Source organism: Ursus arctos, unplaced genomic scaffold (assembly GCF_023065955.2).
Source record: "Ursus arctos isolate Adak ecotype North America unplaced genomic scaffold, UrsArc2.0 scaffold_3, whole genome shotgun sequence".
NCBI classification, from domain to species: domain Eukaryota; kingdom Metazoa; phylum Chordata; class Mammalia; order Carnivora; family Ursidae; genus Ursus; species Ursus arctos.
In genome coordinates, this window is record NW_026622985.1 from 95,851,823 (window position 1) to 95,986,716 (window position 134,894).

General features: G+C 57.0%; 6 protein-coding genes across 18 annotated transcripts in view; 4 read left to right on the forward strand and 2 right to left on the reverse strand.

Annotated features, from left to right (window-relative positions):
• Nucleotides 1-3,524: 3,524 nt before the first annotated feature.
• ZNF467 (zinc finger protein 467) lies at nucleotides 3,525-14,613 on the reverse strand. 2 transcript variants are annotated; one of them, XM_044392284.3, is made up of 6 exons: nucleotides 14,388-14,613; nucleotides 12,621-12,771; nucleotides 12,300-12,375; nucleotides 11,700-11,816; nucleotides 10,785-10,898; nucleotides 3,525-8,204 (listed from the first exon to the last, which is right to left on the reverse strand). In XM_044392284.3, the coding sequence occupies exons 3-6, from the start codon at nucleotides 12,331-12,333 to the stop codon at nucleotides 6,706-6,708; spliced, it is 1,764 nt and encodes a 587-aa protein (XP_044248219.2). In that variant the 5' UTR covers nucleotides 12,334-12,375; nucleotides 12,621-12,771; nucleotides 14,388-14,613; the 3' UTR covers nucleotides 3,525-6,705. The 2 variants fall into 2 exon arrangements, with proteins under 2 accessions (XP_044248219.2, XP_026334918.2); XM_026479133.4 differs by lacking the exon at nucleotides 12,621-12,771 and having other exon boundaries at nucleotides 14,475-14,613.
• On the forward strand, nucleotides 14,558-69,057 carry LOC113241420 (SCO-spondin). Its single transcript, XM_048213142.2, has 106 exons — nucleotides 14,558-14,582; nucleotides 15,209-15,463; nucleotides 16,309-16,379; nucleotides 17,799-17,893; nucleotides 18,125-18,283; nucleotides 18,694-18,776; nucleotides 18,891-19,070; nucleotides 19,323-19,567; nucleotides 19,663-19,762; nucleotides 20,434-20,592; nucleotides 20,681-20,760; nucleotides 21,232-21,369; nucleotides 21,587-21,758; nucleotides 21,964-22,204; nucleotides 22,503-22,647; nucleotides 23,457-23,571; nucleotides 23,657-23,832; nucleotides 23,916-24,143; nucleotides 24,347-24,512; nucleotides 24,754-24,988; nucleotides 25,746-25,935; nucleotides 26,056-26,150; nucleotides 26,333-26,589; nucleotides 26,916-27,050; nucleotides 27,711-27,907; nucleotides 28,034-28,161; nucleotides 28,249-28,358; nucleotides 28,689-28,838; nucleotides 28,970-29,063; nucleotides 29,150-29,319; nucleotides 29,505-29,738; nucleotides 29,948-30,169; nucleotides 30,619-30,855; nucleotides 31,657-31,748; nucleotides 31,843-32,074; nucleotides 32,214-32,366; nucleotides 32,483-32,623; nucleotides 32,712-32,894; nucleotides 33,000-33,150; nucleotides 33,740-33,893; nucleotides 34,038-34,092; nucleotides 35,223-35,327; nucleotides 35,649-35,834; nucleotides 35,932-36,041; nucleotides 36,625-36,778; nucleotides 36,857-37,010; nucleotides 37,232-37,304; nucleotides 38,083-38,140; nucleotides 39,143-39,259; nucleotides 39,553-39,696; nucleotides 40,468-40,638; nucleotides 40,723-40,887; nucleotides 41,625-41,804; nucleotides 41,922-42,044; nucleotides 42,179-42,308; nucleotides 42,389-42,514; nucleotides 42,673-42,764; nucleotides 43,739-43,912; nucleotides 44,234-44,398; nucleotides 45,255-45,507; nucleotides 46,774-46,817; nucleotides 46,995-47,168; nucleotides 47,498-47,629; nucleotides 47,854-47,999; nucleotides 49,302-49,396; nucleotides 50,030-50,082; nucleotides 50,241-50,447; nucleotides 50,579-50,749; nucleotides 50,857-50,936; nucleotides 51,968-52,137; nucleotides 52,668-52,714; nucleotides 52,828-53,019; nucleotides 53,110-53,280; nucleotides 53,542-53,742; nucleotides 54,080-54,176; nucleotides 54,283-54,482; nucleotides 54,844-55,010; nucleotides 56,172-56,332; nucleotides 56,520-56,743; nucleotides 56,925-56,966; nucleotides 57,136-57,291; nucleotides 57,807-58,016; nucleotides 58,179-58,346; nucleotides 59,120-59,251; nucleotides 59,352-59,598; nucleotides 59,860-60,012; nucleotides 60,099-60,145; nucleotides 60,339-60,683; nucleotides 61,041-61,214; nucleotides 61,774-61,904; nucleotides 62,157-62,281; nucleotides 62,506-62,552; nucleotides 62,820-63,098; nucleotides 63,442-63,600; nucleotides 63,769-63,885; nucleotides 64,360-64,498; nucleotides 64,641-64,843; nucleotides 64,978-65,105; nucleotides 65,204-65,346; nucleotides 65,457-65,503; nucleotides 66,281-66,498; nucleotides 66,796-66,891; nucleotides 67,044-67,104; nucleotides 67,401-67,531; nucleotides 68,132-68,282; nucleotides 68,899-69,057. Exons 1-106 carry the CDS (start codon nucleotides 14,558-14,560, stop codon nucleotides 68,919-68,921), a joined length of 15,732 nt encoding a protein of 5,243 aa, XP_048069099.1. The 3' UTR covers nucleotides 68,922-69,057.
• A 2,856-nt stretch (nucleotides 69,058-71,913) lies between these two features.
• Nucleotides 71,914-106,948, forward strand: ZNF862 (zinc finger protein 862). Its single transcript, XM_026479078.3, has 9 exons — nucleotides 71,914-71,932; nucleotides 73,498-73,742; nucleotides 82,864-82,975; nucleotides 84,900-85,004; nucleotides 86,684-87,381; nucleotides 89,024-89,201; nucleotides 99,215-99,319; nucleotides 100,157-102,271; nucleotides 103,851-106,948. The coding sequence occupies exons 1-9, from the start codon at nucleotides 71,914-71,916 to the stop codon at nucleotides 104,024-104,026; spliced, it is 3,753 nt and encodes a 1,250-aa protein (XP_026334863.2). The 3' UTR covers nucleotides 104,027-106,948.
• Nucleotides 106,949-107,048: 100 nt separating this feature from the next.
• Nucleotides 107,049-113,429, forward strand: ATP6V0E2 (ATPase H+ transporting V0 subunit e2). The gene is made up of 4 exons (XM_026479141.4): nucleotides 107,049-107,285; nucleotides 108,704-108,751; nucleotides 110,995-111,109; nucleotides 111,716-113,429. The coding sequence occupies exons 1-3, from the start codon at nucleotides 107,092-107,094 to the stop codon at nucleotides 111,086-111,088; spliced, it is 336 nt and encodes a 111-aa protein (XP_026334926.2). The 5' UTR covers nucleotides 107,049-107,091; the 3' UTR covers nucleotides 111,089-111,109; nucleotides 111,716-113,429.
• Nucleotides 113,430-116,691: 3,262 nt separating this feature from the next.
• Nucleotides 116,692-132,578, forward strand: LRRC61 (leucine rich repeat containing 61). Of its 9 annotated transcripts, none has more exons than XM_048212923.2 (6): nucleotides 116,700-116,819; nucleotides 117,406-117,526; nucleotides 118,071-118,166; nucleotides 120,021-120,185; nucleotides 120,570-120,743; nucleotides 131,000-132,578. In XM_048212923.2, the coding sequence occupies exon 6, from the start codon at nucleotides 131,167-131,169 to the stop codon at nucleotides 131,944-131,946; it is 780 nt and encodes a 259-aa protein (XP_048068880.1). In that variant the 5' UTR covers nucleotides 116,700-116,819; nucleotides 117,406-117,526; nucleotides 118,071-118,166; nucleotides 120,021-120,185; nucleotides 120,570-120,743; nucleotides 131,000-131,166; the 3' UTR covers nucleotides 131,947-132,578. The 9 variants fall into 9 exon arrangements, with proteins under 9 accessions (XP_057160154.1, XP_044248208.2, XP_057160152.1 ...); XM_044392275.3 differs by lacking the exon at nucleotides 131,000-132,578 and adding an exon at nucleotides 122,632-127,294; XM_057304171.1 differs by having other exon boundaries at nucleotides 116,692-116,819; nucleotides 117,406-118,403.
• A 230-nt stretch (nucleotides 132,579-132,808) lies between these two features.
• The window catches only part of RARRES2 (retinoic acid receptor responder 2), a 3,501-nt gene continuing 1,415 nt past the window's right edge, over nucleotides 132,809-134,894 (reverse strand). For 2 of the 4 annotated variants that reach the window (XM_026479139.3, XM_026479140.3), the window contains exons 3-6: nucleotides 134,621-134,725; nucleotides 133,630-133,725; nucleotides 133,101-133,226; nucleotides 132,809-132,926 (exon numbers count right to left, since the gene is read on the reverse strand). In XM_026479139.3, coding sequence (XP_026334924.1) covers nucleotides 133,110-133,226; nucleotides 133,630-133,725; nucleotides 134,621-134,725 — 318 coding nt within the window. In that variant the 3' untranslated portion in view covers nucleotides 132,809-132,926; nucleotides 133,101-133,109. Of the gene's footprint in view, nucleotides 132,927-133,100; nucleotides 133,308-133,629; nucleotides 133,726-134,620; nucleotides 134,726-134,894 lie in introns of all 4 variants that reach the window. The other 2 variants (XM_048212926.2, XM_057304173.1) reach the window with 1 other exon arrangement.

A 134,894-nucleotide genomic window follows, 5' to 3' on the forward strand; every position in this document is an offset into this window, starting at 1 on the left:
AGACTCTCTGAGCCTCTTTTACCTCCTCAGAAAAACTAAACCAAGGACAATGACGCCCACTCATAGGGTGGTAGTGAGGAAAAGGGAACAGCCCCTGCAAAACCCTTAATTGCGGAGTACTTAGTACAAAGTAAGTGTTCAAGATATTTTAATTTATGACTGTTATTCCCAGCATCTCACAGTGCCAGACACGTAGCAGGTGCCCCATTCATGTTTGTTGAATGAATGAATGTCCTCATTCAAATGACTTACTCGCTCTGTGCGTCAGTTTCCTCATCTATAAAGTGGAGATAATAATGGTAGTTATTGTGAAGATTGGCCGCGTTTGTATACACACACACACACACACACAACACACACACACTCATATGAAGAACTCAGGTCGGGGCCTGGCACACAGCAAGTATTAGGTAAATATTAGCTACGAGTCTTACCGGTGGTAGTAACGGCAAACCCCTCTCATACCACCTGCTCCAACCCTCAGTAGCTGCTTTGGAGGGGCTGATCCAGAGAGGTGTGGTGCCCCGGCAGCCAGCTTTGTGAAGTGCTGTGGAAGAAAGGAGTCCCGATTATCTGATGTCCCATCAGAGGAACCAGAGACGTGGGTTTGCTGTGCACTGGCGCTGAGCTAGACAACCCCAAAATACCTGACCTCCGGGCGCATCGAGCCTGACTGCACAGCTCAGCACTTAATTACACGCCATCTTGGATTGTTCTGGATTCTCCCACCTCCTCTCTGTCTGCTCCGGTGCTGGCATCCTTCAAGACTCACTCGGGAGCCTCGTACATACCAAGCCGACCCTGACTGCTCTGGCCCGCGCCCTCCCCTTGTCCTGTGCTCATGGCTGGGCCATACCACCACATGGGAGGGTCTGGGGGTTTTGCGAAGCTCAAGTCTTCTCTCCCTAAGGCTCAGGTTTGTGAGTCAGGATGTTGGCTTTTATTTCTTCGGAGTCTCCTGGAGCAGCCAGAATGCTGGGCCCCAGAGCAACCCACGGCTGGTCTTCTCTTCTGGACTCTAAATGCCACAAGGGCAAGATCTTTCCTTGAATTCCTACAGTGTTTGCACAAGGCTGGGTAGACATGAAAGCTCAGCCAATCTTAATGGGTGGAAGATAAAAATCCGGAGTGTCCCTGCCTGCTAAGTTGACCAAGCCTGGGGAAACGCATGGAGTCTTTTTGAGGTGAGATTCGTAGGGATGTCCGGCAGGTCCCACTGACCAGCGGGTCCCCTTGTCCAGCCCTGCCGATGGAGGGGGAGAAGAAACAGGAGGTCAGGCCACATGGAAGTTTCTTTGTCTTACTAACATGGGCTAGGCAGATTTCACTAAAGCCTGGATTAAGTATCTCATACGTTTACCCACTTCGTTTTGCTCACTTCATTGCTGCCAAACACCCTCTTTAGCACTAATTTAATTTCCCAAGCCTGGCGTCATCTAGAAAGACAACAGCAACAGTCTGAGTACACTGGCCATGTGTTTATCTGCAGCACGCCAGGCTGGTTCCTTCACTGACCCTCTCCCCTCCTGCCCAAGGTGACAAGCAGCAACAGCACAGGCGTGGAGAGCCCCCGCTCATTGGTATTCATGCTGGAAGGAGCAGTGGAGCCGTTGGCGATGGTCCTGCAGGCCCAGGCAGGTAAGAAGCACCGTCTTCTGTTCACCACTGTGCTCTGATGCAGGAGGCCAACACAGTTCTTCATCTTTCTCTGCCTCCGCCGGCACCACAGTCATCACCAGAATGGCTCTGGGGCTGCATTCTAAGATCTCCCAGTTAGGTCAGTTGGAGGTTAGGAGTTTGGGATAGGAGGGAGGTGGGAGCCCAGGAGACCTAGAGGAGGGGAAGGGTTTGTCAATCAGGACTGAGTCCCTTGCTCTTATGTGTACAGATCACGTGAGTGGTGATGGCCACCAACAGTCCTGGAAAATGATAGCAATAAGATAGTGGTCCCAGCCCATCCATTTGAGATGCAGTGGAGCTGGGATACAGAGAGGCCTGAGGACTGTAATAAAATCTAGGCCAGAGGAAAGGCTAGGTGGACACCTGGTGGGGGTCAGGCCTCCACGGTGTTTGTCGTCTCTGTGAACTATTACTGTTCAGGGAAACCTGCTGGATATCCTCTACTTCGGTGGCAAGTGAATTTGGACTCCATCTCCCTCACGTGCTAGAACTCAGATCTGTGGGATGGAAGAGTTTTCTAACCTGTTGGCAGCTGTGGGGATGTGAGGTCATTCTCCCAGCTACCAGGACTGCAGGCTGGGCTCTAGGGCAGCTTCCCCCGCCACCCCCTGCTAACACAGCAGGCCTGTACTGTCCTCTCCCTGACCCCAACGGTAACCTTAGTGACATACGCCATGACAAAAACCACAATGGGACAGAGTTTCTGTTTGGGATGAAAACGTTCTAGAAACATAGCAGTGCTGTTTACAGAACGTTGTGACTGTACTTAATGCTACTGAAGTGTGTACTTCGAAATGGTTAAAATGGTCCATTTCATGTGCTGTAGATTTTGCCGTGTTGAAAGGAAAGTTTGGGAATCACAGTTTCTGTGGCAGTTAGGAGAGAGGGGGAGGGTCACTGGCTGTGAGAGAGCAGGACCAGAGGACCCCACGGGGCTTCAAGGGGTGTGGGAGAGAGGCGTGTGGGGAGAAGGCGGGGTTCGAGCCATCCTCTCCCTCCCTCCTTGCCTGGGCCGGACCCCGTCTACCCAGCTCTGTGTTCAGGCCCACATCTTCCACTCTGTTCTCTCCAGTCTTCAGAGCCACAGAGCCACTCAGCGCTTACGTGGCATTTCCTTGACATTCATCTCTGGTGTCCAGCGTAAGTTCCTGACGGCCACGTAATGTGGCTAAACGCCTCCATGTTTGTCTGTGGCTGGTACAGCCGGGGGGTGCAAAGACCGGGTACTCTCTACCCAGTGGCTACCGTCAATCTTTGTTAGGAACAAGATCAGGGAAAAATCAATAAATTTTAGTGAGTTAATAAAACATTTTGTTTTCTACATAGAACTAGAACATTTGTGCTTTACTTCACGTGCTGGAATGTGGTTCTAAGGTAAAAAGGCAGATGCTTTACCAGGATGGTCATACTGGGCTGGCTCCCCCCAGGGGCGGCGTGGGGGGTGTATCCTGTCGGTGAGACAGCCACTGTTCCGCTCGGAGCCCCTCCCTGGAAGCAGCCCTCCGGGATCCCGGTCTTTCATTGCGGACACACTGCGGTTTTGAGCACCATCTCCTGTTTTGATGACCACCAGGCTCGACATTAAATGCCTTAACTATTTGCAAACAAACTCAAAGGCCAAAGACACACCTTGTCAAGAAGATTCAAGAGAATGGGAAGTCCTGTAAATGTCTGGCACATGGTCGTTCTCCCCAGATATGCTGCAGGATCTAAAAGCTGTGTTTTTTTTTTTCTTTTTGTTAAGAGAGAGCGAGCGCGAGCGTGGAGGGAAGGACAGAGGGAGAGGGAGCGAAAGAATCTTGTTTTTTTTTTAAAGATTTATTTATTTACTCGTGAAAGAGAGCATGCACCCTTGCATGAGCGGGGGGGAGGGGGCAGAAGGAGAGGGGGGAGGAGAATCCCAAGTGGACTCCCTGCTGGGTGCAGAGGAGGCTCTCACGACCCCCGAGGTCATGACCTGAGCCCAAATCCAGAGTCAGATGCTCAACCGACTGAGCCACCCAGGCGCAAAAGAATCTTAAGCAGGCTTCATGCCCAGCATGGAGCCCAACGGGGGGCTCAATCTCAGGACCCTGAGATCATGACCTGAGCCGAAATCCAGAGTCAGATACTTGAACCAACTGAGCCACCCAGGCGCCCCTAAAAGTTGTTTTTACACAAGAATTCCAGAATGTTTAGAGAAATATAAACATTGGTATAACCAACATAAATGTCGCTTTCATGTGTTTGATTTTCAAAGTCTGTGAGGTTACTTTTTTTAGCAGGAATCACAAGTTCAGTGCCTGGGAGGCCCAGGAGGCAACTCCAGAGAGCACAGCCGACGGGGCGGCCGAGGGCCCAACACACCGCGCCCCCTCTTCTACGTCTGAAGAGGCCAACTTGCGCTCAGCTCCAGCCACTAGTCGCTGCGTCTTCCAGCTGTTCCAAGATGAGCTGGAAGTCCAGAGTTTCAAGTGAAATTTCCAAGTATTTAAAATGCTGCTGGGGCCAAACTCAGTGGCTCCTATTTGTGGCCTCACAGCCACAGTCACGGGGAGTCACCTACTCATTCTTGGCCACAAAAGCTAAACTCCCTGCTTTCACAGCCACGTGTCCTCCTTCCTTTGTCTCACGGTCAAAGGGCCTCCTATGCCACCTCAGTCGTCTGCCGGCGCCTTGGTCTCATTTTCTCCTACCTTCTAGGGGACTGTGCATCTGTGATTCCCCGTCGCAACCCGAATTCTGTCCCCACTGCCCCAGAAGCAGCTCTCAGCGAGGCTGCCAACGATCTTGCTGCAAAATCCAGGAGGATTCGGAAGTTCTTATTACTTTTTCTCTTGACCCCCTTAAGCTGCTGACTTCCTCCTCTTTCCAGAAACACTGCCTTTCCTCAGCCCCACTGTGCGTCTCGGGGCTTTCCTTTCCACTCTCTGGCACCGCATGCCCCCGATCTTTCCAGGCTTCTCTGCATGCCATCTCCTGAACGGGAGTGTCCCGGGGGTTCTGTCCCAGGCCCCCTCCACACTCACTCCACACTCGCTTCTCACCGACCATCCACTGCCCCGTAGCTTGAGAAACCTGTCGATGGGCCTCAGACCTCTCTCCAGCCCAGACCCCTCCGGAGCTCTGCCCCCACATGGCCTGCTTCCTACTGGGCACGCACTGGTCGCACCCACTCCACAGAGCCAAGGCTGCTCCTCCTCCCATGTCGCCCATCTCAGGGGAGCGCTGCTGTCGGGTAGTCAGTCATCAAGCAGAAATCACGCCGACGTCACCACCCTCCATCTCCCTCTCCACACTGGGCAACTCACCCCGTGCCTGGTAAGTGTGCCTGGTAAGTGTCTCTTGAGTCTTTCACTTCTCTCCATCTTCTCTGGCACCGCCGTGGTCCACAGGCCCCACCACCTGTCTCCAGGATTGCTGATGGGCTGGTCTCCAGCCTCCCTGCCTCCTGCCAGCCCATCCTCTATAGGCAGCTGGTCATCTTTCTAAAATGCATCCGTGTCAACGTCATCCTAGTCCTGCCCTGCCCAGTCCCTTCCATGGCTTCCCGCTGCCCTTGGATAAAGTCTGAGCTCCCTGATCCGTGCTGAAGGCTTTCCTAGTCTGCCCATCCTCGTCCTCTTTCTCGGGCTACTTGGGCCTCTTATTTAGTGCTCACTCTCCGCGCCCCTGTGCTGGACTTTGGCCCTCTGCGTGCCGCATCTTCTCCAATCTCCCCCTTCACCTGGCTCCTCGTGCTCATTCTTCAGGCCTCACGGTAGAGATGTCTTCATCCTGCCAACCTCCCTTGACCTTTCCTAGATTTGGGATGCCCTCACCACATACCCGCAAAGCCCTCTGGGCTCGCCCTAGCTGAGGATTTCTGACATCTTTTGCAAGTCTGTCTGTCTCGCTTACTATTGTTTCCCAGTGCCTAGTGTAGTGCTTGGCAGGCAGAAGGCACCCAATAAATATTGGCTAGGGTTATTTTTGGTGATGGTAATGCTAGAGTTGGAAATGGCCTCAGCCCTCATCAACTGACAATCTACGGTAATGAGAAAGCAGAGTCACAAGAAAATGAATGCTCTGCTCCAAGTCCTATGAGAGGCACAGGAGGGGTTAGACCCGAGCCTTCTCCAAGGCCAGCATGTTTCCCATCATCCTCCACTCCCCTTCACCGCCAGCCAGCCAGCCAGCCAGCCACATGCAGCTACAGAGACATCTGGATCGGGCATCTGTCATAAAGCCAGAACGTAGGAAAATGGTGTTGGGGAAGCAACCTTCATCTGCTGCTCATGTCCTTCCTCCTGCTGCCAGGCAGTTCTGAGATCCCCCGGGAGAGTTCCAGAGCCCACCGTTCAGCGTGCCATCTCCATGGGAATGGCCAAAGGGCGCCCTGCCCCTCTCTGCACTCCCTACAGCTGTAGCCTCAACACCTGCCATGAGAAGTGCATGTCCATCTTCCATCAGATGTCTGAGCTAGAAGCAGGGAGCAGGACAGCGGCTTAACGGTTACCTCTGTTATATTCGCATTTGGTAGAGCCATTACCAGCGCCTGGCTAAATTTAGCTCACCCCATAGGAAGGGATGGTCCTCTGGGGAGGACTGAGGTGGGGCAGTGGATGAGAAGAGTCAGGGGCTCCCACCCTGTGCTCATTTAACAGCCCCAGAACCTTCAGAATTTAATTTTAATGACACTTTAAGTACACACATAACCATTCTTTCACTCCCCCTGGAGAGGCTCCTGACCCAGTCAGTCCTTGGTGGCGCGGGGGTGGGGGGTGGGGGGGTGTCCAAGAAATAAACGTCTGCTTTCTGATGGGGTCTCTTGGTGGGATTCTTTTCGGGACTCACGCCTGAACTGTTCCCAGCAAGGGTTCACTCTTAACATTGTCTTTGTCACAGAATGTCAAAGCTGATTATCTTTTCCGGACTTCTCTCCAGCAAGATAAAGAGGGAAGAAGAGCCATCGGGGCCCAGGCCATCCTGCCCACCGTCCAGAAGATCTCCAGCGTGGGTTTCTCCAACCAGCGAGCCAAGGAAGGGTCCTGGAGAGAACAAAGCTCAGAAAAAGAGGGGGGGCGCTGTTACCTCTGTGGGAGCGGGCCAGGCTGGGGCCGAGAGGTCGGCGTCGGGGGCCGGGTGGGCGGCTTCGCCGTGAATGCGCTGGTGCCGCACCAGGTGGGTCTTGCGGCTGAAGCTCTTGCCGCACTGCGGGCAGGAGAAGGGGCGGGAGCCAGTGTGGATGGCCTGGTGGCGCACCAGGTTGGTTTTGGAGCTGAAGCTGCGGGCGCAGACGGCGCAGGCGTGGGGCCGACTGCCCGTGTGCACCGCCTGGTGGCGGCCCAGGTGCGACTTGCGGCTGAAGCGGCGGCCGCACTGCGCACAGGCGAAAGGCCTGGCGCCGCTGTGGGCTCTGGAGTGCGCGACCAGATTGGGCCTCGAGCAGAAGCGGCGGCCACACTGCGCGCAGGCGAAGGGCCGCTCGCCCGGGTGCACGCGGCGGTGCCGCGCCGGGTGCTGCCCGTGGGCTAAGCCGCGCCCGCAGTCCGCGCAGGAGGACCGCTCGCTGGCGGGAGGCCCCTGGGTCGCCGGGGTGTCTCCGGGCGTGCAGGCCAAGGGCTCGGCAGCGGCGGGGTCCACCGTGGTGCCCAGCGCGCATTCGTCGCACCCAAAGGGGCGCCCCTCGGCGCGGTGCAGACGCTGGTGCGTGGCGAGGTTCTTCTTCCAGCCGAAGCTCAGGCCGCACTCGGAGCAGGAGAAAGGCTTGGGCCCGGGAGGGGACGGGGTGGGGGACGGGGCAGGGGAACCCGGCGAAGCGGGCGCGTCGGGGGAAGATGGGGCGCGGCCGGCCGCCTCGTGCACCCTTTGGTGCCGCACCAAGTGCTGCTTGTGCGTGAAGCTGCGCGAGCACTGCGCGCACTGGTAGGGCCTCTCGCCGGTGTGGATGCGCTGGTGGCGGATCAGGTGCGTCTTTTTGCGAAAGCGCTTCTCGCACTCGGTGCAGGGGAAGGGCCGCTCGCCCGTGTGCGTCTTCTGGTGCGAGCCCAGGTGTATCTTCTGGCTGAAGCGCTTGCCGCACTCGGCGCACGGGTAGGGCCGCTCGCCGGTGTGCGTGCGCAGGTGGCGGGTCAGGTGGGCCTTCTTGCTGAAGCGCTTGTCGCACTCGGAGCAGGGGAAAGGCCGCTCGCCGAGGTGGCTGCGCAGGTGCAGCAGCATGTGCGCGCGCTGCGCGAAGCTGCGGCCACAGTCCGGGCAGGCGCAGGGGCCCTCGCCGCGGTGCAGCCTCTGGTGCAGCCGCAAAGTCAGCTGGTCCCGGAACCGCCGCTCGCACTCCCCGCAGCCATAAGGCTTCTCCGAGGTCGGGGCCCAGCCGGCCAGCGCGAGTCCGTCCAGTGCCCCTGGGGCCCCAGGCTCCAGCTTGTACGCGGCGGCCAGAGGCCCCAGGTCCGGCGCTGGAAAAGGGCCGGGGAGTAATGACAGATGCTGGGGCCATTCGACCTCCTCTTCTGCCTCCTGATCGTCCTCCTCCACCTTCACCTTCCGTATCATCCACTCATCCCCTGAAAAGTCAAAACCAGACGAGCCAATTAAGCCCCACTTTTATTTATGCCACGTTTATTTGCCAATGGGACCACCACTTCTGGAGCCCCGCAGTCTGGCTTTTGTTCTTTCCATTCTACTGGAAGTTTCCGGGGAATGACCAAATCCGAAGGTCACCGTTCAGTCCTCTTCCTTGGTTATTTGCAGCCCGGGAAGCTGGTGGGAGCCCCCAGCTCCTCCCGGGGCGTCTCTTACGCTTCCGCGGACGGAGGAGTGTTTTCCCTGCCTCTGCTGCAGAGGCACAGTGTGCTTGTGTGTCCCCGAAGATAGACGTGGCTCCAAGTTCGGTCCTCAGGCTTCACTCTAGGTTCATCTGCTCACATTGTTGGCTCCCCCCAGATCTTGCAGCCCTTTTTGGAACCAGTCTCCCATGAGCTGAGCAGCTCTAACTCCCCTCTGGTGGCTACGGAGCTGCCCCTGCCCCTAACTCCCTTCATTCTTGCCTCTGGAGCCAGGTGGGAAATCCCAGTTTAGGAAGAGGAGGATGGAGTTTACAGGAATTGGGGAACCAGTGAACAGTGCCAACTCTGGAGAAGTGGAGAGTGCCTTCTGGGGGAGCAGGTTTGAGGTGGGTCCCACTGGAGCTTTGCCCCTCTTGGGCACTGCAATGGTCGAGCCAAGAGAAAGGAGCTCAGGACCCAGACTGGGAGTGTCTACTGTGTCTACTTGGGTTCTCCTCTGCCACTAGCCAGTACTGTGACCTTGGTTCGCTTACCTCTGTTACTGCTCTGAGCTCACTGTGTTAGTTTGCTTAGATAGAAGGGCTGTATTAGTTCACCGTTCCTAAGCATGGCGCCACATCATACTCTCCTGGGGACTTTTACCAAATGCATCTGTGGGAGCAGGGTGCATGAATGGGTTCTCTTTCTTTAAAGCTCCCAAAGTCATTCTTGTTTAAGAGCCCTTGAACCAGATGATCTGAGTTGCTGTCTGGCTCTGAAAGTCTGAAATAGCCCGAGCACTATTGGACATGCGCACACGGACTGTCACAGATTTACTCTCAATTTCTTTTACCGATCCATCAGTTCCAAACAACTATTTATCCTATTGTGATACTGCTTTCATTTTCATTGCGCCACTGTTCTACTCAAGAACCATCAATAGGGGCGCCTGGGTGGCACAGCGGTTAAGCGTCTGCCTTCGGCTCAGGGCGGGATCCCGGCGTTCTGGGATCGAGCCCCACATCAGGCTCCTCCGCTGGGAGCCTGCTTCTTCCTCTCCCACTCCCCCTGCTTGTGTTCCCTCTCTCGCTGGCTGTTTCTATTCCTGTCAAATAAATAAAATCTTTAAAAAAAAAAAAAAAAGAACCATCAATAGCTCCCTATCATTTACAGGATAAAGTAAGTTCCACCTAGACCAACTTTCTTACTACCTCCAGGCATAAACGCTCTTCTGCAGCCAAGCTGGTCTGCTCTAACCCCAGCCACACATCAACTTTTCTGTATTAAAGTCTCTTCTCAGCCTAGAATGTTTTCCCACCCTCTACCCCACCATCAGAGCTGATGTCTACACCTCCCTCAAAATGCAGCACAGATCCCCAAAATCTTTGACAAATCCAGCAGGTGAGGATCTCTTATCTACCCATAGCACTTAACTGTTAACGCCGCTACATGGCCTTGCAATGGCTTTATTTTTATTTGTTCTTTTAATTCCTTATTCTATTCAAATTAATATCATCTCAGCTAGATTTTAGCTTCTGAAAGGCAGACATCTTGTGTTCCATTTCTGTATGTGTCTAATAAAAATGAGGATTGCCACCATTTATTGAGTGCCAACCACAGATGACACCCCGTCCGTCCACTGTCCCAAAGCTTCGCAGCAACCATGAAGTGACTCATCTCCCTGCTCACAGGTGAACAAGCAAGCTCCTGGAGGTGAAGGAGCCTATCTAAGGTCACTTGTAAGGAAATGGGGAGGAAGGATTCAAACCAAGTCTGTGTCAGCCTAGGGGCAATCTCATTCCCTTCTGCCTAACACAGACTGGACCCAGCAGGCACTGAATAAACCCCTGGAATAAATGATAGCAGTCAGGCAGAAGGTGCTAAGCGTGCTGGTAGTGGAAGGGAGTGATGGCAGCATTGTGGAGAGAGAAATCAACTGTTCCATCACCCTGGGTGTGGGGGAGATGAGCCCAGTACAACGGATTTGGGGCATTTGGGTACCCGTGAGACCAGTGGAGATTTGGGGGAGGGAGCTTGTCTGGGGTGAGGCAATGAAAAGGTAGGTCTTCATGGTAATGGTAATTCAAGTCAAGTCAGCAAGTACACACGTAGACAGGGAGGTGGGAGGAGAAGACTTCTAGAGGATGTTGAGGTGAGGGTCAGTTTCTCTGGGTGACCGGCCTCTCTGAGTTCTGTCTTCTGTGGTGTGGAGTTCCCTCTGGGGGCGGAAGCTCTACAGCAGAAAGGGGCCAGGGACTGATTCATCTTAAGTTGGAAGGGCCTGAAGTGGCTGCCTCATCAGATAGCAGCTGGGAGTTGACAAAGCCCCTGTCCCTGCTGCCTGGGCCCCAGGTGGGCTGGAGAGGTGGGCAGACTTACCTGGGCAGGAGCCCATGGGCTCGGCCTTCTGTGGTGCGCATGCCTGGCCTCCTCTGCAGGCGGCTTGAGCTTCTTCCGTGTGGGTGCCTTCCTCTGGTCTGGGGGCCTCGTGCCCTGGCAGAGAACAGGCTACCTCAAGGACTCCAAAGACATCACAGCCGGACAGAGGTCCCCACTGGTGCTATCAAGCAGGGGCTTTTGAAACCCTAGTCCCAGCCCCACCGGCAGGATCTTGTCCCACATCATACCTGCAGGGACTGAATTCCCAGCCTCCCCCAGGCAGCCTCAGGCTCCTTCAAGCAGGGGCAGCTGCAAGCAAAGGCTGTGCAGGTGGTGAGAGCCACAGCTGTGAGAAGCTTCTGGAACATGTGTGGGAGGTAGTGGAAGCAAGGAAAGGTCCCTGCCCTGAGGCTTGCATAAGACTCCTAGGAGGACAGCTGCAGACCTCCCAGCCACCAGATGGACCCAAGTGCCAGGCAAATCCTTGTGCAAGATCAGAATGTCAAGAAGCCAGACGCGGGCCTACTTTCTGCGTCTTCTCCCTCTGGGAGCTCCTTAGCCACCTTCCTCACCTCTTCCAAATCTTGCTCAAGTCTTACCTTCCCAACGGGGCCTGCTCTCACTCTCACACTATTTAATGCTGCAACCCAACCCACCCCCACCTCGGGCCCTTCCCCATAGCACATATCCCCTTCTGACACAGTTTATAAGTACATTTATTTTTGTATTTGTTGTTTGCTGACTTTCTGCCCTAAGATTAAGCTCCTGGAAGGTAGGGATCTTTATTTGGTCACTCAGGTATTCCAAATATGGAGAATAGCACCCTGGCATTTAGTAAGTGCTCAACAAATAGTTGATGAAGAAGGAAAGGTAGATCCCACCCCAAGCCACTGCTCACGGTCCCCACCTACTTACCAGAGCACGTGCCCAGCATGCTGTCTTCCCTGGAAGGGGACATCCGCTCCTGGTTATTATGGGACCCTTCCCCAGGCTCACTTTGGGGGGCCATTTCCGGCTGTCCCACAGAGAATCCTGTTACAGGCAGAAGGATGGGACCAAGTAAAGCGTCTAGTACAGAACAGGTGATCAAAGGGAGGGCCTCTTTCCCTTCCCAAACACAGCTCAGGGGCTTGTTCCAACTTGCTCAGGAAGGAAGGGTCTCTAGCCAGCATGACAGGGGACAGCCAGGCTCCCCAGCAGCCTGTCCAGGTATCCACCTCAGTCCCTTTGCACTGAGTCAAGGGCAGGTGAAGGAAGAGAACAGATTTAAATATCCGGGTGCTCTGTGAGTCCCCATGTGCGCCTGTGCGCATACAATCCGGCACAGCCTCCGCAGGGCCAGACATGGAAATAGACCCTGGTGGAGCTGAGGCTGCCCTACAGGCTCCCTGGGGGTCTCTGGGGTCTCAGGGTTGCCATCTCCTGACTGTCCGAATGGTAGGGAAGCAGCAGGCCTAGGGTGCCCCTGAATCCTGCCCCCCATCCACCCACGTTCCTTGAGTGCTGCTGGCTCACCCAGGGAGCTGAGGGCCTCAAAGGTCTCTCTCATGGCAACCCAGGGTAGCTCCTCCTGGGAATCAGGCCACACACCCTAAGGAGAAAACACATCCTTGTTCACATTCTTCTCCGGACAGCTGCCACCTGGGCCTTGGCTCTGCCCAGCCTCTCCCCATCAGCGATCCCCAGGAGCTCCAAAGGTGATGTCCCCAGGTACAGGTAAGGGGAATGAGGGAAGATGGGTTTCAGAAAGCAAAGAGATCTTTGAAGGCCAAGGCCTTGAAGCCACTTCTGCAGGCTCTGGTCAGCTCCAGAAATCAGCTGCACCCCTACCCTCACCTGGCAGGTCTCTGAAGCAGGCCCAGCCCACCAGTGCTCCCCTGCCTGGGGACGTCAGGAATCAATTCTCTGGGGAGAGGGTGGAGAGTGGAAGACCGGGGTGGGGAGCGGGAACTTCATCTCCTGGGCCCTCCAGCTGTCACTGCAGGAGCTGGTGAAATAGGAGCCAGCGGAGGGGCGGAGGTGAGTGTCACTGTTGGGCAACTGGTGGGGGAGGCCCTCAGAAGAGGGTCTTTGCTGAAGGCAGGAAATGGCTTTTGCTTCCTCTCCCCAAAACCCTACCTCAAAACCATCGCCCCTCCCCCTCAGGGCTTCCCCTGGCAGGGACACCCCGCCCTCGAGCCCCCTTCCCAGCTCCTCCTCCAGCGGATTCCCTGCCCCTCCCCCTTCAGACTCCCCTCCCCCCCATCTCTCTGGCAGCCTTCCCTCTGCCCCTCCCTTCTCCGACTCCCTCTGCCTTCCGCCCTCTCTCCCCACCGAATCTGGCCGGCTCCCCAGCTCCGCCCCCTGCCCCGCCCCTCCGGCTCCTCCCCCTGCTCACAGCCGGGCCAGCCCCTCCCGGCCCCCACCGGTAGGCCCTCCCCAGCCACCGCCCCCCTGACCCTCAGCTCTGGGCAGTCTCGGCGACAGCGCTCCCCTCCTCCTCCCCGGCTCAGGGCCGCCTTTCCCTTCCCTCCCGGTTCTCCCCCCAGGCTCCATCCCCCTCCCCGGCTGCACACCCTCTCCCTTCCTTTCCCCCTCCTCTTTTCCTTCCTCCCTAACGCCGCCCTCCTCCTCCCCGCTTTTCTCCCTCACCCCGCACTCCCCTCCCCTCTCCCTCTCCTCCCCCACTCTGGTTTCCCTTCCTTCTCCTTTCCTCTCTTCACCTCAGTTCCCTCCCTCCTCCCCCCTCCCCAGCCCTCCTCCCCTCTCCCCACACCATCCTCCTCCCTCCCTCCCCCCCTGCCTCCCTCCTGCAGCTTGCCTTCCCCTCCGAGGCCCCCGTCTCCCTTCCCCCTTTGCCTCCCCAGCAGGCTCTCGCTTCCCTACCCTCCCGGTCCCCAGTCCCTAGAACCGCTCTTCCCCTCCCCCTTCCAGTCCGCTCCCCGAGCTCCTTCCCTTGTCCCCAGGCTCCCCCAAGCCTGGGAGTCTGTGGCTTACGGCTCGCTCTGGACCTTCTCCCTGACCCTGCTCCTCCCCACCCCTGCCTCCCAACACACCTCCGCTTCCCTCCCCTCTCTCTCAGTGGCTACCTTCCCCATTTCTGCTCCCCACTGACTTCTACCCCCCCCCCCAAGTTTTCCTCCCGACCAAACCCCTGCCGTCCCACCTCCCCGCCTCCGTTTGTCCCCTAGAGCCTCTCCTCCCAGACCTCACTCCACGGCACGGCCCCTCCCCGGCTCCCGGGCTCACCTGTCAGCGCCCTTCTCTCCCGCCCCTCCCGAAAGGCCTGATCCCTTGGCCTCGGTGCCCCCCTTCCCCCACGACCCCCTCCCACACTCTCTCTCCCCATTCCGGAGACTCCTCACTCCCTCCCCTCGGGAGCCTCCCAACCTTCTCCCACCGGACTCCCACCCGGCCCCACTCTGCAGCCTCCGCCCCTCCCTCCAGACCCCCGGGCTTCCTTCTCCTCTCTACTACCGTGACCACCCCCTAGCCAGGCCCTCTCTCCTCAGCCCCAGCCCCTCCCTCCTCCAGCCCCTGCCCCTCCCCTGCCCTTTCTTCCCCCCCCCAACCCCACCCCACCCCCTCCAGCGCTCCCAGCGCCCCCACCCCCGGGGCTGTCACCTGCGCGGAGCGGGCAGTGACTGAGTGTCGGTGTAGAAGGGGAAGCGGGCGGAGCCGCCTGCCGCTGGGCGCCTCCACGGCCCGTACCTGGCGGGCTGGCCGGTCGGGTCTCCCCGCTGCTGGCGGGACCCAGGCGCCCGGGCCTTCTGCCCCGGCCGGTTCTGCTCGCAATGGCGCCCGCTGCCTGTAGCTCGGGTGCCGACTGCCCGAAAGACTGACAGACTGACAGCCCCGAAACTTCGCGGGGAGGGGAGAGGAAAAGACGCGGAGGGAGCGGGAGCGGGGAAGCAGCGCCCGGCAGGGGGGAGGGGAGCGCGGAAGCGGGAGGGGAGCTGCGGGGCACCCCGTGGGGGAGGTAGGGGCAGGGGGGTGCTGGAGTGGGGTCGCGGGAGGGCGCACGGCGGGGTTAGGCGTGCAGGTGACGGTGTGGAGGGACGGAGGCCCAGAGTAGGTGATGGAAAGTGGGAGCCTAGGAACGAGGAGGGGGGGGGGGAGGGAAGAGGGGGAAGGGAAGGGAGGAGTGTGGGGGAGGGGTGGAGGAGGGAGAGGAGGCAGGGAGGAAGGGCACGCTGGCTGCGCGGGAGGGTGCTCGCAGGCGCCGAGGGAGGAGCCAGGGGAAAGGTGGAGCGCGAGGGGAGGGGGTGCGGTGAGGAGTTGGGGAGGGGAAGAGGAGGGGGCGTGCTCGGGGGAGGAGAGCCCGTGAGTGTCTGTTTTGCTGTCTTTGAATCGCGAGCCCCCCCCTGGAGCGTATCCGTGCCGCGCTTCGCGGTGGGATCGAGTCTCCGGACTGTCGGTCTGTGGTGTTGGTCTGGGAAACTCAGACCCGCCCCTGCTCTCCACTCCGATTCCACCCGGATCCGCTCAGACCCACAACCGCCGACCCCGATTCCGGAGGACCCGATGCGACACCCGCGGCGGGAGCCGGGTCCCCTGGGGCAGCGAGGGGTGGCCGTGGCCGAAGGAGACAGAGCTGAGCCTCAGCGAGAACGGGCCCTTTGAAGCAGAAATTGGGGTGGGGGCATTGAGCCGGGTCCCCAGGGAGAAGGCGGGGCTGGAGAGGAGGCACGGGGAGGGCGGTGAGGCTGAAGACGGGCTGGGCAGAGACTCTGAGGGCGGGGTCCGGGGGAGGGGGCTGCGGAGAGGGGCGAGTTCTCTGGGCGGGGTGGGGGCTGGTCCTCCTACTGGCCTGGAACCCTGTCCCAGTTAGGTGTGGAGCGATGCCCTCCGCCCTCAGATCCGGTTTCTGGGGGGACTTGGGGGTCTTGGGAGTCCCTGCCTGGGTTATGATGGTGTTCTTCCGCCTTGCCACCCAGGCACCTGACTCCTTTTGGAAGCTCCCTATATCCTGTCCTTGTCGAGCTGAAATGTGGGCTGGTTATTCCAGGCCCCCTCTCCCACATCTCTTTCTGCAATCTCCCCTGGCTTCCAGCTTCCTCCCTTCTGTCCCCTTTAGGGGAAAGGGGCATTGTGATTTGGGTTTCTCCCCAATCCAAGGGTTGCCTTCTCACCTGCGGTTAGAATCCATAGCTGGGAGTGAGGCCTCCAGAGAGAAGCACAGCGCACAGCAGGGGCACCATCAATATTCCTTGATGTTTAGGAGAAGCATGGGAGCAGGTGGTGCCTGGAAGAGCGCAGGGTACCTTGGAATCAGCTGGGAAAGGCTCTTCAACCTCCTGGATGGGCTCCTTCAGCTAGGCAGTGCCCCCGGCCGTCTCATGGCCCTGGGAGCAGAGTGTGTCTCTGTGCTAGGGTGAGGTGTGAGCACTTGTGAGACCTGCAGCGGGGGTGTGGGAGAGAGTGTATGGGGTACATGTGTGAGAGATTAGCAACAGCAACACACCCATGGCCCAACCCTGGCCTTTTCTGAGGACCCCACCTGAGAGTTCCCTGAGGAACTCCCTGCACCCTCTTTGGGCCACAGGACCAATGGTGGGCCCAAGAGAAATGCCTAGCGTGGCTCTGGTTCCCAGCAGCTTCCTGGCCCTAGGTGGGGTAACTATGTGGGGTGCTCAGCAGGACAACAGATTTAGGGGATCGAGGTTTACAGAATCTGAGGCCCAGGCCACATTCTGGCCTGGGTGTCCTGGGAATTGGTAACCAAGATGTAACCAGGATTCACCTGGGCCACCTCCGGCCCCAACCGGATACTCAGATGATCCCATCCGGCTGCCTTGCCCCCAGGGTTGGGGAGCTGCCTTCCAGCCCCTCTGTCTCCTACCCCCCCCCCACACACACACTTTCCACCCTTGCCAGTCCTTCCTGAAGCTTGCTCTGTTCCCCTGCCCAGGCTTCCTGGTTCTGGACCTTAGGAGACTCTCTCAAAAGAAGACCAGGGTGTACCCAGCCAGCCACACATAATCACCCCCAGTAAGAAGTCAGACCACAGAGGAAAGGGCACATGCTCTCCCCCTGTCTCCACACAGTCCAACCAGCCTGGAAACTCAGCTCCTTCGGCTCACTGGTCCTGGCTTCTCAAGTGCCTGCTGGGAGAGGGGGCAGGAGGAGGCAGGAAAGGAAGCAGGGAGAGAATCAGAGTCAGAATTTTAGGGCTAGAAGACCATATCAGTCATTTGGCACAATAACTTGACCATTTTGTGGGGTCCTGGTTCCTCTGGAGAATTGAATAACAATTACGGAACTATCCTCAGGAAAATGTGTACACACACAATTTCTTTCTTTCTTTTAAGATTTATTTATTTGAGAGAGAGTGGGCGCTTGTGCAGGTGTGAGGTGGGGGGAGGGACAGAGGGAGAGAGAGAATCTCAGGTAGACTCCATGCTGAACGTGGAGCCTGATTTAGGGCCTGATCCCACAACCCGGAGATCATGACCTGAGCCGAAATCAAGAGTCCGATGCTTAATCAGCCGAGTCAACCAGGTGCCCCTGCCCACACACAAGTGGAGCCCCTGAGTCCCCCCCCCCCAGCATCCCTGGGAAGTCCCTAAATTTTTTACTAGCAAGGAAATTGAGGCTCAGAAAGAGAAGGTGGCTTGTCCGGAGTCCGCCTTAATTTGAGGTACAGTTGAGGGTGGAAAAATATCAGAGGCTCAGAGTGTCTGGCTGTGGCCTGGGGCACATGCACTCCCCCACCGAGCGCACAGACACACGCGAGCACGCACACACACATGCATATATACACACACACACAAGAAGGGTAGGAAGGGGACTGTTTCCAGGGAGAGCTGGCCTCTGAGGGGATTGTGCAATGTGCAGGCAGGTCCAATCTGGTTCCGAGCAGCTGGTGCCCCAGGGCACGGGCCGAGATAAAGCCTCCCCAGCCCCACGGGCCTCATTCTAGCTGTTTGGGCTGCCTTGGGCACATCGACGCCTGGCTGCCGGAGACTGCAGTGTGGGGCGGGGAAGCCCAGCACTGGCCTTTCTGCTCACCTGCCGCAGCATTGCCTTCCCCAGACCCAAGCCTCACAGCCCCCCAAAGGTGACCTGGGGGGCAGCACCATGCTGCTGCCTGCCCTCCTCTTTGGGATGGCATGGACCCTGGCTAACGGGTAAGCAGCCCAGCCTGGGGCCCCTCTGACGGAGGTCCTCTGCTCCCGCCTCACCAACAGGACCCTCTGGGGCAGCCAGGCGCTGTCCCCTATGCTTCTTGCTCCCAACCAGCCTCCTCCTCAGTTTGCTAACACTTCCCTGGGAGGGACTCTCTGGGGAGTGGGATCACAGGACAGGGCTTCTTGGCAATAGAAGGGCTGGTGGCAGTGGCTGTCCCCATCTGTGGGCAGGCGGTGGTGTGAACATACGGAAACCTTCCTGGTGGAGGAGGAAGTGACCCCCCGCCAGGAGGACCTGGTGCCCTGCACCAGCCTCTACCATTACCAGCGCCTGGGCTGGCAACTGGATCCGTCCTGGAGTGGACGTGCCGGGCTCTGTCCCATCTACAAGTGAGTGAGGCTCGGAGCCTGGGTTAGCTGCTGAGCAGGAGAGAGCAATGGAGCCAACATTCTGGGGGGAAGGTAAACTGGGTGGTATTCTGGGGAAGCAGGTGTTAGGGCAATAGGTCCGGCTGGGTTCGAGAAGACTCAGGGGTGTGGGGTTGGGGATAGGCAGCGCAGGGATCAGGCAGCGCAGGGAGAGGTACGATGTCTGTTCCCTGTGCCTCCCCTCCACTCTGCCTTCCCAACATCATTCTCACTTTGCACAAGGGGAAATTAAGACCTGGAAGGGAAATTAGATGCTAAAGCACTCAGAGAATAGAGGACCAGAGTGAATGTCCCAGGCCATACTCAGGGACCGAGATGGGGCTGGGATAAATACTAACATCTTCTCTCTGCTGCCCGCTCGGTGGACCCAGGCCCCCAGAAACCCGGCCTGCTGCAAGGAACCGGACAGTGAGGGCTTGCTGCCCAGGCTGGGGGGGCACCCACTGCACGCTGGGTAAGCACCTGCTATTAGCCCAGATCTGTGGTTTCGTGGAGGCGGCGTGGGGAGGGAAGCTGGGTCCAGGCTGACTGTCTGGGTCGCCCCGTTCTCTCCCTCCAGCCACCACAGCCCTTGCAGGAGCCAGCCCTGGGGGCCACTGCTTTGCCACGCAGCAGTGCCAGCCGCAAGCAGGCTCAGCTAATGCTTCTGCAGGAAGCCTGGAGGAGTGCTGTGCTTGGCCTTGGGGACACAGCTGGCGGGATGGCAGCTCCTGGGCCTGCCTCAGCTGCTCTAGCCGACACCTCCCAGGTGGGTCTGCAGCCTTGGCCAGCACTCTCTCCCCCTGCAGGCACTGCCACAGAGAATTCTTGAGCTCTGGGCCTTCCTGCAGGGCTCATGCCCATTCCCTTGTGCTCTCGGATGAGTCACCTCCCATCCCTCCCGCGTCCAGAATGACCATTCACTCTGACCTGCCCCCTGCTCTGGGAGAAGCCCTGCATCCTCATCCTCCACGCTCCTGCCTTTGCCCTCAGCGGCTCACCGTGGGTGTACTTCCTCCAGGCAACGCTCCCGCGCCAGCCCTCCTGCAGCCCCTGGCGGGGGCCGTGGCCCAGTTCTGGAGCCAGCGCCAGCAGCCGTCGGCCACCTGCGCCACCTGGTCAGGCTTCCACTACCGAACCTTTGATGGGCGCCACTACCGCTTCCTGGGTCGCTGCACCTACCTGCTGGCAGGGGCCGCTGATGCCACCTGGGCTGTCCACCTCACGCCCAGGGGGCATTGCCCCCAGCCTGAGCACTGTCAGCTGGTGAGGGAGGCAGGTGGGGAAGGACACAGGAAGGGAGCTGGACGTGGGAGGAGGTGAGCCACTGAACCCCTCTTCCACCCTGTGTCTCCCCCAAGGCCCGAGTAATGATGGGACCCGAGGAGGTGCTGATCCAGGGCAAAAACGTCTCTGTGAACGGGAAGCTGGTACCTGATGCGGAGTCTCAGCTGCTCCACGGTACTGTAGGGAGCAGGGGACTTCCCAAGGCCCCATCTGTTCCTCGGGGACAGCCTGCCTATCCCCCGGGGCAGGGGGCAGCAAAAGGGCCAGCTGAGTGGGAGACTGCTGTCCCGCCCCCACTGCTACAGGGAGGTATTTGGAAATGAGGGAGGCCGCTGAGGAGCCAGGCACGGACCTAGTGTCCAAGTTGACTCCTCCTCACAGTGTGGCTTAGGGCGAGTCCCCCTACTTAACCTCTTTGAGTGTCAGGATGCCTGGCTGGCTCAGTTGGTGAAGTATGGGACTCTTGATGTCAGGGTTGTGAGTTTGAGCCCCATGTTGGGTGTGGAGATTACTCAAAAATAAAATTGTCAAGGGGCTCCTGGGTGGCTCAGTTGGTTAAGCCTCTGACTCTTGATTTCGGCTTAGGTCATGATCTCGGGGTCATGAGATGGACCTGGTCTTCCGTCCATGAAGTGAGGTGGGGGTGGGGTTGTGTGTGTGCTCGCGGGAGCTTTGTAGTTTAATTACTACTTTAGTACTTGCTCAAGAGAGCACCTGTAGTGTCCACGAACTTCTCAAAGAGGGCTCTGATGGGAAAACCACCTCCTCTCCTTCCCTGGGCAGTCTGTGCCTTGGCGTGATGGTGGAAGGGGTAGAAAGGGTGACTCCTGCCTTCTCCTGCCCAGGGCTAAGCCTGCAGTGGCAAGGGGACTGGCTGGTGCTGTCAGGTGGCCTGGGGGTCACTGTGCGCCTGGACAGGTCCAGTTCGGTCTCCATTTCTGTGGACTATGAGCTCCAGGGACAAACTCAAGGTCTCTGTGGAGTCTACAATGGCCAGCCTGAGGGTAAGTGGGCATGCCTCGGTTGCGGGTACAGGAGGGAAGGAAAGACTGGAGAGCCCAGACACCACACCTCTGCCTCGCCCTTCCCCAGATGACTTTCTGGAGCCTGGAGGGAGACTGGCTGTGTTAGCTGCCACCTTTGGGAATTCCTGGAGGCTCCCTGACTCAGAGGTGAGCCTACAGGCCTCACAGAGCCCAGGCTCTCTGCCGTGCTCCTGGTGGCCCCCCGACTCCTGGCTTCTCTGATACCTCCAAGCCTCTGCTCTCTGTATTCATCACTGGCCTTTTCTCAGGGACAGGGCCTGGCCCTCTCCCAGGTCCTTGGTGGGGGGCAGGCTCAGGGTCCCCATGGAATTTAAGTGGTGAACTGACTACCCAGGGGACACACTCAGCAACCCGGTCACTGACCAGTTTTGGTTAACTAGCTAGTTATCAAACCTCCTGCCTCTGGGTTGATGTGACCCCAGCTCCCCCACCCCCTACCAGAACTTATGACTTTGTTGCCACCCCCCAACCTCAGGCTGTCTGGGCTGGTGGCCATGACAGTGCAGACTTGAAGCAGCCATGAGGGTAGTGTCCATTTTCCTGGTGTCCTGGTTAATGTCCCTCATCCCCCATTGACCTGAATTCAATTGTCTCCAGCCTGGGTGTCTGGATTCCGTGGAGGCAGCCCAGGGCTGTGAGGACCCCCCAAGCGGCACAGAGGCAGGCATGGAGGCTGAAGCCCAGGATGTGTGCCACCAGCTGCTGGACAGTCCATTCAGGGAATGCCACGCCCAGGTATGGCTGGGGGTGGAGGCGGTCTCCACCACCAGAGGAGCGGGAAAGGGTGGGTGCTAGAGAGGTGCCAAACAGGGACTCTGGTCCTGTCACTGCTTTGTATGTAGAATCTCAGAGGTCCCTCCGAGTGCTCATTCTGTTTGATTATAATAAGTCAGGGCACGATGGAAACAACCTGGTGAGGCTGGTTGACTGAGGGGCTGTCCTTTCTCTGAAGGTTCCCCCTGCTGAGTACCACCAGGCCTGCCTCTTTGCCTACTGCTCTGGGGCCCCAGCAGGCAGTGGGCGAGAGGCCCGTCGGGAAGCCGTGTGCACCACCTTGGCCAACTATGCCCAGGAGTGTGCCAAACAGCATATCCACGTGGGCTGGAGGAAGCCAGGCTTCTGCGGTAGGGCTGGTGCCTGTCCCTCCTTTGCATAGCCCCTGGCCTCCCCACCCGGCAGAATTGGGAACGGCCAGACAGCAGCCCTATGACCCTGGTTTCCTGAGAGCTGGGCCTCCTCCCAAGCACCCTCTCTTCGGGCTGCAGGCAAGGGGGGTCTGGCAGGAGGAGGAGGACGCTCGGACCTCACAGCCCACTCCTGTGCCCACAGAGCGTCTGTGTCCTGGGGGCCAACTGTACTCGGACTGCACCTCGGCCTGCCCACCCAGCTGCTCGGCAGTGGGTGAAGGAGGGGAGGGGTCCTGCCGGGAAGCGTGCGTGAGCGGCTGCGAGTGCCCGCCCGGCCTCTTCTGGGACGGCGCCCTCTGTGTGCCTGCAGCCCGCTGCCCCTGCTACCACCGGCGCCGGCGCTACGCCCCGGGAGACACCGTGCGCCAGCTGTGCAACCCGTGGTGGGTCCGCCGGCTGGCCCTTGGCTGGGGTTGGAGTCCGCGCGGTCCCCTCGGAGCCCTCCCTTATGCTATCTCCTGAACCTGCCTCCCCTTCCGGGGGCCCCTCACAGGGGACCTGTGACCCCTCCTGGCATAATTGATGGCCCTGCTTAAAGACCTAGCTAGTGACCTCCACCAGCTGACCTCCAGACCTTGCAGGGTTAGAGGGGTGGCTGGGGGAGGGAGGGCCACGGGCTTGGGTGGGGGCAGGAGGTCTTGGGCGCTGAATGAGTGCGCTCCCCGCCCCGTGCGCCCAAAGCGTGTGCCAGGACGGCCGCTGGCTCTGCGCGCAGGCGCCGTGCCCAGCCGAGTGCGCGGTGGGCGGGGACGGCCATTACCTCACCTTCGATGGGCGGAGCTTCTCCTTCCGCGGCAGCCCGGGTTGCCGCTCCAGCCTGGTGCAGGTGGGTAGGGGGTTAACGCGGGGCGGGGGGAGCCCTCATTGGGGTGCTGTGGGGGAGAGGTGACTGTCGGGGAACCTCTAAGTAAATCAATGAGAAACACACAGTCATTCCGGGAAAAGCTGAGAGAACCGACTCTGGGGGAGGATGGCTTGCCGCAGACCCCTAAAATCTCCCCTTGGGGTCCTCACTTCCGCCTTAGGTTCCCGCGAATGTTCCCACCCTAGCCCAGGAGCACAAGGCAAAACCCATCCTCACAGTCCTTTCTCACAGATGGGACAGGCTGGGCTTATCACAGGCTATTTCCTGCAAAACAACCCCAGGAGAAATCTGGGTTCTCCTTCCTCCCCAGCCCTCCCCCAATCAAGTTAGGTGATTTACCATGTTCAGGTCCATAGACACAGGCAGGTGTGTACATATGCAGCAGGCTCATGCCAGTGCACATAGATTGAGCTGTGTATGCATAGAGACAGAGACATGAGACTACATACCCACGGGGAGGAGGGGGGGAGGCATCTTGCACCAACATACACACACACACACACGTGTGCACACACACCTCTACACACTTTTACACACACACATGCCTGTGTGCATACACACATAGAGATACTCGAGAGTGCCAACGCTTGCCAGGGTTAAGCCCTATACCTCACAGAGTCTGGCTGGCAGGAAGGTGGTCATGCGCTGGGTGGGAGCTGCCTCCGGGTGGGTGCTGTAGGTGTCCTGGAGAACAGGAGGAGGTGCAGAACACTCTGTTCTCGGGGTCCTCCCCATCCCCACCCTACCACCTTCCTCTCCATCTGCCCCAGGACTTGAAGGGGCAGCTGCTGATTGTGCTGGAGCACGGGGCCTGTGACACTGGGAGCTGCCTGCACGCCATCTCTGTCTCCCTGGGGGACACCCACATCCAGCTCAGAGACTCAGGTAGCCCTCTCCTGTGATGTGCTCCCCCGCAGTCCTCATCAGCCCAGCCCCGCAGGGGCAGCCCCTCACAGGCTCCCTATTCCAGGGGCTGTGCTCATTGATGGGCAGGATGTGGGCTTGCCGTGGAGTGGGCCTAAGGGCCTCAGGGTCTCCCGCGCCTCCTCCGCCTTCCTACTGCTGCGCTGGCCTGGGGCCCAGGTCCTCTGGGGAGTGTCTGACCCTGCAACCTACATCACTCTGGACCCCCGCCATGCCCACCAGGTATGCTGGGGGGCAGGCGAGTGGCTGGGCAAAGCTACTGTGGGCATGGATTCGACTGTCCCATGCCCACTCCTGTGGCCCAGGTGCAGGGTCTGTGTGGCACCTTCACCTGGAACCAGCAGGATGACTTCCTAACACCTGCTGGCGACGTGGAGACCAGCATTGCAGCCTTTGCTAGCAAGTTCCAGGCAGCAGGCGAGGGAAGGTGCCCCTCAGAAGACAGCGCCCCACTTTCCCCCTGTGGCACCCACACTCAGCGCCACGTTTTTGCGGAGGCAGCTTGTGCTGTCCTGCGTGGCCCAACCTTCCAGGTAGCCAGATTGGGGGTGCTCCTGTTCGCACCGGTAAGACGGGGTCAGCACCTGCTCTGCCCTCACTCTCAGCTATTGGGAGGGCCCTGCTCCCTGCCGTGGCAGGGCTACCAATCACAGGGAGGTGGCAGTGGAGACCCGAGGGGACAGGGGAATCTGCGGAGGAGGGGCCGACCCAATTTTTCCCTCCTCTCCCCCCTCAGGAATGCCAAGGCCTGGTGGACAGGGAGCCCTTCCACCTGCGCTGCTTGGCAGCCGTGTGCGGCTGTGCTCCTGGCAAGGACTGCCTGTGCCCTGTGCTCGCTGCCTTTGCTCGTCGCTGTGCCCAGGAGGGTGCCCTGTCTCTCTGGAGGACCCAGACACTCTGCCGTGAGTCTGCTCAGTCAGCCAGACCCTGCCCTCTCCCCCCAGCTCCTCGTCCCCGCCCCTTCTAGGAATGGCCCAGAGGGCTCCAAAAGCTTCACAGCAGGGGAAGGTCCCCAGGAGGCCCTCTGACCTTGGCAGATTGCTGGGTTTGCCTTCTTTCAGAGGCATAGGGGGTGTGAATTCCAGAAGGGTGGGCGGAGCAGCAGCAGTTATGCCCCTGACCTGCATGTGTCTCTGTGCCCAGCTGTCCTGTGTCCTGCGGGCCAGGAGTACCAGGAGTGTGCCCCAGCGTGTGGTCAAAACTGTGGGGAGCCAGAAGACTGTGGGGAGCTGGGCAGCTGTGTGGCTGGTTGTAACTGCCCCCCAGGACTGCTGTGGGACCCCGAGGGCGAGTGTGTGCCCCCCAGCTTGTGCTCCTGCCAGCTTGGAACTCGTCGCTATGCCCCTGGCAGTGCCACCATGAAGGATTGCAACCACTGGTGAGGGCGGTGGCCTTGAGGGGAGGCAAAGAGCTTGGGGGTGAGGAGGGGGAGCTTAGAGAAAAGGGGCCAGGCTTGTAGCCTTGTGGGTTAGGGCCTGACATGCACACACCGGGTGACAGAGCACTGATAACTTCTCCTTGGTTCTGGAGCACTTCAGGCCTATAAAGCTTAAGTTGTCTTATGTAACTCTACTGAATTCTTACAATGACCTAGTAAAGTAGGAAGTGGAAGAATTGTTCCCATTTTGCAGATGAGGAAACTGAGGCTCCAATAGGCCACACCACTTGCAGAGTCACACAGCTGGTTAATGATGAAGGGCTAGAACCCAGATCTCTGCTTCAGTGTGGTCCAGAGGCTCTTCCAAGGGTGAGGGAGAAGTAAAGGCTGGTTCTGGACCCGTGGAGGCAGGGCCAGTGGCCGGCGCTCGGTGGGTGAGGATGAGACTTCAGAGAATCCCTCTCCTTCCTGGCTGGGAAGGGGGCTCTTTGAGAACCTCAGAGCCCAGAGAATGGCCCCACTGGGGCCGGGGCAGGAAAGGGTGGCTGTGTCCATCCCGGGTATGGCTGGTGCGGTGAGCAGCCCCACTTCCTGTGCTTATAACTGGGGTGTGGGGACGAGACAGTCAGGTCTCTGGAGTCGCCGTTAGGGGCTTGGACGCCCCTGGGTTTCTGAGACTCTCCCAGGTCAGACCAGAGGCGCCTGGAGGTGAGTCCTGCCTTGGGCCTGCCTCTTACCTGCCTCCCAACCTCGGCAGTGTCTGCCAGGAGAGGGGCGTCTGGAATTGCTCTGCTCACCGCTGTGGTCCCCAGCAGACATTCTGCCCCCGTGACCTTGTCTACATCCCTGGTGCCTGCCTCCTCACCTGTGACAGCCCTGGTGCCAGCCACCCCTGCCCCCCGGACAGCACAGGGAGCTGTGTCTGTCCCCCAGGCACCGTGCTGCTGGTAAGTCTGGGACGGGCTGCTCTACGCAGGGCACTGGCCTAGCCCCCTGGCTGTCTGAAACAGTGGGTGGCGGGTCAGGCAGCCCTCCAAGGTGCCCCTTTGTCCCCGACCTCTGCCCAGAACGAGCGCTGCGTGCCTCCTGAGCTCTGCCCCTGCCGTCACGGCGGGCAGTGGTATCCGCCCAACGCTACCATCCAGGAGGACTGCAACATTTGGTACGGCTAGCTCCTTGCACTGGGTTGGGGTGGGATATCCACACTGGTCTGGGCAAGGGGAGCACTCCAGGATTCCCCCACATTGAGGGTCTGCTGCTTGCAACCTGGACAGCTACTTCCCCTGGATACAGCCCTGGGTCTTTGTCCTCATGCCTCTGTCTCCCCCCCCCCCCCCGCCACAGCGTATGTCAGGGGCGGCAGTGGCACTGCACCAGCCACCGGTGCGGCGGATGGTGCCAGGCGTCTGGTGCCCCCCACTACGTGACCTTCGATGGGCTGGCTTTCACCTTCCCTGGAGCCTGCGAATATCTGCTGGTGCGAGAGGCCAGCGGCCGGTTCACCGTCTCTGCCCAGAACCTGCCCTGTGGGGCCAGCGGCCTCACCTGCACCAAGGCGCTGACCGTGCAGCTACAGAGCACTGCTGTGCACATGCTCAGAGGTGGCCACCACGTGGAAGGGTGGCACTGCCAGGGGGGAGGGGCACGCCGGCTGGCATCACACTTCTGTAGGGGGCCAAGGCCTGGGGTCCCCCACTGCTCACCATCAGTGCAGTGGGGCGGGTGCCTCTCCTCTCTCCTCTTGGTTGGGAATCCTAATTCTGGAAGGCTCCAACAAATTAAGGCCCAGAGAGGCCTAATGACTTGACCAAGGTCACATAGCCAGAGAAGCAAAAAAGAAGGTTGGAGGCAGGCTGGGAAAGGGCTCTAGGAATCTGGGAGCCCTTCGACTCCAAGGCAGAGACTGAATGCTTCTCTTCCTCCCTAGGCCGGGCAGTGATGGTGAATGGGGTGAGCATAACACTCCCCAAGGTCTACACGGGCCCGGGGCTGAGCCTGCGTCGCGCTGGTCTCTTCCTGCTGCTCACGACCCGCCTGGGCCTCAGCCTACTCTGGGATGGAGGTCAGGCCCCCACCCTTAACCACCTGACCCATGCCCACCTTAGCATCGTGAGGCCGACTCCCCCCAGACTCTTCCTCTTCCATACGAGTGGTGGGAGTTCCCAAATTATGTTTTTAAAATTATGTTTCTCTTCAATGTAAAAGCAATACCTCCTCGCCAAAGAAACATTTAGAAAATACCCAGTTTGGGAAAGAAGAAATGAAAACAAATCTAACCTCCCACCACCCAAACCCAAGCAGTTAGCATTTGAGAAATACCAGTTACTAAGAAATTGAGGAAAACCGAAGTAACCCCTGACAAGGGAAGGAGTTGCCTCGGTAGCGCAGTGGGGCTGCCTCTGAGCCTCCGGCCACCAAGGTCTCTGGGGCGGGTGGGTGTCACAGTCCGTCTTGGAGCCTGGTTCCCACCTGGAATCCAGCCCACTGGAGAATTTCCCTGCTCCCCCTAACCTGGGTTTGGTTAGGAGAGTAGGCTCTCACTTCTGCCCTTGCCCCCCAGATGTACGTCTCTTATCATGGCCAATCAGCCTCTGGGAAAAACCAGGCGATGGGCCTTGTGCAGATGGTTGAACAGGCCCACAGAACACCAGCCCCTGGCCCTGAGGAAGGTCCATGGGGTCATTTCTCCACAACGCTGCCCCCTGCTGCCCTCCCTGCCCAGGCACCCGGGTCCTGGTGCAGCTGTCCCCGCAGTTTCGCGGCCGTGTGTCTGGGCTGTGTGGAGATTTTGATGGAGATGCCAGTAATGACCTGCGGAGCCGCCAGGGGGTCCTGGAACCCACAGCTGAGCTGGCTGCCCACTCCTGGCACCTGAGTCCGTTCTGCCCCGAGCCAGGAGACCTGCTACACCCCTGCACCGTGAGCATGGGCAGGCAGGGGGAAGGGCGTGGGGGGCAGCTGCAGGAAACCTGCTGGGGGTGGGGGAGGATCCGGAGGCTGGGTGCTGTGGATGGGGTCTGGTGGCCCACGGTGCGGTGCCCGCAGGTGAATGCCCACCGGGCCAGCTGGGCACGCACCCGCTGCGGGGTGATGCTGCAGTCGCTCTTTGCCCGGTGCCATGGAGAGGTGCCCCCACAGCAGCACTACGAGTGGTGTGTGCATGATGCCTGCGGGTGAGAGGGGCGAGCCTGGAGACAGGGTGGGAATGGGTCGGGAGGGGGTGGGGAGGGGGTCCAGCGGCTGAACAGTCCCTTCCACAGCTGCGATTCAGGGGGCGACTGTGAGTGTCTCTGCTCGGCCGTAGCCACCTATGCAGACGAGTGTGCCCGGCATGGGTTCCACGTGCGCTGGCGCAGCCAGGAGCTCTGCCGTGAGTGTGCCCTGCCCTCGATCCCCAAAGCCCTGTCCCACCATGCCCTCAGCTCCTTTGTGCGTGTCCCTCCCGGCCTGCAAGCAAGCCATGTATTCATTCAAGGGCAAATATGTGGGGTGGGCACACTTTCTAGATGAACCAAGCATGCTGAGCTTGCTTTCCTGGAGAACTTTCATGTTGCAAACAGCCTTGGGAGGGGCTCAGTAAGAGTCTACACTGTGCTCCCGGTGCCCTCCGTGTGAATCATCGTGGGCTGGTTTTCTTGCTGCCGTTGCAGCCTGGCGCCCTTGCACCACAGTGACTCAAGCCTCTCTCCTCTCTACCCAGCTCTGCAGTGTGAAGGGGGCCAGGTGTACGAGGCCTGTGGCCCCGTGTGTCCCCCCACCTGTCATGACCATGGTCCTGAGCCAGGGTGGCACTGCCAGGCTGTCGCCTGTGTGGAGGGCTGCTTCTGCCCCGAGGGGACTCTGCTGCATGGTGGGTAGGGTCAGAATCTGAGGGGGGGGCAGCGCTGGGACGAGGAAGACAGCCACAGGGCCGTGGTGACATGGCTGGCGCTAGGAGCCGCTGTGTCCCATCTGCTCCTGTCCTGCCCTCTGTGATCCCAGGAGGAGTCTGCTTAGAACCCGCTTCCTGCCCCTGTGAGTCAGGGGGCAGCTTCTTCCCGCCGGGGACTGTGCTGCAGAAGGACTGTGGCAACTGGTGAGTGGGGGGGCCCCAGGGGAGCCCCTGACCCTGGGCTGGCAAAGCCCAGCGCCGTGGCTGAGCCCAGGATGCTGTGTGCCCAGCACATGCCAGGAAAGTCAGTGGCTTTGCGGGAGCACCGGGACCCGCTGTGAGGAGCCGGCGCCTGGCTGTGTGGAGGGGGAGGCCCCGTGCCAGGAGAGTGGGCACTGTGTGCCCCACACGTGGCTTTGTGACAACCAGGATGACTGTGGCGATGGCTCAGACGAGGAGGGTGAGTGTCCTTGCCCATGTGGGGCAGTGGCTGAGTGATGGGTCGGTCCTTGTACATGTCCCTAAAACGTGTCCTGAGCTGCTGCTCACACTGGCTGGCGGGCAGGGCTGTTCTGGTCTTTCGGGGTCAGGGGGCTTCTCTAGGACTCTCTGTCATCCTGACCCTGCCTGTTTGCCCCATGCCAGGCTGTGCCACCCCAGGCTGTGGGGAGGGGCAGATGTCTTGCAGCTCCGGGCACTGCCTGCCCCTGGCCCTGCTCTGTGACGGGCAGGACGACTGCGGAGACGGGACGGACGAGCAGGGCTGCCCATGCCCCCAAGGATCACTGGCTTGCACTGACGGGCGCTGCCTGCCTCTGGCCCTGCTCTGTGACGGGCATCCCGACTGTCCTGACGCCGCGGATGAGGAGGCCTGTCTGGGTGGGTGGTCTCTGCTCTGGGCTCCAGTCCACCAGGCACCCCCTCCCATAGGCCTGCCTTGTGAGCCCCAACCTTCCTGCCTCCCCTCCTTCACCAGATCAGGCTGGTGCTAGGAAGCTGGCACCCAGAGATGTATGAATAGGGGTACCCCAAACAGCGAGTGTGAGGGGCGGTGCCTTGGGACCAGCTCCTCCTTTCTCTGGCTGCAGGGCAGCTGAACTGCACTCCTGGGGAGGTGTCCTGCGTGGATGGCACTTGCGTGGGGGCCATCCTGCTGTGTGACGGAATCTGGGACTGCCCAGATGGAGCCGACGAGGGACCTGGTCACTGCCCCTTCCCTTCGCTGCCCACTCCCCCAGCTGGCACTCTGCCTGGCCCTTCTGCTGGCTTTGGGGAGACTGCACCCACTCCCCTGGCCAGCACCAGCCCCGGTGAGTGTCCTAGAGGAGCAGCGGTGAGAAAGCTCGAGTCCGGAGCCTGCGAAACGGGGTGGAGAGAGCATCTCAGAGGGAGGCACTAGGGCAGGTGCTGGGGAGTGAGGAGCAGGCATAGACCCAGCCTCCTGAAGGGGGTTTTGAGAGGGCCTGGAAGAGTCCAGATCTTACTTCCTGCCATCCGAGGCGCTCCCACTGACGTGAGGGGGTTGGGGTGATCAGCGGAATTCCTGGGCTTGGGAAACCAGTGGCGGGGTGGGGGGGGGGGTGAAGTGTGAAATGCGGGAGCGCCTGGACGTGGGGAGGGGCTGCAAGTGGGGGAAGTCCTGGCGCAGGAGAAGGGCAGGCGGGCCGACACCGGGAGGCGGGTGGGTGGCGGAGGCGGACGGGACGGCGGGCCCGCAGCCGGGTCTTCCCGCCGGGTCTAGCGCGGGTGCCCGCCGCAGCGCCGCCCTGCGGCCCCCTCGAATTCCGGTGCGGCAGCGGCGAGTGCGCGCCCCGGGGCTGGCGCTGCGACGGCGAGGAGGACTGCGCCGACGGCAGCGACGAGCGCGGCTGCGCCTGGCCCTGCGCCCCGCACCACGCGCCCTGCGCCCGCGGCCCACACTGCGTGTCCCCGGCGCAGCTGTGCGACGGCGTGCCGCACTGCCCCGATGGCTCGGACGAGGGCCCCAACGCCTGCGGTGAGAGCCCGGCCGGGGCGCAGCGGGCGGGGCCCCGGCTCCCCCCAACCCCCTCTCCAGCCCCACCCGGCGGCCCGGAGAGCCGCTTAGGTCTGCGGCATCAGAGCCTCCTTTGATCTTTTTCATGAAACTCTCTTTGAAGACTTTTGCCCTCCCACCCAGGCCCAGGGGAGAGAAGAAAGGGGCTTTTGTCTTTGCCCACATTTGGGCAAGAAGGGATAAGAGAGTGGGCAGTGGCTCTGCAGGCGCGGGAAGGGAGCCTGTTTGGGGGGCCACCCCTCCAGCTCCACCCCACCAGATCCGGGAGTTCCCTTTGTGCCCCTGCAAATCAGCCCTTCATATCCGGGCCACCTGTCCCTGGGAGGAGGGGCCGCTGTCCACAGGCTCTGGCTCCTGCCCAGGTCGGCCTGCCCCTCCTGGACCCCTCCCAAAGACGCTTTTGAGCTAGCTTCAGATTCATTGTTGGCTCTGCCTCCTGCTTGCCCTCCCCTCCGGGCGCCTTTGGTTCCCCCTGCAGCCCCTCTGCAGAGAGAGGGTTGGAGGCCCAGGGGCTCAACAGCACACTCTTCTGGGGTCCACAGGCTCCCCCCAGCCGCCCCGGCGGTGGCCTCTTCTCCTGTGGTTTGGCTTCCCAGGTGTGCCTGAACCTCGAGCAGCTCTGTGATGGGCTGTCTGCCTGTTCCCAGGGCAAGGATGAACTGGGCTGTGGTAGAGATGCCGGTCCCCTGATGGAGGCCAAGGCTGGTGGGGGATGGAGGGCAGTTCTCACTCCTGGTCTGTTTTCTCTTCCCTTCCCCTCAGAGGGGATGACAGCCCCAGGAGGCCCCAATGGGACCAGGGTTCCCTGCCCGGAATACTCCTGCCCTGATGGCCTCTGCATCAGTTTCCAGCTGGTGAGGGGCGGGGTGGGGGGGAGAGGGTGGCTCAGGAGGCAGAGCCATTGTGCCACCCAGCTGGAAAGGAACCTTGCTCCCCTTCCCTCCCCAGGTGTGTGATGGGCAGCCTGACTGTGGATTCGCAGGGGAGCTAGGGCCTTCCCCAGAAGAGCAGGGCTGTGGGGCCTGGGGCCCCTGGAACTCATGGGGGCCATGCAGCCGGACGTGTGGGCCTGGGGTGCAGAGCCGGAGCCGCCACTGCTCCCCCCCTGATCTCCCAGTGCTGCAGCACTGCCTAGGCCCTGAGCACCAGACTCAGGCCTGCTTCACGGCTGCCTGCCCAGGTGCGGGGCCTGGAGTGCCTGGGAGGGCCAGCGGGGCAGGTGGGGGTGCAGAGAGAGCAAGGGAGAGAAAGACCACTGGGCTCACAGCCCGACTTCATGCCCCGTCCCCACCAACCTATCTGGCCCCTCCTCCTCACAGTGGATGGCGAATGGACCTCCTGGTCTCCCTGGTCCCCGTGCACTGAGCCATGCATGGGCACCACGACCCGTCAGCGACAGTGCCACCCACCCCAGAATGGAGGCCGGACCTGTGCCATGCTGCCAGGGGGCCCTCCCACCACCCACCAGACCAGTGAGTGCAAGGAAGGAGGGCACAGCTGGGAGGAGGGTGTGGAGGGCTTGCTGGTGGGTGGCTTGTTTCTGCAGGGGACCCACCTTTCCCAGACTCTGGCTCTGATTTTCTCTCAGGGCCCTGCCCTCAAGATGGCTGCCCCAATGCCACCTGCTCCGGGCCGTTGGTGTTCTGGCCCTGTGCCCCCTGCCCTCTGACTTGTGACGAAATCTCGGCTCAGGCTGTGTGCGAGGCTAACCGGCCCTGCAGCGGCCCAGGTGAGGGGGCTCTGGGCCCAGGGGGTGGCAGGTGTGTCTGCGGAGGGGGAGCTCCCCGCAGGGAAGCCTCACCCTGGGCCTCCCCTAGGCTGCTGGTGCCCTGCAGGCCAGGTGCTGGGCAGCGATGGGCGGTGTGTGTGGCCCCGGCAGTGCCCCTGCCTGCTGGATGGCACCCTGTACCGGCCTGGCCAGCGCATCAAGGCCGACTGCCAGCTCTGCACCTGCCAGGACGGGCGGCCCCAGCGCTGTCGGCCCGACCCAGACTGTGCCGGTGAGGCCCTGCCTTGGCCTTCCCCCAGGGGTCCCTCGTCCTCTCCCAGGCCACCCAGCTGGGCACCAGCGCCCCTCTGACTCCTGGCTCTTGGCCCTCCCTCAGTGAACTGTGGCTGGTCCTCCTGGTCCCCCTGGGCTGAGTGCTTGGGCCCCTGTGGGAGCGAGAACATTCAGTGGTCCTTCCGGAGCCCCAACAACCCCCGCCTCTCCGGCCAAGGTCGCCAGTGCCGGGGCATCCGCCGCAAGGCCCGCAGGTACTGGCACCCACCCCTGCAGGACCTTTAGCCCTCACCTTCGGCTCCCAGTTAGGAAGCTGCTGGTGAACTCTTTCTCACTCCGTTTGCTTCCGTATGTACCATGGACGCCAAATGAGGAACCCCCTCAAGCCCTATTAGTCTAAACACCAGGACTCCCAGCAGAGTTTTGGGGAACCCCTGGCCTTCTCCTGCATCAGCTTTATGCCTTCCAAGTCTGAAAGGGGTTTGTGGGGAACCCAGAAGTCTGGGGGCAGGTATGGGTCCTCTGGTTTGCACCCCCGTGCCTCTGAAGGTAGCGGGGTTGGTAGGAGGGCTTGCAGGGGTGTAGCCGTATCTGCCCGCCCAGCCCCCATTTCAGAGGCTTTTGGCACAACTTGCTTCCACGCCCCTCTCTGGGGCCAGTTGCAGTTTCTCCGGTGCAGGGGTGGGATCTGGGAGAGAGAGAAACCAAGCATCCTAGTCGGCCCAGGACTTCCCTGGTTTTATCACTGGGAAGTCCTGGGAAGCCACTCACTCGAGGCAAATCAGGACAGGTTGGGGGCCCGGGTGAGCCCACTTGGCAGGCAAGCGGCGGCCCTTCTTCCAGGTGCCGGACGGAGCCCTGTGCGGGCTGTGAGCAGCAGGGCCGGCCCCAAGCCGTGGGGGAGCGCTGGCGAGAGGGCCCCTGCGGAGTCTGCCAGTGTCTGCACAACAGCACCGTGCGCTGCTCCCCCTACTGCCCACTGGGCAGCTGCCCCCAGGTGAGCGGGCAGAGGGGCCCGGGGGGGGGGGGGGCAGGGGGGAGGGGCAGGGTGCAGAGGCCAGGGCTGCAGGCAGCTGATAGACTGGGTCAGAGTTGGAAGGTGACCAGCTCGGCATGTCCAGCCTGACTCTTGTGTCTGCAGGACTGGGTCCTGGTGGAGGGAGTGGGAGGCTCGTGTTGTCACTGCGCCCTGCCTGGTGAGTGGGTCTGGGGAATGGCAGGGGAACCTCAAGGGTAGGAGGATAGCAGGTGCTCAGCGGGAGCCCCAGGGGGCAGCACTGAGTCAGGAGGTGGTTGGCTACCCCCGCCTCAGGGTGGTGGGAGCCTGGATCCTGGATGCTGGGGAAGGAAGGGACCCTCTGGGTAGGAGAGTTTGTTTCTGCCCTCCTAAGGTCAGGTCTCAGTCTCTGCCTGCTTCTGTCCTTTTGGGGCTTTCTGCCTCTGGCCTTGAGGGTGCTTTCTTCTCTCTGGTTCTACTCAGCCAGGTCTGGTTCCCTCCCTTTCCCCTAAGAGCAACCAAGATGAAGTTGAACTTTTTCAAGAGTAGCTTTACTTGGAAACCGAGTTATAAATGAAACAGGAAGGGGCGCCTGGGTGGCTCAGTTGGTTGAGCGTCTGCCTCTAGCTCAGATCATGATCCCAGAGCCCTGGCCCCACATTGGGCTCCCTGCTCAGTGGGGAGCCTGCTTCTCCCTCTCCTCCCTGCTTGCGCTCTTTGTCTCTCTCTCTCTCTCTCTCAAATAAATAAGTAAATAAATAAACAAATAAATAAATAAATAAAATCTTTAAAAAAATAAAAATAAATAAATGAAACAGAATATACAAAGGCTCAAAAACTAATGCATTCATGGGTCCAGATTCCTTATCCGTAAAGTGTACCTACAGGTGGCTGAGGTTAGAGGAGAGCCAGCATACACAGTTGTACAGGTTGTACACTGCACAAGTTAGTTGGCAAGTGGGAGCTAGACCACATCCCTGGCTTCCATCCAGAGATACTCTTTTCTAGTGCCCCCAAAGGTCCCCTGTCTGCAACAGTAGCCCTGGATGCGGATCTGCAGCTGCTTGGTCCTGGTCCTGAAGTGGTTTCAGACTGGCGGTTTTATTCTATGTTCTCTCAATATTTGGTGCAAGTGGGAATCCCCAGCTCACGCCAAGGGAAGGAGGACAGGCCTTTCCCAGCTGGGAGGTGGTTCTGGGGGCTCTTGGGAAGTCCTGGGAGAGAACGTGCTCCAAGAAGTGGGGAGAGACTGAGTGCCAGGCCAGGGGCTGGTGTGAGCCTGCCTCTCTGCAGGTCTCTCCCTCCTGAGCCTTGAGTCTCCCTACACAGGTGAGAACCAGACGGTCCACCCCCTGGCCACTCCTGCCCCCTCTCCAGCCCTCAGTGCCCAGATCGGATCGCCTCTGGTGGCCTATGTTCTGCCTCTGCCTGGAGGTGAGGGCCACGTGCTGTCGCTGTCGAGCGGAGGGTGGATGTTGCCCGGGGTCGCCCTGCCTAGGAGGGGAGGCAGGCTCGCTGGGATTTACCCCCGCTTTCCATGGGAGGACAGTTATCCTAAGGATCTGGAGGTCATCCTGGCTCAAGTTGCTGGTCTGACTCTGCCCTCTCTGGACCACTCTTCCATCCCGGGTCAAGGTCAATGAGGAGCCCTTGGCATCCCTTAGCTCCCCTTGTGACTTCCTGACTGTACCCCTGGCAGGCTCCTGCCACCCTCTGCCCTTCTCCAACTGCAGCCTCTCTCTCCTCTGCACCCAGACCCCTGCTATTCTCCGCTGGGCTTGGCCCTACTCCCTGAGGGAAGCCTGAAGCTGGAGTCCCCTACCCAGGCTGCCCTCCTGGGGGCTCCCACCAAGAGGCCTGGTTTTCTGGGTCGGAGCACTCAGCGGCATACCCGGCCCCCCTACCTGCAGCTGGACCTGCTGCTGCCCCGGAACCTCACTGGTCAGTGGGGGGGGGGGGGGCTGGAGGACTGGGCGGTGATGGTGGGCTGGGGGTGGGGCTCACTCTTTCAGCTCGGACCCCTGCCCCACCCCCCCAGGCATCATAGTGCAGGGGGCTGGGTCCTCGGCCTTCCTTCAGTTCAGCAGCGATGGTCTACACTGGCACAACTATACTGACATCCTGCCTGGTATCCTGCCCCCAGCCAAGGTATGGCTGCCCGAGCCTCCTGAGCCGGTGACCCACCATGCCTCTTTGTGGGTCCCACCGTCTTTGTCCCTGAGGGCCTTCCAGTCTCCTTGAGGGACATTCTTACCTTAGAGGCTTGTTGAACACCTGCTAGGAGCAGGGGCTGTCAAAAGGGCGACAGAAGCAATCACGGTGGCTGAGGTGCAGGGCAGGTGTGCAAAGCTCTGTGGGGGGAGGGGACTAGCGTGACATCAAGTTCATTGAGGATCTCAGGGACCACGTCAAGAGCAGCTGGGACACAGCCCTGCCCTGATGGGGTTTGTATCCTCCCCAGGGAGACAAGCCTCACGAAGCAGGAGGAACCAGTCTTTACCATGTATTTACTCTTAATTCTGTCTCTGGGGAAACATGAATGGCCACAACGTGGCCGTGGCCCTCGAGGCACCAGGGCCAGAACCCACAGCCTTGAGGGATGCAGATGATTCACGCCAGGAAAGCAGGAGCTCTTCGTGCCTTGAAGTCTGGGGGGCTTGAACAGGGTGGGGCCGCTCAGCAGGGTCAGGGTGGCAGCCCGGAGAGAAGGCCGGCACCCCTGTCCCTGCAGCTTTTCCCTAGGAACTGGGGTGATGGGGCCCCCACAGTGCAGATGTTCGGCCAGATGGTGCAGGCGCAGCACGTCCGGGTGTGGCCGCACGTCCCCCGCGGTGACCCCAACCAGAGCATCCCCCTGTGGGTGGAGCTGCTGGGCTGTGAGCCAGGTACCGTGGGCTGGGGGCGGGAGGGGCAGACACAGGAGGAGGGACAGACAGGAGCTCTCAGCCACCCTCTCCCGCCAGTGTCCCCGCTGGCTGCGCCCCCGTGCCCAGGGGGTGGGCACCGCTGTGCCAGTGGCGAATGTGCTCCACGGGGGGAGCCGTGTGACGGGGCAAAGGACTGTGAGGATGGCTCCGATGAGGAGGGCTGCGTGCCCCTGCCCGCAGCCACCGGCAGGTAAGGGGTGCCCTGCTGCCCCCTCCGGGGAGGTTAATACCCTGAAAACCACTGGGATAGTGTCCTCTTTGTCTAGTCTCAGTGGGCAGTGCCCTCCTGGAGTGCCCCAGCCCTGCCCTGCCCAGGGCCCACCCAGAGAGAGCACTGACCGCCCTGCCTGGGGTGGGGGGGCTCTGAGGTTGGGAAAGCCCCTCGAGTCCCTTGCTGATTTGTCTTCTCAGAGTCTGGTCCACAGCCAGGACCCCCGCGCTCTCCTCCGTGCAGCCCGGACAGCTGCCCTCCCGGCCCACGGAGGTAAGTGGGGAGCTGCAGGCCCAGCAGGTGGGGTGCAAGGCACGGGGCCCCATGTTTGCTTGCCCCACCATCCCCCTCCCTCTTTTCACACCTTCAGCCAGCACTGCCTCCCTGTGCATCCCCGGTCAGCTCTTGTAGTCAGCCTCAGCCTGTGAGCCTTCTGGGGGCCAGCCCGGTGCTGCATGGGGAGCTGGAGGCCAGAGGGGCAGGGAAGCACGGGCACATGCCTGCCCGGGAGGGGTTTGGCGGATAGGACAGGTCTTCACCGCTGGGCAGTGAGGTTATGCCCATGGGGCTGGCACCAGGGCCTCAGGCGCTCAGAGCTGGGAAGAGCCCTATTTGTCCCCAGGGTCCCCAGAGGCTTCCTGGAAAAGGCTTGAAAGATGAGGGAGTTCTGTAATGTGGAGCTGAGGGGTACACACTCCATGTGGAGAAGAGCCTGGTCAGGAACCCAGAGGGGAGAGTGATCACAGCACTGAGGTCCACACGTGTGGATGCTGGGGGAAGACAGGGGTTGGGGGGGGACAGGAGCCGAAGCAGAACCCTAGGCGGGCAGTGAGAAGAGCCCCTGAACTCCTGGTATCTGAGGTGTCCAGCCCGGAGGTGTACAGGGCAGTGGGGCTCCACTTCCCAGCTCTACCCTGCACGTGGGGGACAGGTGAGGGGCCGTGGGACCCAGGGGCATCCTAGTGGGAATGAGAGGTGGGTGCCTAGTCACCAGGCAGAACTGGCCTCAGGGCCCAGACCGCATGCATGGCTGAGCCCTCTCCCTCCACAGGGTCTGGCAGAGGCTGAACGCTGGCATCCCTCGCGAGGGTCACCCATAGCCCCCACAGGTATGTGCACAAACTCCAGCCCCCGCCCCGTCCCCAGCTCCCAGGGTGAGGGACCGTTACATCTCAGCGGTCAGTCTCCTGCTGAGCTCTGATGTCCTCAGTGGAGCAGGGTTGCCTCCAGGAGGACGACCTGGTCACCAGGGACGCCTCGGCCGAATCCTGCCCCTGCCCACCTTCCTGGATTCCAGGGTGGGATGCGTCGCAGTATGGCTGCCTTCCCCAGGCCCCTGGCTGGGACAGGTCTCCCTGGGGCTGTGGAATGAGTGCTGCCCGGCCCCACCTGCGCTCCCTCCGCTCGCCCATGAATGTGGCAAGGCACCCCTTTCTGAAGGCCTTGCTGGCAGCAAATGACAGGGAGGATGGGGTCACCAAGTTAGCACATTCCTAAACTGGATGAGGAAGGAACTCCCTGCTGGTCACGTCCTAGCCTCCCCACGGCTGCCCGGTCTGTCACGTGTGCCTTAGCCCGAGGAGAGCTGTCTCGGAGTGAGGCGGGGAAGGGGTGGGCTGTTCTTTTGTGAAAAGCACATGAAGCAACTTGTCCCATCACTTGAGTCCGTAACACGCAGACTATGGATGAATTCTAATGTTATTCTAAATCTGCTTTTAGAAAAACGGCTGTCTCTTAGTATTCATCTCTTGTCGGCAAAGAAGCGTCTCGAACCCCTTTTCACTGTAGCTGCCAGGAAGTCCTCGGGTGCAGGGCCTTGAACACTGTACTGTCCCTTTGACTTGGAAGCTGCCACATGTGTCTCCTCGAGAGGCGGGGACACATCTTGGCTCCAAACTAAACTCTTTTCTACTTTCATGTAAAACCCTCTTGTGCTCCTTGGACTACAGAATCCCACTTCATCTGTGGTCTGAAGCCCCTCAGAAGGTGGGGTATGGTCTGGCCTCACCCTGCACCACGCAGAGCCTGGATGCCCTTCCGAGAGCCCGTGTCTGCTTCATTTCATGGGAGGGGAGCTGGCAGGTCTCACCCTCTCCCTCCTGCACCCACAGGGAAGGAGCCAGCGACTCAGGCCCCAGCCTCCGAGGCTCTTCGGTTGAGTCCTAGGGAATCTGTGCAGACCATGACCACCACCCCCACATCCCAGGTGACCCCAGTGGCCCCAGCTGGTAAGATTCCGTCGTCTTCTGCCTGCTAAAGCCTAGCATCCCAACAACGTCCCTGTTGGAGAAACAGAGGCCCTGGGAGGTTAGCCATTTGGCTCAAGATCACACAGCTTGAGGTCAGGGTTGTGGAAGGAACTAGGACCACGCCTCCTGAGGCAGTTCACGACTTTTCCATTGTCCCAAGAGAGGCAGGAAGCGGGGGCACACCAGACATCAGGAGGAGGGAGGTTGGGGGCCGAGGGAGGGAGGAGGCGGTGGGCAGGTGTTCCATCAGCAAGCTGTGGTGATGCCCACAGGCCAGAGCGTTGCCCCGGAGCCCTTCCCACCTGTGCGGTGCAGCCCGGGCCAGGTGCCCTGTGAGGTGCTGGGCTGCGTGGAGCAGGGGCAGCTGTGTGACGGCAGGGAGGACTGTCTGGACGGCTCCGACGAGAGGCACTGTGGTGAGCAGGGGGCCCTCAGGGCGCCCTGGAGGGTTTCAAGTCATGTGGGTGGCGGTTGCAAAAGGGCTTTAGGTTTTGGGAAGTCTCTACCCCCTGCTGTGAGCTCAGCTGGGAAGGAACTGTGAGAGGCTGGGGGTAGCAGAGAGAAAAGAAACTGAGTGGGTTAAACAGCCAGGAGTGTGTGTGTCTTTGGCGATGGTCAAGAGGGGAAATAGGGTAGGTCTCAGGTCCTAGCCTGCTTCACAAACCCTGTCTGATCTTTGAGGAGATTCCTCTAACCATCCATTCATCCATCCGTCTCCCCATCCATATACCCACTTACCCACCCACTCACCAGCCAGCCCTCCAACATTCGTTCAGCCACCCCATCCATCATTCCTCATCCATCCATCCGTCCGTCAAAAGTAGATCACTGTGCTCAAAGTCTAGTCTCTCAGTCAGGGAAGGGGCACCCCTGGAAGTCCCCATTCAAGAAGAGGGTATCCCAAGGAACTGTTCTTCTAGGCAGTTTGACCTCTCTCTGGACACTCAGAGCCATTACCAGAGAGACCGTGTGAGAGCCTGTAGCGAGCACAGAGCCCCTGATCTCACCCACACGGAGTACAGAGAAGGCTGCGCGGAGTGTGGGAAGCTTCAGGAGACAGGAGAGGCAGGACCTCTGGTCAACAAGCTGCTCTGCTCTTGGCTGAGGTTGAAGGGGCTCAGTTTATCATCGGTCAGGAAGGTCAGGAATCACTTATGTGGCTCCCTTCCCCCTGGCCTCACGGGCAGCGAGCCCTGTGCCCTTCACGGTGCCCACCACAGCCCTGCCTGGGCTGCTGGCCTCGCGAGCCCCCTGCTCCCCGAGCCAGCTGAGCTGTGGAAGTGGGGAGTGCCTGCCAGCTGAGCGGCGCTGTGACCTGCGGCCAGACTGCCAGGACGGCTCTGACGAGGACGGCTGTGGTATGTGCCTGGCCAGGGGACACCTCTGAGGGCCCCGCTCCTGCATGTGCCCCCTCTGAGTCCCGTGCCCCCGTTCCCCTGCAGTGGACTGTGGGCTGGCGCCCTGGTCTGGCTGGAGCAGCTGCAGCCGCACCTGTGGGCCGGGCCTCGCCTTCCAGCGCCGGGACCTGCTCCGGCCTCCCCTGCCTGGGGGCAGCTGCCCGTCTGACAGGCTCCGCAGCCAGTCCTGCTTCGTGCAGGCCTGCCCAGGTAACTGGTGCCCAGGCCTCCTCAGGACCCCCAGGTGGGACACCTGCCGTGGGCTCCCATCCAAGACCCACACCAGGGGGATGCCTTTGCTCTCCTAGGGACCCCAGGGTCCAGGCTCCTCTCCGGGACTCTAGGAGGACAGCCCCTTCTGATGTCACAGCCTCATGCTTCCGGAAGGCTAATCAGGAAGACTGCCCCTGGCCCTGCCCTTGGCCCTTTTCCTGCCTTAGTGGTTCTGGATGGGTCCCTAACCTCGAGTGTGGGAACTAGAGCAGCAGAGCTGGCCCCACTTCAGAGTGAGGGTGGTAGGCTGTGCCCAAGACCTGTAGCGCTTTTGTTTTGTAGATCCGGGGGAGTAGTTCCGGCCTTGCCTCTGCATTGCAGAGAGGGGCTTCCCGTGCCGGGGTCTCATGAGCCCCATACCTGGCCTCCTAACCTGGTCTCTGTCTGCTGCCACCAGGAGGCGCCCTGCTCCAGGATTCCCACTGTCCCAGCCTTTTCCAAGGGACCAGAGCCTTTATCCTGGGAGGCACCCAGAGATCTTTGCTCAGGTCCCCCCACCTAGGGGAGGTTTTCTGGGACAGGAGAGGAAACTGTGGAGTCCCCGTGGTGCTGCCCTAGGCCACCTAGCTGGCCACTGCCCAGCCTCCTCTCTGCTCTGCCGCCTTGCTCTCTCCAGCCCAGTCCGCGTCTCCTTGGGCTGAGCTGGTCCACCTCCATTCTTTCTTCCCACACAGTGGCCGGGGAGTGGGCTGTGTGGGGGGCTTGGGGGCCCTGCAGCGTCTCCTGTGGGGGTGGCCATCGGAGTCGTCAGAGGAGTTGTGTGGACCCCCCGCCCAAGAATGGTGGTGCTCCCTGCCCCGGGACCTCCCACGAGGGGGCACCCTGCGCCCTGCAGCCCTGCACAGGGGACACAGGTAAGGGAACTGGGCTGGATGGGGGCATCCAAGGCTGGAGCCCCGCGGGGGTGGGGCTGCTGGGGAAGGTCCCTGGGCCTCCTGTACCCACCCTACCTAGTGTCCCTCTCCCGCCAGACTGTGGGCTGGGCCGGATACATATCAGCGCTGAGCTGTGCAGGAAGGGGCTGGTGCCCCCGTGTCCACCCTCCTGCTTGGATCCTGAGGCCAACAGAAGCTGCAGCGGACACTGTCTGGAGGGTGAGCCACACCCAGCAAGCAGGAGTGCGGCGGACAGAGCCCTCGGGGAGGGTGCCCGTCAGCCCTCAGTCTCCAGCCTCCCCTCCCCACTGCCCCCCTCCTTGGGGCTGAGCGCCTTTCTGCCTACACCCCAGGATGCCGCTGCCCCCCCGGGCTCCTCCTCCATGATGCTCACTGCCTGCCTCTCTCTGAGTGTCCTTGCCTCGTGGGTGAAGAGCTGAAGCCGCCGGGGGTGCCCTTCCTTCTGGACAACTGCAGCCGCTGGTGAGCGTGTCTGCTCCAGTGGGGAGGGCCAGGGTCAGGCGACCAGCCAGTCCTGACCTCTGCCTTCCCCTCCCCTGCAGCACGTGTGAGAAGGGGGCCCTGCTGTGTGAACCAGGGGGCTGCCCCGTGCCCTGCGGCTGGTCAGCCTGGTCCTCCTGGGGTCCCTGTGACCGCTCCTGCGGCTCTGGAGTGAGGGCCAGGTTCAGGTGTGCAGGACGGAGCCATTGGCGGAGTGGGGGAGGGGAAGGAGTGTGGGAGAAGGAAGGGAAGGAGGTGGTGGAGGGTGGGTGGCGGTTGGAGGACAAGGAAGACAGGGTGAGGGCAGGGAGAGGAGCGGGGGTGCTCAGGCTGCCTCTCCCCCCAGATCCCCTTCCAACCCTCCGGCTGCTTCCGGGGGCGCCCCGTGTGAAGGCGACAGGCAGGAGCTTCAGGCCTGCCACGTGGAGTGCGGGACAGGTACATTCAGGAGCCAGGATAGGAGCCAGGACGCAGGAGCCTGCTACCCACCCCCCAACCCCCGTGCCTGCCTCCCTCCTCCCAATTGCTGCCCTAGGAACACAGCACGACGGACCGGGCCACTGGTCACCTGCATGGTGGCCAGTGCGGCCTTCTGCTCCAAGAGGCAGCCCTGGAAGAAGCCTTGGTGCCAGGGCCTTTGTCGGGGACCAGACAGAGGGTGGGGCCCGGGCGGCATCCTCCTCCCACATAGACAGCCCAGGTGCCACGAGCAGGCTGGTCTTGGGGGCACAGGGTGTCTGAGAGCAGGGTTCATGAAGCTGGTCCTGCTGGCCGAGAATGTGAGGCTGGAGCGGGCCATCAGGAAAACACAGACTCCAGAAGGAGCCCAGGCTGTCTCCCTCTCCTCTGCCCGGGGTCCCCTCAGGCACAGGAGGTGCACCAGAGACTGCAGAGCAGGCGAGGGTGGGGGGTGGGGGCGGAGGCGAGAATAGGAGTCAAGGGCTCAGGCGTGGGTCCCTGGGGTCTGGGTCAGAAGTGGGAGGAAGGGGGCAGCGGAGCATGGCTGCTGGGGCACTGACAGGTGTGATTGCCAGGTGTCTGTGGGGGCTTGGGTTTCTAGCATTGAAGCTGAATGAAGCACAGTTGTTTAGAAGATTCTGGAAGAGTTGATCTGGGGGAAAATGTGAGGGTGGGTAGTGGACACGAAGTGCCAGCTGGGCCCACAGATAGAGGTGTGGCCTGAGCCGGAGCTTGGCTGAGCAGGGGGCTGTGCTTGGAGAGTGAGCCGTGGGCCCTGGGGAGGGGGTCCCAGGGGGACAGAGGCTGAGCCTGAGCCCAGAGAGGCTACCCATCTTCATGAGTCCTTCCCCGGCCCCCATAGCATCTCAGACCCAACCTGGCCTCCCAAGCCTCCCCGCTCTGCCAGGATCCCCATGTGGAAGGCCTGCCCTTTTCCGCCCTTTTCCCTCCAGAGGCGCCGGGCTGGACCCCCTGGACACCCTGGTCCGCCTGCTCCCGGAGCTGCCTTACCATTGGAGGAGGCCCCGGGTGGCGCAGTCGTTCCCGGCTCTGCCCCAGCCCCGGGGACACATCCTGCCCAGGAGAGGCCACCCAGGAGGAGCCCTGCAGCCCCCCTGTGTGCCCAGGTATGCCCCCCTCTGTCCCTGGAGTGGCCTGGACACTAGGATGAGATGAGGAGCAAAGGGGAAGAATGACTCCTTGGGCAGGTTCTAAACACCTGGGGCGAGGAGGGGGCAGAGGGGCTAGAGCAGACACGTTGTCCCGAAGCTTATCCCCTGCCCCCAGCCCAGGATTAACAGTGTGGGCCTGGCCTAAAGGGATGTTCGGGACAGCCCTGGCTGCGCAGATGCAGCCGAAGACACAGTTCAGATCCTGCACACCACGCAGCCCCCCCTCCCTGCTCCCCGCCCCCTGCCACACCTCTGCCCACGTCCTCTTCCTAACAGTGCCGAGCTCCTGGGGTCTGTGGGCTCCCTGGTCTGCCTGCTCAGCCCCCTGTGATGGAGGCATCCAGAGACGTGGGCGCAGCTGCTCTGGCTCCACCCCCGGGGACCCCGAGTGCCCGGGACCTCACAGCCAGACCAGGGACTGCAACACGCAGCCCTGCACAGGTGCCAGCCTCCCCCCACCCCTGCCCTTCTCTACCCAGCCACACTCAGCCTGCCCCTGGGGATATGGACCTCTCTTCATCCTACCTACTCACATCGCTGCCCTCTGGCTCCAGGGCAGGCCATACCCTGAGCTAAGAGGCTTCCGAACTCTCTGCGTCTCCCTCCTCTGGCTCCTGCACCCTGGGGACCAGGTACGGGTGGTGGCCCAGGGCTCAGGCTCTTTCCCCCGCCCAAGGTCTCCTTCCCAGGCATGTGGCTGAGGAAGTCAGACTGGCCTTTGGGCAGAACCACTCACTGCAGGATTAGCAAGAAGCAGAGCCTGCCTGTCTTTAGAAGCCCCCGGCCCCATTGCCCTCGCCTTTCTCCTTTGAGCCCCCTCCTGGCCCGGTGATCCTGGCCCGGTGATCCTGGCCTGGTGACTGCTCTACTTTCAAGGGTATTTGTGTTGGGGCTCCCGGGTGGCACAGTCGGTTAAGTGTCCGACTCTTGGTTTCAGGCCCTGATCTCAGGGTCTTAGGATCAAGACCCACATCGGGCTCCATGCTTAGCATGGAGTCTGCTTAAGATTCTCTCTCTCTCTCTCTCTCTCTCGCTCTCTGCCCCCCACCCCCTGCAAATAAAAAGAAATCTTAAAAAATAAAAAAAATAAAAGGATATTTGTGTTAAAGTTAGACAATCTGTACTGGCAACCTCCAGACGCTGGAGCGAGCCTGCAAAGAAGGAGAGTGGGTGGGGGGGCTTCCTCTGACTTCTCAGTCCCACTCCCCAGTCACCTGCATGTGGCTTCCTCTCACCCTCCTATCGCCTGACCCTTTCCTCTTGCCTATGCTGAGACCTGCTCTGTCTTCCCATCCAGCCCAATGCCCGGGGGACATGGTGTTCCGCTCAGCAGAGCAGTGCCAGCAGGATGGGGGCCCCTGCCCTCAGCTGTGCCTGGCTCAGGACCCTGGGGTAGAGTGCACCAGCTTCTGCGCCCCTGGCTGTGCCTGCCCCCCCGGCCTCTTCCTGCACGACGCCAGCTGCTTGCCCCGCAGTCGATGCCCCTGCCAGTGGCACGGGCAGCTCTACGCCCCAGAAGCACGGGCTCAGCTGGATTCCTGCAATAACTGGTAGGCCACCAGTGTCCATCGAGGGTGGGGGAGGGGCTCGGTGGCCCCAAGGGTGGGCAGGCGTGGACACACCCCCTGCAGGGTCGGTACGCCTCTGTGGTGCCAGGCCTGGGCCCCGGGAATACCAAAGCGAGTGAGGTACTGCCCGGTCTCCGGGCTGGGCATCCGTGGGGAAACTGAGGCTCAGATAGGTGTGGTGATTTGTGAGGGAAGTAGGGGCTGGAGAGGGTCTTCTAGCCTCCCCTTCCAGTCACCTCCACTTCCTTTTCCTGGATGTTCTTCCCTACCTGGAATCCAGTTGATCTCTGCTTAAAAACCTTGAAGCCCGGGGCACCTGGGTAGCGCAGTCGTTAAGCGTCTGCCTTCGGCTCAGGGCGTGATACCGGCGTTCCGGATCGAGCCCCACATCGGGCTCCTCTGCTGGGAGCCTGCTTCTTCCTCTCCCACTCCCCTGCTGTGTTCCCTCTCTGGCTGGCTGTCTCTCTGTCACATAAACAAATAATAAAAAAAAAAAATCTTTAAAAACAAAACAAAACAAAAAAAACCTTGAAGCCCATACCGGGCCCTGCCAGCAGAGGGCACCTGCCTCCTTGTTCTTCCCACATTTTTGTTTTCTTTTCCTACCTTTCAATTCGTTTTCTCCGTTCTTCATGTTCCTCTTCCTTTTTCTTCTCTGTCCCCTGCCCCCCATTCCCCTCTTCATGCTTCCTCTCCCCCACCCCCTTTCTCTTTTGCTTTTTCTCTCTTAGATTCTTTTTTTGGAATTTCCATGTATTTTGAAGGGGGGGGCTTTAAGCCACTGGAGAAAAAGAAAAGAAAAGAAAAGTACACAGTTCTTCCCAAGAGACTCAGGCTAGGGTCTACTCTTTCTAAATCGCTCCTACCTGGCCCTGAGGAGCAGCTGTTCAAAGTCCTTTCCAAACTGTAATAAATACCAACAGAGTGAAAGTATGCAAAGGTGACTCCTTGATCAAAGTGAGGAAGGAAGGACAGCAGGGTGCGGGGGGGGGGGGGGGGGGGCGGTGTCAGGGAGCCCGGGGGGGGGGGGTGGGGGGGGGACTGGGTGGGAAGGACCGGATGAGAACCTTCAGTCACCTCATGAAGTTTGAGGGGGACACGGGGCAACTTGCTTTTCTTTCTAGACCCTCCCTCGGGTTTCTGTTCTGTGTGGTGGACACGGCAGTGCCGGCCGTGTCCCCCTGGGGACAGGTACAGAGCCCACGGGGCAGGGCCTGATTCTGGCCATGACCGGCCCTCTCTCTGTAGCACCTGTGTCTCCGGTGAGATGGTGTGCACCTCGGAGCCCTGCCCCAGGTACCCCCTGACCCCCAGGAATCCGCAGTGGTGGGTCCCCCGGGACCATAGAGGATGCTGGCCCCTTCAGATCGACTCCTGGGGAGTTGATGCTGCCCCAGAGAAGCTGGGGACCAGGGACGACTTGATCTGGCTTCACACCTGCTATGCCCCTCCCCACCCCCCCACCCCGGCAGTGGCGTGTGGCTGGAGCCCCTGGACCCCATGGAGTCCCTGCAGCCGCAGCTGTGACGTGGGCGTTCGGCGGCGCTTCCGGGCGGGCACTGCGCCCCCAGCTGCCTTCGGGGGTGCTGCGTGCCAGGGCCCCAGCATGGAGGCTGAGTTCTGCAGCCTGAGGCCGTGTCGGGGTGAGAGCTGGGACTGAGGCCCACAGAATCCTCCAGAGAGGAGCAGGAACACTGCAGTCACTCCCCCAGACCCCAAGAAAAGTGCAAGGGCCTACCCTAAAAGATGTCAGGAAGTGTCCCCAGAGAGGCCCGAGAGTCATTCCCTAAGAGGGGTCCTCCGTGGAGGCCAGCCCCGCTCCAAGCCGAGAAGCGAGAAGGAGTGAGGCCCCCTGAGGTGGGGCTGTGATGCTGCAGGTTTGAGGGAGGGGTACCCTCGGGTGTCTGGGTGAAGGAGGGGGGTGTGGTGGTTGTGGGAGGTAGAGCCCGCAGTGACCTGGCTGCCACCCCAGGTCCTGGTGGGGAGTGGGGCCCCTGGTCTCCGTGCTCCGTGCCCTGCGGCGGTGGCTACCGGAACCGCACCCGAAACGGTGGCCTGCACGGCCGTGTGGACTTCTCTGCCTGTGGGCTGCAGCCCTGTGCAGGTGAGGGCTGTGGCCACCTGCTCCACTGTGCCTCGACCCTCAGTAATCATCCCGTCCAACCCAGGGCCCTGTCAGCCCCTCCCTCTCACCCCAGGGACCCCTGTCCCTGAGCTCCCGTGCTGCCCTAGGACCCCTCCCGGCCACTCCTAGAGCTGATGCCTCTCCTGGGTTGGGAGCCTGGGGAAGAATTGCCTGGGCTGGGCTGTCAATTTCTGTGTCCCCAGGGCCCGTGCCTGGCGTGTGTCCCAGGGGCAAGCGGTGGCTGGACTGTGCCCAGGGCCCTGCCTCCTGTGCGGAGCTCAGTGCCCCGCAAGGGACTGACCAGACCTGTCACCCCGGCTGTTACTGCCCATCCGGGACGCTCCTGCTGGTGAGTGTCTTCCCTGACCTGACCTCCTTGGGCCCTGGGCAGGGGCAGAACCAAGGGCATGGGGCTTCAGAGTTGAGGAAAAAGCACTGAACTCAGGGTCACGGCTCAACTCTGCCAGCAGCCTACAGGTGACCCTGCGTGAGTCGTATTCGTGCTTCCATGAGCCTCTCTTTTTCCTGTTTGTGACATGGTGATGGGTCTAGAACATCTTTATGATTCATGTCTACTTGAGCACTCAGTTCTCTTATGTTATCATTAGTTATTCATTGAGCACCTTGGCGCTGAGTCTTGGGGGGGGGGTCTATGCCATGGAGAAAAGTAGACTCTGCCCTCAAGGAGCCTCTAGTCTGGGGAGACCAGACCCAGAGCCCCTAGAGTGAAGATAGAACCATCCTGACACAGGAAGTGAGCTTTGCATATCGTGGAGCTCAGGATGCAGACTGGCCAGGGCTGGGTCAGTGGCGGCGGGCTTCCCAGAGGAGGTGATCCTGATTGGTCTGTCAGAGACTGCAGGGTGTGGAGAGCTGGAGGCGGCGCCGCTGGTGGAAGGCAGTGGGAAGCAGGCTGGGAAATGAGGCGGGAGCCATGGAATCTGGACAGAGGCTCGGGGGGTGGTGGGGAGGCTCACAGAGGTGCCGCTGAAGCCTGGGGTGTGGGCAATGGGCCAGGCTCCAGTGGGGTCTGAGTTCAAATCAGACTCTTCTACTAGGAGCTCTGTGACTTTGGGCTGTGGAGTCTTGTGCCTCAGTTTCTTCATTTGTCAAATTGGGGTAATGACGTGCCTAGCCATCCGAGTCGAAAAGGCTGATGTGCCTCCCAGGGCCTGGTCCACACCTCGGTACACTTGACTTGGAATCGTGTGCTGCTGGATGGCAGTTTTTTAAAATTTAAGACACTAGCAACTTCTGTCCAAACTCCCTGTGTGTGTAATTTCATCGGTTTAAATTTTCTTGATGAAATGTGGAATTTTTTTTTTTAAACATCATTGCTCTACGAATTGCACGTTGTGTATTTTGTTAGCTGATTTCATGGGCATTTGATAGTTCAGTCCCATGTCCTGCAATTGGAGATGGCCTTTGGCTCCTAGAAACTGGGGGTCCATGCCCCTGGCCATGGCTCCTGTAACGGCTGGCATGCATTTCCCCGCCGGCGGCAGTGGGAACAGACGGGCTGTCTGTGGAAGGAGCATGGTGGCGTTGGAGGTTGGGAGCCTGGGAAGGGGTGCTGGGTTCTGACTGTGGGGAGCAGGCCGGGCCAGACCCACCTGGAATGCAGAAGATGATGGAGGGTTTTTGGTTCCAGAACAACGTGTGTGTGCCCTCCCAGGACTGCCCCTGTGCCCATGGGGGGCGCCTTTATCCCCCAGGCAGTGTGGTGCTTCGTCTGTGCGAGAACTGGTGAGGACCCCCCACCCGTGGCCGTGACTGAGAGCACCTTGCTGTCCGGCTCAGCGTCAGGGATGCCGGCCTCCAGGGGGCCGTGGAGCCACCCCTTGCCCCTCGGGCACAGCTGACCCACTCCCTGAGGCCCTTGCCCACGCCCTCCCCGCCCACCCATTCTCTCCCCACCCTCCTTGGTCGGGTCTGGGCTGCAGCAGACCCGGGGCATGTTCTCTCACACTTCTGGAGACAGAAATCCAAGATCAAAATGTCAGCAGGGTGGTTCCTCCCAAGGGCTGTGAGGCAGAATGCACTCCAGGCCCTTCTCTTCCATGGTTGCTGGTGACCCCTGGCTTGTGGCTACATCCCTGCAAGCCGCCTTTGCGGGGCCGCCTTCTCTTTGTGGCCCCCTCTTCACATCATCCCCCTTGTGCACGTCTGCGCTGAGTCCATGTGTCCCCTTTGTAGAAGGACACCAGTCATGTTGGACTAGGGCCACCCTAGCGCCCTCACTGTAACTCGATCACCTCCGTAAAGACCTGGTCTCCAAGGTCACATTCTGAATCCTGGGTGTTCTGGCTTCAGTGCGGGAATTTGCGGGAATACGCTTCAGCTGCGGCAGCACCCTGACCTTCTGCTGTTTTCTTCCAGCTCCTGTGTTTCTGGGCTTATCACGCACTGCACCTCCTGGCCCTGTGAGGAGGGTGAGAAGGGGGCTCCAAGCCTGCCCCCTGCCGGCTCCCTACTGGGGAGGAAAGCTTGGGCAGAGTGGAGGAAGGGAGGAGGGACGCTCTGCCCAGGCCAGTGTCCCCAACCTGCCCTCACCCCATCCCGTTCTGCCTGTCCCTCCTGTGTACCCCAGGTCAGCCCAGGTGGTCACCGTGGACCCCATGGAGCGAGTGCTCAGCCTCCTGTGGCCCTGCCCGACGCCACCGGCACCGCTTCTGCTCCGAGCCCCCCACCACGGACCCGTCCATCCCAGCGCTGCTATCCCCACCAACACTGCCTACCCCTCTTTGCCCCGGCCCCGACGCTGAGGAGGAGCCCTGCCTCCTGCCAGGGTGTGACCGTGAGTCCCCTGGTGCCCAGGACGGTGCCCTCCACGCTCTGGGGATACCCGCTGCCTTGCACCGGCTGGCCCCCAGTCCTCGCCAAGACCCAACACCCCCCTGACAGCTGCTTCCTTTGCTGTCATCCCAGGAGCTGGAGGCTGGGGTCCTTGGGGGCCCTGGTCTGGCTGTAGCCGGAGCTGTGGGGGAGGCTTGCGGAGCCGGATCCGAGCCTGTGACCAGCCCCCACCCCAGGGCCTGGGGGATTACTGTGAGGGGCCTCGGGCCCAGGGAGAGGCCTGCCAGGCTCTGCCATGCCCAGGTACCGGCCAGAAACGGGGAACGGGGGGCAAGGAGCACCAACTATGGAGAGACGGGCCGGGGTAGGCCACCCACACAGCTCTCAGCCCCTCCTGTCCCCTTCCCCAGTGACCAACTGCACCGCCATTCAAGGGGCAGAGTACAGCCCGTGTGGCCCTGCCTGTCCTCGCTCCTGTGATGACCTCGTGGTGAGTCCGGCTCCCTTGGAACGAATGCCTGCCTGACCTCTGGCCCCAAGGGTCACTTTGCAGGAAGGCAGGGTACGGCTTTGGGTCATGACCTTCTCAGGCCGGGGGCAGCCTAGCACTGGTGGGGAGGGAGGGGATAAGTGCCCTCCAGGCTGGCTCCCCTTTGTTCCAGAGAGTCTCTGGAGTGAGCCTCCCCCAGCAACCTTGCGTTCATTACATCAGGCCTTTCTGAATTTAAAGATTGCTTGACAAAAAGAACATAAACACCTAGGAAAGGGGAATCATCCTATTACATCATCTTAAACACTGCGAGCATGTCGGTGTGTGGACCCTGACTCTGAGGGTACGTGTGCATGTGTGTGCACATCGGTGTGCTGCTGGGTGAGACTTCACCGAACGCCAGGCCAGCACCATGGAGAGGGACAGAGGCACGCACACCCAGGGTCCCCGACCACGACCACGGAGCCTGCAGTGCAGGGAGGAAGCTGACCAAATCAGGGATGCCCCGGGATGGTACCATGAGGCCCTGCACAGGCGTCTAAGGGGCCAGGGAGGTGCCACATGGGGTTCGCAGGGGGGAGGAAGGGCCAGTGCCTGGCTCCTGGCTTCCCCAGGGGACTCCAGCTCCTTCCCAAATGATCCCCTGCCCCAAGCCAGCTTTCTGTTGCCCTCCTCCCTACGTTCTGGGGAGGTCTGGGAAATGCGTTGGTTCCCAGGCACAGACCAGGTCCCCCATGGAACCCTCCACAGGGTTCACATTTGGAGAACATTCCCCCCCTCCCCGTCCCGGGCTACCCTTCTCAGGCTCTCGTCCCTCCTGCCCTACTCCTGCCCTGGGGAGGAGACGAGGCAGAGACTGTGTTTAAACATAATGACTATGAACCAGAGCTCCACGCCTCCAGCCTCTGCACCCCTCCACCTCCTCCTTCCCTTCATCTTTCCCCTGTGGCTCTGTGCTCTCCCCAGAGCACCCCTCCCTGCCCCCTTGGCCCTGTCTTCTGCCGACCCGAGCCCTCCCTTGCTGCCTCCAGCACTGCGTGTGGCACTGCCAGCCCGGCTGCTACTGCCCTCCAGGCCAGGTGCTGAGTGCCGACGGGGCCTTCTGCGTGCAGCCCAGCCACTGTGGCTGCCTGGACCTGCTGAGCGGGGAGCGGCACCGGCCAGGGGCTCGGCTGCCCAGGCCTGACGGCTGCAACTACTGGTGAGGCGGGCATGGGGGTGGCAGCAGGTGCCTGGGTGAGGGCAGGGTGCACCTGAGCTCTTCTGGGTCTCAGCTGTTGCAGGCTAGACTCTACGATCCCCGAGGAGATGCGGGCAGGCATGCTCACCCCTGATAGGTGGGGAAACTGAGGCAGCCAGCTCTGTGTCTGCCCTCTGGGAGACATGGCAGGCTGGGTGTATGCTCGGAGGGGAAGAAGGGGTGACAGGCACAGAGTTCCTCCTCGCTGTCTGGCCCTGGCCAGCAGCAGACTACCTATGGTCATTCCCCAGTAGGGCACACTGGCCAGCGACCAGCAGGGAGCCCACAGGACACCTGAGGGGTCCCTGAATAGGACAGAGAGCAGGGTCTGGATGCCCTGGAAAATGGCAAGAGGGCATCTGAGACCCCGAAGGCAAAGAGGGGCCTGGGGATAAGGGGAAGGGAAGAGGCAGCTTAGGAGGGGTGCGCGTGGAGGGCAGGGGCAGGGCTGAGCTGCCACTCTCCTTCCTGTGCCTGCGTGCGCTGCCCAGCACCTGCTCGGAGGGGAGGCTGAACTGCACAGACCTGCCTTGCCCAGGTATGTATGTCCCAGCTCAAAGGGAGGTGAGGAAAAGTGGCCAGGGTCACGGAGAGGGCTGGGACTGGGGAAGGGACACCTGCGCCCCAGTGCCCTTTCATCATCCCCTGCAGTGCCGGGTGGCTGGTGTCCGTGGTCGGAGTGGACAGCGTGCTCCCAGCCCTGCAGGGGTCAGACAAGGACCCGCTCCAGGGCCTGTGCCTGCCCCGCCCCTCAGCATGGGGGGACCCCGTGCCCCGGTAAAGCAGGGGATGCAGGGGCCCAGCATCAGAAGGAGTCCTGCCCCAGCTCCCCCGAGTGCCCAGGTGAGATGCTCCCACTAGTCGGCTCAAATCTCAGTAGGCTGGGCACCTCCTAGGCCTCCTAGGACAGGTGATTCTGTCTTCTTGGCACAGTGGATGGAGCCTGGAGCCCGTGGGGACTGTGGTCTCCCTGTGACCCGTGCCTGGGGCAGTCCCATCGGAGCCGGGAGTGTATCTGGCCCCCCACCCCTGAGGGAGGCAGGCCCTGCCCTGGGGGCTACAGGCAGAGTCGGCCCTGCCAGGACAATTCCACGCAATGCCCAGGTGAGGGCTTCTGCAGAGGTCTGGGAGGGTCCCTTAGAAGGCGAGGGGGAATACTGCCTCTGACCTTTGACCCCAATATACACATGCACGTCACTTCCTTCCTGGGGCAGCCCTTAGATCACTCACCCCGTGATCCTGGGGCAACGTGGAATGCCAGAGCCGGTGGGGGGTGTGGCAGGAGGGCTTGTCACCTGCATGCCGGGATCCTTTAGGCTGGGCCCCCGCTCAGCGTTCACCCTCTCTGCTTCCCTCCTGCCGCAGACTGTGGGGGTGGCCAGGGTCTTCTTCCCTGCGGGTGGCCCTGTCCCCGCTCCTGTCAGGACCTGTCTCCTGGGAGCGTGTGCCAGCCAGGCCCGACGAGCTGCCAGCCCAGTTGTGGATGCCCCCCCGGCCAGCTGTCCCAGGATGGCCTTTGCGTGCCTCCCGTCCACTGCCGCTGCCACTACCAGCCCGGAGCCATGGGTCAGTCCTTCCCTTTGCCCTCTGCCAATGATCTCGGAGCACTGCAGTGCCCACCTGCCTGGCCTCTGCCCATCTGCCCCCGGGGCCCAGCCTGGAGCGGCAGGAGGGGAATGGGCAGCTTGTCCTCCCTGATGCTCCAGGTGCGTGTCTCCCATGCATCCCACGGCATCCCGGGCCTGCCGCAGGTTGGGGCTTCCACCTCCCAGGCCCAGGATCTGGGGCACCATGGGGTGAAGGCTGAGAAGGAGGGAGGTAGAAGCCAGTGGGGTAGGAGGAGGGATTCAGGGTGGGGAGCACACTGAGCTATCTGGAGTCCCACCTCCACTCATGCCTTCAGGGATTCCTGAGAACGAGAGCCGGTCAGCAGGGCCAGGGCTCAGCTCCTGGGAGAGCCTGGAACCTGGAGAGGTGGTTACTGGGCCCTGTGACAACTGGTGAGCCCAGAGAAGCAGGGAGGGAGTGGGCTGCAGAGCCGGGCAGTAGGGCCCTTGGGGGAGGTGGCCGGGGTCCTGTCTTCTGAAGCCCCCTCCCTGTCCCCAGCACCTGTACGGAGGGCATCCTGCAGTGCCAGGAGGTGCCTGGCTGCCCCGGCCCTGGGGTTTGGGGTACCTGGGGCCCCTGGGAAGACTGCAGTGTCTCATGCGGAGGAGGGGAGCAACTCCGCACCCGGAGATGTGCCCGCCCCCCCTGCCCTGGGCCTGCCCGCCAGAGCCGCACCTGCCACACCCAGGTCTGCAGAGGTGAGCCCCAGCCCGGGTTCCGCCCTTAACGCTCTCACTTAGGCTGGATTCCCACGTTGGCCTTTAACATGGACTCATAGGTGCCTTTGCCCTCTTCTATCCCATCCCCGTGGGCTGCCCTCTCCCCGGGCCAGTGGTGGGCAAGCGGAGGAGGAAGTAGCCAGATTCAGGGAGGGGAGCCTGGAGGAGGGTGTGACATTGGTCCTGAGGGGCACAACCCAGGGAGGATGGTGTGGGCACAACTGGGGAGCCATGGGAGGGTGCGCGCAGGGGTGAGTAAACAGGTGGTGGGGCGGACGTAGAAGTAAGCACCGCGGGCAGCGCAGGCCAGAGCTGGGCCCTGATGCAAGTGTTGCCCCAGAGGCAGGCTGCCCAGCTGGACGTCTGTACCGGGAGTGCCCGCCCAGCGACGTGTGCCCCTTCTCCTGCACCCACGTCACTCGGCAGGTGGCCTGCTTCTCCGATGGCTGTGAGGAGGGCTGCCACTGCCCCGTGGGCACCTTCCAGCACCGCTTGTCCTGTGTGCAGGTCAGAACCCTCTCAGCCAGGAGCCCAAGCTCCCCCCTCCCCTGCCTTTCCTTCCTCTCACCTGCAGCCGCTCACCCCTGCAGACCCTGTCCTCTGGACAGCGCCCAGCTTCCTCACGTGACCCCAGGCAAGCATTCGGCCTGCAAGGCTGTCTGAGGCCTTTGCTGCCTGAGTTAGTTGCCTGAGGTCGAGCTCCCAGAGCAGACAGCTGGTGTGATGCCCCTTCAGGATGTCGCTGGTTCCCTTGCCTGGGCTCCCGCTCTCCAGCAGCGGCTCTCCCTGGCTCCCTGGCTCCCAGCTCCCGTGTGGAGCTCCAACATGGAGCCAGCCATGACTGGCATGTGGTCAGGTGCTCCCCTGCCCCCAGGGCAGTTTCCTGCCAGGCTCAGTGCTCCCCCCGCCATTCAGGCCATGGCCAGGAATCGCAGGTCCTCACTCTCCCAGTTCCCCTGTCACACCCCTGTGGGGAAGCAGACCCTCACCTTTACTCTGCCCGGCCCCAGACTCCTTGTTTCCTGTGCTCTGGGGACCAGACAGCAGGAAGGTGCCAACTAGGTCTCAGGGGGCCGTGGTTCCAGACTCACTGGGATGCTGAGCTCTCCGGGTGCGTGGGGATTTCGTTCCCTGTCTTCAATGCTAATCTTGAAGCTGGTGTCCAGTGGCTGCCCCAGCCAGAGTTCCAGAATGCCCCTCCCAGAAGGGCCTGAGCAGCCGCCTGCCTGACGCAGAGCTGATGACACTGCGTGAGCTGCAGGGAAGGAAAGGGACACACCAGGTCACAGACAGTTATCAGTAAAGCTAGCAACCAGGTGCCTGATTCCTGGCTGAGGCTCTTTCTGCCTCCGTGTTCCCTCCAAGTCCCGCCCTGTAAGGGCCTCTGCTGACCCTGCCTGGGTCCTAGCTAAGTGCTCTATGCAGGAAAGCCATTGGCCATCTCGGTTAAGCTCATAGGCCACTAGTCTCTCACGTTCAAACCCCTGACGCAGGGAAGCAGTCCCACTTGCTCCAGGGAATGCTCTTCTGGGGCCCAGAGCCCCTCCCCCCCACAAGCCTCACAGGCCCTTCCTCCCTGTCCCCCTCATGGAAGTGCACAGGTGCAGAAAGCTGCCCGGGCCTGTGGCCTGTGCGATCGCACCTTCTCCTCTGCTCCCGCCCTGCCAGGAGTGCCCCTGCATGCTGACAGCTTCACTGCTGCAGGAGCTGGGAGCTGCCGGCGCTGACCCTGGGGCTCGGCCCCCCATTCTGGGACAGGGTGGTCAGCCCCTTGGGCCTGGGGATGAGTTGGGCTCAGGCCAGAGCTTTCGTACAGGCTGCAGGAACTGGTGAGGGGATGGTGAGAGTGGGGGAGATTTGGAGCCAAGGGAGGGGGTGACACTGGCTGCCCTGCCCCTGCCCGGCCTGACTACCTTGGGTCTGCCCCTTCACTCTTTGGGGCGGAGACCCTTGCCCACCCCCCTTTCTCTCAAGGTCTGTCCTGCCCAGCCCCTCACCCCCATGCCTATTCCCCAGCTCCTGTGTGCATGGGCAGCTGTCTTGCTCGGTGGGGGACTGCTCCAAGGCTGCTGATGGCTTCAGTCCCTGGGGGCCATGGGGCCCATGCTCCCGCTCTTGTGGTGGGCTGGGTACCCGAACCCGCAGCCGCCACTGTGTGCGGCCGTCCCCCGCTCCAGGCAGCCAGGGCTGCGAAGGGCCCCGCCAGGACCTCAAGTACTGCCCCAGCCCAGGCTGCCCAGGTGAGGGAAGTGGGAAGGGCGAGCGTGGCTGTGCTTGGGGCATGGGGTCCATGGGAGACCCAGCTGAGGGAAGGGCTGAATCAGATAGGGGTGGGTTTAGAGCTTGGCCACCAGCCTCAGGTCTGGTCCCGGTGTGCTGCACGTTCAGAAACATTCTGAGCAGCGCTTTTCTTTGGCACAGGGGCCGGAGGGTCCACAGTGGAGCCAGTGACAAGCCTTCCAGGTAGCCCAGACTCTGTGGATCCCGGGCCCAGACTGCCTATACCCCTCACACGTGGCCTCCCTCTGGGAAAACAAGCCCAGGGCCTCCTCCCTCCCCATCCCTGCTTCCTGGGAGGCCAGGAGCCCAGGGTTGACTCAGCAGGAGATGCCTCTCCCTTCTTTCCCCACAGTTGGCTGGGGCCCATGGTCCCCATGGTCCCCCTGTTCTCACACCTGCACAGACCCCACCAACCCTGCTTGGCGCAGCCGCACTCGCCTCTGCCTGGCAAACTGCACCGGGGGGGACACGTCACAGGAGCGCCCTTGCAACCTGCCCTCCTGCACAGGTGCGCCTTCCAGTCTTGACCTCTGACTCTGGCCCGCGACTGAACTGTGGCCATCCCCTCTAAGCCCAGCATCCTCCCCCCAGAGGCTCATTCTGACCCCCAACATATCCAACCTCAGAACCCCAACATTTAATACTTTTGAAGCAAATACCGAGTTCTTAGCCTGACATCGAATCATGAACCCATGTGTGGCTCTGGACCGGGGTGCTCTGAGCCAGCCCTGGCTGCTGTTGGGGAGCCCTGCCCACACCGGCAAATCCTCACTTGTGTGTGTACTGAATACTCATCCAAATTCCCATCCAAATCCCTGAGCATCCCGGTGAGTCTGGAACCACGGCCCCCTGAGACCTAGTTGCCAAAGCCCCACAACAACCAGTATCAGATCCGAAACAAGACCCCGAAGGTCTGGATGGGGCCCGGCCGGCCCTGGCAGATGAGGAGGTCTGACTTGCGCTGAGGCAGGGGGGTCAGGCCTGGCTCCAGCTCGCTTCGTTTGGTCCTGTCTCGGCCCGCAGAGCTGCCCCTGTGCCCCAGCCCTGGCTGTGCGGCTGGGAACTGTTCCTGGACTGCCTGGGCCCCGTGGGAACCTTGCTCCCGAAGCTGCGGCGTGGGCCAGCAGCGCCGCCTTCGGGCCTACCGTCCGCCAGGACCCGGCGGGCACTGGTGTCCCGACATCCTTACCGCTTACCAGGAGCGCCGCTTCTGCAACCCGCGAGCTTGCCCAGGTGAGGAGGGCTGGTGAGAACCAGCGCATGCCCTACCCTGGCCCCAAGTGCCCCTGTGCGCTTCCGTCTTAGCGCGGGACCCTGCCCCAGGCTCCTGGTACATGGGGGGGGGGGCTCTGTCTGAACTGGATCCTTCATGTGGCCCTTCTCTTTGCCACGCAGTGCCTGGAGGCTGGTCACGTTGGAGTCCCTGGTCCTGGTGTGACCGGAGCTGTGGGGGGGGCCGATCCCTGAGGAGCCGCAGCTGCTCAAGCCCCCCACCCAAGAACGGGGGTGCCCCCTGTGTGGGGGAGAGGCACCACATTCGACTCTGCAACCCCTTGCCCTGTGGTATGGTGGTGGGGACATCACATCCCTGGTGGCCTTCGCACTGTGCACAGCTCTTCCCATCTCATCCCTAATTTAACTCCCATGACACCTTGTGACAGTGACATGCAGCGGCCAGCCGAGAAAACTGAGGCCCGCAGGGGTAGATGGCAGGATCTGGGCACTGTGTGGGGACTCGCTGTGGCCGGGGCTGAGCTGCCAGAATCCGTGCCCCTGCCTGCCCCCACCCTGCACTAGAACTCATTCTCATAGGTGTGCCCACCCTCCGGCTCTGGAAGGATCAGCCAGCAGGTCAAGATTTCCGGAGGGTTTGAGGGTTACAGTCAGGAGTGCACCTGCGCCTGGGGTGTGCGCAGAACCAGACCCACCCCCTCCCGGCTTCGGCTCCTGGGATTGGTCCTTCTGAGCTCCCGACCCCGTGGACCTTGGTTCCTCTAGGGCCTTCCATCCTCATACCCCCTCCAGGTGAACGTAAAGGAGCCGTGCAGGTGAGCGTGTTCTTAGATGCACCAATTCAGTCCAGCTCAGCGACACTTACTGGGTGCCGGGCTAGGTGCTGAGAACCCCCAGGTGGGTAAGAGGGACTCCCTGTCACACAGAATGTCCCAATCCCGGGGGTCTCCCCAAGGCCCCATGTTTCCATGAGCACCAACGTGGGGAGAAGGACGGGAGTATAGCTTCACGGAGGTAAGAATGGTTCCCTGGCAGGCAGGCGGAGGGTTTCTGAGCCCCGGTGCTCAAAGCCCTCTTGACTCTGGTCCTCCCCGTCTGCTCAGAGGAGGGCTGCCCAGCAGGCACGAAGATGGTCAGCTGTGCCAACCGCTGCCCCCGCCGCTGCTCAGACCTCCAGGAGGGGATCGTGTGTCAGGATGGCCAGGGCTGCCAGCCAGGCTGCCGCTGCTCTGAGGGTAGGACGTCCCCAGCCCCGTGGTGTGTCAGAGTGGTTCAGTGGGAGGGCAGGTGGGACCTGGGTGCTGGCACAGCTCTGGAGGGCTGCCTCCCCTGCAGGCTTCCTGGAGCAGGATGGTGGCTGCGTGCCGACTGGGCACTGCGAGTGTACAGACGCCCAGGGCCAGAGCTGGGCCCCAGGCAGCCAGCACCAGGAGGCCTGCAATACCTGCACCTGCGAGGCCGGGCGGCTCTCCTGCACAGCTCAGCCCTGCCCAGCACCTGCCCACTGCGCCTGGAGCCGCTGGTCAGCCTGGAGTCCCTGCAGCCGCTCGTGTGGTCCCGAGGGGCAGCAGAGCCGCTTTCGGTATGGGCGGGGCCAGGCTGGTGTCACCTCCCCCAACCTCAGTCTCCCACTACCTGGACTCGGTTTCCTTCTGACACAGAGCTCCTGGATCTTGCCCGCCTGTGGCATACCCTCTGTGCCCTGGCCCCGGCTCTCGTCCCTGGTCACCCTTGCTTTCTTTAGCCGCCCCAGGTTTGTCCATCAGGTATCTCACCAGGAGACGGAGAAGTGAGGAAGGGCTCTGGGCCATCTGTCGCCTACTCTGCCCCGGGCCCTACCCAGGTCCTCCACATCGGGCTCGTGGGCCCCAGAATGTCGGGAAGAGCAGTCGCAGAGCCAGCCCTGCCCTCAGCCCCCGTGCCCACCCCTGTGCCTGCACGGTGCCCGCCTCCACACCCTGGGGGACAGCTGGCTGCAGGGCGAGTGCCAGCAGTGGTAAGCCTGGGGCAGCGGCAGGGTCTGGGTGGTCCGCACGGATCTGCCGGAGGGCAGCACTCCTGAGTCCAGGCTCCTCCCCTCAGCTCCTGCACCCCGGAGGGCATCATATGTGAAGACGTTGAGTGTGCAGGTCTGGCGTTTCATCCCAATCCCACCTGCCCCCACCCTCCTAGCCTCAGGCTGGCCATTCGCTTGCTCCCTGTCTCGAATTTCCCTCCCAGCCCTGTTCACCACTGCTGCCCCCTGTGCCATGAAGTCTCTGACCAGCCCTCGGGGCCTCTGCTCCTTCTGGCTTCTCTAACCTCACCTGTGCCCTCCCACAGTACCCGGGGCCTGGACGCTCTGGTCCCCCTGGTCTGAATGCCCTGTCTCCTGTGGAGGTGGAAACCAGGTTCGCACCCGGGTCTGCATGGCCTCGGCCCCTGACCACAGCGGGGGCCCCTGCCTGGGCCCTGGCACCCAGACCCAGCGCTGTGGATGGCAGCCTTGCCTGGGGCTGCTGGAGGCCTGCTCCTGGGGCCCATGGGGGCCCTGTTCCCGCAGCTGCGGCCCAGGCCTGGCCTCCCGCTCTGGGTCCTGCCCCTGCCCACTGGCTGAAGTCAACCCCACCTGCAACGGCACCTTCCTCCACCTGGACGCCCAGGCCTGCTACCCAGGGCCCTGCCCAGGTAAGTGTGCACAGGGCAACGAAGCCCCTCCCCTGATTTCCTGCCTCGGGAAAATCCAGGGAGTAACGTGGTTTCCCAAACCCCAGATTTTGCCCCCCAAATATACATCTATCTCCCTGATATTTTGTCTAGTTTCTTTCCTCTTCTCACCATCTCTTCCTCTGAGCTCTTGGGGATGTGCCCCTTGCCCCTGGGTGACAGGAAACACAGTGAATTAGGACTTGTCTGAATTCTTGCCTCCCTTTTGCCCTTTTCCTGTACAGGGTGTTGGCTGGGGCTGGGATAAGAGTGGAGGGGAGGGGAGGGAGGAGCGAGGCTGGAGGAGCCTGGCTTGCATCCCCCCACCTTGGTCCCTAGAGGAGTGTGTGTGGAGTAGCTGGAGCAGCTGGACGCGATGCTCCTGCCAGGTGCTGGTCCAGCAGCGCTACCGGCACCAGCACCCAGCGCCCGGAGCGGTAGGGGCCGGGGCGGGCTCTCCCTGCACGCGACTGGACGGCCACTTCCGGCCCTGCCCCGTCGCCAACTGCTCGGGTGAGGCCCCGGGAGCAAGAAGCCAGACAGCTGTGCCCTGGCAGGGCCTCCCAGCTCCTCTCCCAGCAAACCTCCATGCCCCCATGGCGGGTGCCCTTGCCTGCGCCGAGCCCTGCCCTCAGCAGCCCAGTTACTCCCCTGCCTCACCCTCAGCTACTCTCCCCTCCCGGCTCCACTGTGATTTCCCCACTTTGGAGCTGCAGGCTTTGTCCACTGGTAGCTGCGCCCGGCACAGAAGGTCTTGTCCACCTCCTGTGGTAGCCACCCTCCTGTGTCCCACCCGCCAACCCCGGGAGTACCTGCCAGGCCCCTAGCTCCCCAAAGGTCCCGTCCTCTCCGAGGCCCAACCGTCATGACCCTTCCTAGAGGCACCCACAGGGGCTGAGTGGGTGCTCGATGGGATGACACTAGCCAGTCCTTTGGGCAGCATGGGGACAGGTTTGTCCTCTTACAGGGAGACCCCAAGGGGCCTTGAGGGGATCGTGTACTGTGTGCTCCGGGCTTGGGGGGGTGGAGGGTGTCTCTGGGCGTCCCCCCAGCAGCCTCTGCTCCCCCGCAGAGGACAGCTGCACACCTCCCTTTGAGTTCCAGGCCTGTGGGTCCCCCTGTGCTGGGCTCTGCGCCACACACCTGAGCCATCAGCTCTGCCAGGACCGGCCGCCCTGCCAGCCTGGCTGCTACTGCCCTGCGGTGAGGGGCGGAGCTGGGGGAGACACCCCCGGAGGAGGGGGGCTCTGTCCACACTCCTACCCTTCCCCCCATCATGCCTGTGGCGACACCCCTTCGCATGATGTCTCTTAAGAGTCCCTCACGTTCTGCCTCGTGCCCACGTGCCCACATGCTCAGCAGATCATCAACGCACCCGCCCTGAGCAGACACAGTAGTGGCACTAGGGTACAGAGACGGCTGCCACACAGTCCTGCCCCTCTGTCCCCTTCTCAGGGCCTGCTGGAGCAGGCCGGGGGCTGCATTCCCCCAGAGCAGTGTAGCTGCCTGCACCTCACAGAAGAGGGAGCCAGGGTGACCCTGGCCCCCGGGGACCGCCTGCACCTGGGCTGCAAAGAGTGGTGAGTGATGGGGGTGGGGAGGCGGCGTCAGAGGGCTGGGGTCAGGGAATGGGGGGAAGGAGGCCCCACAGGGAAATGCCCTAGGCCTGGGCCCAACCCCAACCCCAACCTCATTCTGCTCCAAATGAGCCCAGAGCTCAGGTCACCCCTGCATCAGCCCCCCAACCACCGCTCTGGGCTGAGTCTTGCCTCCGCAATCCCACCCCGACCACCCCTTCCCACAGTGAATGCCAGCGCGGGGAGCTGCAGTGCACCAGCCAGGGCTGTCAAGGTAACTCTGGACTTGAGAGACCTGCCGTCCCCATTTGCCCAGGACTGGGGGGTTTCCCGAATCTGGAACTCTTAGTGCTAGGACCCGGACAGTCCCAGACAAACCAGGACAATGAGTCACCCTACCCTGGCTCCCTGACACCTCCTACAGCCTTTCCTGTTTCCAGTCCTTCCTGGTCATACCTGGGGCTCCTCCCTCCCCATCCACTGGGATTCGTGGTCTGGGGGAGGGTCCCTGGGAAGGGTGCCCACTTGCTGCCCTTCCTAGGTTTTCTGCCTCTGAGTGGGTGGTCCGAATGGTCACCCTGTGGACCCTGCCTGCCCCCTGGCGTGCTGGCCCCTGCCTCCAGGACTGCCCTAGAGGAGCGCTGGTCTCAGCACCCCGCTGGCCTCTCCCCGACTTTGGCCCCCTCGCTGGCTTCGGAGCAGCACCGCCATCGCCTCTGTTTGGACCCTGAGACGGGGAGGCCATGGGCTGGGGACCCAGACCTCTGCACCGCACCACTCAGCCAGCAGCGCCTCTGTCCGGACCCTGGGGCCTGCCATGGTAATGAGGAGGGGCAGAGACCAATCGGGCAGGAGGGAGCCTGAAATGAGAGTGGTGGGGGGACCTGGCCAGGTAGGGCTGGGCCATGCTGTTTATTTCAGTAGCCAGGTGAGCAGGCCTGCTAAGCCTCCTGCTTGCCTCCAGGGCCTGCTGGATTTCATGACGGGTGGGCCAGCGGCAGGGAGCATCCATGCAGCTGCTGAAAAGAGGAGGAAGGGGGGTCCTAGGGGCTCAGGGCATGTCAGAGTGTCTGCAGGCCTGGAGCCCAAGGCCTTGGCGTGGAAGCAAGAGGCAGAGGGGGGGAGGTGGACCCTGGGTACTGACTTCCATTTTATCTCCCCAGACTTATGCCAGTGGAGTCCTTGGGGGCCCTGGAGCCCCTGCCAGGTGCCCTGCAGTGGGGGTTTCCGGCTACGCTGGAGAAAGGCAGGAGGCCCCCCTGGAGGGGGCTGCCGGGGGCCATGGGCTCAGACTGAGAGCTGCAACGTGGGGCCCTGCCCAGGTAACCCCCATGGTGGCATCTGGGGGAGGGGCCAGGGACTGTAACATACAAGATAGCGCCTGAGGGGATGTTGCCTCTGCTCCTGGAGGCACGCCGTGGAGGGCAGGCTGCTGTCCTGGGAGCCCAAGAGTTGGCTCCCGACACAGACTCCTACCTTCTGGTCCCCAGGGGAGAGCTGCGAAGCCCGGGACACTGTGCCCACCCTTGACTGTGCCAACCGATGCCCCAGAAGCTGTGCTGACCTCTGGGACCGTGTGCAGTGTCTGCAGGGACCGTGCCGCCCAGGTGGCCACGCCATGCCCGCAGCCCAGCCTGGGCACCCTAGGGCCTCTGACCAGGGCAGCCTGCTTCGCTGCCTCCTGCTTCCAGAGAGCATGAGACCTGTGGGTGGGGGGGCATGCTCGTGTACTGGATCATGGGTGATAGGGCAGTAAAGTCGATCCTTGGGTCACTTTCGGCAACCAGGTAGGGTTCCTGCATAGAGCGAGCCTTAGCCAAGATGGGCTGTGTCCGTGAAGATGCTCTCAGGCAGCCTCAAGGGTTCCTGGGGTGGTGCCCACACAGGGTGGGCTACAGCACCCCCTTCCTGTGCTCCAGCGGTGGAAACAGCATGGAGACCAGGTCAAGTGGGGACTGGGGGTGGGGGTGAGGGGAGGGGGCTTCAGTGTCAGCCTGAGGCTTTGGACTCCGTCTGGCTGCCAGAGGGATCCTTTGTGCGTGCCGGCCGGAGCACCGAATCCTCCCCACCCCCACCTCCAGGCTGCCGCTGCCCCCCTGGCCAACTGATACAGGATGGGCACTGCGTGCCCATCTCCTCCTGCCGCTGTGGCCTTCCCAGCCCCAATGCCTCATGGGTGGTGGCCCCAGCCGAGGTGGCACAGCTGGACTGCAAAAACTGGTATGACTGCCTACTGGTGGCCGGGGTGGGGGGGCGCTGGGGAGCTTTAGGTGGGAGTCTTGGGGCAGGTGAGGGTTATGGGCATTACTGGGCAACAAAGGCTCTGTTCCCCTTGACTCATGCCCTGGACCCCTGTTCACAGCACCTGTATCAACGGGTCCCTGATGTGCCCACACCACGAGTGCCCGGTCCGTGGGCCTTGGTCGGCGTGGAGCAGCTGCTCTGCTCCCTGTGGTGGGGGCACTATGGAGCGACATCGGAGCTGTGAGGAGGCTCCTGCGGGGGTACCATGCCAGGCCCGGGACACAGAGCAACGGCAGGAATGTAACCTGCAGCCCTGCCCTGGTGAGCACCTGGGGTGGCGGGTACCCCTGCTCAGGCCCCCGTCCCAGCTGGCGTGCATTCACCAGGGCAGGGGAACAAATGTGAGGCAGTCCCTTCCCCGGGACTCCACCTCACTGTCCGTGTGCTCCCCCCAGACTGCCTACCTGGCCAGGTGCTCAGAGCCTGTGCCTCCACGTGCCCGCGCCTCTGCTCGCACCTGCAGCCTGGCGCCCTCTGTGAGCAGGAACCCTGCCAGCTGGGCTGCGGCTGCCCTGGACAGCAGGTACGTCCAGATGCCGTGTCCTGACCCCGTAGCGGGAGCGGGCAGGTGTGCGTGGGGAGAAGTGGGTCTGATTATAACCGGAGCCTGCACTGCCCCAGCTGCTGCACAATGGCATGTGTGTGCCCCCCGCTGCGTGCCCCTGCACCCAGATCTCTCTGCCGTGGGGGCTGACCTTGCCCCTTGAAGAGCAGGCCCGGGAGCTTCCCGCGGGGACTGTGCTCACCTGGAACTGTACCCGCTGGTGAGGGCCAGAGGGCTGGGGTGGGGAGGGGGCGGAGGGCGGGGCTGCTGAGAATGGGGGTGGGGAGCAGGGCCTGGGAGGCATCTGAACCCATGCTTCTGTCTTCCTAGTGTCTGCCAAGACGGAGCCTTCAACTGCTCCCTAGCCGACTGTCATGGTGAGATGTGGCTGTCTAGGCCCCCACCGGTCCTTCCAAAGCTGGGGGCGGGGTTTGGCCCTGCCAAGGGCAGAGGCAGTGCTATCTCTTTCAAGGAGCCCCTTCCCTGCTCTGTCCACATGGGTGTCGAGGGCATTCCTGTGTGCGCACAGAGCAGGGCTGTGAGCGATGCAGGAAATGGAGGGCTCGTTCCCTGAAGAGGAGGAAGCAAAGGTTGAGGGGGTGAGCTAACATAGGACCCTGTCTGGCAGTCCCCCAGGCAGGTGATGTCTGCCCTGTGCTGTTTTGCCCCCATGTGGTCAAAGTCAACAGGCCTTTGCTAAGGGCTCCCCTGGGCCCAGCCCTGGCACACTGGGCTCTGTGTGGATTCAGAGACACACAGGTATGGTGAGCCCCGGGCACCCCAGGCTGGCTGCTGAGGGCAGACTCACCCACCACAACAGAGACAGGAGACGGTTTCTGGTCTACTGACAAGCAGGCTGCACCCACAGGATGGGAAATCGGTGCCACAAGAGAGATCAAGGTGGACAGGACTAGTCAGGGGAGGCTTCCTGGAGAAGGCAAGACTCGAGTTAGGCCCCACTAGTATTTGGGAAGCTGGACAAGAGCAGAAGGCTGTGTTTGGAGGCCTAGACATGCAGAGGCTGTTGGAACCAAGTGGGCAGCACTGGGGAGGGAGGAGGGACGCTAGGGGTGCCTGGCACGGGAAGGGGGAGAACTGAGGTTGGACCCAGGGCTGACCTGAGTGGTGGGGGGTGTGCGGGTCTTCCCTGGCAGAGTGCCCCTCTGGGGAAATGTGGCAGCAGGTGCCCCCTGGGGAGCTGGGGCCGTGCGAACGGACGTGCCGGGAGCCCAACGCCACGGAGACTTGGGGCAACTGCAGTGCGGGGCCGGCCCCGGGCTGCGTGTGCCAGCACGGGCACTTGCGCAACCAGGCGGGCCTCTGCGTGCCCGCACACCACTGCGAGTGCTGGCGCCATGGGCGTCCCCACCCGGTGAGACACCACAGCCCCTCTGTGCCACCCGGCCCTCCTCAACCCAGGCCTCCCTCCTGTCCGTGGGCTCCTCCCCCTACACCAGGGCCCGCAGCAGCGCGCAGCTGGGCCATCGGCCATCGGCTATCCCACAGGGACGGTCTCTGGGCTCCATCGTCCCACCTCCCTCCTGAAACTCCTGTTGCTACTTCAGTCTCTGGCCGCTGGTTTCAGGGAGGGGGTCGTAGGGTAGAAAAGTCTAACCAGCAGAGAGATGGACATCGAGATGGAGAGGAGAATCTCCCCCATTCTCCCCAGCCTGGGTCCGAATGGCAGGAGGCCTGTGAGAGCTGCCGCTGCCTCCGTGGGAGGAGTGTCTGCACCCAGCACTGCGCCCCCCTCACCTGTGCCCAGGTACCCACCAGCAGCCTGGCTGCCCTCTCAGAGCGGCTCCCTGCGTTCCTTCCTGGGTCTCTCCCCAGAGGCTGGTCTTAGGGTCTCGAGCAGGCAGTGCCAGGGCCCTGGGGCCATCCCCCTGAGTAGGCTGAGGACCGCTCCCTCCACAGGGCGAGGTGATCGTGCAGGAACCAGGGAGCTGCTGTCCCACTTGCCGCCAAGAGATTCTGGGTATACGGGGGACCTGGGGACTTCCCGCCATGCCTCTCCCTGCTCTGGGCCCTTCTCCCAAACTTCCCCCATGCCCACCCTAGGAGGCCTGCCTTTCCCAGTGCTGCCGACCATGGGGATTAGTGGAGTGGGGACCCCCAGTGCTGCCTCGTGGCGCCTGGCCGCCCCTGCCCCAACAGCCGCAGGTGCCCCTCAGGTCCGCGCACTGCTGTCCCCTTCACACAGAGCCCCCTTGCGTTGGCCTTCTCTCTCTGCCCTGCCCCCACCCCCTGCATTCATCCGCTCCTCCCCCACAGAGGAGCAGCCAGCCTCCTGCCGGCATCTCACCGAGCTGCGCAACCTCACCAAGGGCCCCTGCTACCTGGAGCAGGTAGAAGTGAGCTACTGCAGTGGGCACTGCCCATCCAGCACCAACGTCATGCCTGAGGTGAGCGAGGGGGCTGCCGCGCACCCTGGAGGGCCTGCCACTGCCAGCCTAGACCTGGGCAAGGCCTGGGGGACGTGAGGGTCGAGGTCAGTCTCAAGGGGATACAGATCAGAGCCAGGGGTGACTTTTTACCAAGGTGGTGGCCTCCACCTGCTGCTTGGCCCTGTGACCCTCTGCGGGGCTTGGGCTCTAGAACCTACTGCAGGCCTCCACCCCTGCCAGGGGCGTCTTCTCCTGCTGTCCGCCCACCAGGGCATGAACAGGAAAGGCATAAATTAGGAGCTAAGTTAGGCTCTGAAATCACAGTCCCGCCCACAGTGAGAAGTTCCGTGGGACAGACCGTTCATGCACAGCCTGGTCCCAGACGTTCCTGGCAAGGCATTATGAGCATGCCCCAGCAGACGGACAGAGCTCGGCCCTGCACTTGCTCTCCTCCGACCCAGACGGCCCAACTCTGCTCTTCCCCCACCCGACTGCCCGGCTTGGCGAGGACTATTGGGATCCGGCCCTCCCCCCCATGGGAAAGGCCACGAGAGGGAAGGCGGGTGGTTTGGGCAAACGCGTCTGGCCCCGGACCAGCTCAGCCGCGCCCTCCCGCAGGAGCCGTACCTGCAGAGCCAGTGCGGCTGCTGTAGCTACAGCCTGGACCCCGAGAGCCCGGTGCGGATCCTGACCCTGCGCTGTCCCGGCGGCCGCACGGAGCCCGTGGTGCTGCCTGCCATCCGCAGCTGCCAGTGCAGCGCCTGCTTGGGTGGGTCTGGGCGGGGCCAGGGACAGGTGTGGGGGGGAAGGAGGGGACTGGGGGGGCTGAGCTCTCCCCTCCCCGCCGCGGGGGCGGGGCCGGGGCGGGCCTTCGGAAAGGCCACCCGTTTCCCAACTCGCCGCCCCCGCGGGATTCCTCCTTCTTGATCCTTCTGACCCGCTCCATTCCCCTTCTTGGCTCTCTTGTTGAGTTCCCCAATCTTACGCACGCTTGGGGTTTGGAGTCAGTCAGAGCCGCTTCACAGCCGCCCGTCTCCTTCCTTCCTTGCTGAGCGTCCTGACCTCAGCCTCGCCGCCTGGCGGACAATGCGCACAGGCTTTTGGGAGGGCTTGGTGAGAGCGCACGTGTGTGAAGCGCTGGCCAGGTGCCTGGTTCTCTTAGGTACCCGAGGCCACACCGCGGCAGGTGAGAGAAACAGGTGCAGGGGCGCTGATACGGCCTGTATGGAGCGAGCGCGGGGCGAGAGCGGGCCTTTCTCTGGGCTTCCTCCTGGCGGGTCTTCCTCTCCTGCCAGTTCGCTCCACTGCCCTCCCTCTAGCCGCATCCCTTCCGGGCCTGAGCACTGCCTCCTTACTAGTGCCTGGCCCCCTCGTTTGTTCTCCAGGAGGTGATTTCTCAAAGCACTGACGGCTCCGCTGCACGAGGCTGCCTCCAGCCCTCCTGCGATCACCAGGCTCAGAGGCACTGGCCCCCTCCTCCCGCGCAGACCCACCCACTCCACGCCCTGGTACCAGCATCTCCCAAATAAAGTGACATTGGCAGCAAGCCCGTGTGCAGAGTCTGCCTCTGGGGACAAGGGGGTAAGGGGGGCAGGGTGGGTCAGAGCCCTGACCTCAACCTGCACAAAGACTGTCTCCAGGAGGCTTCTGTTAATCAGCCATGCCAGTGAACTCGGGCGAGTCACTTCCCATGTATGTGCCTCAGTTTCCACCTCAGCAGGTTACACATAAAGTCTGAAGTTCTAGGGTGCATGGCTTCTGCCGGCCAGTTCTGCCTCTTCGTCCCGCAAAGAGCCCAGCTCCACCACCCTGTCCTGCTTACAACTGCCATTCCCCCTCATCCAGGGAAGACTTCAGCTCGTGGGTCTTACGCCTTGTCATGGACGCTCAGTGTCTGTGGATAATCCCCTTATGTACAGTGACCTTCCTATTCCCTCCACAGCTCAGCCGTTTTCAAACACTTTCAAGTATTTACTTACCCATCGCGACTTCCTATCCTTCCAGCGTACTTGCTCTAGTGCCCCACTGTGATCATTTATTTCAAATTCATTGAGCCCGCCAGGTTCTCACTTTTCATCAGCTCCCTCCTGCCTCCCCTCAGGAGTCATGGTCTGCATGGTGATTCTCAGCACCGACTGCACATTAGAATCACCCAAGGAGCTTCTGGAAACCCCACCAACGCCCAGACCCCATCCCGAACCCACTAAATCAGGTTCTTTGGAAACCTCGTGGGTAATTCCATGTGCACGGAGCTGGAACTGAGAACCAACTTTCTGTCATTATAAATCACTCCAATGCAAATACCATTAAATCCCTCGCTTTTCTATCCCCATTCGTACCCACCTGGCAATATTCCAGCTCAAATATCTGCCCAAGTTTCTGCTGCTGGACAGAATTTTGCTTATTAAGCTGTTTTTAACTTAAATTTGTGATCACAAACCTCAAACAGAACTTTAATTCAATTTGGCCATTCTACCTACTCTGTTTCCCCATAAACTCTATTTCCTGTTCTCTGCAGTGACTATGCATGCCTTCTCTTCCCCACCCCACCCCCTTTCACTTTCACGAGATGACCTTGTCCCACAGAGATGTCATCAGATGGGAAAATCTATAGCAAATCTACAAAACAGACACCCACTCCATCTCCTCCTTCTTCCCTCGTGGTGTCATCTAGAAGTGTCCCTAGCCCTGGAAAGGGCCCTTGGGGCTGTGGTCCTGGCTCCTCTTGCCTCCTCAAGGTCTTGGGTCCTTGCATTGCCCCACCTGGGCTTAACCATCAGTTCCCTTCCCATCAACAACAGAGACATGATCTCGTGTCTCACATCTTAGCCTCCTCTCTTGACCCCACGTTTCCCTCCGGATACTGCCCATCTTTCTGTACCTTTTCATGGAGAAACTCTTCCAGTTATCAACCTTAGCTGTCTCAACCACGTCATCTCCAATGTTTAAACCCCAAAACAAGAATTTGTTACAAGGAGACAGGGATAACTCATGGGCAGAAACACAGCTCTCTGAGGTACATACTAGAGGAATAGCTATGGCTGAGCTAGGAGCTGGGGATGAGAAGGCCACCTGGAGTCTTCGGTCTCATTCCTGTGTATCTGCCTCATTTGACTTTCTCAGCAACATGGACTCCCCTACCAGTGACTGCTCCTGGCCAGACAGAGGCTGCTCAAAGCACACAAAGCTATGAACTGAATTTTATCCCCCCCAAACTCCTCTGTTGAGGCCCTAAACCCCAATGTGACTGTATTTGGAAATAGGGCCTATACAGAGGTAAATAAGGTTAAGTAAAGTCAGAAGGCTGGTGGGATTAGTGTTCTTAGAAGAAGAGACATCAGAGAGCTCATTCTCTCTGCCTCTCCCTGAAAACACACAGAGAAGAGGTCATATAAGGCCACAGCGAGGTGGTGCCCCCTACAAGCCAGGAAGAGAAGTCTCACCAGAACCTACCACCTGGAGACTTCCAGTCTCCAGAACTCTGGGAACGTAGATCTCTCTGTGTTGTTATAGCAGCCTGAGCTGAGGTCAAATATTACAGTTCTACTCACATGGACCGAACACTCTCACATTTCTAGAAAAGCTATTCTCATTGACCCCTGCTGAGTTTAGCTCTATTCGGCCCTGGCTAGAAAAGCAGAGTCGTGTAGTATAATGGAAAATGGTTATGTGGGACCGGTTCAAGGTTGCTAATCAAAATATTTAACAATCAGTGTGGCAATATGTATTAATAAAAATTTAAAATATAAACTATATTTGCTTGATTTTTTATTTAAAACTTTGACTTGTGACTTACAACACACTCACACGAAAGTACATAAAACATTTTTATAGTTTTTTTTACCAACACCTTTTATAGTTAATTTTACCAACACCTTTATAATAATCACTTACTTACTTTCTGTCATTTTCCCCTCTACGTATATATAAAGGGAGGGCCACGAGGGAGCTTTCTGGAGTGCTGGAAATTTTCTGTATCTGATTTGAGTGGTGGCTACCTGGTACACATGTAAAACCACATCAAGTTATACACATAAGATTTCTGCACTTTACTATTTATTATTTGTACTATGATTATTATACATATCACACCCATATATATCACAAACTAAACAATATATTGTTATAATTACTTCATATGATATTTTACGTCTGTAACCAGGGCACAGGGGTACAAGAGCATCTGGCTCCGGGGGTCCCAAAGAGACCAGGTTCAACCATTCACTGCAGCCAAAATCCAAAGGCAGAGAGACGAGTGGTGGTGAAAAGAGAAAGGAATTTATTTCAGTGAGGCCAGCACCAGAAAGACAGCAGACTAATGTCTCAAAGACTGTCTCCAAAATGCTGAAAATACTTCTAAGTTTATAGAAGGTGAATGTGGGACAAAAGTTGGCGGGTACATGCAAGTGGGCAGGAAAGGTCAGGTTGATTGGTATCTTGAGGTCAGTCATGCGGGGTCTTGCTGGCTCAGGGCAGTCATTACTGCTCAAGGGGATAGTTTTGGTTCCCATCACAGAATGCTTTGCCTGAGTTAAGACATGAGCTGGAAAAACTGAATCAGTTAGAAAGTACAGAGTGAGGTCAAAATGGAGGCAGGTGAAGTCTTCTTTCATGTCTTTTAAAGAAGAGGAGAGAAGAAAGGAGAGCAAGTATATTTTTATAGAGTTTGGTCTTCTATCTTTGCTCCTTAAATTCACCCTTTACTCTGCAATAGGACTGATCCAACTAAAGGACAAATTTGCCCACACCATTCACTGGCTTCAAACTCATTTCAAACGCCCTTAGGGAGCATACACTGCCTTCCGCATCCAGCTCCCAAGTATCTCTCCAATGCTATTTCCCATGATTTCCTGTCTTACACCATCCCTGCATGCACCATTTGCTCAGCTGTCTGGCTTTGCTTATGTTATTTCTTATGGCCAAAGGCCCTCTTTGCAACACCTTTCTCCCCCTCCTATTTTAGTTAGCTCAGGCTCCCATAACAAAATACCATAGACCAGACATTTATTTTCTCACTGTTCTGGAGAATGAGAGTTCAAGACCAAGATGCCAGCATGCCTGAGTTCTGGTTTATGGACTTCCTGGCTTATGGACAGCTGCCTTCTCACTGTTTCCTCATATGGCAGAGAGAGAGAGCAAGCTCTCTGGTGTCTCTTCTTGTAAGGACACTAATCCCATCATGAGAGCCCCATCCTCATCATCTCATCTAAACCTAATTATCTCCCAAAGGCCCCACATCTAAATACCGTCCCATAGGGGTTACATTCAAATTTGGAGGGTACACAATTCCACCCATAGCCCTTCACCTTGCTAATGCCTACGCCTTAATTCAGTTCAGAAGCCACTTCCTCAGGAAATCCTTGACTAACCATCCTGTATACTCCCACCACCATACTCTAGACAGTGACAAAGTGTGCTTTAGTAAGGTCTTGTGCTTACCTCTTTCCTTGCGCTTATGTCTTTATTTTACAGTTATCTGTTTCTGGTCTGTTTCCCCAATAGACTATAAGCTCCTCGAAGACAAAGTTTTGTTTCATTCTGCTCTGCATTCCCAAACCTTGCACAATGCCTGGCAAATGGTAGGCAACCAATGATGCTTTTTGAATGAATGGGGGCGGGGGGGGGGCGGGGAGAAGCACTGCCCTTCTAGATTAAATAAAATCTGAAACCTTAAAGGTTGACACTGGCCCTAAAAGTGCGAGGGAACAGACGAAAAACAGGCATTCGCATAGCCCATTGAGAACGGGTTGCCCTTAATGCGGGGTCTGGGAGAGCGTGGCGTGGGAGCTACCCAATAACCATCGCCCTTGAGCGAGGCGTGAAGGGCCGAGAGCGAGCTGCTCGACGTCCAATCAGGGCTCCGCATTTCGGGAGCCGATAGCGGTTTGAGAGCCGCTTAACTAGGCCGGACTACGCTTCCCGTGATGCCCCGCCGCCTCCAGCCAGGCGGCGGCCGTAAAGCGGTTCGCTCGGTACGGCGGTAGTCCCTGCCGCTCGCCTCTCCCGGCACCGGGAGCGCTACTGCTCTCCCGACGTGGGAGAGCCAGTTCCCGGCCGTGCGCCCTCCCCGTTCGGGTGCCCCGCCCTCCGGGGGCCCCGGGTCCCCAAGGTGGTCGCGGCGGCGGCATCCCCAGTCCAGGCCGCGGGGGGAGGGGGCGGCCTGGAGACAGTGGCGGGGTCAGCACCGGCCACCGCAAGCGGGGCTATGGAGCCCAGGGAGTCGGGGAAGGTAGGCCTGGAAGGGCCCTGGGGCCGCCCACTTCCCTCCCGTAGTTCCCTGACTTGGGCTCCGGCGAGGCGGGCGGTACGGGCGGAGTCCCCGCAGATGAGCCAGCCTTGCAGGGAAGGACTCGCCCGCTCGCCCGCCGCTTCTTCCTCCGCACTAGGGCGGCCTTCTCCGCGCGCGTGTCGCAGAGAGGAGCGAACGCACGGCTCCAAGCCCCGCGCGGCCTCCTTGCCCACCCCCCACTGGCCGAGCCGCCCTCTGCCCAGTGGCCGCTTGGTTGATGCTGGGGTGGGTGACCCGCTCAGTGTAGTGAAGTAAAGGTGCTCGCTGTTTTCCCACACCTCTGTCGGGAGTTTCGGAGAGGCCCAGCGTGTTCTAAGGCTGGATGAGACCGGAGTAGAAGCTAAGGGGTAGGGGTCACCCAGGGGTAGGGGTCACCCAGAGGCAGGGTGAAGCTTTGGCCCTGACTAGATAGACTCCTCCTTCCCAAGAAAGGGCAGAGAAGAAAAAGAGAAGGCATCTGGCATATTTCCTGCCCGCTTAAAGTTGCTAGCTTATCTACTTCGTGTAGTAGCAGTAGCATCGCCAGTAAGCATATTCCATAAACTTCCTTCAGGCTTGGGGCAGAAGGCTGTGACCTGGAAGAAGAGGTGGGAGAACGTGCTTGACGCTAGAGTTAAGTAGGTTGACAGGATTGCTAGGGTCCAGAGGCAGTGTCAAAGGACCAGCTTGGTTGTAGGCATTTGACTTGGAGACAGTGGCAGCCTCTTGTGACTAAGATCTTTCTGGATGTTTTTTTGTTGCCCACTTCCAGTTCTTGAGGATTGCTTCTTTGGCATGGAGAGAGTTCCTTCCACATATTTTCAAGTGTGTATTGAGTCTCTCCTTAAAAAAAAAAAAAAAAAAAAAAAAAAAAAGTTAATCAACATGTGGTCAATGGTTACTGTGAGGGAGTTGGTGGAATACAGGATAAACATGAAGTGGCCACATTTCCCTGAGGAGATCTCCCACAGATTTGACTTCAATGACTAGGACAAGCCTGGAAGGGTTGTCCCATAGACAAAAGAGGGAAAGGATGATGAGGTTATTTTCACACTGTAGCTTCTCCTGAAAAGGCTGGGAAGGACTGAGTTAACAGAAGAAGTTACTCTTTGCTTAAGCCTCTCTTCCACACAACCTCCCCTCCACAAGCTACAGTGATGCATTTAACTGTTGAAACAACCAAAGTAAACAGTCTAAGACAAATAAAGCTCAGCTGAACCTAAGATTGAAGGGAACTGTGTGCCAGCCTCATGTTAAGCACCACAGGGGATATCAAAGAAGTAAAGGAGATGGCCCTTATGCTTTAGTAATATCCCGTTTAGTTTCGAATGAACCTAGTCTGGGGAGCACAATGTAATGGGGAAGAAGGATCATAAACAAGTGGCATTGAAAATTGGACTTAGTAATTTGAGGTTGATTTCAAGCTATTCCATTTAGTTGTGGGCTTTCTTAGCTTTTGTTACCACATTTTATTTTTTGTTTTTGAGAGAGAGAGAGAGAGAGACAGAGCAAGCGGGGGAGGGGCAAAGGCAGAGGGAGAGAGAATCTTAAGCGGGCTCCATGCCCAGAGCCTGATGCAGGGCTAGATCTCACGACCCTGAGACCATGACCTGAGCTGAAATCAAGTCAGTTGTTTAATTGAGCCACCCAGGCACCCCTAGGCTTTCTTGGCTTTTAATGGGAGAAGAAAGAAATGCAAACATTTTGGGAGGTAGGGGAGAGATTTGATGTTCTGTTCAGGCCCAACCACTAATTGAAAACCCCGGGGACTGGAACTTTGACTCTTGATTCTAATCTTGATTGCAGGGTGTCTCAAAAAGATGCTCACCCTTCCCAGTGCGTGAGTTTTCTAACCTGGGAACTTAGAAGGTTATCCAAAGGTGAAATAAAGTGATTGCAAAACAAACTGGCAGTGTTAGATATCTTGCAAATGAGTGGCAGCAAGTAGGCTGGGTGGAATGCCTGTGCTGTTCTAAAGTTCCATTGGGAGTATATATATACATGTTTGGCTCAGGCCTGGGAGCCTGGGGGTCCACTTGAGGTAGTAGCTTGGTCTATTATGAGTATCTTCCTTTGGTGCTATTTTGTGATATTTATTAACTAAAAGCAGTCTTGGCCTGTTGGACTGGGTGTGGGGGGTATCTTGCTTGCCATTGGCAGAATAATGGATAAGAGTCAAAGACTTGCCCCCATCACTCTATCCCATTATCCTGTTTTATTTTCCTCCCAGTCCTTCTCACTATATAAGATTCTCATTTATTTATTCACATGTGTGCTGACTTTACTCTCTGCTATATCCCCAGCTAGAATAGTGGAGCTGCATCTGGCATTTCATAAGTTCTCAGTATTTTGGGGATGAGTGACTCAAAATAGAATCATTCCAGGGGCCCTTCTGCTACAGGGTGTGAATGCACTGAAGAACACCGCAGTCTGACGCCTCCTGTGCCCTCTGGGAGACATTTGATTTTTGGTGCTGCCAGCTAGGAGTATTTATTGTGTATGTATTTGCCGCCTCGGCATTTCTGGTTCCTACCCCTCTGTCTTTTCCATGGAAGTGATCATTCTGATCTCATTTTTCTCTGGACCCAGTTCTGTTATTGCACTTATATCATTGATGACTGTCACCTCCTGATGGATTTTAATTTCCCTGACAATATCGATTTTATTTTGCATGTCTTAGGATCACCATGCACCAAGCACAGAAGAAACAAATAATGAATGAAATAATTAAGCACCTATGAAAAACTTTCTGCATAATGTGGTAGGGGGAAGGGGTAGGTGATGGTGAAGGAGGTTATAAAATAAGCCAGTCAGCATAGGCTTCCTGGATACCTCCAGTTCCATGAGGGATGCAAAGGCTTCCTTGCTCAGGGGAAGGAGAAATGCTTAGACCAGGTAGTTAGGAAATCCCTCATGAAAGAGATGGAATGTGGATAGGACCCTGACAGTTGGATAGACTAAGTAGATAGGAGGAAATAGAGTCAGAGAATCTAAAGTTGGGTGTGTAGAGGGAGGAAAGGTGCAAAATATGTTAAATGATTGCAATTAATCTAATCTGTCTGCAGGAGAGATTCCAGGTGGGGCATTACATAGAGCTAAAGTTAGGAAGGTGGGTTAGGTTCAGATCCAGGGAACTTGGTGCCGGGCAAAGTCAGAGTTCTGCCCTATAGACAGTGGGAATCACTAAAATAGAACATCCAGAGATATTCTTTGCTTTATGTATAGATAAGAAATTTGTCTTATTCAAGATTGGTGTTTTCTTTACATTGAGGTCACTTGGAATCAAAAGGCTCTTGCCATAATATTGGTTAAAAGAGAAATACCAGAGTTAGGGCAGTCACTCTTGTTGGGAAGACACTTCTTTATCCTCTAAGGATTCAGTCCTGCCCATACTCTCCATCCTTGGGCATGCTGAAGCTAAAGTGATGGATCTCTTGGCTTTCATTATAAGCCCACCTGTTCCCTCAGTAGGAAAGGGGGAGGGGTGGGCATGAATAGGGAGTCCTGCTTGTCCTTGGTCACAAGTTTAACCTGTCCAAGTCGGAACAGCTTGCTCGCTAGTCCTGGTGTACAGTAATCATCCTGGAATCTGCCTTCAGTATAATCTCGAATGTTCTCTTCCCCCTTCCCCATGTTGGCTCCCTTAGATCATTTCTTATGTGTACCCCTTTCCTGTTTGACTGCCTTGTCTGTTGGAGCCCATCTTCCAGCAGGATTGTGGAAATATAATCACATTTTGCTTTGGAAGACACTCTGAGAGCAAATAGTTATTTAAAACATACACGTTTGGCAGGACAGTTCTATTTTTTTAACATTTTATTATTGAAATATAGTTGCCATATGATGTTATATTTGTTTCAGGTGTACAACATAGTGATTGGAGAATTCTATACATTACTCAGTGCTCACTGCAAGTGAGGTCACCATCTGCCACTGTACAACATCATTAAATATTGACTATATTCCCCATTCTGTATTGTTCACCCCGTGTAACTGGAAGTTTGTACCTCTTAATCCCTTTCACTTATTTCTCCCACCACCATCCCTCCTTCCCTCTGGCAACCATCAGTTTGTTCTCTGTGTTTATGAGTCTCTTTCAGTTTTTCTGTTAATTTGTTTTGTTTCTTAGATTCCTTATATAGTTAAAATCATATTCTATTTGTCTTTTTTGTCCGACTTATTTCACTTAGCATAATGCCCTCTAGGTCCATCCATGTTGTCACAAATGGCAGGATCTCATTCTTTTTTATGGCTGATATGTATATACACACACACACACACACACACACACACACACACACACTTACATACATACATACATACATCTTCTTCATCCATTCATCTATCAATGGATCAATGGACACGGGTTGATTCCATATCTTGGCTATTGTAAATAATGCTTCAATAAGCATAGGGGTGCATATATATTTTTGAATTAATATTTTTGCTTTCTTTTTTTCTTAAGATTTTATTTTTTGACTGAGAGTACAGCAGGGGGAGGGGCAGAGAGAGGGAGAAGCAGGCTCCCTGCTCACAAATGTGGGGCTTGATTCCAAGACCCTGGGATCATGACCTGAGCCGAAGGCAGATGCTTAACTGACTGAGCCACCCAGGCACCCCAGTACTTTTGCTTTCTTTGGGTTAATACCCAGTAGTGGAATTATGGATCATACAGTATTTCTATTTTTAATTTTTTGAGGACCCCCCCATACTGTTTTCCACAAGAGCTGCACCAATTGTACATGCCCACCAACAGTGCATGAGTGTTCTCTTTTCTCATCCTCACCAGTACTTGTTATTTCTTGTCCTTTTTTTTTTTAAGATTTTTTAAATTTTTGAGTAATCTCTACACCCAATGTGAGGCTCGAACTCACAACCCCAAGATCAAGTCGCATGCTCTACTGGTTGAGCCAGCCAAGTCCCCGTGTTATTTCCTGTCTTTTTGATACTAGCCATTCTGACTGGTGTGAGGTGATATCTCATTGTGGTTTGATTTGCATTTCCCTGATGATTTTTGCATGTGCCTGTTGGCCATCTGTATGTCTTTTTTGGAAAAATGTCTATCCAAATCCTCTGTGCATTTTTTTAAAGAGTTTATTTATTTATTCGACAGAGATAGAGACAGCCAGCAAGAGAGGGAACACAAGCAGGGGGAGTGGGAGAGGAAGAAGCAGGCTTCCAGTGGAGGAGCCTGATGTGGGGCTCGATCCCACAACGCCGGGATCACACCCTGAGCCGAAGGCAGACGCCCAACCGCTGTGCCACCCAGGCGCCCTTCTCTGTGCATTTTTTAATTAGATTTTTTTTCTGGTGTTTACTAGTGTTAAGTTCTTTATATATTTTGGATATTAACCAGATATATCATTTACAAGATCTTCTCCCATTCAGCAGGTTGCTTTTTGTTTTGTTGATGGTTTCCTTCACTGTGCAAAAGCTTTTTTTGGTTATGGTCCCAGTAGTTTATTTTTGCTTTTATTTCCCTTGCCTGAGGAGACATCTGTAAATATGTTACTAAGGTTGATGTCCAAGAGATTACTGCGCATGTCTTGTCTTAGGAGTTTTATATGATTTCAGTTCTTGCGTTTAGGTCTTCCATCCATTTTGAAGATTTTCATGTATGGTGTAAGAAAGTTGTTTAGTTTCACTCTTTTGCATGTAGTTGTCCGGTTTTCCCAGCACCATTTATTGAAAAGTCTGCCTTTTCCCCATTGTTTATACTTGCCTCCTTTGTCATAAGTTAATTGACCATGTATGAGAAGGTTTATTTCTGGGCTGTCTGTCCTGTTCTGTTGATCTATGTGTCTATTCTTTGTGCCAGTACCATACTGTTTAGATTACTATAGCCTTGTAGTATATCTTGAAGTCTGGGATTGTGATACCTCCAACTTTAGTCTTTTTTCTCAAGATTGCTTTGGTTATTCGAGGTCTTTTGTGGTTCCATACAAATTTTAGCATTATTTTTTCTAGTTCTGTGAAAAGTGCTGTTGGTTTCTTGATATGGATTACATTGAATCTGTAGATTGCTTTGGGTAATATGGACATTTTAACAATATTAATTCTTTCAATCCAAGAGCACGGTTTATCTTTCCATTTGTGTGTGTGTGTGTGTGTGTGTGTGTGTGTGTGATCTTTATTTCTTTCATCAATGTTGTACAGTTTTCTGTTCCTAGTATTTTATTATTTTTGGTTCAATTGTAAACGGAATTGTTTCCATAATTTCTCTTTCTGCTACTTTGTTATTAGTGTAGAGAAATGCAGTAGATTTCTGTATATTAATTTTGTATCCTGCAGCTTTACAGAATGCATTTATTAGTTCTAATAACTTTTTGGTGCAGTCTCTAGGGTTTTCTATATGTAGTATCATGTCATCTGCAAATAGTGACAGCTTTACTTCTTCCTTACCAATCTGGATGCCTTTTATTTTGTTTTCTTGTCTGATTGCTGTGGCTAAGACTTCCAGTACTACGTTGAACAATGGTGGTGAAAGTGGACATCCTTGTCTTGTTTCTGATCTTAGAGGAAAAGCTTTCAGTTTTTCATCATTGAGTATGATGTCAACTCCGGGTTTTTCATATGTGGCCTTTATTATGTTGAGGTATGTTCCCTCTAAACCTACTTTGTTGAGAGTTTTTATTGTGAATGGATGTTTATTTTGTCAAATGCTTTTTATGCATCTATTCTGATGATATGACTTTTATACTTCCTTTTTTTAATGTGATGGATCACATTGATTGATTTGTGAATATTTAACCATCCTTGCATCTCTGGAATAAATCCCACTTGATTGTGGTGAATTATATTTTTTAATGTATTGTTGAATTTGGTTTGCTAATATTTGTTGAGGATTTTTGCCTATGTTGATCAGGGATATTGGCCTGTAGTTTTGTTTTTTTGTGGTGTCTTTGTCTGGTTTTGGTTAGTGCTGGCCTCATAGAATGAACTGGGAGGTTTTCCTTCCTTTTCTATTTCTTAGAATTTTGAGAAGAATAGGTATTAACTCTTCTTTAAACGTTTGGCAGAATTCACCTGTGAAGCCATCTGGTCCTGGAATTTCATTTTTCGGGAGTGGGTTTTTTTTTTAAGATTTATTTATTTATTCATTTATTTGAGAGAGAGAGAGAGAGAGGAGAGCGATTGAGAGAGAATATGAGTTGGAGGGAAAGGGTGGAGGGAGAGGGAGAAGCAGACTCCCCACCAAGTGGGGAGCCCTCTGTGGGGCTTGATCCCAGGACCCTGGGATCATGACCCAAGCCGAAGGCAGATGCCCAACTGACTGAGCCACTGGGTGCCCTGGGAGTTTTTAAATTACAGAATAAATTTCATTACTAGTAATCAGTCTATTCAAATTTTCTGTTTCTTCCTGATTCAGTTTTGGAAGATTGTATGTTTCTAGAAATTTATCCATTTCTTCTAGGTTTTTCAATTGTTGACATATAATTTTTCATAGTATTCTCTTATAATCCTTTCTATTTCTGTGGTATCCTTTGTTATTTCCCCTCTTTCATTTCTGATTTTATTTATTTGAGTCTTCTCTCTTTTTTTCTTGATGAGTTTGGCTGAAGGTTTATCAATTTTGTTTATCTTTTCAAAGAACCAGCTCTTGGTTTCATTGATCTTTTCTACTTTTTTTTTTTTTTGGTCTCTATTTCACTTATTTCTACTCTAGTCTTTATAATTTCATTTCTTTGGGCTTTGTTTATTCTTCTTTTTCTAGTTCCTTTAGATATAAGGTTAGATCATTTGAGATTTTTCTTGTTTCTTGAGGTAGGCCTGTATCGCTATAAACTTCCCTCTTAGACTGCTTTTGCTATGTCCCAAAGATTTTGGATCATTGTGTTTCCAAACCATTTTTATTTTTAAAACTGTTCATTCATACATATTTATAGACAAAAAACTGGAAGTTTACATACTGAATGTCAATAGTAATTCTTGTTTTAGTAAGGGGGTTGTGGGTGATCTTAAAACATTTTTTCTGTTCACTGTCTTAATTCTGCAGTGAACATGTATTGACTCATAAGAAAAGTACTCAGATTGTTTTTTTTAAGCATACAACTCAACAGTGACTGATAAGAATTATCTGTATTGTTTTTCTCAAGAAGCTTCTACTGTTGAAGTTAAAATAAGTTATTTCATGTGCTTGAAATCTGACCATAAAGGTACAAGGCAATTTTAGACAAATATACTAGAACTTGTCATAGATGGAAACGAATGTGTCCCTTTCACAATTGTCACTCTGGAAGGACTTCTACTTACCCCAAGATACTGATTCCCAAGATGTTGTTTTGCTTTGGTGGTGGGGAATTTATTTTTTGTTAATAATTTGTCTGTTGCTGGGTGAGGATGTGATTTTCTTGGATCTGCTTAGTTATTACTTTTTCATCTGCTTTTCTGTTTCCAAAATTGTATTGCTTTTGTCCCCTTGTTTTGTTTCCCACCCTAGTGGGGGTTTTGCTTTGGAGTGTTTTGGTGGGGGGGTGTCTTATAAATTCACAAGGAGGATGCACAATTCAGTGTACTTGTTTAATCTGCCATCTTACTTCAGTACTCCCCAAATATTTCCTGAACCCCGTACCCCTTTTTGGCAGAACAGAGCCACTTTACAAGCCCCATGGGGTATAGTTCTCCACTCTAAAGCTTTGCCTATCTTGATCGCTGATTTCATTGACAGACATAGTTCTGAATGACTTTCAACTGTTTCTAGGAATCAGATACAAACTCCTTACCAGGTTCAAGATTTTGCACAAGAATGTGCCGTAAGTTGTTGCTGAGGCCCTGGCTGAGAAGTCCTGGGGCAGGCAAAGAGCATGTTAGGGAAAGGATAATGGAATTCCTGAGTCAGCCTTCTTGATGACTCCTGTTTCGGTGCATGGCCCTTCCTAGAAGAGAGTCTCATTCCCACTGTGATTTGGACCCAGAAGGAGAGAGAGGTGGGGTGTAGGTCTTATATGGAGATGGACAATGCCCCTCCCCCAATCTGATAGGTTCCCAGAGTACAGGTGCCCTCAGGCGATCATGAACACAGGTGTGAAAGTCTAATATAAGGAGGAAGTTGGTGCTTAGCTGGTGTCATTTTTTCCTCCAGGCTCCTGTGACATTTGATGACATCACCGTATACTTGCTTCAGGAGGAATGGATGCTGCTGAGCCAGCAACAGAAGGAGATCTGTGGTTCTGACAAGCTGGTGGCACCACTAGGTATGGGCTCCTATTCACTTCCCCACCACCTGAATCTAGATCAGCATTCCAGACTGTATCCAACTGCGACATATTTGAGAATTTTCTGGACTCCTACCATTTTTTTCAGACCTGTTTACATTATTTATCTGCTCAGTCCCATATGTAACTTAACTGCATGTGGATTCATATCCTACCATTTCTCTTCTCCCCTTCAGTTGGCCTAGAGAAGTGGGGGAAGTCGGGCATGTCAAGGCTGGACCTTGATGTCTCACCATATCGTAGGGTGCCAGGTGGGAAGCCTCGCCTGTGGGTTTTGTTTCAGGTGCCCATAGGGCCCTGGAGGTCATGAATGGTGGTAGAAAGAGCATCATCTGATCTATGGGAATCTGCTCTGGGTCCCAGCCTCCACCATGTGACACTGGTGTGCCTTCGACCAAACTCTTTAACTTTTTTTTTTTTAAGATTTTATTTATTTAGAGAGAGAGTGCACACGCGCGCATGCACGTGAGCATGGAAGGAGAGGGAGCGAGAACCTCCAGCCGACTCCGTGCTGAGTGCAGAGCCTGATGCCAGGCTGGATCCCACAACCCTGAGATCATGACCTGAGCCGAAACAGAGTCAGACACTTAACTGACTGAGCCCCCCAGGGCCCCCCAACCCTCTCACTTTTTAAGCCTTGGTTTCCTTCAGAGGGCTGTCATAGAGCCTTAATGAGCTAAAACAACTTCAAACTTGGGACCCCTGTAGGTTTTTTTAATCTTTTCTGTTTTCTGAATGTCTTTTCTCTGCTTCTGGGTGAACTTTCGGTACCATGGACAGAGGTGATCATTGTTAAGCATGTGGGTACAACAGTTGTACTATTTTCTCACCTGCTGTGCCTTTCTCTTCTTGTCATCTTGGCCCCTGTCCAAGGCTAATGGGAGCCACAGTCTCAGCTCTCTGTGGGTGGAAGGATTGCAGCTGGGTTGGGTCTTCTCCCATGCCTGCCAAAACCAGTTTGAAAACTTCTGGTTCTTTTTTTTTTTTTTTTTTTTTTTAAAGATTTTATTTATTTATTCGACAGAGATAGAGACAGCCAGCGAGAGAGGGAACACAAGCAGGGGGAATGGGAGAGGAAGAAGCAGGCTCATAGTGGAGGAGCCTGATGTGGGGCTCGATCCCGGAACGCCGGGATCACGCCCTGAGCCGAAGGCAGACGCTTAACCGCTGTGCCACCCAGGCGCCCCTGAAAACTTCTGGTTCTTTTAAACCAGAAATTGCAGAGTATTTAAAAATATTTTTTAAAAAAAATTTTTAAGTTTATTTAAGTAATCTCTACACCTAACATGGGGCTTGAACTCACAACCCCGAGATCAAGAGCCTCATGCTCTTCCAAATGAGCCAGCCAGGTGCCGTGGTTTCTTTATAATATTTAATAAGTTGTCAATATTTAATCCCTGGGAGCTTTCACATGGAATTATTTCTGGTTTTTCTTGAAAAATAGGACAGTCTGGCAGTACTGACCCTGCGTTCCACATGGTGGCCTCCCCCTTGTGGGGGAGCAGTGACTGCCCACACACATAGGCAGGTCACCACAGCCTCTCACCTGGCCCGGTTTCCTCAGTTACGTTATCGGTCTGACCCCTCTCAGCATTTGGGTTTATGAGCCTCTGTTCTGAACCAGTAGTTTTCCTACCTTTTTAGCTTCAAAAGGGGCACAGAGCCTTGCTTGTGCCCCTCATTGCATTCACTCAGACCCCCATTCTTTTGGAGGCCTCATGGATATCTGAGTTTCTCTGTCTGAGTTTCCAAACCACTATGCTAAAGCATCGAGATTCCTCCCTGTGTCCTTGACCAATTATCTTACAGTGCGGAGAGGATGTCCCAGGTAGACCCTTCCTTAATGTTGTGGTGTGACCTGGATCCAAGACTTCATAAGTGCTTCTCTCTGTTCCTGACTCAGGACCAACTATTGCCACCCCAGAGCTGTTCTATAAGTTTGAGCAAGGGCCAGAGCCATGGCTAGGCAATGTCCAGGGCCAGAGGAATGTCCTGAGCCACCAGCCAGGTAAGTGTGGGTCTGCACGGGAGGAGGGGTGCTAGCTGGAGAGAGGGAGCAGAAAGATGGGCACCAGGACTCCTGTCTCATCCTTGGCCTCTCCCTGTTCTCTGCCAACTCACACACGAATGCTGTCCTTCCCCAGCCACCACCTTATCTGAAATATGCACACACACCCCCAACATCGTTCTCCAACCTCTCCATCTCCCTTTATTTTATTTCTTCCTGAGAGTATATGTTGATTTATCTCTATATGCTAAGTTCCATGAAGGCATGACTTTGTCTTATTGACTCCTGTGGTCCCAGTGCTGAGAACAATGCCTGGTGCGCAGCGGTTACACAATAATCACTGAGTGAATGAACAGATATCTGCTAAGTTCTAGGGATTTATCTTGGCTTTTCTCCCCTGAGAAGCCTGTCCTGTTGAGGGACTGCCTTGGCTAGAGCCGAGCCAGATGACATCTTGTCCTTGGATGAGATGGTTGAGTGAAGCAGCCCCCACTGTAGAAGAAAAGGGAGGCAGAACGAGCTCTAATAGGAGCCGACTCACAGGCATCTGCTCTCCCCCGTGATCTGTCTCAGAGGGACCACAGGGAGCCTGAGACTTCAGAGATACTAATTTATTTTGTTTTCCAATGCTTGGCTCATTTTAAAAAATATTTTATTAATTTATTTGACACAGAAAGAGAAAGAGAGAGAGCAAGAGAGCGTGTGCACAAGCAGGGGGAGCAGCAGGCAGAGGGAGAGGGAGAAGCAGGCTTTCCACCGAGCGGGGAGCCTGACGCGGGGCTCCATCCCAGGACCCTGGGATCATGACCCAAGCCCAAGGCAGACGCTTAACCGGCTCCTAATTTTGACCCGGCTTTCTCTTTATCAGCCACTTTGGCTACAATTGGAGTAAATACTGTTGAGTCCCTGGCCACTGAGCATCTGCACTTACGTTGGTGCATGAGAAATGGCCCTGGAGGAGTTTAAAGCCACCTACCCTGCATTTCAACTAAGGAGTGAATAAAGAAACTTCTAGTTTAGTTTGAGGAAGAAAAATCTTAGTGAGTTCATGAGAGTTGTTGCCTCTTTGGAAGGGCTGTGGTGTGAGAGAGGACTTGTGTTTCTCTGGAGTGCTGAAGCAGCTACCCTGAGTGGAAGAAACTTAAAAGTGGATCGCAGCTTAAGGCAAACTCTGGGGACCAAAACCGTCTACACAGGAGGTAGATCGTACGCTTGCCCCAAACCATGTGAGCAAAGTGCAGATGTCTGTCTGGCAGGGGTACCGGAGAGGAGATTCCTGCTGAGGTTGGAGTTGCAGGATTTGGCTTTAATTATCTTCTTTAACCAACATTTTATTAAGTTCAGTGTTCTTACCCGTAAATAAGCTGGAACTCCTGGAGATGGTGCTGCTATCTTAGGTTGCAGAGATGAAACTGCAGAGGTCTCTTTTTGGCCAGGCGTATCTGCCCTTTAATCTTCAAAAAGGGAGAGATGCTTAAAGCTCACTTGATTTTCTTCTGGCTCAGGTGAGGTGGGCCTGGGGAGCTGGGGGTCTGAAAGAAGAGAATCCAAGTAGAGCCTGGGCCACTCTTGCATGTGATTTCCAGCTTTCATATTTGCTACACCGAGAGGCCTGTGAGGTGCAGTGGCTCTAACTATAGGATTTCAGAGCAGATGCCATCAGTCTCTTTTCTCTAAAGGGAAAAACAAGATGGGCTGCATGGAAGAAAGGGACTCTCGAAGTCCAGCCAGAGAAGCCAGACTGGACCTGCCCCCGCAGAAGAAAGCCTGTCTTTCTCACTTATGCACAGAGCATGGCAACACTGAGGTAGACTGTACAGGAAAAAGCAAAAAACCCTTGAAACCCCGCTCTATCCAGAAGTCTTGGTTTACACAGTTCCCGTGGCTGGTCATGAATGAGGAGCAGACGGCTCTCTTTTGCTCTGCTTGCCGTGAATACCCATCTGTGAGGGACAAACGGTCAAGATTAATAGAAGGTTATACAGGACCATTCAAGGTGGAGACTCTCAAATACCACGCCAAGAGCAAAGCTCACCTGTTCTGCGTCAATGCCTTGGCAGCACGGGACCCCATGTGGGCGGCCCGTTTCCAGAGCGTCCGAGGGGAATCTGGAGATGTCCTGGCCAGCCCGAAGCACCTCTTCACGGCAGACTACCCCATATTGTACCCCCCAGGGCCTCTGGGAGCCTATGATAACATGGCTCAGCTCCTGCCCAGCCCAAGAGCTGAACTGGAGGACCCGGGGGGGAATGGAGCAATTCCTACATTGTATCTAGACTGCATTTCTGAGTTGAGGCAAAAAGAAATTGTTGATGATGTCCACAGCTCCTCAAATGGGAACATTTTGTGTGATGACACTGCTGAACCCTGCAGCCAGGTAATGTGTTTGTAATAATCGCTGGGTCTCAAGGGGAAGGATTTCGTACTAGCAACAGCACATGTCACATGACGATGATGGGAAAATTATAATAGCCATACCCGCTGCGACCATTATAATGTTCCAGACCCTAACATGCTTACGGTGCACTAGGCGTTATGTGCTTTACTAGTGTTATCTCATTTATTTATTTAAAGATTTTCTTTCTTTATTTTAGAGAGAGAGCACGCAGGGGGAGGAGCAGAGGGAGAGAGAGAGAGAGAATCTCAAGCAGACTCCACACTGAGCATGGAGCCCCATTCAGGGCTCGACCTCACCACTCTGAGGTCATGACCTGAGCCGAAACCAAGAGTCCTTGCTTAACCAACTGCCCCACCCAGGCGACCTGTGTTATCTCATTTATTTAACACAACAGCCCTATTATTTTCATCTCCTTTCACAGATAACAAAACATAATTAGTGGGACAGAACGCTCCAGCTTCTGATATAAAGGAAACCTCTAAGTTTAGGACGATAATCTTTATCCAGAATCCAAAACAGTCACAAAACTCAGTAAATAATACGCGACCACGAAACAACCACAGAGCTCTTAATTTCTAAAATGTTTTCAGCTTTAGCTTCAGAATCATGCAGCACTGCTACACACTGCACAATTTCCTCAGACACGTTGTTTTATGTAATGTTTTTGATGCCACTCTGAGGCCGTTGGAGCAACTCGGACAAAGTCTCTTGTTGGGAGGGCACAGACTATCAGGGGAACAGACGTGGCCAGAGCCCCCAGCTGGCCCCGCCCCTCCACTCCCTGCGCACGCGCACAGCAGGCCGGAGGCTCTAGCGCTCGCTCGCGGGTACCTTGTAAGTTCTTAGTTCCTCGCAAAATTGGTCGTAAGGAACCTGTGTGAACTGGAATTTGGAGTAACGAGATCCTTCACCATTTCTCAACTATTTCGTATAAACAGGATTTTACTACAAACCATTTTGAGTGCCCCTCTGGTATTCCCATGAGAATAGCTCAGCTGTTCCTCTTCCCTCGTAAGGGCCCAGCTAAAGTTAGTAAGCTTGAATTTTTCCAGGAGCTAGAAAAGTGACGAAGCTCATTTCTCTTCATGTTCATGTTCCTTCTACTTTTTAGTATTAGAAGCTAATAAATTGGTCTAACCGTTTATAATTTGAATTCCTTTAGCAATAAGGCGTGTGTCAACCGAGTAACTGAATACAAGCATCTTTCGTTCTTCTGCACTACTGCTTCTTCCTTCCTCTCCCAGTGGGCAGTCTTCGCAGGTGCTAGAGGCAGACGGTCACCGTTGTAGGCACAGATGAGTAGAAGACACCCCCTTAGGACTGCGTAGGGCAAGGTGCAGTCATAATGCTCTGCCAGGACCCCTGTTCTTCAGCGCATTTTTATTTCCTCCTAAGAGACCTAGGATCAGACTGAGGCTCATTTTTTTTTTTTACCTACTAACTCTGGGCCTCACAAATTTGCTTCTTTGACTTTCGGTGGATACATTAATTCCTCAGAGTTACATCTGGGCCTCTTGGCAAGCCTCCCAAGAGAAATTAGGCCTTGAGAAGGAACCTAAAAGTACCACGCTGGGCGTCTGGCATAAGAGGCCTGTTGAGTGACTGCTGCTCTTTGTTGCAGGATCCTTCTGAAGAGGGGCTGTTTGAGGAGGTTCCTGTGGTGTTTGAGGAGCTCCCGGTGGTGTTTGAGGATGTGGCGGTGTATTTCACCCGGGAGGAGTGGGGCATGCTAGTCAAGCGGCAGAAGGAGCTGTACAGAGACGTGATGCGGATGAATTATGAGCTGTTGGCTGCCCTGGGTAAAGATTCACGTAGACCTTTGTTCGCCACCATCGTCTGACATGGGAAACCCGCAAGGGCAGCTGTGGCTTGTGGTCATCTTCCCATTTCTGCCTTCTCCCTGTACATAGGCAGAGAGAGATGATATTTTTTGCCCCGCAGAACTCTCCCTGCTTTGAGATGCAGTACTTTATCCTCTCTTCATCCATATCTCCATCCATCATCACCTTCCACCAAACATCCATTGAATACGTCCTACGTGCCAGGTGAACACAAGCGAAGTAAGGTCTCTGCTTTCAGGGGGCTAGCAGGTTTTCGGGAGAGACAGACACTTGAATGAGAAACTCTGAAATAACACTAGCTCTGTAAAAGAAGTTCAGGAAAAGTGCCCTGAGGCTGCTAGAGAAGGGTGGTTTCATTTTGCGGGGCATTGGAGGGAGGGAGCAGGAAAGTCTTTACAGAGTCGGAGGACAGGACAAGTGGACAGGGAGAAGGAAGGCCATTGGGACATGACAGAGGGAGGGACGGGATGGGCAGAGGCCTGGAGGCGCCTCTCCTTCTTCTGTGCCAGGGCTGTTTCCTCGTGCCCAGGGGCCAGCAAGGGCGGGCTTGGCCGAGGTGTCACTAGAGGGGGCACTGGAGAAAGATGAACTTAATATAAGTGCTTGTTACCTTCTCAGAAGAGTGCTCGCTCTTGCATCTGCCTCTTCGTCTCTTTGCCTCCTGTTTCCGTCACATGCCCCCATACTCAGGGGGCATCAGAAGGGGAAGACAACTTTTCATCTTAGCTCTTGTTTGCCTACTAGCGTATCTGGTTACAGCAGCCTTCCAGAAGAGGCTGCTGTACGTGACTTAGGAATACAGCAGCAATCTGCATCGTGACTTCTACAAGATAAGAACCTAGAATATTTGTGATTTCACTGATGTCCTAGCCCTTGGTTTATACCGCCCTTTCGTGCACGGATAAGATATGGATTATTTTCTGCACATTCCTGACCTGTATGCTTGTTTTTATCATTGTTCATCATTTTTAAATGGCTCCCCAAACATTCAGATATGAGGTAAAAACCGATTTCTTTTATGACGATAGAGGTGTTTTCATCATGTCCTCGGCCCAGGGCGCTCGTACAAAGTACGCATTCAAAGTGCATCACTATCCCCAGCACTGTTTAAAAGCACTGAAAATGAAGGGAAATTCATTTTTAAGAAGTACACACCCACTTATAAAAAGTTGGCTCTTCCTTGAAAGGAAAGCACAGTAGTGATGTGCTTTGCCCTGGGGACCCCTGTGGAAAGGGGCAGGTGTCTGGTATTGACCACAGGGCGTCTCCTGATGCCAGGGCTGGCCATGCTCCATGGAAGCATTTGGTCAATTTCTTTTTAACTTAAGTGAGGAATGGGGAAATCTTCACTCCCTGGGGGAAATAAGGGACAGTTCAGTGTGGGTTACATTCTGTTTGGATGAACAACAAGTATAATCAGAGGAAGGGTAATTAAGTTTGCTTGAGTGTTGCAGGCAGGAGTCAGGGAAGGCTTTATAGAGAAGGAGGCTGTCCTCGTCAGTCGTCTGTGAGCCTAAAACAGGTACAGAAGTCTAGGAACAGAGTTTGTGTGTGTGATCCATTTTTGTGACTTTAATTAGGTCTCCAGCGATTATCCTTTAACTGCTGTCTGATTTAGACAGTTTTCATGTGTGAGGTATAAAACTTTAAGGAGCCTTCAGAATATAACTGGGGCCAAACACAAATGATTTGTATGTTTAAAAATGACCTTTTAAAGGGCATTGAGCTGATCACTGGGATATAAAACAGTATTGACAGTGCAGGGCTATTTGGCTTTGGCGAGTGTTTTTTCTCCCACACTTCATCCTCCTGTGGCAACCACTTTAAGAGCTGAGAATCAAATAGTATTTGGTGCTATCTTTCAATTAATTTTTTTACAAATAGGACTTCACCATGGAGTGAACTTAAATTTTGAAAAAGAAAACCCCATCAGAATTTTCACAGCCAAGAAAAGTTCGGTTGGCCTTTGAGCAAAATCTGTCCATTTTTAATGTTTCTTATATTTTGTCTTGAAATACTGTGATCTGCTTATCCTGGGTGTTTGGGAAGCTTTGTGTCTTTTATTCTAACTCCTGGAAATCAGAACAGTGGCTTCTGCCGGTCACTGAGTATCTACTGCGTGCGGGTCCTCTGTTGAGTCTCTTGTATATATATCCTCTCTAATCCTTAAATCAAACCTCTCAGGCCGGTAGTAGTAGTATTTGCAGATGAGAAAACAGACCTGGGAATCGCAGCCATCTAGCTGGACCACGGAGAAGCTGAAATGCTTTCTACTGTGTGCATTGCGTGTGCCTCACCCCCCTTAGCTTCCTGCTTGTGGATGTCTCCTGCCAACTGCACTCCCTCTCTTTCCGGTTCAAGATTTGTGCTAATTGTGGTGTTAATATAATAATAGTAATAGTAATAATATACCAGGTATAAGATGAGATTATTTAAGACTTCAAACAGTATAAGAATTTTCTGAAAGTCTCCACTCCCATGCCTAGGCCCCCTTGCAGGAGGTTGCCAGTTTGTCCAGCTCTTTCAGACCTTCTGTGCAGGTCACTGTTAGCCTGCCTCCGCGAGGACTGGCTGGAGAAAGGGGACTGGCTTCCTCCCGCCCCCCCCCCCCCCCCCCCCGTGATCAGCTCACATTGCTGCAGCTCAGCTCAGCTCAGGTGGCAGGGCTTCGGGGCTTTGGGGTCTGATGGTCTAGTGCTGTTGATTTCCTGTTGCTCGGATCCTTTGAGGAAACCCAGCTAATTCCTCCATTGCTCTTGTTAGGGTTTCCAGCTAGTAGATTTGTCCTTTTAGATTTTATAATTATTTTACTGGTTCTTAAAAAGACAGTCTCAATTTGATGTAGTCAGACTTAGTATTAATTTCTGTTGGGTTTTTGGCACTTAAATCACATAGACTGAAGCTTTTCAACAGATAGAATGTCTCCAGGGTAGGTGCACTCACCTGTCACACCCTCCTGGGCCTCACCAGCTGTCTTGTCAATAGCACTGAACCTGGAGGGGACGGTCGCTTTGTTTGTGGAGAAAAGAAGACGTGTGTGTTTTGTTTTTAGTGCTTTCCTATTACAGCCTTTTTTTTTTTTTTTTTAACGTAGACTTGCTTATTTAGAGCTATTTACTTTATCATTCTATGGAGTCTCCGACTGTTCTTTCATTTCCATACTTTAAATTCTGGTTTTAGACTTTGGTTATATTTGATGACGTCTCTCACTTTCCCCCAGAAGGAAAACTCAATTAGATTCCATTGTTAAGAAACAAATATTTGTCAGAAACAAAAATAGACATGCCAGTAGAGGGACTTTGTGGAATCCCTTGTTTTTATTAGTAAAAGTGTCGTCACCTGCTAAGTGGCAGGTCGTGCACTTGAGGTGGGCCGTGCCTTTTCTACAGGTGAGGTCATCAGCTACAGCTAGACCTCACAGAGAGCTGGGGCCAGAAGTCACGCCTCTAGGTAGAAACCAGAACTGAGTGGGCGGGCCCTCAGTGAGAGATGAGCAAGAGTTCAAATGGCTCACATAATGTGTAGGGGGCCACTGCTGGATGGTGGGCCGTATGTGATGGGCTCCAAGTGGGGGCAGTGCAGGAGCTAGGAGAGAACCAAGGCAGGGTGCCAGGGCAGCTCTCTCCCAGTGATTCATGGGTATGGCCTGCCAACCTTTGGATGGCAATAGCCTGGAAGGGTTAGACGTCTGTGTTTGTGAGCCAAACCATTTTTAAGGACTTTTATGGAATGTGTGTGTGCATGTCTACGTGTGTGTGTGTGTGTGTGTGCGCACACACGCACACACACACACACATGCATGCACTTGCTATGGTTAGGTCCCCTCTGCCGTTTTTCCATTACTAAGACTTAGGAAAATCTGCTTGAAATTTCCCTCCGTCTCACTCATTCTGAACGGAACAAAAAGAAAAGGTTTTTGGCAACATTTTAGCCACAGCTTCCAAGAAGTCCAGTTGGGGTACAGAATTCCCGGGGCCAGTGTGGTGGTGGCGGGGCAGGCAGAGGTGGCCGATCCCCAGGGAGGATATAAACGAAGTGCACCGATTCGGGGCTATTCAGTCTTCTGTGTGTTTCCAGTTATTTACAAATATTTCTTCATAATTACTTTTTTAATATACATAGTTCTAACAAGACTTAAACCAAAAATGACAGTACCCTGTCCCACCTTTCTCTGTTGCTCGGTCCTCCTCCCCAGAGGCTCTTAGCTGCTTCCTCTAGTAATGTGCCTCTTGATTTCTAAGAGATACGCACAGACATGAGTTTCCAAAGAATGAGCCTCCTAGGGTGCACTCAGAAGACAGCTGTATTCTTTCCCATCACTACTTGTTTGGATCAGCTCTGTGCAGCTTTTTTTCCTTACCCTTTGGGTTGACAGAAGAAAATTCAGGGTGCTTTACTCGATATGAATATCGTATTGAGGAAGAAAGGAACTGTTCGCGAACAGGGAGTCTTCAAACCCAAAGTGGTTAAGAGCTTGGCTCTCCACATTTAAAGCTCAGTTTATAAAATATGAACGAGGGAGTACTTTGGGTTTGTTTGTTTGTTTTTAATTGTAATTGGTTGCTAGAAATGTACATTCTTTTCAGGGTGGTAGCACTGTGTAAGTTTCCTTGCACGTAGCAGCTGGCTTGGAACTGTAGTCAGGTCGTACTGTCATGAAGAAAGCGTAGGTTTTAAGGCCAGCATCCCCATGTAGGCGAAATGAGGGCTGTTTAAGATTTGATTATGTGATTATGAGTGTTTGGCCTGAGGCTCTATTCAAACTGTGGCCTCCATTCTGGCTTCTCTTTAGCAGGCGAAATCAGTTGCCACACAATGAATTATCACAAATCCAGTGGCTAAATGTTTAACTCGTTTATTATCTCACAGTTCTGGAGGTCAGAAGTCCAGATGGGCTCAGGTGGGTTCTCTGCTTAGGGTCTCGTGTGGCCAAAGTCAGGGTGTCCCTCAGACTGGCCTCTTACCAAGAGGCTCTGGGAAGAAATCACTGCCAACCGCACTCAGGTCGTTGGCAGAATTCAGTTCCTTTCGGTTGTAGGACAGGTCCCGTTTGCTTGCTGGCTTTCCACCAGGGATCATTCTCAGCTCCTACAGGCTGCTCTCACGTCCCCCCAACTTGGCCTTCTCCATCCTCAGTCCAGCAGCCATGTGTCGAATCCTGCTGGTGCTTTGAAGATCCAACTGGCCCTGCTTTTAAAGGGCTGATGTGGTCAGGTGAAGTCACCCAGAGAGCCTCTCTTTCGCCATGTCCATGTAACGTCTCAGAATTATGGCTGTGGTGTCAGGTCACAGGTTCGAACCAGACTGCAAGGGGCAGGGGTGAGGAGGGCCCGGGTCACAGAAGCTCATGTTAGAATTCTGCGTACCCCAGAAGAGAATGTCCTTTTTCTTGAATGATATGCTCAGGAGTACTTAGGGATAAACGGGGTATGAAAACAATTTCCTCTCAATGGTTTAGAAAAATACTGCATCTATATTATGTATATATTATTCATACACACATACAGAGGAGAGGAGGGGGGAAGGGGAGGGCACATGAATGCATGAGCATGATACAGCAAATGGGACAAAATGTAAATGATTGGAGTTCCTCATATTATTATTGAAACTTTAAAAAAAATTTAAATTTTTTATTATTGAAACTTTTTAAAAAAATTTTTATTTATTTATTTGACAGAGAGAGAGAGAAAGAGAGCACAATCAGGGGGAGGGGCAGAGGCAGAGGGAGAAGCAGGCTCCCCGCAGAGCAGGGAACCCGATGTGGGGCTCCATCCCAGGACCCTGGGATCATGACCTGAGCCGAAGGCAGACCCTTAAGCGACTGAGCTACCCAGGCACCCTATTGAAACTTTTTAGTAAGTTTTAAATGCTACAAAAGTGTACACTCTCCCCCCAAATTCGGAAACAAAAGTGTAGTCTTTGTGTAGCAGTCAAAAATCGGGACTTCAGCTAAATCTGAAGTTTCTCGCCTCTCCTACCTCACCCTGGCCCAGGTGTGGAATCTGGAATGCCGAGGTAAGAAGGTGGGAGTTCTCCTCCTCCTCCCCTCTGCCCCCAGCTGGTTCCAGGACTTCTGCTGTGTCCTCACTGGTAACAGTGGTGGGTGAGTGGGGAGGAGAGGTACGACAAGGGTTTGACCTGGCATCCACCTGTGGCTGGGATCGTGGAAAGCTGATTCTCTGGGTGAGTGTGGGTTCTCCGTTCCCCCCCATCACTCACTGCAGTCCCCTCCACACCAGTGACTGTCTGCTTTGGCAGTTAGCCCCATGTGGGCTCATTCTTGGGCTGCCAACAGTCAGGGGCAGAGTCCCTTGAAGTGATTCCGGGCTTCTCTTTCCCTCAGGGTCCATGTTTGGACCACAGAAAACATATCCTTTGCTCCGACAGACCCTGGGAATGTAGGCTGTTTCCAACATGGCCACCATGAAGGAGCCCATCAGTCAGATTCTGCCTTTAGTCTTCTGCAGGCCTGGATTCATGAGGAGCCCCAAAGCCCAGGGGTAAAGGTCAGGATATCATTCCCATTAGGCTTAAGGTCCCAGGAGAGCAGCCCATGCCACCGCTTCCATAGTGTGGGGGGGCTCACAATACACTTGACATCTCTTTCCAGAAACTTCTCTCATATCCAGCTTCCTGACCTCTTCACTCCCAGTGCTCCGACTCCTTTGTGTTGAGAGCTAGGGTCACAGCCCCGTGTTTTGGCCACCCTCATTTCCAAGGCGGGCCTTGGTGGTCTAGCTTTGGGATGGGGGACAGTTGGCTCCTATCTTTTTGGACCTTGAGCCGAAACAGGCAGGCAGACTCACTTTAATTTCCTGTTGCATATGTTTATTGCTGTTCCTGATTTGTTGATTTTACATTGATATTCTTTCTTGATTCCTACCATGGAAGATGAAGATCCAGCCTTCTTCCGTCACCCTGGGCCCCCACTCTGTCCCTCCACCCTCTCAGAACTAGTACATCACACTTTCTTGATTAATTCAGTGTAGATTGTTTGCCTAATTATGGTTACGTATTACTTATTTCTGATCAAAGTGACATATTATGATGATTTTCCTTTTGTTGCAGGATGTTCCCCCCCGAACTGAAATATTTTCTTATTATTTTGCTAGTTTTCTGTCCTCTCAACAATTCTTTTCCAACTCTTCTGAGGAATTATAAAACTCCTCTGAAGAGTCTTTTCCCCGTGGTCAGGCATCCCGTGACGGATCAATTTCACTCTTTTCTGGGGACGTCCATTATCAGGCCTTTCTGCTCTGTCTAAACTGGTTATTCTTTAGGCCTGCACAGCTGTGGTCTCATGCTTTCCTTTGTCCCACTCCCGTTCCCTGGCTCTATGTCTTCTTCCAGGTTTATATCTTCATTTCGTTGGAGCTCATCTTCCAGTAACTTCCTAAGAAATGGTGCATGGGAGGACATGCCTTATTCTGCCCTTGCAATTGGAAGCCTGGTTGGACAGAGAGTTCTAGGTTGGAAATCATTTTCCTCAGTATTTTGAAAGCATTACCTTTAGGTTTTACTGGTGCTGAGGAGAAGTCTAAATGCTTTTTTATAACTAAATCTTTCAATACAGCCTATTTTTTCTACTCTGAAAGGCTTTAAGATCTAAGTCCAGTGTTCTGAAGTGTTTAATATCAGTGATTTTTCACTTCTTGTCCTGGGCGTCTGGTGCTTCCCTTCCATTTGAAAACTCAAGTTTTCCAGTTTGGGGAAGTGTTCTTGTACAATTTTTCGTATCGATTTTTCTTTCTTCAAGAAAGTCCCATTTGTTAGATATTGGATTTCCTCAGTTGAACTTCTGGTTCTATTTAATTTTTTTTCTTCTCTATTTTCTGCTTCTGTCTTTTTCATTCTACTTTCTTGGAGATTTTCTCAAGTTTCTTTTCTTTTAAAGATTTTATTTATTTATTTGACAGAGAGAGAGCCCGCGAGAGAGGGAACACAGGCAGAGGGAGTGGGAGAGGAAGAAGCAGGCTCATAGCGGAGGAGCCTGATGTGGGGCTTGATCCCAGGACTCTGGGATCATGCCCTGAGCCGAAGGCAGATGCTTAATGACTGCGCCACCCAGGCTCCCCTCAAGTTTATTTTCTTGAATGTTTTAATTTCTTCTATCATATTTTAAAAGATTTTATTTATTTGAGAGAAAGAGAGAGCACACTGGGGAAGGAGCAGAGGGAGAGGAAGAGGGAGATAATCTCTAGCAGACTCTGTGCTGAGCACAGAGCCCCACATAGGACTTGATCCCATGACCCCGAGATCACAACCTGAGCCAAAAAAAAAAAGTCGGAAGCCTAACCGACTGAGCCACCCAGGCGCCACTCTTCTATCTTATTTTTAATCTCAAAGCCCCTGTTGGTCCTTTTGCAGATGACTCTCACGACTTTTCTCTCTGGGAACACGAATTCTGGTGTTTTTGAGTTCTGCTTTGTTCCCTGCAGTTTCTGTAGTTCCTCCGATCCCTTTCCCTACTGGTTTCATGTCAGAGGCTTGTCTTCATTCAGGTTTAAGAGTAAAGCCTTGAGAAACCTGGCTGGCAGCTCTGCGTGGTGCCTGGGGCTCATCACGGAGTAGCTTTCTCCGCCGGTCTCGCTGAAGAGCCTGAAGAAGTCAGTGTCTCGTGGGCCTTTGGGGCAGGAGAGGATGGGAAGGGGCAATTCTGTTTCTCCAAAGGAGTCTTGCCCCAGCGGCCGAGCCTGTGTCCTTGGAGTTGAGTAGCGCACCTTTCAGAACACAGACTTTCTTCATCACTGCAGCCCTTCTTCCTCTTCCACTCTCCCCACTCTCCCCGGGTCCGGAACATTCCTGGTTCAGTTTTTCTGAGAACTAAATCTCCATTCTCCTCCTCGGGTGAGGGTGGGTCAGGGTTGCAGGTTCTCAGGTTTCCTGGAGTAGGTGGGAGGCCCCAGGCTCCCTGCAGACTGGGCGCCCGCCCTTTCCCGCCTGTTCCTTACCCACCACCTTCTGCCACTCCTGGCGCTTCCAGTCCCAGAGTCTTTGGGGGATTCTGCAATCGGACTCGCTTCTTTCTCCTCGCTGCCCCCTTTGCCAGCATTTGCTGTTCAGCTCTGTTCGTTCTCTTTTATCTCCTTTCCTTCTTCCAAAAATGTATTAACGTTTCTTTGTATTATTATTATTATTCCTTGGCCCTCATCTTAGAGATGTTTGAAGAAGGGTATGTGTTCAGTCTACCACAGCTTAACAATTATTTAATTATATTTGTATTAGTGGTAAATACATGGATGCACACACACATATAACAAATATAAATATATACATGGATTCAAGTGATCCAAAAGACGCAGGGCGGCAATAATGACCATGGCCCAGAAGCACCCACGGTTAGCTGCTCTGTATCCTCCCACGGAAGGTTCATGCGCACGGTCACACGCTTACCAACGAATATAAGTAGACATTGATGGATTTTATTTTATTTTATTTATTATTTTATTTTTTGGATTTTATTTTAAATCAAGAAAGCAATTTCTTTTCATACCCCTGTGAATATTCATATCTTAAATAAAGGGCAGTGCTTAACCCAAAGGCATGAATCTCTTCTAGTCGGACTGAAGGTTCCACGGCAGGTGGTGGACATTTTTAAGGGGCCTTTCAAGTCTCGTGTGGCTCTCTTCGTCATCCCTGCCCTCTCCTCCTGTTGCACCCCGTGTCCCCCCCATGTCCACCTCCCTCCAGACACACTCAGCTGACTCCTGGCTCCCGTGGCTGGCCTGCAGAGCTAAGGACGTTATTTATTCTGGCTAAGGGGTGCACCTGAATCTGACTGCCTTTTGGGTTTTAGGAGTAGACTGGCACACAAGATGGGAATATTTTCATCATGGCCCTGGCTGAATAGACTTTATGAAGAGATAGAGGCTGAACTGAACATTTCCGTTTCCACGAATAGCTTCGGGCGGGCTATCTGACTTGATGGTCCATAGCAGTGACCCCAGTGTGACTCTCCGTCCCTGCAACAGGGCCTGCTGCTGCCAAGCCAGACTTGATCTCAAAACTGGAACGTCGAGCTGCACCCTGGATTAAGGACCCAAACGGGCCGAAGTGGGGGAAAGGTCGTCCTCCAGGTGAGTCTTGGCCTACTGAGTTTTGAAGGGCACATGCCGTCGCCCTGTGGCCGTGGCAAGTCATCCAGTGTCCACTCGGCCATCCCGGTGCTGCTCCTGTTGTGACCCGGGCCTTGTATCAGGCTCTGCTGGACAAAGAGGAATAAGAAACTAACTCTGCCCTCTGAGTGTCAAATAGGGAAACAGGGACAGTATGGGCAAAAGGAGGCCCTTTGATGAGCAGAAGTGCTAATGGGACCTGTGGCGGAGCTGACAGGGGAGGCGTGGGAGGCCCTGGTTGTGAGGAGCTGTGTGACCCGTGGGCCTGTGAGCCGCCCTTCTTCCCTCCTCTTCCGGTTTCCAGTGGCAGCACCACTGGTCTGTGAGAGCTTGCTGTTTTGTGTATCTCAGTCACGGGCTTACTGGCTGGTAGCTGCAGTGTAGACTGCTCTACCTCCCTTCTTTCCAAGGCTCAGAAGAAGACTTACAGATGTTTAACCTCATTTCTTTGTGCTGCCTCAAAAGAGGATTAAAGTCACCTGTTTATCTAATAGCATTTATGGCCAAGGTGGCTAATTAAGCTTATTAGCAGCTGATGTCACATGATCCCAGGGTAGCTGTGTGGATAGAGACGGGGAGCCCGCAAGGATTAGCACACACCTCTTCGGGAGCAAGCTAACTTACATAGATAATAACGGGAAAGGGTTTAAAGAGAAATCACTAATGATCTCTAGAAAGGTGGGCCACATTCAACTCCGCTTTGCATAAGGGATACTCAGTAAATTGGGATGTCTTAACTGATGGGCGACTGCAGAGTTCTGGGCAGCAAAACCAAGCTCATTTTTATTTGTTCCAAAGGGAAGGAGAAGATGGTGGCTATAAGAGAGTCAGACACACAAGCCTTGGCTATGGGATCTGCAGTGCTTCCAGATCCTTCTACAGAGACCTGTAGCTCCTACTGTAATTCCAGCCTCTGTGAAGTCAAAGTAGATGGCCCTGGGAAAATCAAGAGGACTTACAGACCCCGTTCCATTCAGAGGTCATGGTTCGGGCAGTTCCCATGGTTAGTAATTGACCCAAAGGAGACCAAGCTCTTCTGCTCAGCTTGCAAAGAAAGACCGAGTCTCCACGACAAATCGTCCCGGTTAGTGCGAGGTTACACGGGGCCTTTTAAAGTGGAGACTTTAAAGTACCACGAGGTCAGCAAAGCACACAAGCTGTGTGTCAACACTGTTGAGATCAAGGAAGACGCCCCTCCAGCTGCCCTGGTCCCAGAGATCTCCAGCGACCTGATGGCAAACATGGAGCACTTCTTCAACGCCGCCTACTCCATCGCGTACCACTCGAGGCCTCTGAATGACTTTGAGAAGATCCTGCAACTCCTCCAAAGCACCGGGACCATGATTTTGGGCAAGTACCGCAATCGCACCGCATGCACTCAGTTCATCAAGTACATCTCAGAGACTCTGAAGAAGGAGATCCTCGAGGATGTCCGGAGCTCCCCCTGTGTGAGCGTGCTGCTGGACAGCTCCACGGACGCCTCGGGCCAGTCGTGTGTGGGGATCTACCTCCGCTACTTCAAGGGCACGGAGGTGAAAGAGTCGTACATCACTTTGGCCCCTCTCTACAGTGAGACGGTCGATGGCTACTTTGAGACCATCGTCTCTGCGCTGGATGAACTGGACATCCCCTTCCGGAAGCCCGGCTGGGTGGTGGGCCTGGGAACCGACGGCTCCGCCATGCTGAGCTGCAGAGGAGGCCTTGTGGAAAAGTTCCAAGAGGTCATCCCCCGGCTGCTGCCCGTCCACTGTGTCGCCCACCGGCTGCACCTGGCTGTGGTAGACGCGTGTGGGGGTATCGATCTGGTGAAGAAGTGTGACCGGCACATTCGAACGGTCTTCAAGTTTTATCAGTCCTCCAACAAGAGGCTGAATGAGCTGCAGGAAGGTGCGGCTCCCCTGGAGCAGGAGATCATCCGCCTCAAGGACCTGAACGCCCTCAGGTGGGTGGCCAGCAAGAGGCGCACGCTGAACGCGCTCCTGGTGAGCTGGCCGGGCCTGGCTCGGCACCTCCAGGGCGTGGCGGAAGCGGGCGGCCAGACCGGGCACCGGGCCAGAGGCGTGCTGAAGCTGATGAAGAGCTTCCACTTCGTCAAGTTCTGCCACTTCCTGTTGGACTTCCTGAGCATCTACAGGCCTCTGTCCGAGGTGTGCCAGAAGGAGATCGCGCTGATCACAGAGGTGAACGCCACGCTGGGACGGGCCTACGGAGCCCTGGAGACCCTCCGTCACCAGGCGGGGCCCAAAGAGGAAGAGTTCAACGCCGGCTTCCGGGATGGGCGGCTGCACGGCATCTGCCTGGACAGAGTGGAGCTGGCGGAGCAGCGCTTCCGGGCCGACCGGGAAAGGATGATCCTGACGGGCATCGAGTACCTCCGGCAGCGGTTTGACTCGGCCCGGCCCCCGCAGCTCAAGAACATGGAGGTGTTTGACACCGTGGCCTGGCCCAGTGGGATTGAACTGGCCAGCTTTGGGAACGAGGATATCCTTGCCCTCGCCAGATACTTTGCGCTCTCGCTCCCCGCAGGCTACAGCGAGGCCGCGCTCCTGGAGGAGTGGCTGGGCCTGAAAGCCGTCGGCAGGAACCTCCCGTTCTCCATGCTGTGTAAGAACACCCTGGCCCAGCACTACCGCTTCCCCCTGCTTAGCAGGCTCATGGCGGTGGTGGTCTGTGTGCCCGTCTCCACCTCCTGCTGTGAGCGGGGCTTCAGTGCCATGAACCGGATCAGGACCGAGGAGAGGACCAAGCTCTCCAACGAGGTGATCAACATGCTCCTGATGACAGCGGTGAACGGGGTGGCGGTCACGGAGTACGACCCCCAGCCTGCCATCCAGCACTGGTACCTGACCTCCTCAGGCCGGCGGTTCAGCCACGTCCACGCGTGCGCCCCAGTGCCGCCCCGCTCCCAGGCCCGTAAGTACACGAGACGGAGTCCCCAGGCATGGGACAGCAGAGGAAAACAGTCTTCTCTTCCCAATCCCATGCTGACCTTGGGGTCTGGGAGAGTCTGGCGATGGCAGCCATCACCAGAGTCTTGGTCTCGGGTATCCCCAGTGGGTGCTCGAGATGTGACGCGTACCCTCAAGGAGCTTCTGATCCAGCGAGGGAGGCAGGACACACACACGCACGCACACGCACACGGGCACACACACACACAGTGCAGGCAGTGGGGCATAGTGCTAGGAGCACGAATTTTCGGAGCCAGTCTGCCCAGGCTTAAATTCTGGCTCTGCTGACTAGTGTGTGATATTGGGCCAGTTCATCTCATTGTGCTTTGGTTTTTCTGTGGCAAAGGGCACAGCATCTGGCACGTGATGCCAGTGGCACTCTGTAAAGGTCCAGCCCACGGCTAGAAGTAACCAGAGCACAGGACAAGCTAGGGCAGGGACAGCACATTCTCCGTGGGCCTGGGTAGACTTTTTCGGGAGGGAAGAGGTCAGTGCAGGTCAGAGGGGCCACGTAGAAGGTACTAGGTGGAGGAGAGGCTTGGGGCATGCCGGGTGGGGAGGCATCTGTGAGGAGCACAGCCTCACAGTCCCCTCGGAGCGCTGGGCTGGAGGGGAAGTTAGGTTACGTGGCAGGTGAGTTACTGAGTCTTCGGCAAGACATTTTCCTTTTTTCAAGTAGTCACCGAAAACCAAAGAGGTTCTCCAGGCTGATCACGCTGTACTTCCCAGTGACAGCAGTGAAGTTTCTTCCTTGACACCTTCGAATTGCTGGTCTCCTTCCAGTGCCTGTGCTTTCATGGGTGACCTGCCGCCAGGGCTGTGCTCAGCAGTGGCCTGGGCCTCAGGATTGACAGAGGCTCCATAGGAAGCAGGGCGGCCCCGGACCCATTGCTGGGCGGAGGGGGTGGGGGGGATCGAACTGGAGAGGAGTGACAGGGAGGCCGAGGTGGGGAGCCAGGCGGTGCATCCTTCACCCATGCATTTGCTGTGGGAGCTGCTCCCCACGTCCGGCCCTGTGAGGGTGAGGGAGAAAGAGGCTCTCAGGTGTGTTCTCATTGGGGCAGTGGGGCTGGTATGTCTGAAGCAACGAGAGGACACCACCCGATTTGCTATGATAAGGCCGTCCTTCCCAGGCAGGGTTGTCAATGTCTGCACTGTCGCCACTGAGGGCCGGATCATTCCTCGTTGGGAGGCCTGGCCTGTGTGTCGTAGGGTCTTCAACATCCTTGACCTGTACCCCTTACATACTCACTGGGTCCCCCTAGCACTCACCCAGCTGTAGCGATCGTAAGTGTCTCTAGGTATTGCCCCCTGTCCCCTGGAGGGCAGAGTCGCCCCAGGTGAGACCCGCGCCCCAGGGTGAGAGAAGACCAGAGCAGGACTAGATCCGGCCTGCCGAGAGCAGCCCTCGGCCCGTCTCGTCTGTTCTGTGTGCCTTTTCTCACCGAGCATACCTTGGGATGCAGTTGGACATGGGAAGGGGATCATCAGCCAGTCTGTTTTCCCCTTGGTGTAATTGTGGGTTCTCTTTCCTCTCGCACAAGGAGCGGGGCTCAGGAAGGAGAAGATGGGGGCGCTCTATATGCAGGAGGCTGTGACCCAGAAGCCACCTGTTCCATCCTACAGGGAGCCAGCAGAGATCCTAAAGGACTGCATCATGGACACTCCCGACAGACTCCTGTACCCCCATACCAGCCAAGAAGCCCCCGAGCTGTCCTGATCGAGAGCTCACTAGGGATCGCCTTGAAGACCCCCCTGCTGTCCTGCCTCTTGGAATCGTGGTGACAGGCTGTTCGCAGAATCTAGACTGCCCTAGAATCTTCATCTGGGGGGACTCTCTAAGCACCAGGAAGTGGGCAGTGACAAGAGAGTTAAGCCCACCTCCCAGAGAGGCAGGGTAATCAGGAGCACAAGCCTGTTTACCAAGGCCCCTCTCTAAGCAGCGGTGACCTCACAGCACTGAGATAGGCAGACGGGGTCCTATCTCAAACTCATCTTTAAGGTGCTTCAGGAAGTGATCCTATCAGGAAAGATTTCACCCCATGTTCTGGTAGCGAGAGGACTTCTCTGCCGTGGGAGAGACTGTGGGGGGGAGGAGCTTCAAGGAGCATCCCAGTCCCCTGGGTGGTTGGGGAGCATTCCAGGGAGGCTGCCCACAGCCGCAGTGGCACGGAGGAGGCGCCTGGTGAGGGACGGAGGATGACCAGGCTCTGGGGACAACTGGCCTGGCTCTGGGATCTGTCACCATGGCTCCATGGCAGACACAGGGAAGCTTCAACTCCAAACAGGAGACTCGCAGCAGAGAATTTCCCTACCTCGCCCCAGGGCCTCCCTTAGGATGAGGCCAGCAACACCCTCTGCGCAAAGCACTCAAGAGACGCCATCGTCCTGTAGCCCCGGGACGGTGGACAAGAGTCTTTCCGGGAGGGAGCCTGCTGCTTCTCACGGTGGCAGCACTTCCGTGTGGCTGCGCCAGTGCTGGACGTGAGCCCGGGTGGACTCGTCCATGCTTGCCCTGCGGAGGCTTGGGACCCAGCCCCAGCTCTGCTGCAGGCAGAGGTTCAACCATAATCCCTTCCTCTTTTCTGCGCCTCAGTTTCCCTCTCCATGACATGCAGCAGAGAATTCAAGTGCCTGCTGGCTCCTGGTCTGCCGCAGGACGGACAGCGCCTCTAGCTCCCTGAAAAACAGACCTCGGGCGGCACAGAGTGGACTTAGCTGCCTCCGGCCCTTGTTCTTGTCCCTTGCCACCTATGTCCTTACTGTGGGAAGAGGTACTCCCTAAGTGTGCCACTCTTCCCGAAGTTGCTCTGAGACCCAGCTGGGGAATCACTAGGGGTGCTTGATACCTGCCTGATCAGAGCCACGGGACTGGGCTCAGGGGTGGGCCGTTGTCCGCAGGATCCTCCAGGAACTTTGTGAGCGCACTCAAACTTGAGGACCCCCACCTCACCTTTTCTGCCTCCTAGAAGTAAAGCACTTTTCCCTCCAGGGCAGCTTTATTTTGACAGGTTCCTAGGCTGCCTATCTGGTGGGGATGATGTGGGGCCTAGGTCCCGCCTTTTTGACCCTGGGAAATGGGGAGGTTAGAGGGAAGGGCTTCTTTGCCCCCTGCCTTTTGCGTTTTAGACAGGCAGGAAGTGGTGCTGCGTCCCAGCCTCGCACCTGGGGTCCCCGCCCTGTGATGCAAGTACAAGTTGTCTGGCCCTCAGCCAGCAGTCTGTCCTCTTCCCAGTCCCGGGGGGTGGGGTATGCTGGGATCCTGTGTCCCCCTGGTTCCCGATATATCCGATTCTCCCTTCCTGCCACCCACCCTTAGCACTTAGCCTTAGTGCCATCACCTTCCTGTTTGCTTTAGCTGCAGGCCAGGAATTCACTCTTCACTATCTGCCTTTTATTTAGCCTGTGGAAATGTCTCTCCCAGCCCCGGGGTCTGGGATCTGAGGTATAGCTTGCAGCTACAGCTCTGGCCACACGTGGAGGTGGGAGCCCAGGCCTCCCTTCCCCATTCACATAAGGTTCTATGGGGAGTTAGGAGTCTGCCCGAGGCTAGGTGTTGTGGGTGTGAATTGGTGGGATGGAAGAGAGAAAGACCCTTCAAAGTGGGGGTTGTCACCCCCACCCTATTCCTAGATTCCAAATTGAGGTGACTTTCTGGCATGCCCATGGCCTCTTCCATTCTTTAAGAACCCTCAGAGCATGAGGCCAGTCCCTCAAGCAGTGACGTGTGTGAGCTCCGCACACACAATTCCCTGTGCCGCTCTAGGCACGGAGGTGGAGGCCAAGTAGGGAAGCATCCAGCTTCCATATCCATGTACTGAGGAAGCCTCCAATGCCAGCTTTTGAGAAGATCAGACCCCTTGGAGGGGCGACTGAAAATGCTGTTTATTGTAGAGATTTGCACTATCTACGTTTCTCATGGGGCTCAGGCATGCTAGCTAATGACAAGAGGACTACCCACCTTTTTGTGCAGGACCCAGGGCTGACACGGTGAGCGCCCTTACCGGAGACTATTACACAGCCTGAACTCTTTGTTTTGTTTCAAGACACTTGCCACGTTTCAAATCCAGGGCCTGGAGATACCCTTGTTGGATAGCCGTCCTGTTTTTGCCTCACAAACAAGCTGAAGGGCACAGGGAATAGAAGGAGCAAGCCTTTGGCCAGAGACTTGGCTCTGTCTCCACCCTCCTTCCCTTCCTGTAATCTTCATTAGCATCTCCACGTTCTGATCCGGGCATTCCCCCCCTCCCTACACCCACCTCATAACTGCTGCCCACAGGGTCTGACGTTCTGGGTTAACCGGCATTATAACCGATGGTTTGATTCCAGTAGCCATAGAGACCAGGCGGGAGGGAGGGACCTCAGCCCCCTGTCCTCGCCAGACACCTTAGCGTAACCCACTCCAGACCTTTTGCTTCTCTCTCAAGCCCATGTGGAGTTCCTAGGGCGCTAAGTATTTGGCAAGACGGTGTGAAGATTGGCCAATTGCCTCGTGCAGGTGTCTGTCAGCCAAGGATACTCAGGGTGATCGGCAAGGGGATGTCCTCTCCTCTTCTGGTTTCAAAGATGTGCAAATGAGGTTTATAAAACCATGTTTGATTCTCAGCCTTTTGCTACCTGAATAAAGCAGAGTTTATTTCGACATATGCCTCTGTCCTGTAAGTCCCGGGGGTCAAAGCGAACTAAATCCGGCGGCTCGAAAGCCCGCCCCCGCCGGAGTGACGCGCTCGCGCCTGCGCGGGAGCGACTGTGCGCGCTCCCCCGGGCCGCCCGGTCCTGCTGCGCATGCTCGGCGCCCACTGCCCGGTCCGAACCCGCGCTCCTGAGCATCTGCAGTTCGGCCCTGCACCCCAGCCTGGGCATCCGGCCCCAGCCATGACGGCTCATTCCTTCGCCCTCCCGGTCATCATCTTCACCACGTTCTGGGGCCTCATCGGCATCGCCGGGCCCTGGTTCGTGCCGAAAGGACCCAACCGCGGGTAAGGATGGCGCGCGGGCCCGGCCTCCCTGCGGACCCCTCCCCGGGCGGCGGTCGGCGGTCGGCGGTCGGCGGTCGGCGGTCGGCGGTGCAGCGAGCCCTGGGCCGAGGCAAGCCCCACGTCGCACTCCTGCTTGTCCGCACTGGCCGCGTTCATCTCGGAACAGGCAGGCGGTCGGGGCCAAAGGGCAGAGCCCGTGGTGCTTTAGAAAGGTGGCGAGCGCACTGACACCGGAGGCAGTTAAGGGTCCCCTCACCTCCAGCCAGTGAAGCCAGAGGCCATGGCCGGCGCCTAATGGGGTTTATGCACCCCTCACCAGCAGTGACCTTGAGCGAATGTTACTGCTTCAAGCCTCACTTTCTTCATAGGTAAAATGTGGATGATGCTGATACCTGCTTTTAAGGCTGCTATGAGGGTTACCCGAGATAATGCTTGTAAAACTCTTACCAGCGCACGGCGCATATTATGTATTGAATAATTTTTAGCCTGTATTGGTTTTTGAAGGACCCTTGGCAGATCTCTGCATCTGTTGCACCATTTAGCGGCGTCTGCATCATACTATCCTCAGTTACCAAGTGCTGTCTCCTCTTGATTACAAGTTCCTCTGGGTGGAAGATCTTCACTATAGACCTCCACGCCCAGCACGGGACTAGCCTTCAAGGCTTAGTAATGTTCAAAGAATGGATCGGGTGTAATTTCCCTGGCTCTGACTTTCAGGTGCTTTAGACCAGGGGCCCTGGGACCTGGCTTGGATTAGGTTTAGCTTTGGCTGGAGGCTGCTTGGACGTATGGGAGCGGTCTCTGTTCTTCAAGATCTGCAGGGCCGGGGTCCCACAGCATCACTTTGTGAACCATTTTTTAGTGTCTCACCTCTCCTGCAAACCCTGGTGAGTTTTGTCTAACGGAAGGCTCTCCTGCTGCATTTTAAGCTTCTGTCTCCAGTGCTCTTTGTGTGGACACTGGTAGCTAGTCCCTGCTCCCTTTATAACCACTCACACTGCCTCAGAAGTGGCTCGTGGTCTCCTTGCCTCTTGCCAGCTTCTGTTTTCCATCCCCTTCCCCAGTGAAGTTTGCATTCCAGAGACACTGCACAGTGGGTTGGTGCAGATGCAGCTGGGGGTGGGAGTGGCGCTGCATTAAGATGGGGAAAGAGTGGGTGTGGACAAGGGAGATGAAAGGAGTTCGGAACACAACTTAGATATGGGCAAGGTGGGTTTCCCCCTGAGGTGACCCTTAGAGTTTTTATCTTCCATCTTGCAATTCTCACCCTGAATAGAACTTGGCCTCCTGTGCTCATTTGGCCTCAGGAAGGCCGGCAGGCAAGGGGCCGACACCAGGAGCTCTTTCTTTGGCCCTGGCCAGGCCTCCGGAGGGTGCTGGTTCCACCCATCCTGACCTGACGCCCTCTTCCATTGCAGAGTGACCATCACCATGCTGGTAGCCACTGCGGTCTGCTGTTACCTCTTGTAAGTACTGCCTCCTGGCTCAAAATCCCCTCCTCTCCCCAGCCCTGCTCTCCCCTCCATCCCGGTGGTCACAGATTCCACTTTTGAAAGGCTGAGTCTATAAAGCCTAGGAGAGAAGGCGGTTTGAGATGGCAGAGAGAGCGATGGGCTGGAAATCGTGGACTCTGGGGTCTGCTTCCAAACGGGTCACCTGAACAGGCTTTGTCCCGTCCATGGGCTGCGGAGAAGTGAATGCAGTGGGCCAGCGCAAGTCCGGGCATCAGAATCTCCTGGAGAGATCGTAAAACACAGCTTTTAGGGCCAAGCCCTAGACCCACTCGACCGCAGTTTTCAAGGGCTGCACTTAGGAGTTCATATATTTGATACGTGCTCGCAGGTGTCTGATGCGGCTGGTTTTGAACCACCAGATGGGTGGGAGTCTTCAAACTTAGGACGGGGGCCCTGGGGATATCAAAGAAGAGTTCCAGGGGATTCAAGGACCTGGACAGGGTGAGGGAGTCAATGTCCAGGTCCCAAATATCCAGATGTTCTCTTCCTAAAACTGCCATTCACCATAGCCCCTGCCCCGTTACGAAAAAAGACACCCCTCCTTCCACCCCCAGTCCTTTCACGTCACCTTGCTCCACGTTTTCATCATCCTGCCTGCCAAACCAGGGAATAAGTCCAAGTTCTGGCTTTGAGGGAAGCATCTCCCGTGAGCAGTCAAGCCACGAAGCCTATATGGCTTCCCATCCTCCTGGGTCCCATACACTCTTTTTATGGCTCACGCTTGGCATCGTTGGGGTGTTCGGAATTCGGAAGAGTCCAAATAGGACAGGTAACGGTGATGAGCTACTGATTGTTTAGAAGGTGACAGATCGTTTTAAAAGTAACTGGAATAACACTTCGATAAATAAAAGTGACTGGAATATTTCTCAAGACTGCCAAATTTTTCAAAATACATAGCATAAGGCCCACACTTAAAGAAAATGTACGCAATTGCTTTCAAATCTGGGGTATGTTTTGTAGTTAAAACCTGCTTTATCTGATTGGATCACGAGCTATTTATTCCTATTAGCCAGTTCCCTCCTTTCACTTTATCTAATGTTAAATATTTTCTACCTCCTATTAACAACAAAAAAATAAAACTCATCAAAAACAATGATGATTCTTAGGTGTCCACTTACATACATGGGAGTGTACGGTCTTTCAGAATTCTCCCCAGACAAAGCGTCTCTAAGGCCGGTTATGCTGTTCCTCAGTCCTTCGGGGCCTGGCAGAGTGTCCCTATCGGTCCCAGGAAGGGCCTCGAGGGGCTGGGGTTTGCTGGCTCAGAGACCAGGACAGAGCAGGTGGTGGCTGGGAACGGGCTCGGGCTGTGCGTAATTACAAACACCGAATGGACGTCTGGGCAGGGGAGGCTGGCCGCAGAGCAGGTGCAGAAAGGCAGAAAGATGGGGCAGCTTAAGAGAATGCTAGGCCTGGAAATTATGTGTACAAAACATCAGCTCGGGGATAATGTGGATGATAGGCAGGTTATGATTTCTGACAGCTTCCTGGGCGTCAGCCACGTGACGGGCTGTCGTGGGGGCACTCGGGTGCAAGAGCTGGAGCCATGGGCAGAACCAGATAGAGCACACCGGTGCCTGTGTCAGGCGTGGAAGCCGTGCTCCTCTAGGGTCTTTGGGGGCCTGCTGCCGTGGGCACACAGAGTCGTGCCAGTGGGGCCCGGCCCCCCACCCCCAAATGCGCAGCCTGCCGGCGGTCCCTGGAAAGCTCCTGTCCTGTCCCCGGCAGGCCTCAGTGGGGCTTTCTGGTCATCAGCCCTCCACAGGAGGTGGCTCCTTCATCTTGCTCCTAAATGTTGGTGATTCTGACGTGCTTCTCGTCGGACCTGTGCTGTCCTGCTCCCAGGTGCGGGCTGGGGGCGGCCTAGACCAGAGATGTACTAGGGCACAGCCGGGAGTCACTGTCCGTGTGCCTCTGGAGGCCGCCTTACTTCTTCTGTCATCCCAGAGCCCAGCCCCAACTCGGGTCTCCTCAATGGACAAAACCTCGAGCCAAACCAAACCTAAGCCCAAAGCCACAAGGCCCAGGCCACGCTCGTGCGCTGGCTAGGGTGTGGGTGGCTTCACGGGGCCCTTCGCTCCCAAACACGCACCCTCCACCTGCTGGCTTGGCCACGTGACCAGAGGAAGTGCGTGGGGTGCAGAGGTGGGGTCCTCCTGTGTCCTGGCTTACCCCCACTGTGCTGTCCTCGGCAGCTGGCTCATCACTATCCTGGCTCAGCTGAATCCCCTTTTCGGGCCGCAGCTGAAGAATGAGACCATCTGGTACGTGCGTTTCCTGTGGGAGTGACCGCCGCCACTTCGGCCGCAGGTACTGAGGGCCCAGGCCCTGCGGGTGGGAAAGGGCACTGCTGTGTAGGAAGAGAGCAGGCAAGGCAGTCATGAGAGTTCACGTTTGCTTTATTTTATTCTGTTTTTTATTTGAGAGACAGCACAAGCCGGGGGGGCCAGGGTTGGGAGAGGCAGAGGGAGAAGGAGAAGCAGGGAGCCCGACGTGGGGCTCGATCCCAGGGCTCTGGGATCGTGACCTGAGCCGAAGGCAGACGCTTAACTCACTGAGCCACCCAGGCGCCCCAAGAGTTCATATTCGGATTCAGGCACTCGTTTACTTGGCAAAAAAAGAAAAAGGTGCAGAGTACCTAATACTCCTCCTGCCTGGTATCCTGTAGGGTGAGTCATGGTGGTCAGTTGGCGGGCTGCAGAGGGGTGGCCGGGGATGCAGAATCTCTTCAGAGGTAGGGGGTGTTGGGGCACAGGGGCCATGAGACGCTAACTGGACGGAGGGACAGCCGAAGTGAGCTAAGTGGCCAGGGCAGAGACAGGGACAAGGAGGTTCTCCAGGGGGGGTGTAGGAAGGGGCGGTGAGATGGGATCTCCACGGCAAGGAGCTGACCCCTTCATGGGATGTGCTTTTCAGGTGCCCCAGCTCTCCGGATGACTTTGGCTGTCCTGTCCCCGACGACCCCTCTGTCCTCACCCTCACAGCTGTATCTGGGTCCCTCCATGGCTTCCTCCCCCAGGATCTGCCTGGTGCCAGCAGCTCCTGCCTTCTCCATCCAGGGGGCGGCCCGAAGCTGAGTCAGGCTGGAGCAGAAGGTCTCCAGCCCTCAACTCCCCCTGCCCCTCCCAAGTAGACCCCAGCTGGGAGCTGACAGGGGTGGGACCTGTCTTTTACCAGTGAGGCAGCCCCAGGAAGTCTGCGTGTCCTGTGGAGAAGGGGTGTCCAGCCCGGGATGCTCCAAGCCTGGGCTGGGCTGGGCTGGGCTGGACCTGGGAGAAAGCCCCGGATGGGGAGTCCGCTGGTTCCCTTCAGCTCTGTCACTGTCCTCCTGCGCGACCCTGGGAAGCATCTCTGGCTCCTCTGAGAGACGGAGAGACCTATTAGGGTGTCACAAAGGCCTTTCCTGGGATTCTTTAATTTTCGGACACATAGAGATGGGAAATTTTTGAGAAAGTTGAAGTGAGTAATGGAAAAAACACTCCCACACAAAAAGCAACATAGTGATTTGGGTCAGGATTGAAACCAATCTGTTTAGGATTCTTTACGGTTGTGAAGTCACGTCAGTGGGCTTGCTTGGAAAACCGTGTCTCCTTAGACTATCCTGTTCCACCTTCCTCCCTTGTCCTGGTCCCTCCTCTGTGAATAAGCTCCCCGCTGCCTGGGGGCTCAGTCTGAGCACTGCGGCCTGGATTCCCTCATTTGAGTGTAGTGGGCGTGGATTTCAGAGCCCCCCAACCCCATAGCAGCAGCTTGGTCGCCTGGAGTTAGGATGAGAGAGACAAGTGGGGGTGAGGTGTGGGCGCTGCTGTGGCCCACTGGGCCCATCCTAGCCCCCAAGGGCAGCACCAGACCTGTCCGCCCGGAGTGGCCTGAGCTCTGTGCTGGGACGGTGAGGGCGGAGGAGCACCAGGCCTGACGAGGCCTGGAAGGCAGAATGTGCAGGCCTCAGACCAGAGGGGACCCAGGACTCCCGCCCGAGCCCTCACTCCTCCCGGGAGAGTTGAGGTTGAGACCTCAGGCAACCCCCACCCCCACCACATTGCCTCCCTGGGGGAAGGCACCAATCTTGAATATTTATTGAGTGTATTTATGTGATTAACATTCCATTTAGTGGGCATTACTTCAGAACAGTGGTCGATTGCGATAAGTCTCACGTAGATTTCCTGGTTCTGGGCTTGGCCTGTTGCTCAGAGCTCTGACTGGGGTCTCCCTTTGACATCCCACCTCACCCACCTTTCAGACTCCCTTCCCGTCCTGCCCTCTGTGGGCCTTCTGGAGTGGGGGATGCTGAGTGTGGGTTGTACTGAAAACCTGATCCACGTCCAGTGGCTCATGAGTGGTGGCCAAGTCCTGGCTGAGGCCGAGTTTGCTGGCTGCTCCCGTATGCTCAGTGGGTGGGTGGGGGGCACCGGGCTGGACGCTTGGAGCTGCGGATCATGGACACTGCAAACGACATTCTCCTGAGACCTGAAGGAGAAGACACGGCATCCCTGATTCTGCCCAGAAACAGTCCTGGCAGAGGGAAGACTCAGGATGGTTCAAGTGGAACTCTGACCACCACTCATCTGTACCCCAGATACAGCACACAGCTCCTGAGGCTGAATAATAAAGCAGGTCCCCCAGATCTCCAGAGCGTGTCCTGCCTCGTTCCTAAATGCCTGAGTGCACCATCTGCCTGTTCCCCGGCCCCTGGGCAGTGACCAGCCTCCTGCAGGACGCTGGCATTCCAGGGCCAGGGAGCGTGGTTCCCGGGTGGAAGTGTAAGAGGATTCTGGGGGCAGGGAGAGGCACTGGGACAAATGAGGGACCAGACCATCACAGGCCTGGACACTGGCTAAAGAGCTTGCATCGATCCGAAGGGCAATGCAAAACCACAAAAGCAGAGTGACGTGACCCTATTTGATTTCTGGAATGATTTCTATAGGACAGGAGCCTGTCGATAGGGCACCGGAGGACAGTGGTGGTGAGGACGGAGGCGAGTGGGCAGATGGCAGGTCTGGTTAGGGCTGAAGGTGACCGGCCTGTGGGCTGCGGGAGAGGGAGACGTGGGTGTGGGTGCAGACTGCTCTGGCTGGGGGACCCAGTAGTGAGCAATAGATCAGGAAGTCCCTGGTCCTGGTGGCTGGCTGGGCTCCGTGAGGGGCCACAGAGGAGTAGGTTTCAGAGGGGAAATGGTGGCCTGCAGTTTCTTTGTCTCCTGGTGCATCTGGTGTGTCCAGGGCATCCGTGTGGAGATGTCCAGTGAGTGGTTAGGTAAGGGGTTTGGAAAGTTGAGGGTCTTTAGCATAAAATAATGGATGGTCCCTGAGGCCATGGGGTGGAGTGCAGTATGACACAAGGCTGGGAAAGAACCTTCAGGAACCCCAGTGACCACAGGGTGGGCAGATGGAGATACAAGGGGTTCTCGAGGAGGCAGGAGGGGAGCTGGGTGCCTGTAACTGTCACCGAGTTCCCGGAAGTGGTTTAAGAGGAGGGAAGGTCCAGGGCATCCGAGGGCCCCTCCCAAGAAGTCAAGGGGGAGGGGAGAAAGAAAGCGACAGCAGGACCCTCTGAAAGACCTAGGGAGGTAAAGGGAATGGTACAAGGAAGGGACTTCTTGGGTCGCTTTTCCTGGGTCCCTGCAGGTCAGGCCCTGGGCTTGGGGACCCATCCCGTAAGGCTGTATGGCATCTCCATCCCTGCTACTGTAACTTAAGCTCAGCACAGCCCTCTGGGACCCCTGCTCTCCCAGCAGCTCCCCCCTTAGGGCCTCAGGTCCGGGAGGCTGAAGATCATTGGCCCGGGTCAACCAGGGTTGGAGCGGGGGGGGGGGGGGCAACATATGGTTGATTCCCCCACTCGGTTTCCCTTCCCTGGCTTCTCAGTTTCCCTGGTGTTGGACGGCTGCAGCTCCTCTCAGACTCCCCCAGGTTGTGTGTCCGTCCCTCTGTTCAGGTGGAGTCCTGGGGAGTATCCCCTGCTCTCCAGGCCACCTCGGAGCCTCTCGGGGCTGGCAGCTCCTTCCCCAGCTCAGTGACTTCCCCACCTATTCCTTCCCTTCTTCCTGCACAGCCTTTCAGGGACAGAGGAGAGCAGCTGAGAGCATGGGTGCACGACTCCCTCCCAGGATCTGATGCCCACCCCTCAACCACTTGGTGAGGATTGCGTTCCTATCAATGCTTTCATCCCCCCACCCAAGGCAGAAACCACAATGTGAGCAGGATTTGTCAAACAGGAACATACATCGGTTAAAGCGGGGAAAGCAGGTTTTATTCTGAAACCACTGACAGCAAGGGAAATCCGAGCTCTGTCCCATCAGCACTGAGTTGAGGGGCAGTTTAAAGGGAAGATGAGGGAGGAGGGAGAGGGGCTAAACGGGGGCTCAGGTAGAGTCAGCAAGGTGAGAAATCACAAAGGGCTGGTCAGTGGAAGTGCCGCTAGGCCAGCTGTGTCTCCCACAGAGACTGGGAGCAAGACCCGATTCCTCCTGATTTCATTTTGGAGGAACGGGGTTCAGGTCCTCGAGAAAGACCTTACTGGATTGCAGGAGATCTATACACGTATGTCTCGCAGGGACAGAGGAAGGAGTCATGACTGTAAGCGTTTTTTTAGTAAATGCTTTAAGAAAGGGCAGAGGGCAGAAGGCCGCAGGTCTGTGGTCAGGTACTGGCTAGAACAGACAGTAAATTCTTCGGACAGCCCAGAGCTTTTTCAGACAAGAGCTCGATGGGGCTAGGCTGTTCCAGGGATCCAGCCTTAGGCTGTCTGAAGCCATACTAGCTTGGCTGAATCTCTTAATGCCGGGTCTGGATCGAAGCATTATGTGCCGAGATCAGTTCTTTTGCAGTTAGTTTCAAGCATCCGCTGCCCGCCACATGGGAAGCAGAGCAATTAACGTCAGCCTCAGACAGAGACTCTTGGAGAACTTACACGAAGCAAAAGATGCCTAGGAATCGGCAGTGGCAGAGAGTGGGCTACCCCTGCACCATGCCTAGTGGCAGAGTGGGAAGGGAAACAGCGTCTGAGACCACCCTGGGACCGGACAAGCCCAGAGAGAAGAGCAAAGGCAGCCAAGGTAAGCTAGGCTGCACACACACAGGGTGGCCGACAGAGGGCAGTGCTCCAACGACGCTCTACAACTCCAGAGACCCCTTTATGCCACCACTGGGGACGCCTCCAACGGATGTTAGAGGTTGCGGCCTCAGAACATGGCTGTTGGTGGGGGGCAGGGACAATTCTCCAGAGGAGACCACAGCCTGGATGAAATGTCCTTCAAGGATATGTAAGAATGACCACGGCTAACGTTTACTGAGCAGTTGCCACCTGGTGCCAGGCACTGCTTGGCAAAACCAGAGGACAAGGAGCTAAGGAAACTTGCCAACTGAATGCTGCTCTGATGCCAGCCTTCCCAGCAATCTTGTGAGCCCTTTTCCCACCTCAGCATCCCCGAGAGATCTGGCATATTCCCGTCCATAGAAGGGACATCCCTCAGCCCAGATTTGGAATGGGGGAGAGGAGATACAGACAGAATGTACCTTTACTGCAGGCCACAGAGTTGCCCCTCCTCGATGAAGACCCTAACGGAAGCCCCTTGGTGAGTTTTAGTTGCTTGGAACAGAATTAGAATAGTTAATAACCATGGGAATGTGAGGAGCAGAGGGGAAAGCCAGTGGGAATGGTTATAAATTCCATGTCTGTGTGCTGGAAGTGACCTTTGTTTACAAACCTTGGGGTTTCCCGGAACAAAGTCAGTTGGCAGCCACCACAGTTTTGCTTCACATGTAATACCAGAAAAGTGAGGGCAGTTCTGGCTTGATAAGCTGAGTGGTTGATTCTAGAGTAGTGGTTCCCAACACAGGACTGGGGAGGACTTTGCCCCCATTTCAAAGTTCAAATTCCTATTTCACTGTTAGTTGAGTGAAAATTACTTAATCTTTATGATCTTCAGTTTTATTGCTCAGTTGGTGTAGTAGTAATAGTGCTGCCTCATAGAGATTGTGAATATGAGCCGAGAGAATGGGTGAAAGCGACAGTCTCACCAGTAAGTGGGGGCTATTAATCAGCTATTACATTATTTTAATATACGTTAGTTCTGTGCCACTCTTTATTCTGCCAGGATCTCACTGCTTTTGCCTGTTTTTGTCCCATCACGGACGGACACCATGATGATCCACTTTGTGGAAAAGGCAGTGACGAGCACTGTGAGCAATCTGATATATAAGCTAGGGCCTGGGAACTGAGGGCCATGAAAGATACCTGGGGCCTGTTTATGTATCTGTATTTCTGTTTCCTGTCAAATGTCCATGACATAACTTACACATGCAGTATCAATGAAAACACTGAAGTTTGGGGGGGGGTGGCGGTTATTAGAATACATATGCTTATTCTAAAGTTCTCAGGAAAAAATAAACATGGCAAGAAATAACCAGGAAATTACGGGGGGGGGGGGGAACCAGTATTAAGAAGGATACTGCCAGATATTTGAAAGTATGATGAAAGTCACGATTTGCAAAGCCACAGAAATGGAAACAATGGTGCTGGCACATAAACAACTCTGAGACATGGAGAGAATCAAGAAAGACTAAAAATGACTGCATGAAGTGTAAAGATGTGTTCTCTTGTTGCAGAGGTCCTAGTTTTAGCCCAGACTGGAGGACCGGACCAGCCTGGAGTTGATTTGCTTGGGGCCAGAGGAGGAGCGCTGGAAAGAGAGGAAAAAACCGAGACCACCCCTGGGAAGATGAATAGGTAGGACTGCCCAAGGCCCAATCATGACCCCAGCCTCCGTTCTTCTATCCGTCTGACTCTAAAGGTGGAAAGCTGGTCAAGGTAGCCTGCGAGACAAGACGTGGGCACTTTGGTGGGGGAAGGGACGGTCCGTCTCTGCTCAGCCCAGGGAACGCGGCCACTGTGGCCCCGGAACAATTCAGTTTGGGGAGGTGGTAAAGAGCGCCCCAGGGGACGCGGGCACGGACGCCCCTTGGTCGTGGGCGAGGCCTTCGCGGCTTCAGCAAGCAGCGGGAAACTGCCCCGGGAGACACCCTAGGAGGGCTTCCTGACAGGCCGGGTGAGCCTTCGAGGCTGGAAGAGACTCCCCAACAAGAGGACCACTACAGTTTTTGCGGGCCCTTCTGTCTGCGCGTGCGCGCCAGACGCGGGTCCCGCCCGGACAGGAAGGGACCCTGGAGATCAGTTAGCGGTGGAAGACTAACACCAATACGCCAGCGTTATTAAACTAGCACGGAGGAGACCCAATCACCGGGAGAATAACTTGCGACTTCCGGCCGAGCAGACGGTGCAACCCCTTCGCTTCCGGCCGCGGCCGCCCGCGCCTGCGCACTGGGGGCTAGTCGACCCCTGGAGGAGCGTACCATCCGCAGGCGGAGAGGTGAGTGGGTGAGGGTCGCTCCCGGAAGTAGCCCTTGAGCGTCCCGGAACTCGAGCCCCCTCCCCGGGCTCCGCTGGGCCTTTGGCGCCTTCCGGAGGCTCCCGCAGTGGCTAACTGGGGAAACGCGGTGGCCGGCTGGGCGGCGGCTGGTTACTGACGGCCGCGGTGGGGTTGTCGGCTGCGGCGGGAAACGCACCTGGCTTCGCAGCTTCGCGTGCCTGGTCTCAGCGGGCCTAGGTAAGCCGGAGAGGGGGCGTTTCGGTGCCACTTCACGGACTGGGACGCCGAGGCTCGGGGGACCCGGGCGCCCTGGCCTGCCCCCCCCCCCGCCCCTCGGACGGCCCGGCTGCGTCCCTCCCAGGCTAGGCGCCCCTTCCCAGTGCCCCGCGCCTAAAACACGCCCGGTGAGGCAGCCTGTACTGGACTGTTCGTGTCCAGCACCGCTCTGTGCCAAGAACTGCCCCGGAACACTCACTTAACAAGCCTAGGAGGTGGGCGCTGTTATCCCTGTGGTGTAGATGAAAAAGCCGAGGCACGCTGGTGCAGGATCAGAGCTGTTGCGTGGCAGCCAGGATTTCAGCCCACGTGGACTTCATACTCTCAATCCGTTATGGAAAGCAGCCTCACAGAAAGGAGCAAAGGGTTCTCCTGGGGTATATTTTAAAACAGGTCTCATTTTATGTCCCTTTTGCATAATGGGAAATCCAGTGATGCAGGATTATTGCTTAAAACATTTCCTTTAGGGTTTGCAAGTAGCCAAATTTGCATGTGGGTCAAAACCCAAAAATATATAGTAGTTGGCTCTGCTCTTTTCCTTCCACATGTGCCTCTCCTCCCATTCTTCTCACCACCTTTCCTCTCCTCACAGGTGAGTGGGTGGGGGGATGAGAAGCCCAGGAGACTTGAGGGCCCAGCAAGCCCTTTGCAATCTCCTGGGGTCTGGGATGGATAGACAGTGCAGGAGCTGAGACAGGAGGGGGACCGGGCCGTGAAAACTCGGAGAAAGGTGTGGCATAGTTATGGGATGCCCCGGGTGGGCAGAGCTGTGCACAAGGCTCTGGGGTGAGGCAGTCACGAGAGCAGTAGAGAAGTGGCTCCTTTCCTTCTGGGTGTGCACATGGAAAAAGGGCTGCTAAGAGTGGTTAGAAGGAAACCCCTAATCCATGCAGCTGGCACACGCGTCAGTGCTGAGGCACCTCCCAGCTCGGGCTCAGCCAGGAGGCTGTTGCCTCTGGAGATGCACAGCTTCCCCCTTGGAAATCTGTAGCCTCAAGGGCATGAACTGCCTCACTTTCTTCCCCCACCCGCACTCAAGGGCTTGCCTGGCACCACAGCCTTCCTTCCTTCCTTCTTTGCTCTCAGAAAAAATAGATTCTTTCTCATCTCCAAAGATAAACCTGCTCACCGCCTATGCCCTGCACCCCTGACCCTGTATCTGTCACATGTACTTGTAAAGATTTGTTCCAGAAGAACCTCAAGTCAGTATATTCAAAAGTGAACTGCGTTGGTAAATGGCATCACGAGGGAGTCCCTCTCTATCCCCTGATTCTCCTCCACATCTGAACTCAGGCACAGTCTGCCTTCTGGATAGCTCTCCAAACTGTCCCTGCTGCCCTCGTCCCTCTGCCGTTACCTGCTCCAGTCCTCCTCACCTCCTGCTTCCCAGTGCTGTGCCCGCTTCCTGGGGCCCTGCGGCGGCACTCTGCCTGCTGCCTGCTAGGTACCTCGGGGCTCCATCTTGTAGGTGTCCTCAGATGTGCATTTGTCATTAATGCGAGAAATGTCACCGGTACCTTCTTACTAATAAAGTACTGGAGTTTGGGAATGATTTTCTTTCCAAATTTTACATTTTAGATTCATGTAGAGGCTCTCCACGGTGTCAGCCTCATAGTCATCATCCCGGTGTGCTTCGGTGGAAGGGAGAGCGGTGGTCTGACCGTCGCTGCCGGTGATTGCACAAGACCCCAGATCTACCCAGGGAGTCCGTCTGGAGTTGAGGATCCTGAAGTGTAGCCTAAGGTAAGTGACCTCTCACAAGACAGAATCTTAAGTCCAATGTCACAGATTCAGTTTATCCGTAGGTCAGCCTGAGGCCCGGCCTCCACGGCACACACACAGCTTGCCTCGTTCTGGTGCCACGGGCCCACTTCCAAGTTGTCTTCTTGTCCTGAGCCCCGAGCGCCGGCTGGGCGCTTCCTCTCCTGTATTTGTGTCTTTAGGGCACAGTGCTGGCTGATAGTAGGTATCTGACGAATTCTTGTTAAATAGTCAAGTGGATGGAGAGTATCTGCAGAGAACAGATGTGCGGACGGGACAAGGCTAATTGGAGAACAGAACGGGGTTGGTGTGGCCCCGGCTGCAGTCCTAATGCACGGGTTTTTCCCTTTCCTGGGCTGTCGCCAGTGAGGCAGGTCTGGCGCAGGCCCAGTTTCATAGCCTGCTCCGAGTTCTCAGTGGGGACGATGCCTACAGACTGCTTCCGGAGGCCCGCGGCCAGCTCTGCTCTCCCGCTGTGTCACTGATTATCACGCTCCTACTCTGGATTTCCAATTCTTCCACCATAAAGTCAGAGCTGAGGTAAGCCCGCTCCAGTTCTGACATCTCAGGGCACTTCTGGGACCAGAACGGTGTCTCCCATCTCATCGGAGACCTCGTCCAGCCCATCCGCAGTGTCCTGTGGAGGTCATATGTTTGGTGTGGCAGCTGAGTTCCTGGGCAGTGGGCCCGAGGTGATGCCTCTGGTCATTCTGAGGCTTTCCCAGCTGGAGGGGGCTCAGCACGAGCATCACGTTGCCCACCCTCCTCCCCGGGCAGAATCTTCAGCAGTGGGCTTGTCACCTGTAAAGGCAGTCCTGCCATCCCTGGTGCTTCTTAATGTTTAACATCACTCAGTGTCAGAACGTGCTGGTTTTACATCTCGTTGAGCCTATATGTCATTCTGGCGTGAAGAGACAAAGCCCACTTGCTTTCTGATGTGTGTGGTGGGCTGTTAGGTCACCTTCCTCTGAATCTCCCTTTGTCCAGAGAAATGCATTCAAGCACTGAGCTTTTCCTTTCCTTTCCTTCCCTTTCCACGTACTTCTCTTCTGACTTCTTCGTGTTTCTTTTCTGTTGTGCCTCAATCTGAATGTGACCTAATCTCTAGGAGAACGAGCAGGGGAAGGGAATTCAGGATTGTGCCTCGGCTTGGGGTCGGAGCATCTGAACAAACAGCTGTCCCATTGACGAGATTGCGGTGACTGTAGGAAGAGCAGGCGGAAGAGGGGAAGCTGAAGAGAAGGCTTTGAGCCAGACAGAGGCTCGTGTGTCAGGGTGTGAACGCAGCCCCAGTCGGAGAGGGTGTGCAGAACGAGAAATGGGGCTTGGGAAGGAACAGGCGGGAGGAAGAGAGACCAGACCAGAGAATGCAAAGGAGTTGCAGGTGAGAGGAAAACCAAGAACATGTGGTGCCGAGGGCCACAGGGAGATAGGGTTCCAGACGGAGGACGTGGGCCGGCACCCCAGCGCTTGCCAAGAAGTCCATTGGAGGAGGTGCCAAGGGGGACACTGGTGGCCTTGGCAAGAGCAGTGTCAGGGAGTGTGGAAGCCAGAGCCAGAGGAGCAGGCTTCGAGGGGGGTGGGAGGTGAGGAAGTGTGAGCAGCCCTTTGGGAGTCTCTCTGGGATGGAGAGGGGAGTGGCAGGACACTAGGGGGCATGAGTTGCTGGCATTAAGGGGCTCTCCTGTTCTGTGCTCCTGTCCCGTGTTTCCTGGTGCAGGCTGCCTTCTAGGGAAAGAATTTCAAAAGATCTAGCGAGGCCACTGACTGCATCGCTGCCTAGTACCGAGCGTCATAACCTATTTCTGGTGCCCTGCTGGTGACAGGTTCAGGCCAGGTGTGCGGGATGCAGAGACCTAGGCTCTGCTCCCTCCTGCACCTTTTCCACGGAAACCTGCCTGACTTCTTGGCGAGGTCATTCCCCTCCTTGGGGTCTCACAGCTGCAAGTGGCGCTCCTTCCCACCTGCATGGCCGCCCTAGCTTTCCATGACATGAGCGTGAGTCTTTTATTCCCATCTGTCTCACCAGGCAGCCTGGAGGCCATGCGCACACAGGGGCTTTGCCTGTCTTACCGTGTATCTGCCACAAAGGAAACTTGCCAAGTGCCTGCTAGGTTCTCAGTAAACATGGAAAGGAAAGAGAGAAGCCTCAGTTAGCCTGGCACAGATGGCCGTTGAGCCTGCTGGGGTATGGAGGGCTGTGGGGATTCCTGTTGAGGGCCTCTCTGTCCCGTCTGCAGAAGCGAATGCCAGCCTTCGCCAAGGAGGTTGTGGTCCTGAGAGTTTTGTCCTGGGGCTGATTTCCTAGGATCTCACTATGCCTGCATCCTCTGCTCGCTCCTATCCCCTCCCGGCCTTACCTCCCCCTTCATGGTCCCCAAAGGTCAGTAGGGCAGCTGAGAGCCATTCTTTTCATCTTGCTTTGCAGCCTGGGCCTGTCTTCTCATTTCCCCCAAGTTCCCAAGCATGTTGGAAGTAGAAAAACTCAGGAAGCCCCCCAAGAGACATACACCTTCAGGATCAGCGGGGCAGGACCTGCCTGTGCGTGCTGACTCCTCCGTGACCAGACCGAGGAGCCCGGCTGCTCCCCTGGCTTCTCCCAGCTCCAAGTTTCACACCAGAGCTAACAGTACCTCTCATGAACTTGGCTGGGGTGCTGGGGAATGCCTGCTGGAGACCGAGGTTAAACTAGAGTTTGTAGATATAGAAGAGAAGGCTGTCAGTGGCCACAGGAAAATCAGATCCTCTGTCTCCCCAAAGGGGAGTGAGAGGGATCTGCCCCTACAGAGGAAGAGACCTCACTCCCTCCCCAGTTCCGTGTCGGTCCCTTCACCTGATCAAGTTTTCCTGGAGGAGCAGAAAGAAGGCACCGTGGGCCTCCATGTCCACAGCAAGAAGAGAAAAGCCTGCTCCCTGGGGAGCCCCGATCTTCACCCAGCTGCCTCCCGTACAAAGTGCCTGGCCAGCCCTGGGCGGAATAAGCCAAAGGGAGACTCTGGCCTCTATAACTTCAAATCTGTGCTTGGGCAGGAGCCCCCTGGGCAGCCCGTGAAGAAGGTGTCCAAACAGAAGGCACGTGGACAGAGAGAGGAGGGGGAGCCGACACTAAAGAAGTCAAGAGACCCAGTGCTTAGCTCTGGCCAGTTCCCCTCTACCCCGGTGCCAGTCGAGGCGGCCAGTTCGGACAGGTCCGAGGTGGGCCAGCCTAGTGAGAGCGAGAAGGTAAAGCAGGCTGACATCCTCATAGCCCATCTGGCCAGGGAGGTGCGGCGCCTCAAGAAGTGGAAGAAGAGGCATTTGCTCGCTGCTGTCGGGGAGACATCATCCCTGGGGGGCCTCCAGAGGCTGCCCTGCCTCAAGAAGCTGGTTAGAACTCTAAAGGCAGAGACGAAGGGCTGGGCTTTCCCTAGGCGTTCCCCCGGCCCTCTGGATGCCGCAGCTCGCAAGCCCGCGTCAGATGTCCGGCAGTTGTTTACCATCAACTGCAAGAATGTCTGCCACGTCACCTGCACTGTGTGTCATGCCAGCATCAGACAGGGTAAATGGAAGGGGCATTTCCAAACCTCAGGCCTGGTCCGTCAGTTGGTGAGTAAGCATGGGCTGGAGAGAGAGAGAAGGCCGACTGTAGCCAGCCCAGGGGAGAAGAGGGGAGGGACCGAGGAGAAAAAGCACCAGGGCCCCCCCGCCAGCGCCACTACCCTTGGCCCCGAGGGGCTCCCATCGTCAGGACACTGCCCCGATGCCTCTGCTTTGGAAGACAGTGGCCAGCAGCTGGCCCTGGGCAGGCCTGAGCAGCTGTTCCTGGCTCCAGCACTCTTGCCTGCCTCCACCAAAGATGAGCATGCCGCTCTCCCACTGGCGGTCACGGAGGGCCAGTGTGGCACCTACGCCCCCAGCCCGCCCCGAACACAGGCCTGGAACCACAGCATCACAGAGTTGCTCAGTAGCCTGGCATTGCCACTGTCCTTTGTTTCGTCCCCGCCTTTCAGAAGGTTTATGGCCCAGGCAGACCCTTGCTACCACGTGCCGCCTCTGGCCTTCTTCTCTGATAAAGCCTTGCCGCTGCTCCATGAAGCAGTCGACGAGCAGGTGTGTCGGGAGATGCAGCAGGCCAAGGGCGGCTGCGTGCACCTCACTGTGTCCACTGCTGCCCAGGATGCAGTTGTGGACTATGTGGCCGTCACTGCCCACTGGGGAGCGATAGGGCCGGGCAGCCGGCAGGTGGCGTCGGAGAGCCCAAGAAAGCAAGCTGTGCTCTGGGTTCGAGGCCTGGCCCAGGAAAGCACCCCAGAGGAGAGGCAGCAGGAGCTGCGGGAGCAGGTCCGCCTGTGGCTCAGCCGCAGCTCCCTGCGACCAGGCTTCCTGGTATCAGGCAGCTGCCTTAGCCTGGAGCAGGCAGGGAGGACGGAGGGCTACACCTGCCTCCCCTGCTTTGCCCACTGCCTGGACTCCCTGGTGACAAACTTCCTGTGTCACCATCAGAGCGTCCAGATCCTCCTGGGTACAGTCAGGGCCATCTGCAGCCATTTCCAAGGCTCTGCAGGGGCCCGGCAGCTCCTGACCCAGCTGCAGCGGCAGTGCGGCCTCCCGGCCCACCAGCCCTTTTGGGAGCTCTCAGACCACTGGGTGTCCGCCCACCGCTTGATGGAGTGGCTGGTGGAGCAGCGGCAGCCGCTGCAGCAGTACGAGGAGAAGCAGCAGCTGGGCAAGGCCGGCACGGCCCTGTCGGCAGTGTTCTGGAGCCTGACGGACAGTCTGGTCACACTCCTGCAGCCCTTCCGGACGGTGCTCCAGGAGGCGAGCGCCGCGCGGGCTTCCCTGAGTCAGGTGCTGCCACAGCTCCGCTACCTGCACATCTTCCTGGAGCAGGTTCACGGGCACTTCGAGGAGCAGGGCGGTGCGGAGGCGGGTGCCGCTGTCCGGCTGGCCAAGGGGTTGGCCCTGCAGCTCTCCACAGACTGCCAGCTCAACGAGCTCTTCCACCGCAAGGAGTTCGTGCTGGCGACCCTGCTGGACCCCCGCTTCAAGGGCAAGATCGAAGCCATCCTGCCCACGGGGGCCGACATCGACCACTGGAGGCAAGTCCTTGTGTACAAGGTGAAGGAGATTATGGTGTCTGAATGCTCCTTGCCTCCCTCGCTCTCCCCGCACGGCCCGGAGACCATGTGTGCGGGCGCCACCCTGAGTGACAGAGGAGCCGGGAGCCTCGGGGCTGAAGAGAAGGGCTGGAAAGAGCCCACGCAGAGAAGCGGCTCTGGGTCTCTGCTGCTCAGCCAGAGGGAGAGGAGCTTGCTGGAGCAGCTGGAAAGTGTGGGGCTGCTGGCGTCTGAGAGAAGCGGAGCCTCCCTCTCCACCGAGAGCCACCTGGCCAGCGTCATCGTCAAGAAGTACCTGCGTGAGAATGAGGCGATTGGCGCCCAGGACGACCCGCTGGTGTACTGGGAGAAGAAGCAGGAGGTCTGGCCAGCCCTGGCAAGACTGGCTACGGTCTATCTGTCCTGTCCCCCGACAGGGGCCTTCTCTGAAAGTGTCTGTGCCTCCCTGGACAGCCCTGCCTTTGTGGAGCACGGCGCCCCTGTCCCAGTGGAGACCGTTGAGCGTCTCCTCTACTTGAAGACCAACCTGGAGAATTTCCCCAACTACACCGCCCCTCCCCTCCTCTTCCCCCGTGGAGACCTGGCTGAGGGGGAGCAGACAGCGAGGCACACCTCCGCCTGACTCCCTGCAAGTCCGCCTGTGGGAACTCTGCCTGGGCTCAGCGGGGAGAGCAGAATGCACATTCTATAGTGTTCGACAGGGAGGGCCGGAGTCCTCCGTTTGGAAGGAATAGGGACAGTTTCTCAATTCTTGACAGGTTGCCTTTTCCCCCCAGGGAGATGTTGTTTTCCATCCACCAGTGGCTTAATTTATTTCTAGCAGTTTGTGCATAGGAAAGGGTAACTCTGTCCAGAAGGGACTGTAAGTTGCACCACACCGTTGTCTAAGCCACAGAGCCCTTCTGCAGTATGGGTGGGTAGTAAGGGCCCGTGCAGCTTGTCCACGTATGTTGCATGCCCTTAAGAGCCCTGCTTTCTCAAAAAGTGATGAAGGACAAGAAGAGGCATGGGTGCTGGCCCATGGGAGATCTTAGCCACCTAGGGCCTGGTAAGCTGTGGAAGCATTTTCCGCAGTTGCTTTCACTGGAGAAGAAAGAAGCCCAGAGGTAGAGTAGCTGTGTTAAGAGGGAAGCGTATGCACACAGGCACATACCAGCGTTCTTGGGGTCCGTTTTTTCTCGTGGATCCCAGTGTGGTCAGAGCACCACAGCTAATGGGACCACCCAGCCGGAGAGGAGGTGTGAGTTGAGGACTGCTGATGGACCTAGTTCTCAGAACAGCCTTCTCGCCCATGGTTTGTTTCCAGACTGCTGGAGACCCTGGGGTTTCTTCCTTTCTACAGCAAAAGCAGTCTCCGAAAGAGCTTCACGGCCTATCCGGGCTCTAGGTAGCTACGTTTATGTCCCACCTGCAGGGCCCACCCCTCCCCTTCTCCCTGGTCACTTGTAAAGTACAAATCCCCTACCTGGAAGCAAGAAAGGATGTCTGTCAGACGCACTGGTGCCAGACTGCCCAGAGTACCTTCAGGGCAGGGTCAAGAACTGAGTGTGCGAGCCCCAGGAGCCAGTGGGATCAGGTGCGGAAAGGGAGAGGCTGGAGGATCCGGGGCAGGCCTGTCACCCCGCCCATGATGCAAGCCAGGCTCTCCTGAGGTGCTCAGGCGCCAGGAAGGGGGCTCTGAGAGGGAAGGTCGGTAGGCAGAGGTGGGGCAAGGCACTCGAGGTAAGTTGTGCTTGGGTCCTGGCTGTGGGGGCGAGCCCGGGAAGGGTTGGCAGTCATGTGTCACGGTGTGATTCACTGTAGGATATTTGGAAGTTACTGAGAATGAAAGGAAGCAGGAAAAATTAACCATAATCCTTACACTCAGACAGCCTTGTTAATACTTGGACATATTTCCTTTATTTAACCTTGGGATTATACTCTCTGTCCTGTTGAATATGTTGTATTTTCATAATTACCACATCTTCTGTCTTAAATAAAGCTTTGTAAAGGTCATATGTTATGGTCGGAGTAGCATGATTTAAAGTCTGGCCTCCAAATTGCTTAGGTCACATCTCCCTGCCCCCCCACCCCCCACCCCAAGCTGTTCTAGGCTCTCCTGTGACGGGGGGGTGGTGAGGCTCGTCTGGGGGCGGGGCCTGGACGATGGCTGCATCTCTTACGTCCCCAACTGTAAATCAAGTGCAGTTGGGTGGTAAGGTCAGAGCATGGCCCTGGGCCCCTCTGTGCTGCTCTCAGACACTTGGCATCCTGTACCTCCCTCCCAGATTCTGACTCAGTAGGTGGGGTGGGAGGCAGGAATGTGAGGTGCCCTTAAGTCGCCCTGAGGCGGGGGGGGGCATGTTGCTCTGTACTGCGGTCCCCTGAGCTGTTCCTGCTGGGTGGCGTCACTGAGCTGGCTCTGCAGTGTTGGCAGGCGAGGAGGGCTAGGCAGCAGGGTTGGGAGCATGTGGGAGTCGGGGGAGTGGAAGAGGGTGACAGAGAAGCCTTCTGGTCCCAAGCAGTAGCTCTGGGCGGGAGCAGGGACATTTGTCAATGTTTGGAGACATTTGACTGTCATGGCTCGTTGGTGGGATTGCTCTTGTCCTCTTGTGGGTGGCAAACAGGGACGTTGCTGAACACTCTACAAGGCACAGGATAACCCGCACCACAAAGATGGCCCCGCTCTTGAGTGCCAGTAGTGCGGAGGTAAAGAGCCTGATCTGCACTGTGGCTGTTGGGGGGGACGTGGGCCGGAGGAGGGATCTCCAGGGTCCCTGCAGCAGCAGGTGACTGCGCACTAACCCTCTCTCCGGGGACGGAGCCCTGGCCGGCTCATGGGCATCATTTTCCGGCCCACTCCCTAGGTAGGTAAACTGAGACTCAGCAAAGGCGGTCCCGAACAAGGGAAGACAGGCCTCCCGCCGGGACGCCGAGTGTCGGCTGTGCCTTCATCATAGTCTAGTCTCATCCACGTAACCATTGCCAGTTGGCAGACACACGCGGGACCTGGAGCTTCTGTGCACTGCTTCCCACGGGAGGAGCAGGATGGGAGGACTCTGGTTCCGTAGAGAGGGACGCGGCAGCAGTCGGGTGCGGAGGAGCCATTCCGTCCTTCCCTGCTCCGTGCTGCCGGCCTGTGTGAGTGGGGTTTGCAGGGCGTCCGGTCGTGCCCACACCTGCCTGGATGAGGTGTGCAGATGTCAGATAAGGTGGGACCGGGAGCGGAGCAGAGGTCCATCCGCTGGAGAATCCGTGTTTCACCTTGGTGACTATGCAGTGCTGTCAGCGGCGAGGGCCTCGGGGCCCAGGGCAGGAGGTGCAGAGTCCTGAGCTGGAGGGCTGCGCGTCCCCTGCCAGGCAGGGCTTTGGGGCACGGAAGTCCCGATTTCCAGTGAATGTGCTCTTGGCTCCTCTGTTTCCTCTTCTGCAAAAAGGGTTCCTCCCAGCTTTTATGTGGGAACACGTTACGGTTCCCTCCCTTCTTCTCATCCCCACCCTGTTCTGGTCCCCTGGTCCTTTCCTGCCACAGCAGCCACTCCATCCAGATGGTCACAGAGGTCACTGAGCCTGGGTTCCTCAGTGCATCACTCCCTAACTGTCACGCTTGGCCTGTGGGCTTGCCTCCGCCTGACACTGCTACCCAGCGGCCTCATCTCAGTCCAGTGGGCATTTTCATGCAGCGTGCCTCACTGTGTCCTCACCCGCCTCCCTCTGGCTGCTCGTCAGTGCCCTCCATTCAGCCTCCTAAACGTTGGTGTTCTCTCGATGTCAGTCCGTGACTGCTCCTTTTCACTGGACGCCAGGGCCTCCTGACCACTTTCACCCCCAGAATAGTGTGTGGCTATTAATAGTGGGAGGCTGTTCATCATCCTGGAGAGAGGCCTGCAAATACTTAAAGACGTCTGTGTCCCCCCGAAAGGCGAGCCCAGGGAGCCGCACGTTACCCCCGGTGCCTCTGCAGGTAACGCTTGAATCCCTTCAGCCTAGAGCTCCAGCTGCCTCTGAGGCCCAATGCACATGGTCCCTCAAACTGGACGTCTTCTTGCCCCCTTGCCTGCCTGTGTGTCACGTGCTGGAGAAGGGATCCCCTGCATCCAGTAACGTGACCGGATCCTTGGAAGTTGTTCTAGACTCTGGAGAGCGCTCCTCTCCAGCGCTCACCACCTTCGGTGAAGCCCTTGTCTCTCTAGAGCGTTTATGGCAGGCTTCTAGCGCCTATGCCCTTCTTGCACCCCTCCCCGCCATGGGCAGCAGCTTTAATGCCCTCTTGCTGCTGACAAAAGCCCTAGCAGATCCCATTCGAATACAGTGACCCAGACTTCTTAGTGGATGCCTCAAATCGCTTTTGGAAAGAAATGAAGTAGAAATGAAGGGGTGTTGCAGACTAGGGGGGAGCTAGGTTAGGACACGGGGACCCCCTTCTCAGAGATGGGGGAGGGGTGTGGGGAGGGAGAGGAATTCTCTGGGCCTGGTTTCCTTGGAGAGGGAAATAAAAAGTGGTGTGGATTATGTAAATGCAGACTTAGGACTCGTTGATTCCCCTGGAGCCCACGTTTTATAAACAGCAGGAGTGAATAGTCCCATGGTTCTTTGCAGGCGTCACCCTGCCTGGCCTAGGCCTGGCCGGAGTCTGCAGGGCTGGGAGGCTGCCACTTGGAGCAGAGGTCCCTTCTTGTTTTCCTCTCTGCTGAAACCTTGACCCCTCTGTGGGCAGCATTGCCGCTGTCCTTCCCCCAGGCCTCCTCCCTCGCACTAGCACCTGGCCTCATGCCCGCAGCCACCAGAGCCTGGAAAGGCCCTCCCTCCCCTGCCCCGCAGCCACTGGAGACTGGAAAGGCACTCCCTCCCCTGCCTTTCGGGACCTAGGTGCCAGCCAGGTCCTTCCCTCCAGCATGGCTTCTTTGCCTGGCCTTCTGCCCCGCTTGCCTTCTCTGGCTAACCCTAGCCCCTGTGCCAGGCACACAGGGATTGACGCCCTTCTGTTGTCGCCAGAGTGAAGAGCTAGTTGTGGCGGGCGCTGGGGCTGAGGGCAGACAGCCGGGGCCGCGGGACTGCCCATGCTGCCACCTCCTCTGGGGCCTTCACTGTCCCTTTCCTCCCCTGACCTCAGTCTCCCCATCTGGGCGGAGAGCTGAGCCTCCAGGCCCCATGACCACAAGCCGAGGTTACAAGTTGCCCCACGCAATCTGGAAACCATTTTGAATTCATTGCTCATGTTTAAAAAAAAACATTGAGTCAAGAACATTTTTGAGAATGAAGTGAGGCCCAGCACGCGTCCTTCTTGTCTGCATATGGAAGGGGACAGAAGAGGTTGTTGATGGTGGTGACCTGTTAGCTGTTCAGGAATTAATTGAAATGGTTAAAAAGAAACACCTCAGAATTAATAAGGAGAGATCATGAGCGGGTACCGAAAAAGGAAAATGAAGAGATTTTGCCTCCCGGTGCAGATACGGAAAATGGGAAGAATCGGTTACATGGCACCCGAATTCCATCCAGTGTAGCCATAGCTGCTGGAGCTGTGTCAGGGGCCCCCCTTAGGTGGGGCCTGAGCTTGGCCCATCTTCCCCAGGAGGGCTCTGTGTCCTCGGGTCTGGCCGGGCCACCTCGGTCTCTGCCGCCGCCGTGGGAGAGGCTGGGCGGTGCCTCATGCCGTCGTCTGCTGCGGGGTCAGGAGGGGCTCAGGAGAGGCCCACTTACTGTGTGATTGTCTCTCCGTAGGAGCCCGCTGGCTCTCGAGCAGGGGTGTCGGAAATAGGCCTCCAACGCTGGCCCAGGCAGAGCGGAAGGTGCCTTTTTCGGGGCGAGCCGTCAGCCAACCCCCAGTGGTGCCCACGTCCCCGTGCCAGAACCACCAGGGCCCAGGCCTCTTGGACTGACTTCATCCGATGGAGCCCCAGGGTGAGAAGCCGGCAGAGGCGGACGGGGTGCGCGTCACGCCCCAGCTGCTCAAATCTCGCTCGGGTGAGTTCGCCCTGGAGTCCATCCTGCTGCTGAAGCTTCGGGGCCTGGGGCTGGTGGACCTGGGCTGCCTGGGGGAGTGCCTGGGGCTCGAGTGGCTGGACCTGTCGGGCAACGCGCTCACCCAGCTGGGCCCGCTGGCCTCCCTGCGCCAGCTGGTGGTGCTCAACGTGGCCGACAACCGGCTGACGGGGCTGGAGCCGCTGGCCGCCTGCGAGAGCCTGCAGAGCCTCAACGCTGCGGGCAACCTGCTGGCCACCCCCGGCCAGCTGCAGTGTCTGGCCGGCCTTCGGGGCCTAGAGTACCTGCGGCTGCGGGACCCTCTGGCCCGGCTCAGCAACCCGCTGTGCACCAGCCCCTCCTACTGGGCTGCCGTCAGAGAGCTTCTGCCGGGCCTGAAGGTCCTCGATGGCGAGCGTGTGACCGGGCGGGGCAGTGAGTTCTACCAGCTGTGCCGGGACCTGGACAGCTCCCTGCGCCCCAGCTCCAGCCCTGGCCCCAGAGCCACGGAGGCCCAGCCCTGGGTAGAGCCGGGCTACTGGGAGTCGTGGCCCACCCGGAGCAGCTCTATCCTGGAGGAGGCCTGCCGGCAGTTCCAGGACACCCTACAGGAGTGCCACGATCTGGACCGCCAGGCCAACGACAGCCTGGCCCAGGCTGAGCAGGCGCTCAGCCCTGCCGGCACCACCTCGTCCTTTGTGTTTTGAGTGTGCCGTGGCCTGTGACAGCTGGGCACACTGTGGTCTGGCTGTCCAAGTCTGCTCCCCGCCCCCCCCCCCCCCCCGCCCCGGTTTGGTGTGTGTCTTCAGTTCAGTTTCAACACACAGGCCACAGGGCCTGCAAACCCGGCTCTTTGTTTCTCTGTGTTGCTAAGAGCAGCTCCCTCCCTCCCGCTCCTAGGGGAAAATTCCATATCCTCCCTGCACACAGTTCAAGGGCACGCCTCCCCAGTGGCCTCTAGCAGGTGTAAGGGCCCTGCTCAAGCAGCTGGCCCAGCGTGAGGCCATCCCGCCACCTCCACCGTGAGCCTGGGGAGGAGGCCCCGTGTGCAGCCCATCCACAGCTGCTGCCACCTCTGGCCGCTCCGTCCGAGGCTCAGTGGAACAGAGTTGCTTCTTCCTAAGGCTAGAGGTGAGAAAGGCAGGGAGGGGGTGTGTGCTGGCCCAGCCGGTCCTGGTAGAGGAGGTGGCAGAGCCCAGAAGCTGGCGTTACCCACCTCCCAAAGTTGCCTGTCCCAGTGACCCTCTGCTGTGGTGGCCCCATCCTGTGTCACCCTGGAGCCCTCGCTGCCCGTTCTCACCCACGCTGATCCCTATTAAATCTTTTGTTCTAATAAGCATCACTGCCTGTCATTTTCCTGGGTGAGCTTTGTTTTCCCAAGCCCAAGCGCCTGAGCGCCTGAAGGCAAGACGAGGCCTCTGCGGGCCCCTCGTCTCTCCTGCTTCCCCTGCTTCCCCAGCGTTGGGCAGGAAGTCTCCTGCTCCCCCTGGGGCTCTGCTCCTCCTGCAAGAGCTTACTCCTACAGCGGAGCTGAGGGGAAGGGGGCATGCGAGAGGAGGAGAGAACGAGTCTGGGAGAGCAGTTTATTAGCTCTGGGATGATGGGATTGTCCTCCCTGGGCTCAGGGACGGCAGGTCAGTCTTTCACCGGTTACCTCCTGCAGCTGTCCGGGAAGCAGGATAAAATTCTAGAGGAAAGGAATAAGAAACCTAAGATTTGGGTGTGAGAGAGGCTATTTGGGTCGGTCCAAGCTCTTTTCCCAGGCTCTGAAGGCTTCCCCCACCACCGCCCTCAGCTTCCATCCCCAAACACGCGAGCGCTGTCCCAGCTCCGTTCTGTCCCCCTTGTCCTGGGCACCTACCGTCAGGCCTCAGCTGGGGGGCAGGGCCTTGAAGAAGGCAAACTGTCCTGGGAAGTAGTAGCTGTGGGGGTCCTCGCCGGCGCGCTCCACCCTGCCGCACTGGGCCTCCTGGTGCTCCTCGGGCTCCTGCCAGCGCCAGCCGCTGCTCAGGCCCGGGGGGCAAGCAGTGCCCGGGCAGGGTGTCCCTGCAGACGGTGCCTGCATCCTCTGTGTCTCCCATTGCCACATCCCTTAGGGAATAGTGGGGCCAGGCCCAGAGCCCCTCCTCGCCCCTCCTTACCGCTCCTCATCCCTCCCACCCTTGTTGCCCCTCCCAGCTTCCTCACCCCCTCCTGGTCCCTCCTCATCCCTCACCTCCTCCTCTCTCCTCCCCTCTTTTCTCATACCCCCTTGCCCCTCCTCACCCCACCCACCCTCCTCGCCCTCTATACACCTCAGTCTGTGCTTCTGACCTCTCCCACAGACCTAGCTTCTCCATCTTGCCAGCCTCTTCCCCAGCCTCCCCACCTCCTCCTCTGCCCACTCTTACCCGGTGAACCTGCGTGTGTATGGGGCAGTGGACCATCCGGCCGAGGACTTTATCTGCAGAGTTCAGCTTGATGCAGGCCAGGCATTTCCGCTTCCTCTGGGGAGGGGAGCATGGGGCCAGGAGAGGAAAGAGGTCAGGGCCGGCATGCGGCCCCATCAGAGTGGAAGCTGGGGGCTACCTGCCACGGGGGCCGGCTCCCCTGGCAGGCCCTAGAGCAGAGAGGTGAGGGGTCATGCAGGCCATCTGGCTTCTGGCGCAGCCCATCTGGGGACTGGGAGATTTCAGACATCAACCCATCCTGCAGTTTTCAAACTATGGAATATGTGTGTAGGCAGGACTCCTTCCCCAGATGGGTTCTCCCCACCTGACTTTCACCTCGAGCCACTCTGCTGGTCTGTTATATTTATTTGCATGTTCTTAAAAGATTTGACATGAACACAAGGGTCCTGACATGAAGTCTGGAAAAATCACTGATAGAATCCAGTCCTTCCCTTAACAGACGGAGGGAACAGGCCTTCAAAGAACCTACTGAGTCACAGGCTGGTGCTTGGAACAGCTGGGACTGGGGACTCCCCCACAGCAGTGGCTATGCCCCCAAGGGGGCCGGTTACAGTCAAGCCCTGTTATGAGTCAGCCCAGGCTGGGCCATCTCTACTTGAGGACTCACAGAAAGTGAGGAATTCACCAGGCCTGGGGTGGGGGCCAGCCAAACCCCATGCCGTGGGCGTCCTCCACCACTGACCTGAAGCCTGAGAGAGGAGGAGGCCGGGTGGGAGGAGGACTCTCTCTGAAGAACGTATGTCCTCAGAGTAGCCCAGCCCTGGCCACCCACAGCATCACAGCCCAGGCTCAGACTGAGCCAGCTCAGTGTGGGCTCTCTTCCTAAACCCCAGTTACATACCCTTGCACTGAGCAAATGCCCCATCTCTGCCCCCACCCCACCCCGCGCATGCACACACACACACACACACACACACAGGACTTCACTCACCCCGTTGGGCTTAATTTTGCACTCTGCTTTCTTCCAGTCCTTCTTCCGGCAGCTTGTCTGCTGGAGCTTAAATTCCAGCCTCACAAAGGTCCCTGCGGGGAAGGGCTGCCCACAGACAGAGAAAGGCCAGCAGCCAGCTGAGCGATTCCTGGACGTGACCTGTCCCTCCTCCCAACCCCCCCTACCCAGTGAAACAGCACATCTGAGAAGGGGCCTGGGATGTTGGCCTCTCCCTGGAGAACTGGGTACTCATCGAGCGCAAGTGCTTTCCGCA

What these genes read in the sequence shown, in the direction of transcription:
- ZNF862 (XM_026479078.3), top strand. An exon ending in TGAGCTGTTGGCTGCCCTGG is followed by an intron (nt 89,202 to 99,214) that starts GTAAAGATTCAC and finishes TCCCTGCAACAG; the next exon opens with GGCCTGCTGCTGCCAAGCCA. An exon ending in GCCGCCCCGCTCCCAGGCCC is followed by an intron (nt 102,272 to 103,850) that starts GTAAGTACACGA and finishes CTCTCGCACAAG; the next exon opens with GAGCGGGGCTCAGGAAGGAG.
- LOC113241420 (XM_048213142.2), top strand. Translation starts at nt 14,558, where the DNA reads ATGGCGCCCGCTGCCTGTAGCTCGG. An exon ending in CTACAATGGCCAGCCTGAGG is followed by an intron (nt 20,593 to 20,680) that starts GTAAGTGGGCAT and finishes GCCCTTCCCCAG; the next exon opens with ATGACTTTCTGGAGCCTGGA. An exon ending in CAACCCGCGAGCTTGCCCAG is followed by an intron (nt 58,017 to 58,178) that starts GTGAGGAGGGCT and finishes TTTGCCACGCAG; the next exon opens with TGCCTGGAGGCTGGTCACGT.
- ZNF467 (XM_026479133.4), bottom strand. Translation starts at nt 12,333, where the DNA reads ATGAGAGAGACCTTTGAGGCCCTCAGCTCCCTGG. An exon ending in CATGCTGGGCACGTGCTCTG is followed by an intron (nt 10,899 to 11,699) that starts GTAAGTAGGTGG and finishes GTTCTCTGCCAG; the next exon opens with GGCACGAGGCCCCCAGACCA. An exon ending in GCCCATGGGCTCCTGCCCAG is followed by an intron (nt 8,205 to 10,784) that starts GTAAGTCTGCCC and finishes TTGACTTTTCAG; the next exon opens with GGGATGAGTGGATGATACGG.
- LRRC61 (XM_044392273.3), top strand. Translation starts at nt 122,670, where the DNA reads ATGTTGGAAGTAGAAAAACTCAGGAAGCCCCCCAAGAGACATACACCT.
- ATP6V0E2 (XM_026479141.4), top strand. Translation starts at nt 107,092, where the DNA reads ATGCTCGGCGCCCACTGCCCGGTCCGAACCCGCGCTCCTGAGCATCTG. An exon ending in CCGAAAGGACCCAACCGCGG is followed by an intron (nt 107,286 to 108,703) that starts GTAAGGATGGCG and finishes CTTCCATTGCAG; the next exon opens with AGTGACCATCACCATGCTGG. An exon ending in GCGGTCTGCTGTTACCTCTT is followed by an intron (nt 108,752 to 110,994) that starts GTAAGTACTGCC and finishes TGTCCTCGGCAG; the next exon opens with CTGGCTCATCACTATCCTGG.